At 35.6% G+C, this 144,179-nt stretch overlaps 6 protein-coding genes across 6 annotated transcripts in view; 3 read left to right on the top strand and 3 right to left on the bottom strand.

Moving 5' to 3' along the window:
• The first annotated feature begins 5,137 nt into the window (after positions 1-5,137).
• On the top strand, positions 5,138-17,686 carry LOC132554253 (uncharacterized). Its single transcript, XM_060218564.1, has 13 exons — positions 5,138-5,210; positions 5,519-6,103; positions 6,891-7,463; positions 7,498-7,502; positions 8,459-8,610; positions 9,359-9,593; positions 10,206-10,331; positions 12,576-12,794; positions 14,085-14,196; positions 15,432-15,552; positions 16,274-16,316; positions 17,223-17,253; positions 17,466-17,686. The coding sequence occupies exons 1-13, from the start codon at positions 5,138-5,140 to the stop codon at positions 17,684-17,686; spliced, it is 2,496 nt and encodes an 831-aa protein (XP_060074547.1).
• Positions 17,687-36,979: 19,293 nt separating this feature from the next.
• On the top strand, positions 36,980-43,802 carry LOC132554097 (thyroid transcription factor 1-associated protein 26-like). The gene is made up of 4 exons (XM_060218399.1): positions 36,980-37,076; positions 38,791-38,920; positions 39,421-39,508; positions 43,588-43,802. Exons 1-4 carry the CDS (start codon positions 36,980-36,982, stop codon positions 43,756-43,758), a joined length of 486 nt encoding a protein of 161 aa, XP_060074382.1. The 3' UTR covers positions 43,759-43,802.
• Positions 43,803-55,433: 11,631 nt separating this feature from the next.
• LOC132554603 (CD9 antigen-like) lies at positions 55,434-92,643 on the top strand. Its single transcript, XM_060218928.1, has 8 exons — positions 55,434-55,826; positions 82,904-83,104; positions 84,709-84,783; positions 87,106-87,204; positions 87,427-87,528; positions 87,889-87,972; positions 88,462-88,532; positions 90,260-92,643. The coding sequence occupies exons 1-7, from the start codon at positions 55,761-55,763 to the stop codon at positions 88,519-88,521; spliced, it is 687 nt and encodes a 228-aa protein (XP_060074911.1). The 5' UTR covers positions 55,434-55,760; the 3' UTR covers positions 88,522-88,532; positions 90,260-92,643.
• LOC132553894 (KH domain-containing protein 3-like) lies at positions 58,530-75,544 on the bottom strand. Its single transcript, XM_060218186.1, is given in 3 exon segments — positions 58,530-58,765; positions 59,269-59,340; positions 75,481-75,544. Coding segments are annotated over 3 exon segments (372 nt in total).
• Positions 92,644-93,789: 1,146 nt separating the features above from the next.
• Positions 93,790-115,531, bottom strand: LOC132553967 (calpain-8-like). Its single transcript, XM_060218267.1, has 21 exons — positions 114,588-115,531; positions 114,253-114,352; positions 113,828-113,897; positions 113,316-113,495; positions 112,698-112,770; positions 112,242-112,410; positions 111,750-111,830; positions 110,969-111,054; positions 110,798-110,875; positions 110,339-110,508; positions 107,791-107,921; positions 107,385-107,593; positions 105,562-105,598; positions 104,810-104,878; positions 104,601-104,697; positions 104,027-104,091; positions 101,209-101,277; positions 100,638-100,713; positions 98,418-98,531; positions 96,600-96,658; positions 93,790-96,063 (listed from the first exon to the last, which is right to left on the bottom strand). The coding sequence occupies exons 1-21, from the start codon at positions 115,529-115,531 to the stop codon at positions 96,037-96,039; spliced, it is 2,904 nt and encodes a 967-aa protein (XP_060074250.1). The 3' UTR covers positions 93,790-96,036.
• A 14,570-nt stretch (positions 115,532-130,101) lies between these two features.
• Positions 130,102-144,179, bottom strand: part of LOC132553586 (AP-2 complex subunit alpha-2-like) — a 22,088-nt gene continuing 8,010 nt past the window's right edge. Inside the window, exons 8-24 of the mRNA XM_060217845.1 lie at positions 144,032-144,140; positions 143,394-143,616; positions 142,600-142,696; positions 141,953-142,090; positions 141,238-141,345; positions 140,847-140,921; positions 140,166-140,263; positions 139,730-139,859; positions 139,315-139,416; positions 138,504-138,689; positions 138,124-138,320; positions 137,430-137,602; positions 136,820-136,943; positions 135,651-135,767; positions 135,150-135,219; positions 134,352-134,486; positions 130,102-133,901 (exon numbers count right to left, since the gene is read on the bottom strand). Of these exons, the coding sequence (XP_060073828.1) occupies positions 133,824-133,901; positions 134,352-134,486; positions 135,150-135,219; positions 135,651-135,767; positions 136,820-136,943; positions 137,430-137,602; positions 138,124-138,320; positions 138,504-138,689; positions 139,315-139,416; positions 139,730-139,859; positions 140,166-140,263; positions 140,847-140,921; positions 141,238-141,345; positions 141,953-142,090; positions 142,600-142,696; positions 143,394-143,616; positions 144,032-144,140 (2,160 nt within the window). The 3' untranslated portion in view covers positions 130,102-133,823. The remainder of the gene's footprint in view (positions 133,902-134,351; positions 134,487-135,149; positions 135,220-135,650; positions 135,768-136,819; positions 136,944-137,429; positions 137,603-138,123; positions 138,321-138,503; positions 138,690-139,314; positions 139,417-139,729; positions 139,860-140,165; positions 140,264-140,846; positions 140,922-141,237; positions 141,346-141,952; positions 142,091-142,599; positions 142,697-143,393; positions 143,617-144,031; positions 144,141-144,179) is intronic.

Below are 144,179 nucleotides of genomic sequence, written 5' to 3'. Positions count from 1 at the left end.
TGCACATAGTTTCTATTACATATTTTAATACGGGGATATATTGATGTCTCAGAACTGGTGAGCCAATCGAAGTTTTGAATTTATCCATTTATAATGGGGACCTTATGTCATCTGAACTTAGATATTGAATACTGAAAACGTAAGCAGGATCTTGTTGCAGAATATGAACAGGAATTGATAAGGAATGTTTATTGTAGCTTGTCGGAAGAGGAAACGCGGAGATCACTTTGAAGTCTTACTTCTTTGGCACCTTTACCGCTAGCGTGAAAATGATACCACCGGATATGATAGATTTCCAATCTGTATTTTTGAATTTTTCTGAGAAGTTGATGGATACGCCATACGTGTTGTGTACCGTGTTGGTAGTACTTATCGCCCTTGTTATCACCACCCTGATACTACGGAGGCGAGATAACATCGACTCTGCTCTGGTATGTACATACAAATTCAGTTCACTATCTATTACGCGAATAAATGTATTTTAACTCATGTATGTTCAGCCCTCGGGTACATCGAGGAAAAACATTTTATGTTAGATATCATCTGTATGTTTACAGTGGACATATCACAACCTTATTGACAACAAAGCGAGTTCGACCTTCCCTTATTATATCTGTGTATCTACTGGAATAAGATCAAACAGCCATATTACGTCTTCGGTGTACATAAATATCATCGGAACCAGAGACGAGACGGGTACACGGTTGTTAGCAGTAAACGACAGAAAGGTACTGAATATGCTTTTATTTGTGGTACTTTTATGTCTACATGAACATTAAAATCTTTCCACTAGGTTATTTTAAGGGACTTTTATACTCAAGTTCAAATATATATCTTTTCAACAAGGACAAATTATAGCACCATCATCTATGTAAAACAAAAATCCAAAACTATTTTGAATTTCTTCCCTATTGATCATTACAGAATTTCGGAAGGGGAACCTCGTCTCATTTCTATTTGAAATCCGATGTTTATCTCGGAAATATCAAAACTGTACAAATTTGGCTGGGAAACGATGGATTACAGTCTTTGTACTTGTCCAGGGTTGTCATAATAGATGGAACGACAGGAAAAGCGTGAGTACACAGACTAGCCGTTGTAACGTATTCTGTAATATACTTCCAGTTCTGGTACAATTTTGTCTTTTTGTTTCAAACTATAGGTTACATTGTTAAATCGTCTTGTCAAGAATTTACTGAAATATTGGTGGATCGCATCGCTATAAGTATAACCTATTGACCCTGAAGTTCTTAAGCTTTCAAATCGTGTCACACTCTCTCAGTTGAATTGTAAGTTTCCTGAATGAAAATACGCTTCATACACTAGTTGCAATAGTTTTACTATGGAAAAATAGAATAACAACACTAATACTTTTATGACTCATGAATAGTTCATGTCACTTTCTCAATAGTTGATTAAATTATGAATGCGTTATGTAATAAAGACTAGCCCCCGTTTCCGTTGTCTCCAGGGAATATTATTCTTTTGTTTTTTTTTTCTAGCTATTTTTTTTTATTTTGAGAATTAACAATTTGTTTCATGATATTATAACATTCAGGGTTCAGCTGAAATGCAACAACTGGCTTTCCCTTAAAAAAGGATCCGGTCAGACATGGCGCACATTACGTTTTAGAAGGAATAACGATAGCAGGAGCCATGTTTCTGAAGTCAGCGTTCGACACATCTTTGATGACCACCTGTGGTTTTCGCTTTTGTTCCGCCCGTATTACAGTAGGTTTACAAGAGTCCAGAGACTGTGGAGCATAGCATCTCTCTTGTTCCTTTCAATGTTCGCCTCTGCTATGTATTATAATACTTCTGATGACACACTTCCTCTCCTAAAGACCGAGTATTTTGTGCTGGGTTATAAGGAGATATACACTGGGTTGATGTCAAGTGTGATAACAGTTATCCCATCAGTAATTATGACCTACATTTTCAGCAATAGAAGAATTCAGGGAGAGAAACCATTCGTTATCTTACATGACGATGATAAATTGCCGTTGACTGGAAACCTACCTTGGTGGTCAATATTCCTCGGATACATCGTGTTGGCTTTATGTATCATATGTGGCTCGTATTTCACATTTTTGTATTCTTTGGAATGGGGACCGTCGTTAACTATCCAGTGGATGTCCGCATTTTTCCTTGGGACAACAGAAAGTGTTACTTTGATAGAACCAACAAAAGTAAGTAGAGATCGATTTTTGTAAAACGTTTATATCAAATCACGTCATTGCATACTTATAACACCATATCGGTTTTCTGGGTATTTTCATTATATAGAATTCGGTAATGAAAACAGTACTGCCCTCATTTCTTTTGAATTTCTAAGTGAAACAAATGTCTTAAATCACTGTATGATTAAATTCAATTATTGCATTTAACGCTGTGACTGAATGAAATTCGTTGTCTTTATATATTGTTTACCAAATACCACGCAATCATAATCTTGAATCAAGTTACAAGATATCTGTTACCACATACGTAAACCAGCTATCAGAGTTATGAGTTGTTCACGCAGTCCGTTGTATGCGTTTTTATGAACGTGCAATTGATTTATCCTCTTTTAACCATTTCAGGCAATCGTACTAGCAGTACTTTTAGTCTGTCTATGTTCAGGAAGAACAAATCGAAGAGATTTCTGCCTTCCTTCACTCTCTCAAGTAGACAAGAAACGGCAACTATCACTTGGGCAAGGTAAGACCCACTTTCTACCAACATATATGGTTCGTAGATGCTGACATGTTAAGTGTCCAACTGTTTGCACCAAATTACAAAGATATGTAGTATCCGAGATATGTTTTCATTTCCTCCGAACACACAACTGTATCTGAACTGTCAAGAGTAAGTCATTGTCCAGCAAAGTCTTAAACTTGAAGCATGAGTTCCTTCGTATGTATACAACAGACAACTACACTTGAAATCTCATTCTTTTCTCTCTAAGCATCCTGTTTGTTTCGTCCGGTTTTTTTCTGCTTTACACCTTACATTTCTGGTTTGCGTTTATTGTCTGGCGTATTGAGGTTATCAAATTAGTAGATTCTGCCCCAACATTGTAATAGCTCTCCACCCATTGGTATGCAATCGACTGGTTAGCCAGTTGTAAGTAATGGGACTGTTATTCGACAATGTTCAGGTTCAGACATTTAGGTGTGATAGCACTCTAAGACCGTCCGCCAGCCGCCCCATCACCTTGCCAAGGTACTTTTCACGAATGAATTTCATTTGTACCATTAACCTTAAAATTGCATTGATATCCGGATGAGGAGCGACATGATACTGGCTGTCTCCAAAGTGTAGTGTGTTGTCATGTAGTAAATATCTTTCACGAAACGTTATCCTCCCCAATCCACGATATGAACATTTTTAACATCTGAGTATTGCTTGTTTGTAGTTTTGTATTTTTCAAATTTCGCTTCTGTTGACATTTGATATAGAGCGTACAACTAGAAGAGAAGTCAAATGTCCATGTGATCAACCAGAAACTACAGACCAGATGTACCGTCGTTATACCTTACGTATGGACAGGAAGTTGAACAGATTACTGAAAAAATTTGTCTTCGTGATGATATATGTTGGCATAATTTTACTGATTGGTACACAACAAAGGGTTTCAGATGTAAATGGACAAAACATGCATATAAAGAACATGCTAAAATCTACGCAACAGGTAAATCAATTGAGGGCATGGTATTACCTTGAAATCTTGTCTCCCTGTTCTTTTATGAAATAATTCGATTATACATTATAAAATATTGTTTAAAAACAAGAATTTGAAAGCTCGAGTAAAACTTCCTAGCGTCTCTTTTTTAAAATATCGTTACAATAACCTCACATTTTTGGACTAACAAAATAAGTAAGAACGTCTGTTTATTGTGTATCAGGTAAGAAAAATGGAAGATGTTTGGGATTACATACACAATGTTGTGATACAGCGTCTTTACCCTTCGGAGTTTTACTCATTCGAAGAGCTGAGACTTGTAGGAGATTTCTACAAGATGGGTCCCATCCGTCTCCGACAGATTCGGGTGTCAGGTAATTATGGATTGTTAAAAACAATGCAAATATACCTGTTCATATGAATTGTTTTTCCAGCTAAGAAGAAAAGAGAAGACGGCAAGTACATCCTCGATACTTTCCGGATATCGCTTACTATCGCTCTTATGGCAAAATTGAAGGTCCCATGTGCGACACCTTGTGAATTAGACAAGAAGGTTAAATTGATCCTTTGATATACATCAAACTAATCTCGATGTCGCATAACGGATGGGGAACAGGTTTTGAATTTGGGAGTCACCCCTTAGTAGTTTTGACATGAGCGTAATAGTCTGTGAATGGTCAGGTTTTTTTTTCTCCTAAAACCCGCCGTAGACGAATCAGTTCGCTTTGCTTTTTCCCTCAAGTTTGCCAGGAAATGTTCCCGGACTGCAGAGGACGAAAGTGATCGCAATCTCTGGAGTATCGAGGACGTGGCAAAAGATGACAGATACATACTTCTGCCACGTAGATAGCATACCTTTAATTTGGTAAAGAAAGAAATCGTGGTCATGATTGTTAACATTTTTCTAGAGTGTCAACTAATTTAGGTTAACACAATGTCATTAGATAATATGCACAATAATCAGATAGAAATAAAAAAAAATGACTTTAAATACAATCATGTAAATACGAGCTAAGGTAAGTAGAATTGAGTAAAGATAAAGAAATACGAGCAAGTATAAGTAAATACGAGCAGGGGTAAGTAAATAAGAGTTAAGTTGAATAGGCATGGGTTAATTTTAGTAAATACGAGAGAAGGCAAGTAGGCATAGATGAGGTTTAGTAAACACGTGCGAAGGTAAGTCGATACGAGCAGAGATAAGTAAATACAAGACAGTAGGCACGGAGAAGTTGAGTAAATAAAGTAAAAGTAATACGAGTGAAGGTAAGTATAAAAAAGAGTGAAAGTAGATTAATGAGAGCGAATGTATGTAGATTCAAGCAGAAACACGTACATAAGAAATAAAATTAACTAAAATCAAAGGTTAGTTAGGCATATGTGTACGTAAATAAATATTAGTGAAGGTAACTAAATACAAGTGAAAACAGTAAATATACCTTTTATTTTAAAGGTGCCTGTTCAGCTCCGTCATTGATGAGGAATTATGGTATAATTTGTATTCCTGAATACAATACAGATATCGAAGACACAATGAACTATGGACAAGGTATGGATACTAAATCTTATTTAAGATTGTACAAAAGACACATAAATGAATGGCATCTTTTCATAATTGAGAGTGCAATACAGTCGAAACAATCAATAAATTAAATTGCATCATACAGCTATTTCGTCCTTCTAGGACTCGTCATTGGTGCTAAGGGCTTACATTTATAAGGTATAGAACGGGTTCCCCAGACACTGAATGCATCATTTTCATGAATGATGGATTTTTTTAGCACCTATTATTGAATGTCCATGTTCTCATTTTTATTTATTTCATAGTTCTATGTAATTTTCATTCAAATGTTTTAGGCTGGATCGCAGAAAATATTTCTGATCCATGGTATAACAGTATCCGTCCATATCAGTACCATCATCACAAGCCCGATGCAACCCCTCCGTATTACGGACATTTTGGCACATATGGTGACGGTGGCTTTCTCGCTGATTTAGATAGTGTGCCCACTATAGCGATCGATGTTGCGAGAAAATTACAAAGCGATGTTTGGCTTGACAGAAGAACCCGTGTCCTTTTCATAGAGGGATGCTTTGTGAACAGAAACAACATGCTTTTTACTCAAATTCAGATAGTGTTTGAATTCCCAAGTACTGGTGGAATATTCATGGAGACAGCCGTTGCAACGTCCAATCTCTACCCATATACGACTACATTTGATTTTATCGTTCTGTTTATGCAGATAATATTCTTAATAACAATCTTGGTGCGGTTCGTTTTAGTCGTTGCCAATGTGTTAAAGACAGGCGGTAAATCCCTCGTTACAGTTAGCCAAGTATTTGCTTTGTTTCACCTTGGAGCCTCCATTGCCGCTGTTGTGTTCCTAGTCATGAGATTCACTAGCACAATCGCTGTTCTCAACACTATACGCCAGGATATCGGTAAGCCATTTTTTGCATCCATGTAGTAAATGTAAAAGTTATGTACCTTTGATAATTATTGAACTTTTGGAAGAGAAATTATGTTGCACTGAACTATCTAACACAAAGACTATACATTTTGTGGGCGACTTCTCTATAGATAAGAGGCGCAGGATTATTCAGTTAGACTCTTTGACAATCTTACCTCTTTTATGTCTATTATGACTTCTTCCTGATAGACTTAGAGGTAACCTCGATAATTTGTTGATGAAACGAGGGGTTCCATGTTTTGGTAGTATATTGTCGTGGGGATGACTAACCTTGAAAGAAATTAGGCTACAATATTATACCAATACAAAACGAGATAGAATTATCATCATAATGTAACTTATAATTATAATTTCAATAGCGAATGTTCGGATTCGAATTATTAGGTAAATATAAATATGTAGCCGTCTGTACCATAACAGAATTATCTCATTCAAAGCACTTAATCATCCGTGTTTAGTGTTAAAAATACCTCCAACAGCATGCCTGAATTTCATAAGCTGCTGCCTGTCGAAATAGCGATACATATAATTTGTTGATTGTTCTGATAATATGAAAAATCCTGTAAATTTTCCGAAATTCAGAGAGACATGATTATTGGTTACTGTAATGTGTAATAATTCACTTTTAGTATGATTATATCTTATCAGTACTTGTGTCTGATATCGGATAATGTCATGAGTACCTATAAGTAAACAAAACTGTTAATGTGCTAATACTGTATATTCTTGATACCAGATCTTGACCTTGTTATTGACAGGCTTCTACACGTCCTTTGGATATGTTTTCCACTGCGATGAATACTACTCCTTTTTTCTGGGTTTGGTCACCTTTATCGCTATCATTGACTTACTAAAACACCTGTCATTCAACTACCACCTCTTCCTACTTAACAAAGCGATCCTGGCATTTCGGATGGAACTTTTTCAGTTTACAGTAGCCCTGGCAGTCCTCATTGTTGGTTTCGCGTGTTTGATCTATCTGATGTATGGCCACACCGAACGCAATTTCAGAAGCATTCCGTTTGGAGTCCTCACACTTTTCCGGATGACAATCGGAATGATCAAATTCCGCAAGGACATTCAAGTTGCAGTCCTAAGTCTTTTCATCATTATAGGAATATACACGTCAATCTCAACGATTTTCTTTATGAATGTTTTCATAAGTTCACTGGACAATAGATTTTCACACATAAAGAAACTCATCAAAAACGGGATGACAACATATGATTGGCATCTTAGCCGACATTTCTGGAATCGACTCACACGACTGATAACTATATGTGGAGCAAACAAGAGGAAAAAGACAGGTTTGTCGAATTATGTACCTACATGTAGTTATATACATGTTTACTTAGGTAAACTGAGCCAAAGTTTTGACCTCACTTTCAAGGTCATGGTTGTCAAATATTTGAGTATTTGCATTCATTTTTCAGCTGAAATTGCAAAACAGGTTAGAATAACGTTAACAAGGAGCAGTGCCCTAAGAGTTGGAAACGTCCAAATTTCTAAAATGTTCTTTAAATTCACATTTACTACAAACAATCCTGTGCAGGCTTTAATCTGTTTGCTAGATATTGGTAAGGCAGTTTTATTAAGTTTGTTAAAAACAAAAATTCAAAACACATGACCGTTTATAAAGTAGTAAGTATACAATCGTTGTCAATATTTAAACACGAATCTGGCGTGTAAAGTGATGTTTGTTGTAGCCATTCTGCATTAATGGTACCAGATATCATAGCATAACTACTGTGAAGTTTATCATACTTTCGTTTCAGACCCTATAAAAGGCAGTGCTGTACACGAGGTAATAAGAATAAAACAGTTGGTCTTTACACTAACATTTTTTTTCGATATTCACCACTGTGTTTGGTAACCATTATTAATGGAGCTTAGTCGTTTCTTTACGAACATTCCAACAGGAACGATGTCGTATATATTCTTCTTCAAATTAGAAGACCTTGTTCCTGGTTTGTCGGTATTTGAGTTATATTCTTATCTATGTTCTGGGTAACGACTAATGATAAAGATATCATAAATATATTTAAGTCCTGCAATAAAATATGGATATACTCTTACCTATGTCAGCCGGAATCTTCGAAATCCGCTCCATTACGTGCCAATTATTAAAAGTATGTTCAGTAGCATATTTTGATTCACTCTTATTTTGTTTGTAATAATTCAGTTCTCATTCTTTAAAGACCCAATATTTATACGTTGATATGTATTATATGGACTTCATAAACGCTAATTATTTATTGTTTCCTTGTGTTAATTCCTTCTCCTACATTACATTAATTTCGTTTTACATTCTTATCTCTTTATTAAGGGAGAATCAACCATATGCAAATTGCTGTCCAAAGTGATGAAAATTATCGGAGACAACGATGAAAAGTTCGAAAGAGACGTCCTACAACTGTTATTGCGAAAGCTTAAACGCAGATGTAGACGTATAGAGACATACAATGGAGTCCAATACAGGTATATGTGATATACCTATCGTGCATTATTCTATGTGTTAAGTCCATTATCAAAGAGGACACAGCGCTGTGATCCTTACGTTTCTGTAAATATTGTTTGGATATACGCGGCAGTCATTCATGCACTTCCTATATGGGCCGCTTTTGTTGTCTACATTTGCGATCTTTTAGCGTTAATGAAACAAATTTTTTTAATGTTGCACTGATACAACGACTCTTACACTTTGCTATATTACTTTTACTGTCCCTGAACCGAACCTATTCTGCCACTGACCTTCATATAATGAGTTATTGATGAAGAAATGGGACACATCTGATGCGCCATAATATTTTTTTTTCTGTGAACATAATGCGAGAGGAAAAGTGATAAATGCTGCACCTATAATTTAGGGGATAATAAAAACAAAACAAGTAGGATGTAAATTCTTAAGAACTTATTGCTATATTTTGCAGCAAATATACATATCATTCTGTAACTAATAAACTAACAATAATTTTGATCTCCTAATTTCTTAGAATCCAAATCTCGTATGTTTTTCAGTTCAAATTCTTATTAACAGTAAATAGCAAAAAATAGTGTAATGCGTAGTTCGGAAACCAAATTGAGATACAGCAGCCTTTCTTTATTTAATTGCGGCATTTAATGATTATTCATCAGAAATAATACAGAGCACTAGCTTTCCAAATAACCATTACAGTAAAACTAAATCAAACAGTCATTGTTTCCCAAACATTTTCGTTATTAATAGATTTACTATGGACCGGTCAGCGGCGGACGAAGCTTTGATTTTGGAGTTTTTTGATACACTGATGAGAACTGGAATAGACGTGGACATTTATACAATATTAGAAGCCAGCAGAAAAGGACTGATTCCTTACGGTGACTTTACTGAACCAATAAGCATGGTCTATAAAATCGGTCTCTCTAAACGAAAACACGCGCGGACATATAGACGGGACGTCATGGCTGGTGGTGAATCTTTGGTAAGAAAACTGTTATTAACAGAATAACTTAGTGAAAACTGAAAATATGTTGGTATTTGATATTTTCTTGCTGTTTCAGTAAAACCTATTTTAAAAAAAGATATTCACCAGCTAGCGCACTCATTAATTGCATTTGATAACGGTATTTCAAAATCATGATGATTATTTCATATAAGCAATATAGCAACGGTAAGTTGGTTTGCAACTAGAAAGGAAACTTATCTTACGACTGTTTCACATATGACACGAGTCTATATATCCGATATTCCGATATATATTTCAGTCTCGCCATATACTTATGCATGTCAATATTTATGTTTTCGTTATTTTCAAAATTGATTAATGACATGGTAATTATTGTTTAGTTGTATAATTCTGGTATAGATGAAATGCAAATGCTAGGTATTTATCGAAGAAATGAATGAAAGAATATTCTTTTAAGTTTATGCGTCATGATATTTCATATCAAAGTCCGTTGAACGTGATATGATTGAATCTATGTTTCACATCTTTTATAAGCAATACATAGCATTTGAACAGATTTTTAGATTTGAAACACATTGAGTTTATAACAATTATGTCTGATATAAACTTCACACTCTTATTTTGAAGTGCGAAGTGGTGATCAAGGTGCCATCCTCCCGACTGTCATGCCGACATACGTTTCTCATCACGTTATGTGATAACTATGGTGACTGGCGACAGCACACGGCCATACAAGATATAACCCAAGAAGAGGTAACTGTGATTATTTCTGTATTATGATCTATCTTGAGAAATATATATATATACTGAAAGGATAAAGAAACGCAGGGTAATATTTATTCCGATATTTTGAAAACGCGCTCTCCAAATAAAGTGAAACTTTGTGGATTGAGTAATTCGGTCATATTACACCTTGTCATGTATCGAAAATTTAGTCACGGTACAGTGCGCAGCTCTGGTAAATGGAGGAAGGAAAAACAAGAATCTCGTGCACCGTGTTGTTCTGGTCTCATGCAGCGTTGGTCAAGTCACTCTTCGTTGGTCTTTATACAAACCAGCTGCTTCCCTAAAATTAATTAAGAATTTGATTCGTTTTAAGAATGGCACGACTCACAGAAGTTCAGAGGGGTCAGGCCATTCAGATGCTGATGCAAGGACAGCTGCAAAATCAGGTTGGTAGGCACTTTGGTGTTAATGTTTCCACCATAGAGCGTCTTGTAAGACGTCTTCGGGAAACTGGGCGATTGGCCGATCGACCTAGGTCAGGACGTCCGCGCGTAACGTCACGACGTCAGGATCGCTATATCGTCGTCTCTCATGTGCGTAATCGGCGCCTTACTGCCGTTGAGAGTGCACTTAATGTTCGTGGAAATCATGGGCGTCCTATAAGTTCAAAAACTGTAAGGAATCGATTACGAGAAGTTGGTGTAAGAGCACGTGGCCCCTACGTAGGTCCACACCTTACCCCTGCTCGAGGTCAGCGTCGTATGGCCTGGGTCGCTGCACATGCTCCACGACGGCTTCCACTGAGGCATTGGAGACAAGTTTTCTTCACGGACGAGTCTCGATTCTGTCTTTATCGATCTGATCCGTCAACGTGTCTACCGACGTCGTGGCGAACGTTTTACGGACGCTTGCGTTGTAGAGAGGGATAGGTTTGGGGCGGTTAAGTAATGGTGTGGGGAGGAATCTCACACGGGTTAAAATCACAATTGGTTGTTATTGATGGCAATTTAATAGCAGCTAAGTATAGAGATGAGATCCTCCGACCCCATGTTATCCCTTTCTGACAGCAGCATAATCTAACCCTCCAGAAGGATAATCCTAGGCCCCACTTAGCAAGGATTTGCCAAGTCTTTCTGGCCAGTTGGATAGAAAGGTTCGAAAGCGCCAGCCACCCTCTGCTACTCGAGAGCAGTTGACCAGAGCTCTGATTGAAGAGTGGGACAACATCCCCATAAGACGGATTATCGCTCTCATGAACTCTATGACCAGAAGAATAAGGGCCGTGACCACAGCAAACGGCGGACACACAAGATATTGATGACTCAGTTCAATTTCAATTTCAAAATCCTATGGGTCCATTCAATTTAATCGTTAGTACCTCTAAACCAATTGTCAGATGCAAAATACAGACTTTGGAAATTTTTAAACTTTAATTTATCTGTAAGTATACACAATTTCGTTTTAAATGAAGCCCGATATATCATACTTAATTTCTGGTTTAAAGTTCACCCTGCGTTTCTTTATCCTTTTAGTATATATACATGATGGGTTATCTTGATGTAATGAATTATCTTGATATTTCTTTAGAATTAACGACATACTTGTCATACTGTCATCCTTTATAAAAATTGATAAATCATTGATAAACAAAACAAGTTGAAGTTTGAGTTGCAAAATTTTTTGTCGATTTGGATTTCTTTAGATTTAGAGGAGATAATTGGGATTAGAAGTAAAAAGTATAAACACATTTGGTGCAATATATCTTTAGGACTCTTTAAGTAAGGCACATCTATATGTATTTTGATTCGTACGACATCACCACACTTTGTGGATTCCATAGATTCCATAAATATTTGGTTTTGATTACTTGTGATAAAGACCTAGGGTAAAATTATTTTCATAATTTCAATTCAAGAATTGTACAAAGGGGACATATTTAAATTGTATCTTTCTGTATAAATTATGTATTAGATACATTTTACAGTCGTTTTATCCTATCACAATTCGTCAGGAATACTGGGGACCCAATGCCTTGGAATCTAGGACACTATTAACGGAAATCAAAATTGACCAGAACAGTTGTTAAGCTACAAATGAGAAGATCTCAATGATTTTCATATGATTTGAAAGGAATGAGGAGTTTGGGATTCTATTATAAACTGTTTTCATACCAATTTGACGCGGGGTAATTTGAGAACTTATGATATAAAGTTTAAGACGATACGTTTGTTATGATAGCTAACGATCTTACTCTACAACTTTGTATTCCAGGTGTACCTTTCCGCAACCATATCATCTTGTCCGCGGTATATTATGGCTGTAGCCTCGGATATTTTGCCCGGAATTTCAACTACAATCCTGCAGAACAACTCTTTCGAATACCTACTTACTAAAAGGGGGGGTGTATTCTATCCACCCGGGCTGTGCAAGAAAATAGTCTTTATATTTCCGGCGGAGTCTGTATTGCTAGACACCACAATCACGATACTGGTAATATATATTGTTACTTCAATGAACACCGTTGTTATTTTTTACTGACCATACATATTGTTCTTATATTGACGGTCTATATTGGTATTTTTACAAACGCCATGATCGCGATATCAGTGACATATACTATCACTAAATACCATGACTGTTACATTACAATATATACTGCTGTTTCATAAAACACCTTGATAATCATATTGGTCTTATGTAATGTTGTTGCGTTTAACAACGTGACTCTCATTCCGCTAACTATACATATGATTCCAATAATGATATATATATCTATAATTTCTTTGTGGGTTTTGGTTTCTATACCGATTATCTTGTACTCAATAAGTTTTGTCAACAACACTAATTTCAAAATGTCACATTGACTTAGAGGAATAGCTGATCACAAGTTTTGAGCGAGACGAGTCCAACAGATAAAGCAGTAGTCCAGGATTCAAATATCCATATTCTAGTCCCAAAAATGCAATATGTTGTGTTTTTACTACACAACGTGATCATTTAAAAGGTTATATATGTCATTTATCGCTTAGTAACTTGACTATTACACTGGAAGTAAATATTATTATATAACATGTCAACATATTAGAATTTCCCCAATTGTAATAACTTCCACGTCTTGGACTGCGATGATGCACAAATCAGAAACTGTGATTAAGAAATTACCGTTTTTATGATTATATATGAAAGAAGATTTGCTTTAATCGTTTGCGAATGTATCGTTTTTGGAAAGTGATGTGTATGGAGAATGTGTGGAGATTGAGTCCATTTCAAGGCCGAGAGTGTTTAGGGAATAAGACTTTTTTAATTATGAAGTACTATCATTGTTCTTCAACACTTATTTTGGAAGAAATACTCAAGGAACATCTTTGATGATAATTTGATTTTTGATATGCAACAACTTAAACAGAAATGGGATGGGAAGTACCGCATCTTGAACGTTACATTGCATAAGATATGCAATACGACCAAATATTAAAAAAAAAGAAGAAAAAAACATATTCCCGTGCCGTATCATTAATTTCTTTGCTATTCAACTGCATTCATCGCAATACCAATAAAAAATAATTTTGTCGCGTACTGTTAAATTATAATAAGTGAATAGTGTCCTTTTATATTGCTATATTTCAATCGTGCTGCACACTCGAATATAAGACACATTTGTGGAATATCTTTGTTATAACTGAAGACAATATTAGATTACCCTCTCTATATTTATTTGCTTTCACTCTCTCGTATTGTTAAGTTTGACTACTAGATAAATGTTACTATTGTGTGTTACAGCTGGAGCGTGGAGAAAAGTTCCCAATACTACACGTCGTGGCTAGTGGTGATGTGTCCGGACCAACCACAGTCATGTACATACGGAAGGAAGAACAGGAACACTTACCGACCGGTGAGTATAAAAAAGTTGTATATTCAAAAATGAAATTCGAACTTTTTTTATAATCGTTTTATGTCTAAACCAAATTAAGATATTTTTGTATTCCCAGACTGTTAATGATATTAAACTAAATGAAAAAAAAAAATAAAAGTTTAACTTTCAGTGCTTTTAAATCATGTTATCAATTTAATGGTGGCGCTGAATACAATATATATATATGCCTTTTAGGGTTTAAGTCTTTTGATGTTCTAAAGTTGACCTTGATATATCTACATATACAAGTTTGTAAATGTGTAACGTGCAGCCTAGCTTTGCACACGGTGGGTAAGTCTCTGATAACTTGCAGAGACACTAGCTAACAAATGCCGATATATACATATAGCGTGGAACAGCAAACTCTACCTGAGTTAACAATAAAACTAACGAACGAACTAGTATTCACATGGACTGCTGTCCCGACACAGACTGTTCTGACTAGCATGTGCGCGTGAGTGCAAGCTCGACACCCAGTGACTTCACCTAACCCTAGTTCCAACTACTGAGCTAGTCGCCGATCAATACCACTTAGTCGGTCCTGGCTAAGCACTAGGTTGTCGTACCAACTAAGTCAACCCTTGCTCGTGTTCTAACCTAACCCTATAGCTAGTACCCACAGTCAAAAGTCCAAACTTCGGTGAGAACTAAACAGCTCTCGCACCAGCTTGACAAGCGGTTTCGGAAAAGCCACTGTTTCAGACTTTCACCCCCCACCTGTTACAAATAACTGTGTTACAACTTTGTAAGAAGTCTTTCGTCGTCTGTGTATCTCTGAAAGCTTCACTAACAGTCAGTATAACAGCGATCTCAATCACTCAAAGTAATTTCTATTTACATGTATAATAAACTCTTTCATCAGTTATGACAATCGTTGGTATTTAATTAACCATTAATGATGCATACTTAAATATTAACATAGTACAAAATACCTTTCCATACCTTACTACATAATTATAAACATTTGTATTAATCGACAAAAATCATTAGATGAACAAATTAACCAATATGTAATTAGCTATAATCATATTCAAGGGACATAACTCTTATACTTCAATTTCCATTACACAAGTCATATTCAAGGGACATACCTTTTATACTTCAATTTCCATTACAAATGTATATGATAATAAAATGAGTATCTTCAGAATTTGAACGATTTTATTAGCTTTCAAATTCCTTCTCTTGGAATTATATTAAAATTACATTGACAGAAAACATGCCTGAAATAAAGCTTCTAACAAAGGAAGGGGATCTAGAATGGAAAGAAGGCGTTACCGGAAGACAAACTGCTGGAAAAGACTTATGTGTTGAGATCGATTCTTTACAGAAAGGGTGAGTTTTTTCCAGATCAAGATTTCAGGTTTTTCGATCGTTTCACGTGACTTCAAAGAGTATCAATAAGGGAAAAAATCATATAACACATATTTACTCTCTCGAAACTTGAACTGCAAATAGTCAAATACTCTTTGTCATATTTTTGTCACTCTTTGTGTGGTTTTGGTCTTATTATTTCGTTTCGTTTATATTTTCTTTCAGATCGTAGTTTTCCTTTTATCCTTAATGAAACGAAAACGTCCATATCAGAAAATGAACATTTAAAAAATTTAAATTAAATTAAAATTTACATCAGAAAGGAAAAGCTTCCTCTTGAAATGTGTCTTCCTGTGAAATTAATGTTTTATCAAATGAGTAATTAGTTCTCTCCAAACAAATATGATAATAGTACTCCAACTGTTTATTTACATAAAGCAATAAGAAATGTAATAGAGATCAACAAGGAGTTAAAATCATATGTATAATTACGCATTTTTGAAATCACTCGAGAATTACTTCTTTTTTGTCTACATGTAGATGATGTGTAATATGCAATTTATTTGATCTCTTTTTTTCTCAAGATAAAATACAACATGTATGTAAATAATTATATTGGTCCATATTTTGCAAAATATGTTTAATGTAACGGGGATTCAAACATGGATACGATGCTACATTATTCATCATGCCTGAGAGTAAAAAATGTCAAGAGTCTACGTATAATTTTATTGTGTTTCAGAGTAAAGATATCAGTCAGTGCATGTGAATCAAACTACGTCAGGGTAAGTATAACAAATGTACGTGCTACTTTTAATGTGCACTATATTGATAGAGAAACTTTTCAAAAGTTGTCTCTTATCCGTATCACTTTTCACAATAAAATATATTTCAAACAACTTATAAACAAATGTCCAATACATGAAACATAATTGCAGACTTGTCAAAGCAAATCTGAAATGAACTTTTCGGCGGAAGTCAGAGATACGATTACATTTTACTTACGAGAGTACTTTTTACATTCGATGGGTGCTTAACAATTATGACTGTTGGGGGAGGGAGGTGATATGAAAGTTTATACACTTGAAAGTATATTTCCTTAGGCCTTCGCGGAAACACGATGTAGAAGTAGCATTGCATACAAGGATTAGAATAAGTCTTTACTCACTTCGATTGTAAATGTTTACGAGGTCTCTATGGTCACAGTGTGTAGCAAACCTACTAAGTGTTTAGATTTCGATTCGCTAATCATGTGGTCAGACGGATATTTTCTTCCATTGTATATAGTTTTGAGTGCATTAGGAACAGTGATACATGTATCTTTCATTATTTTGACAAACTTGATGAAGAGTACTTAATGAAGATGAAAAGTAGGAATTTGTAATTTGATAGAAAAATATATTAATCTTCACTTAATTCTCATTAAATATGTGGTTATATACAAAATATAAGTAAGCTACTCACACACTATAAAGAATGTGTATTTGTATTTGTCAGCTTGTAGTCAATATGACTTTAGTTTAGGAAGCTTCAGTGTAGACGAAATATGCGTCTGCATTATTCTATATTCAACGAAATTAGTCATACTTCAATAATGTTCTATGGCCGGTTTACACTTTAAGCAATGCATAAATATTTGATAACCTGACAAATGGATGTTACCTAATTCTATTTTGTTTCAACATTTTTAGAATTTAGCAAGAACGGCAAACAAGTGTCTCGGTAAGATTAATATTTTCAAGATAAATGTCACAAATAAATGATACATCAATGTAATTGGTTACATAATACATATATAGAATTGTAGAAGTCAGATTAAAATTTGTTCACGTCAGGTAATACAAGATCATTATTTTACTTCTGTCGTTTTAATGCATTTTTACAAGGTCAGATAAAGGCAAATATCATTTACTGGTTTTATATCTTTTTCGTAGACCATAATAAGAAAATATTATTTGGAATTCATCGGAAATTCATCCCGACTAAACACTGGAGACAAATAGGTCATGCCCTCGGGTTTTCACAAGAGAGTCTTGCGAAAATTGAAAACAAGAAAAACAGATCTCTTCAGGAAAAAACGTGCGTTGTCTTAGAACGCTGGCTGAGATTGAATCCTGGAAAAAATCTGTACGAAATTCTCACTGACTGGGTGTGATGTATCGTCCGACTTTCCACATCGTTGATCATAATTTGACCTGTTTGGTTTATGAATGATTCACGAGGAACCCATAATGGACTCCATATTTTTTTCTTTTCTTTTTCTTGAATTTTGCATAACAATTATATAACTTGTTTTTGTCACACAATATCGTGAATTTTGAAGATATTTTTGTGTTGATTTGTTGTATATTTGTACAATTGTGGCTTTGTAGCATAATGTTTTTGAGTAAAATATCGCATCAACTATCAGTTCCTATTTACGTAATGGTATCATACCATACTACTCATTAGATTACTGTGGTCATTGGTCAAGGATTATGGGTCAAATGTCGCGCTTGGCCATATTTCAAATAAAAAGATGGCATGAAAAGTTATTTAATAAATATTTGATATATTCGTTTTAATATCTAAACAGTACATTCAAACTTGTTCGAGTGACCACTTGAATATAGCCAACCTCATTGTATATTCATATATTTTCGTAACGGTCCCAAGCATTTTTATTATATTATGACACAATGTATAACGACTAAATGTGCAATGCGATTACTGACCTATCATTTATTTCCCGAAAGTATCTATTACGACCGATAGAAGCATCACTGTCAGGCTATAGAGACCCGTCTTTCAGGAAAAAAATGGAATTTGTGAAAATTAATCAATTGACCTCGGTAGAATACCTGAACAAAACACTAACAATTTGCTTTCTTAGCAACCATCCATATCAAACAACTATTACAGTGGAGCGAGACCCCGATCAGGCATATTGACCTTGTCTCGAAACCAACCAATAATTATCTCAGTGATGTGAGGTAGTATTTATAGTCATAGTCAATTACACGAAATTACTGAAACAACAAACTAGTATTACTAGTTAAGTCTTTATGGAATAAAACGTGACGTGTTTGGAAATCACACGTTTTCTTCAAGTGCTGTACAATGACGAAACCAGAGCACGAACAGGATGCAATGTACGTCCATAAATTGTTTCTTTTTACAATAATACTTTCGTCTGAATATTTCTTAAATTAATGAGGGTAAACTCTTTGTTGACGGAACAATATCTTATATGACGCCTTTTTGTCTTGATAAAATACTTGTACAGAAAATATATAACTTCTTAGGGAAAGTCAGATTCTCTGACCGATTACCATTTAGTTTTTTATTATTGGGTAACAAACACTTTCGGAACCATGGTCTCATGATCATGCGAAATGCCGATAAACAAACAGTCTGTCTCCAGCAATTGATCAAAAATGGTTTAATTATTTCAAAAATTAAAACATAATACACTTTGGAACTTATCATCATAGGATGGGAATGTCCTTTATCTAATATATCTATGATAACGGATGACTGTACCGATATATCAAATAATGACAATTTGTAATTTATTTCGGTACCACATCTTTCTTAAATGCTTATTTCATATTTAAGCCAATAAAATATATTTCCATGCAATTTTTGCTTTTAATTACACATTTCATATTCCATATACATCACACGTATTGCTTCATAAATGCCATGCCGCTAATTTGGTAGCAATTAGTTTTATATATCATGACCAGTGTGGTAAAAATGTGATGACTACATCATACCATTCTTAAAAAGACAGGTCCCCAGTCGGTCGTGATAGGCAGGTTTGCTCATAGTGTGGTAATGTCAATTTCTAAATGTGATGAGATTCAATATAATACAATAAATATTTGACATAGTTTATTTGATAAATAAACTTGTATAAAAGGGACCCCATGTCGATACCTGGTTTAGTAGGAGAATACCATTTTGCCTGCGCGATATGAAGTTGGACGTGTTTGATTCTCATTAGTATACTTGGTTGTCACGTTGTTGTTAACATTGTTCTCATTTGGGAACATGACATTACGTATATATCGGTATTTTCTATTCTGTGCTTGTGTTTTTGACTGGTACCGCTTGAAAAAAGTCTTACCCGGTAGCATTCCTTCACCCAATTTGAACGTAGTGTAAGGCGCTATGTACTGGTGTGCCTTTGGTCATTCTTAGGCTTGGACCAATGTGCCTGGAAGGAAAATAACGTAGAACATATTTTACATCTTATCTTGGGCATTTCTTAAAGCTTGTGTCAAACCGAGATAACAAAACGTAAACAACGTAAATGACGTTGTATCGTTTAATAACAAAATTGCAAGATAGGATTTAACTCGTTTTAGCCATGTTACCTAAACAATTCATTGAAAGTGAGAGAGGTTAGACGGCAGTTATCACTATCAATGACAATGGTGCAAATCACCAACGCAGACTTCGTATCTCGACAGATTCTAAGAACTAAATACTAGAGAGGTTCTCCCCTGTTTGTTCCAGTGTGTTATCAAGTAGAATTGTTTTCTTCTGTAACTTTCTATAAGCAGAAGAACACAGGACTGACCTAAAACAATGGTCCCATCCAATCAGAAAGGTCAACAAAATCATAATCCCAACTCAAATTCAGAAAATACTAAAAAATGTTACCCTCTGTAACCTGCTTTGATAATCCCGTAGATAAATTCAACTTCGTTTGGAAATAAAGCGTTGTTATTTCGGGATTTTCCGATATCCAATATCACCACCTTTGTCGTCATCTTAAAAAATGCATTTTCAGCTCACATTGACCGAATTACACTGACCTATTAAGCTGGAAATTAATTGAGTTATTAAAGAAGAATAGCTAGCAAAGTTTTATTTTTGTCAACATCAAAAGTTTCATAACCACCATCATGAAAAACAACACGTTTCAAACCATTGGTGTCATTGAACTGAAAATTGGTTAAGGCGTGAATAAAGGGAAGCCTTCGCCAAAGTTTTTTTTCGGCCTCTAAGCTGAAAAAAAGGATTGTATACATTTGCTGCTAAAATATTCCGAACTGCTTTAATCCATTAATCAATGTTCCTGCTACTATTATTGTTTTTATATCATATAAATGTCTTTGTAAATAGATGACCGTTATGGTCAATAGGTCTCTTATATCATAACTGCGGAAATAAATTCGGTAAATCTAGCTTCAGTCAGCCTCTGTCAACAAAGAGTTCGCCACTCTGTGGTACTACTGGCTTGCTGTTACACTGTGTACATATCCCATCAAATAGATCATTATTTTAAATGTTGAAATGTTGTCTGATGATGTCATCAACGTTGTATTTTTACATATTTTTTAAGCATAATATTTAATATTTGCAAGAATGTATTGACCCCACAACTGATGTATTTGACACATTGTTTTTGGAAGACTAGAGTATTATAAATAGACAGAGTACTGAAAGAAGGAATGAAGAGTATTATATATAGGCAGAATGCTGAAAGAAGGAATGAGGAGTATTATATATAGGCAGAATGCTGAAAGAAGGAATGAAGAGTATTATAAATAGACAGAGTACTGAAAGAAGGAATGAAGAGTATTATATATAGGCAGAATGCTGAAAGAAGGAATGAAGAGTATTATAAATAGGCAGAGTGCTGACAGAAGGAATGAAGAGTATTATATATAGGCAGAATGCTGAAAGAAGGAATGAAGAGTATTATAAATAGACAGAGTGCTGACAGAAGGAATGAAGAGTATTATAAATAGGCAGAGTGCTGAAAGAAGGAATGAAGAGTATTATATATAGGCAGAATGCTGAAAGAAGGAATGAAGAGTATTATAAATAGACAGAGTGCTGACAGAAGGAATGAAGAGTATTATAAATAGGCAGAATGCTGAAAGAAGGAATGAAGAGTATTATAAATAGACAGAGTGCTGACAGAAGGAATGAAGAGTATTATAAATAGGCAGAATGCTGAAAGAAGGAATGAAGAGTAATATAAATAGTCAGAGTGCTGACAGAAGGAATGAAGAGTATTATATATAGGCAGAATGCTGAAAGAAGGAATGAAGAGTATTATAAATAGACAGAGTACTGAAAAAAGGAATGAAGAGTATTATATATAGGCAGAATGCTGAAAGAAGGAATGAAGAGTATTATAAATAGGCAGAATGCTGAAAGAAGGATTGAAGAGTAATATAAATAGTCAGAGTGCTGACAGAAGGAATGAAGAGTATTATAAATAGGCAGAATGCTGAAAGAAGGAATGAAGAGTATTATAAATAGTCAGAGTGCTGACAGAAGGATTGAAGAGTATTATATATAGTCAGAGTACTGAAAGAAGGAATGAAGAGTATTATAAATAGGCAGAATGCTGAAAGAAGGATTGAAGAGTATTATAAATAGGCAGAATGCTGAAAGAAGGATTGAAGAGTATTATAAATAGTCAGAGTACTGAAAGAAGGAATGAAGAGTATTATAAATAGGCAGAATGCTGAAAGAAGGATTGAAGAGTATTATAAATAGTCAGAGTGCTGAAAGAAGGAATGAAGAGTATTATAAATAGGCAGAATGCTGAAAGAAGGAATGAAGAGTATTATAAATAGACAGAGTGCTGACAGAAGGAATGAAGAGTATTATAAATAGGCAGAGTGCTGAAAGAAGGAATGAGGAGTATTATATATAGGCAGAATGCTGAAAGAAGGAATGAAGAGTATTATAAATAGTCAGAGTGCTGACAGAAGGAATGAAGAGTATTATATACAGGCAGAATGCTGAAAGAAGGAATGAAGAGTATTATATACAGGCAGAATGCTGAAAGAAGGAATGAAGAGTATTATAAATAATCAGAGTGCTGAAAGAAGGAATGAGGAGTATTATAAATAGTCAGAGTGCTGAAAGAAGGAATGAAGAGTATTATATATAGGCAGAATGCTGAAAGAAGGAATGAAGAGTAATATAAATAGTCAGAGTGCTGACAGAAGGAATGAGGAGTATTATAAATAGGCAGAGTGCTGACAGAAGGAATGAGGAGTATTATAAATAGGCAGAGTGCTGACAGAAGGAATGAGGAGTATTATATATAGGCAGAGTGCTGACAGAAGGAATGAGGAGTATTATAAATAGATAGAGTGCTGACAGAAGGAATGGAGATTATTACAAATTGACAGAATGCTATAGAGTGAACACTTGAAAATCAGCATACAACCACAAAAAGAGGAGGAGTATTGAGTATTTAGCAGAAAACGTATTGAAAGACACTGTTTTTTGGGGGTTTTTGGGGGTTTTTTTTAATAAAATATGTTTTTATCCTATTTTGATGCTATCTTAAGTAGATTCAAATATTTGACATGAAGTCAACAATCTGAGAAAATGACACTTTCCATAATTTTCTTCATATCCAACAAACATCCAGTGTTAAGATAGAAAAAAAATCAATGTAAAGAGATTGTCCTTTTTATCTTTTATGTAAATAACTTTCTAATTACTGTTTTGTTGGATATACTTTTCGTAAAGATAATAAAATGTTACGTCCATTGTCTGCTACCACTATAAGGATGATATAATACTCTATAGAAGAATACTTTTAGGCAAGTACGTAGTGTGGAATTACACACGAGAAATTTCAGACGTGATTGTTGACTTTTTATGTTGTTTATTAAAGTTCTTTGGTGAATCAAACATGAATTGGTTTTACTTATCTTAACGAAATTTTTCAAAAACCCATTGACTCGTCCTGACCATACAGTATGATTTTATATCAAAATGAATATTAAAACAAGCAATTCCTCGCTACTAAGAAAATGATGGGACCAGGGTCATGTGTGTGCTACTACATATACGTCAGAAGAAACATACCTTCCGTTTCCCTCTTAAATCGGTCGTAGCATTGTACGGCAACGGACTCATAGCTGCAGAACAAACATCATCACCAAGGTATAGAATAGACGCCATCCGATATTTCTAGTCATCATCAAGACTTCACATTTGGAATATGCCACGTGCATATTGGTATAAATTCCAGCTTGCCATGTTTTTCGTTACAACCCAGCAATGATAATTTCTCAAAAATGTTTTTAAAGGGTTGCGAAAAGAATTAAAATCGCTTACAGAGTATTGTTGAAAAGGAATTACTGAAAATAATAACGTTGATATGGACCTTGACTCTGAAATTCATTTTTTTCCGATATATGGTGGTCCTTGTGTCTGCGAAGTTCAGTCTCAATCCCACAAGGAAAGTCACTGCTAGAACACTGGCAAAGGATTGCTTAAACAAGTATGGTGACCGTGACCTTTACCATTCCATCTGAAATTCAAACTGAATCGAAATAGTGTTTTCCTTTATTCACATGACACTTAAGATAATAAATATCGGTTGACGTTAACCATTCGAATGATTATGATTGGATGAAGTTCTTCTATCAAGTAGACATACTGGAAGAAAACAACTGTAACTTGATGAATATCTTAAAACGATATCCAAAATATTATCATAAGTATAAAATGATATCTAGGTTGTATTTATTGTCGATATGAATGTAGTTGGGTGACAAAACTGATCAAGTCGTCCTATACTTTTATCATCTGTCACAAAGTATGCATATCCATCATAAAACAATCTGACAACCGTTCAATTGTAAAGTTGCAGCTTAATGTTGAGCATCCATCTCTTTTGGCAGTCTACATCCGTCATCTCAACACGACCATTCCTTAACGGGTACATGACAGTGGAAAGGAAAAATTGACAACAACAACCTCGCGACCACGACAAAAATATAATCAAAATAAAATCACACATAGATAATCAGAATCCTTTGGACTAGCCCTGGACTAATCCTTGTTGCACCCCACGATCACTATATGCCGTAAGATCGAGGTGGTCACCTTGAGGCACCCGAGCATTTACAGATGTCTTCTGCTTAGTGACATCGAAGGTCTAATTATACTGACTGTTGTAGTCGACAGAAAAGGTGTTTTCTGTTGAGGGGACATTGAAAAGAGCAAAATAGACCTCATAACATCATTTGGAATCTCGATATTTGTCCTTCTTTCCTGTCTGCTCTGTTGTTCTGTTCTTTGTTTTGGTGTTTGCGAGGACGTTCAACCATTTAAAAAAAGTCCGAAATTTGTGTATGTCGTTTTAATCTCTTCATCATTATCTTCATTTTCCTCTTGCATACTGGTACACAAATCCTGTCTAATTCAATCCGTTGTTTGCACTCTATCTAACCATTCATACTGTCATTATCGAATCACACCTGTCAAATTACAGTGATCATAACCCATGTAGTATCACACAGAGAAGAAATACCTATCTAAAAACCCGTCAAACATACAGAGGGGAAATTAACAATCCATCAACCATACAGAGGGGAAATTAACAATCCATCAACCATACAGAGGGGAAATTAACAATCCATCAACCATACAGAGGGGAAATTAACAATCCATCAACCATACACAGAGGGGAAATTAACAATCCATCAACCATACAGAGGGGAAATTAACAATCCATCAACCATACAGAGGGGAAATTAACAATCCATCAACCATACAGAGGGGAAATTAACAATCCATCAACCATACAGAGGGGAAATTAACAATCCATCAACCATACAGAGGGGAAATTAACAATCCATCAACCATACAGAGGGGAAATTAACAATCCATCAACCATACAGAGGGGAAATTAACAATCCGTCAACCATACAGAGGGGAAATTAACTATCTAGATAATCCATCAAACATACAGAGGGGAAATTAACAATCCATCAACCATACAGAGGGGAAATTAACAATCCATCAACCATACAGAGGGGAAATTAACAATCCATCAACCATACAGAGGGGAAATTAACAATCCATCAACCATACAGAGGGGAAATTAACTATCTAGATAATCAATCAAACATACAGAGGAGAAAATACCTATCTTAACAATCCATCAACCATACAGAGGGGAAATTACCTATGTAGATAATCCATCAAATGTTCAGAGGAGAAATTACCTATCTTAACAATCCATCAAACATACAGAGGAGAAATTACCTATCTTAATAATCCATCAAACATACAGAGGAGAAATTACCTATCTTAACAATCCATCGAACATACAGAGGATAAATTACCTATCTAGATAATCCATCAAACATAGAGAGGGGAAATTACCTATCTAGATAATCCATCAAACATACAGAGGGGAAATTACCTATCTAGATAATCTATCAAACATACAGAGGAGAAATTACCTATCTTAACAATCCATCGAACATACAGAGGATAAATTACCTATCTAGACATCCCATCAAACATACAGAGGAGAAATTACCTATATAGACATCCCATCAAACATACAGAGGAGAAATTAACTATCTAGACATCCCATCAAACATACAGAGGAGAAATTACCTATCTCGATAATCCATCGAACATACAGAGGAGAAATTACCTATCTAGATAATCCATCAAACATACAGAGGAGAAATTACCTATCTCGATAATCCATCGAACATACAGAGGAGAAATTACCTATCTAGATAATCCATCAAACATACAGAGGAGAAATTACCTATCTAGACATCCCATCAAACATACAGTGGAGAAATTACCTATCTTAACAATCCATCGAACATACAGAGGAGAAATTACCTACCTTAACAATCCATCAAACATACAGAGGAGAAATTACCTATCTAGATAATCCATAAAACATACAGAGGAGAAATTACCTATCTTAACAATCCATCAAACATACAGAGGATAAATTACCTATCTAGACACCCCATCAAACATACAGAGGAGAAATTAACTATCTTAACAATCCAACGAACATAGAGAGGAGAAATTACCTACCTTAACAATCCATCAAACATACAGAGGAGAAATTATCTATCTAGATAGTCCATCAAATGTTCAGAGGAGAAATTACCTATCTTTACAAGCCATCAAACATACAGTGGAGAAATTACCTGTCTTAACAATCCATCGAACATACAGAGGAGAAATTACCTATCTAGACAATCCATCAAACATACAGGGGAGAAATTACCTATCAAGACAATCCATCAAACATACAGAGGAGAAATTACCTATCTAGATAATCCATCAAACATACAGAGGATAAATTACCTATCTAGATAATCCATCAACCATACAGAGGAGATATTACCTATCTAGATAATCCATCAAACATACAGGGGAGAAATTACCTATCTAGATAATCCATCAACCATACAGAGGAGAAATTACCTATCTAGATAATCCATAAAACATACTGGGGAGAAATTACCTATCTAATGTCTAAATAAGCCTGTCAAAATTTATATAGGTGATCACACAGGTCAGATGATAATTCAGGTGAACAGCTCTGGAAAAGAGGCCACTAAGGGGGGAAATGAAATATTTTATATTATGCAGTTAGGAGAGAACTTTTTTGAAACCTCAAAAAAATGTGTATCTGGTGAAATTAATTTTGTCAGACATTTTAATTTTATCGAAATTCAGACTTCATGATAAAATTTCATTTCTTGACAAAAAAATAAGTAATTAAGGATCTCATGCAATACAAGTGTAGTGACTGTTGTGACAATTAATGCAACAAACACAGAGGAAACATACATATACATGTATGTATAAGAGAAAGGACTTTGCCTTGTGTTGTATGGTTACCGTACCTATGTATAGAGATGCATGTATATGGTCATGGACAAAAGCTCGAGGTAGAAAATAACTATAGAATGTTTAAAGTAAAGTAAAGCTGTTATGTCCTGTAAAAGCCCGGCCCTGACACTATGACTTTGAGAGAAGATTAAGTCCCCCGGGCTTATTGCCGGACAAGTAAAGGTAATTTAGAATATACAGCGACACAATACCAAATATGATATTATGTCAGACATTCTAAAGATATATGCAAACGTTTTTTTTTTTTTTTTTTTTTTTGTATTTGTTGACAGAATGTAATGATGGGTAAATAATGATTGGTTTAAAAGGTGTCATGACATTAGTATCATTTGTTTTATCATATCGTTAAGTGGTGTGGCTAAATAAGCATGTGAAGATTCATAGTTGAATAACTGTAGTCACTTTCAGGCTACAATGGTTTGATGTGTAAAACCAAGCATACTGAGTATAGAGTGCTAAAGCCATATATGTCTCCTACCAGACTCTACAAGCTATTACATTATAATAATTTATAAATATGGTGTTGCTTGGTGCTAATTTGGATAAAAAAGAAAGTATACTATCAGCTTGAACCGAGTGAATGGAACAAAACAATAGATACAGTTTCTTTACCAGTGTGTAATAATGCGCTAGGGTCATTTGTAAGTTGTAAGAAGTCACACATGAAGTTTTCGACTGTTTCAGAAAAATGATTGAATTACCTTAGACCATATTGAAAAGCTTCTTATTGTATTAACCGTGTCACAATAATGTGTCCATATGTGTATGATGTGATGAATTTTAAGTGATTTCTCGCTCCAGGTAAACATATTTATGCTTAAGATTATGTAGCGGCATTTCTGAAAAATACTGATATATCGCTTTCGAAACAAATATTCATAAATGTATGCCGTTGATCAGTAACTTTAACACTTCTTCGTTAGAAATATTTCAAAATACCCTGGTGTTTTGAGATGATTTTTTTTCACCCATAGACAATCGGACGCTGAATAATATTTGTTGCAGCCGTTTATCAAGGAAAGGTAGATCATAAGAGTTGAACTCGAACTCGATAAAATTATGGAGAAAAACTTGATGAAAGAAAGTTGGTTCCACAGTGATAAGCATCTTCTGCTTCAATGATGCCATCGGCGACCCCAAGGTAAATTCACTTCATAGCGGGAAATACTTGTCCTTTGAAATATATACAGAGTTACTGTTCTTGGCGAGTGAACAGTTTCTCGTGAAGGAAAGCCCGAGTTTGTTGAGTTTTCCGTCCGTTGTTCGCTATCGATGATAAATTGACTCTATTACTTCCGACTAATTATAGTTGAAGTATTTCTAAAATGTACAATTATTTTCCAATTCAATAACAAACGGAATTTCACCGTCAAAAAAGGTTATCGTGAAGTCAGGAGATAGTCTGCGACTGTATACCGAGAGTACGCATTGCAGGAGTTCCCTCAGTTTCGCGTTTATAACTTCTCTTTTTCTCAACCAATCGCATATTACTTTTAACTTGACGTAGAGCGATTATCCATAATCTTATTATACCAACCAATGGAATTGCTTGAATAAAGCAAACGTCGTCATTTCAATCTATTTTAGAGTCGGGAATTTCTTACCCCGGTATATTCATTCCGGTCCCAACATCAGCAATGCATTTGAAATTGAATCAAATTGAAATTCAATCTATTTTAGAGTCGGGAATTTCTTACCCCGGTATATTCATTCCGGTCCCAACATCAGCAATGCATTTGAAATTGAATCACCATTGAATTCTTAAATCAAAATGAAATAGTTCATTCGTTCGTATTTTGTTAATTACACTGTAATTTTATTGATGCAATATTTAGGAGCAGGCTCCATCAGCTGAGTGACAGAAATTTAAAACTTGACCTATATAGCTAGGCCTATGTTTAGACAAATATGTTTCAGCATATTATTGGTATTTTAATTATTGTAATTTCTCACACCAATATAATATTTCTAATATCACACCTCTTTTTATTGAAATTTGATTTAGTCTGCGGTGATGATTTAATTGTTGTATATGATGCCATGTCCAAATAAAGATTATTAACACCAAGTACAAGCCACACCAACCTGATCCTTTTGGTTATATACATGCAGGTCTGTTTTGCACAACTATTTATAGATAGGTCTGTATTTGGAAGAAATCAAATTATTTGGCTGTTTGGCAGTTTTTAACTCAACACTGTTACCTTGTACAAATAACTTACAGTTATGATGAGTATAAATACACCTCATTATATGGTTACAATATTAATGCAGCTGTCTAATTTGGACACCACGAAACGGAAAACTCACCAATATAACTATACTTCATTATATTTATTAAAAGAGACAAATCAATATCACCAAAGCAAAACTTAACAGAGAATTGATAAAAATAAAGGAAAATATTCACATTTGACTGGATTGTAATGGCAAATACAAGAAAAAAAAATCAAAATAAATTAATATTATTAAATAAAAGTAAAAGTAACTGAACATTAAAACATTAACACACTCTTACAGATGACTAGACAAAGATATTAAAACTCCAATGAAATACTATATAAATTATTATTTTAAGCAAGCATCCATATGCATGAAACATTTTATTTTACTCAAATGGAATGTTATAACATCACATGATAATGGTAGTCCTGAAAACCAATTTAATCAATCATGTTATACCTTTAACTCCAACACTTTATTGTAATTTAAGGCTTTGAAATATGAGTGAATATCATTTGGAGTTGTTGCATTTAAGAAATGGAGCAACTTAACACTTCCCACAATACCAAAAAGGTCAGATTGATTATAATTCTGTTAAGCAGAACCCCAAAAGTGAAAAGCATATATTGTACTTGTAGCTGAATACATATACTCAAATTATGAATTCAACACAATTTGTCAAAATCTGAGGACATCTGGTTATCCTCAGATCAAACCAGTTATGTTGGAAATGTACTATATAAATATTTCTGTATGAAAAGTGTAAACTTGACCTGATGCTGCCTGCATTCTTAAATAAAAAAAAACGTGGATAAATACATTACCTTAAAATTATATGTGCCTAGAAGTAACATCTTATTGCATAGCAATGTCTTAATGTCTAAAGAAAACTTTCCAATCATTTCTATGTGTGCATTACATTTGAATGATTACAGTTGAAGTGATTTGATATGTAAGTCAAGTGTCTGACTAGATCAGCATGTTTCTGGACATTTTCCACATCTGTGACCTACTTTTTAGCAACTACTGCATGTCACCGACTTTTCTTTGTCATGGAAATTGCCCTCCAAAAGATACTGTCTGTTTTGTTTTTCCAGAATCTGCTTTAATGCTGTATTTACTATTATTCTTGTGATTAGTGCTCCTGAAATAAGCTTTTGTACATACATCGTTTATCTTTTCTAGTCCTTGTAGAGTGAACTTTGAAATATTTCCATGTATTTCCACAAGTTCAGCGACATGATAAAACAGGATATGCATGTACGGAGTAATGTCTCCAGACTGATACAGAAGCACAAATTTTGACCCCCCTAACTGGACCTTTGCCTTCACAACAGCATGGTCAGGGTTTTCAGAGCGTAGTAAATCATGAATTTCTGTAAATCCATGCCAAAGATCCTGAATACACTTTGATCTTTCTTGGTCTTCCAGAATATCTGAAATTTGTGATTTCTGGAAAAGCAAGTGCTTCTCTGGACCATTCAAATCAGTGTAGTATAGTTTTGATGTCTCTCTTTCATACCCAAATTCAAAATGAATGCCCAACTGCTCCATGATCATTTCAAACTGTGCTATATGTTTTGCTTTGGTCTTATCTAAACCCGACGGAAATGTACTTTTTGTTGCAATGTTGTCTAGCGTTCTAAGTTCCATGATTAACAAAGCAGTTAACTGGTCAGTTATTCTGAGAATCAAGTGCAAGACATCTATAACTACATCAGTGAGGTGTATCTCTGGGAAAATGGCTACATTTACAACAGAATATGTTACTTGCTTGCTCGTTTTAGTTTTGTTTGCTTCATACTTGTAGTCCACAGGTCGAGCACCTAAGGCAGAGTCTTTTAATGACCACTCTTTTTCTGAATCTCCTCTTTCCACCTTAGGGCATTTACAATAGAGGCAGGAGAACCGAAAACAAATTGACTGCATTCCTAAAGCAGTTAATAAAAATTTGTAGTCACTGCCAAGATTAAGTTTCACTTTCAAGGTTTTTCCACAGATTTTTGCAGCTGCTTCACCTCTATTTGAAAATCTTTCAAAGCAAGTGTCAAGTCCAAATACTTTACCTTTGTTCGGATAATAGCAATGGGATAGTTACCTTCGACTGAACCGCAGCGATCCTCATTATTATAGTGGATGAAATATTCACCACATGCAGTTTCTTGGCAACTTTTGTTCCATCCCCTGATATCTTTATGTGTAATGTATCTTCAAAATTACATGAATCTTGTTCAATCAATTGTTTTACAACTGCCATTATCCTTTCCTTCAAGGATTGTTGTACCCCTAACCCACCCGGTGTTTCTTTAATTTTGAAGTTTGCATTTATAGAATGTATTGTTCTGATACAGAAAAACTTCTAGGCAAAGACTTAAAAAGCATGCTTAGTTCGTTATAACCTGAACGGGAAATTTGAAAACTGTCATCACAGTAACCTCAACTTCACTGCATTCATCTGATTCCAAAAATTTTAAAGCTCCCTTGCACCCACCCATTTCTAACTTTGGGATTTACTGACATAAGAATTAGTACAATCAGTCGATGGCTTCTTATGTTTAATTGTTACCTGCGTAACAGAGTTTAATTTTTTCTGAAATCTTTTGCAGGATGCCTTCCAGGATTTTCTACCTGGTTTACATGTGTTTTAGTTTCTTTGATTTCTTGTTTCAACAACTCTTTTTCTTTTCTGAGATTTTCATTTTCCTTTTCCAGATTATAACTCTGGTCCTGTATAACTTCAACAAACCAAGTATATTTCTCATGACTCAACTGATCCTTAAATGCTTCAAACTGTCTCCCAACTTTTCTTTTTTTCCACAAACCATCTGATTTTAGCTTGAACAGAAATGAACGCAATCTATTCCTGTCACTATTAATGACAGAAAACTTCACTGAGTATTCTTTTGTAAAAGTTCTACAGTATCAAGGCTCAGTATCTTGTGTCAAACTTGTGTCAAAACTGGCTTTCAATATCCTTTTGTAGTAAAAATCCTGATGACATAATCGTATGATTAAAACTTACCAACAAGTGCTACTATAATATAGTACAACTATAAAATTAAAAGTAATGGGTCCATTTTTGCTGTCTTACAACATACCTTGACACTCTCATAAAAGATTGCGTTGTTTAAGAGATCCATCAATTTTCCCTTATTTCCATTTTTAACTACAAAATTGAAACAAACAACAAAACCTCTACTAATGTCCCTTTCTTCACAGTGGTCAGGATACACCACAAAGTCAGTCAATGGTTTTCTTTCATGAAGGTAGAACTTAACTGTGGAGGTGATTATCTACATGTTGTCACCCTCTTTGTTAAAGATCTGTAGTCCCATCCTTCTCCTAATATTGGGTTAAAGTCAAATCTTTTCCCAATGGTGTAAATTGTCCTGGTTTTGGTTTCTTTACATATCAATCGTCTTGATGTTAACAAGGAAAAAGTCTCCCTGATCTGCTATTGGAACTCTAATTTTTTTTCAAAGAGTCTGTTTTAGATGGCATTAGAGTTTCTTTCAGATGTGCCTGTAAGTTAAAAGGAAAATAAACATCCAGTTAATTTTTATATCTAAAGTGTACCTATATGGAAAAAATTCAAAGAGGTCAACTAAGTGTGACCATGTGACTGATGACAAGCCAAATCTGATTAACATAATCAGGTACCTAAATATGTAGTAAAATTCATCTTTAAATTCCACTCATGGGAGCAGAAATATGGTTTTAAAAAGAAGGTGGTCTGACTGGCCTCAATAAAGAAATTCATAGTACAAATTAAGTAATATCTTTATCACTGAAACAATATCATCTTTGACAAATTAATTTCGTTACCAATATGTACATCATTGTTCATTTTCTCGCAGTAAATCCCCACTAATTCAAGCTAGTGATAGAGATCACTATATTAATACAAGTATATGAAGAAGATCCATGGGACAGTTCAGCAGCTGTTATTGTGTGTACACAATTTCGTAACATTTCAGCTACCACGACCTTGAACCTATGACCTTGACCTTCCATAGCCATCATCCTAAGACCATGGCGTGTCATTATATCGTTTATGAAATAAGTGCACTTTAGGGCTCTTCTGTTTTGTGTATAAAATAACCATTTGGTAACATTTCAGTTACTGTGACCTTGACCATGGCTTTGACCTATGACCTAGACCTTCAATTTGTTAGCATTTCTTTCCAGGAGGAACACAATCACAATATACTTCTAAACAGTCAGCTCAAAATTATGGTTTGTATACAGCCTCAACATGTTATATAATTTAAAACTAATCAGTGTAAAACATTATTTGTAGCAATTTCAACCTTGACCTTCAATTATACCATTCAATAATACTGTCAAGTATCAAGACATATCCATTTCATTCACTCGAACAATCAGTTTTTAGAACAAACTTTCTGTCAGACTAAGGTCAGAAGTAAATTTGTATGGCTTAATTCATCTGTTTACCTACATGGAGTTGTTGATATATCAGTGGTTGGTCTTGAGAGTCATGGATTTTGACCAATTTCTCTGGATTTTTTTTACCATCCTGTTCAAATTGAAAAAAAATAAACATAAACTGATATTCATATATACCACTGAGATCAATCATAAATAATATATAACGGCGCATATTTATTTCACGAACATATCACAAGCCCCTTTCCATTCCAATGTTGCCTCAGTATTTGATTGTTACAGTGTAACTTGTAAAGCCATAATGAAAAAAATATGAGATATGAATCCTAATTAATGTGATTTTCCTTTTTATTTAAGTTTGACAATCAATACATTAATTGTAACTGCAGTATTATTTCTAATATATTGCCTTTTTCTTCTGTTTTTTTGTTTGTTTTTTTTTGGGGGCAAAAAAAAGAAAGATATAGTTTTTACATTTTATGTGAATTCAAAAGTGGCTGCAACAAGACATGAATGGTGAATTTAGACCAAATGCACTACATTATGTTTATATGTTCATATATATATATATATATGCAGTGTAAACACAGATAAATACTAAGTTGTGAGAAGGGCAACTTATACGACACAGTACGATTATATTTATATACCGTACCTGCCTCACTTAGTGTTCGCCCATGTGAGGAAGGCCTTGGATTCTGTTCCCTTGCTGAGACATACCAGGCTATCCTTATTAAATAACATTAGCTTTTAGAACATTAGATTTGTTAATCAATATTATAAACCAAACCAATTGTATGATTTAAATAAATATTGGCATGCAATAGGCATTTGTTAAAAAAACACCTATTGGTATGTTGGGGTTCAGATGACTGACTTTGTGAGATGACTGACTTTTTTAATACAGACAAAATTAATTACCAATGTAATGTATTTTCACTCCCCATTCTGAACATTGTGTAGTAGTTACAGGATACAGTTCAGCCAATTGGACATCAGCATAGCTCACTGCAAAAATAAAATAATATATTACAATACAAGTTAATACAATATTCGTATAGGGGCCTCCAGTACATGTATAGTGTTCCCATTTAATAAAAATATCATTATTAACTAAAGTCATAATACATACTGAACAGCTACTAGAGCTAGGGGTTCACATTGTGTTGTATCATGTAATTATAAGTTATGCTTATAAAGGTAACTAATTATAAGTCTACGTACATGTCAGTAGACTATCAACAGTTTTATCATATGGACTTGTCTAAAATAATAGTAAATCAAAAACATTAATTTGAGGGTGAGGGGTATTGTGCTATGTTATATAATACCCTCCAACCCCACACCTCTCAAATCAATGTTTTTTTATTTACTAATGATTTATTGTAGAGAAGTCCCTGTGGTTGTATAGAGAATATAGACATCTGATTGATTTAAATTTTCACGCTGTACAACTTCTGATTGGATGGACCCACCTTATGCCTTTCCATCAGTCAAACTTTAAATCTAACTACAGTGAGCACTAGCTAAAGGTCGTGGTCAGGTACTCAGTGATTTTTTTTCCGTCAACACTTGTATCTCCCAAAACATCTTTCACTTCACCTATTGTTTTAGCATGTCACGACAAATCCAGTGCTTTGCATGCTAAAATATGAGCGCACATGAGTTTTGAATAATTTCTTGATATAAAAACAGTACACTTACTTCACAATAAACAAGAAAACATTTACAAATAACTTTAAACTGCATCTCTGTTCGGGCGTCGAATTCGGCTTGAGCGTGCTCCCATCATTCTTAGCGCTGTAGTCAAGAATGACAACTCAATACAGCTTCATGTTCGCGGGAGTGTTAATATTTCACAATATGATATAAAGTTATCAAACGGAGAGCCATGTCAGCGACAACAAAACCAACTAGCATGCTAACAAAACGTTTCGCACAATGAAGTAGAACATATGCCAATAACATCGCAATAACCATTAAGCCGTTTAGACAAATCTGCGTCTGCCATATGCTGCTGGCTATCTGTACGCCTGGATACATTTGAAAGGTTAAAATGTATTAGAATACTTATCATTCTACATTAATTATGTGGAAATTATTACAATATGTAAAAGAAAAAAAACATGTGACAAAAAATGAAAATGAATTACTTTAGATATCTTCTGAAATTAAAGTGCCTCGTTCATTTAAGGTCTGAGTAATAATGCTTGGAACACTTGCTGAGAAAATGTCTGAATATTATAGATTTTTAGTCTCACCACACGTAAATAAAAGGGAAGAGAACTGATAAACAGCTGTAACTTGGCCATGGGTACTACACGCTACCACTTTCCTGGAAGACCACACCCACGGTCCGGTTGTCACATTATTATTGTGTTGTATTAGTTAAATAAAAAAAAATCTTCTGATGTTTCCACGTGTATTTTCAAAGGTTACAACTTTTTCGTCTCTCTCACACAAAAGAGTTCACAATGCAAGTTAGGTAGCAGTAAACAGTTAATTTGCATTTTTCCTGAAATTATTTGTCATGTTTGAGATATACAGGTATAGCAGATTGGTTATGAAAAATACAATTATATATTTATAAACTGTATAACAATTACATTAACAGAGAGAGATGAAATTTGTGTATCCTCTGATTTCTGACATTTGATTGTCATGGTTACCTACTGAAAAAATGCTAAAAATGCAAAAATACTGCTAAGAAATTCTCAGACCAGTATACAATAATAAACATTACATTATGATATACCCAATAACAATGAAATATACCTACATCCAATTTTCATTTGTTGAATTCGTATAGATTTACAGTGCATATGTTGTTTTCGTTTGAAGTTCCTGTCGATTTTTCTGAATTACAAATATATACTAACAATGAAATATACCTACATCCAATTTTCATTTGTTGAATGAAACCATATGTTGTTTTCGTTTGAATTTTTCTGAAGACATCACCTTATTTATATTTCAACAATAAGTGTGCATTGATTTCCCTCTGTTATCTACATTTTCGTTATATTTATGTAAATATATGCAATGTTCCTCTGTATTATTTGTTGTACGTGTTTTCCGGAAAGGTATGCGTTGTTGGCTTTAAAATTATAGTACCTTTTTAAATCCGAGTCTTTTGTATGTTTTGATTCCGATAAAGAGAATGGATGAACACACGAAAGGAAGAATGTCCAAAAGGGCACATGTTAAAAGGCATGGAGTAGACAAATACAAGAAATTTATCGGAAACCAAAGCGAAGGTAAACTTCAGCGATATGATCATATGTATGACCTATATCCTCAATATACACAATTGATTTAGGAACTGTTGAAAATCAATCCCTTTCGGGAGGGACATTGTCAAACATTCGATATAAATAAATCCCAAGGAGGAATACCAAAAGCTACTTAAAAATACGAGATCTGAACAAGTTTCATGTAGATAATAGTCCTGCATCTGAGGGATAGTTACCACTTTGAGTTAACTTACTTACTTAAATGCAGTCATTTGAAAAAGGAACACCAAAGGTCTTTTAAACATTTGCAACAAAAAGTGGCGTCACATTTCTGACATTGCCCAATAACCAATGCAACATTGTACCTTTTCACACAAAAACTTGATAATTTAGTTGTCTCACTTTTTGTAAAAATCATAAACTTTATCATCTCCATTGTTTTTCAACTGTTAACTGTGTGGCTAAAAATAGAACACATGTAAATTCATGCACACCTTTAACATTTTCACTATATGCTGCCTATACACACAGATATATTTTTGTATTTCAACACAAAGTTAGATAACAGAAATGGACATTTCCTATGCATTACATACATGTTGGCAATTGGGTCACGTTGAAAAGATGAAGTCCTTTTTTCCCTTCTTCTGTCTTCAGAACTTCTAAGCAAAGAATATTACCTACAGTGTGTGTGGGATACAGAGAGAAAAACATGTTAATACATATTTATATTTTTTCTGATAAACATGTTTAGATTTAATATAAATCTCTGAAAAAAAAAGGTAAAATTTAGTGTAGGAGAGGTTTTAAAACAGCTGGAGTCAGCTGATGTTTGAAGATATCTACAGAAGCACTATCTATTTAAAGGCCTCAGGAAGGGTATTCCATTAGACTATGGTACGTGGAAAGAAGGACCATTTGAAGGCAACATTTGTTGCAGATATATGTCTGAAATTTTGGCTGTTTGATTTTTGAGTTCTACTATCCAAAGGAAAGAGGATATCAATTGTAAGAACAGCAATAAGACAATAGACAATTCTATAGAGGACCACAAGGCTTGGTTTTGTGACAAATTTCCAAAAGAACTTTATGTGTTTCCAATATTAGAATGTCCCTGCATTTGAGTAACTAACTGATTACTCAAAAGCTGTAAGTTTCCTTCAAATGCAGGACTACTTATATGGGGGGTTGTGCCCAACCTGTCTAAGTTCATAGAGATTTGACAAGATGTCCTGAACTACAAGTGTAGTTCAATCTAGTGCCAATAATTATATTCTGTCTCTACTTTAACACATATTTGTTACCTGTTGAAAACTGAAGACAGCACCTTGTACATCAAATTACTTATGTATTTCAAGGGTTCACAAGATTTATCTCCCTTCTTATATAATAGTTCACAGTACTTGCCATTTTAAGCATCTTATTGCTCTATTTGATACATCTTCTGATATAAACTTGGTTACATCCGGTTGCGTAGATTAATGTTACTAAGAACATATTATCCTCAATACTCCAGGGGTAATGATTACTTGTCTTTTTCCGTCTTTATCATTGCCTCTAGTAACTCTAAGATTTAGATGGTTCATCTCTAGTACATATTTTGGAATAAATTTGTACTACACAGGATTTTACAGCATATATCAAACTGTAACCTCTGATAGGATTGGAATATTAGGGAGGTATTGAGAGTTCATGACCTGTTCTTAATTTAGTGTTTCATATACTTTGATTCCTTCAGGACAAGGATTTGCAGACAACAGGAAAAGGAAAATCCAGCATGAATATTTAAAGATACTGAGCAAACAAAGAAAGAAAGAGGAATATGAAACTGGGCAACAGTTGACAAACGACAAATACACAGAAGAAGAGTAAACCTTCTCAATTCATTTTTTGCTTATAATTGTAAATAATAAAGCTTAATGATAGTTAATTGGTTTTGCCTGGAAGACTACATGTATGAACATTGTAAGAACTAGGGATGCCTTTTACATGCAATCCACATCCTCAGTATTCATCGGAAATATTTGTTTGGGTGTATCAGTATACCTGTATAGATAAAACATACATGTGCTTTACACAGGGCAACATTCATGCAGTATTTCTTTCATGCTTGCGCAACACTATTAATGAAATTTACTGACAGTGTTAGATTCTCCGGAAGTAGATTGAAAAGCCACTTCAGGTTAACCTTACATAGCAATCTGCATTAAAAATTATATCAATGAAATAATTATCAGTATTGAAAAAAATCTAATTTGTTTACAATATTACAGACTTATAATAGATTCTGTACCAAGTCTGCGACAATATGTAATATACCCCACTTAGTAAGTATAAATAGACTTTAAGATTTTGTTCAAATTTACAGCTCATTAAGAGGGAAGAAATTTACGAAATATTCCAAGTCTGAGTGGCATTCTCAACAAAGGAAGGAGGAAAAAGCAAGAAAGAAAACGGTGAGAAATTGCATTTACTCTCAAACCATATACAGTAATCAAAGGGCCAAGTGAGCTTATGCCACAGCGTAGCGTCCGTCGTCCCTCCATCCTGCATCCATCAACTTTTCAATTAAACAACTTCTTCTGAAATACCGAAAGACGTAGAGTTGTCATACTTGGCTGAAAGGTTCTATTGATGAAGCCCAACAAAGTTTGTAAAAAGATATGACTTTGACCCATATTCAAGGTCACACAGGTCAAATGTGTTAAAACATTTAGACGACTTCTTCTGAAATACCAAAAGGCCTAGAATCATTATATTTGGCTGGAAGGTTCATTTGATGAAGCCCAACAAAGCTTGGAAACAGAAATGACCTTAACCCATATTCAAGGTCACAGAGGTCAAATGTGTCAAAACCTTAAAACGACTTCTTCCAAAATACCGGAAGGCCTAGAATCATATTTGGCTGGAAAGTTCCTTTGATGAAGCCCAACAAAGTTTGCAAATAGAAATGACCTTGTCCCATATTGCAGGTTACAGAGGACAAACATGGTAAAACCTTTAAACAACTTCTTCCAAAATACTGGAAGGCTTAGAATTATTATATTTGATTGGAAGGTTCCTTTGATGAAGCCTAACAAAGTTTGCAAAAAGAAATGACCTGGACCCATATTCAAGGTCACAGAGGTCAAATGTGTTAAATGACTTCTCCCAAATACCGGAAGGCCTAGAATCATTATATTAGGCTACTGTGTTCCTCTTATGGTGTCCTTCAAAGTTTGCTAAAATAAATGACCTTGACCAATCTTCAAGGTCAAAGGGGTCAAATATGTTTAAACCTTTAAACAACATCTTCTGAAATACCAAAAAGCCTAGAATCATTATATTCGGACAGTATGTTCCTTTTATCAAGCCCAACAAAGTTTGCAAAAAGAAATCACCTTGACCAATATTCTCAAGGTCACAGATGACAAATGTGTCAAAACCTTTAAACAATTTTTTCTGACTAATCAAATATCTAGGATAGTGATATTATGCCATATTAGATTCTCAATGATGCCCGATAATATTTGAGAAAAGAAATGACATTGACCCATATTCAAGGTTACAACAGTCTAATGCATTAAACCTTTGAACAACTTCTGCTTAACCAAAAGGCCTAAAATTATAATATTTAGCCAAAAGGTTCCCTTTATAGTGCCAACATAGTGTGTGAAAAAATAGCTTGACCCATAAAGATATTTAAGGTCACTGGGGTTAAATTTGGTAAAATCATTAACAACTTCTGATTGACCGAAGGCTATCATATTTGGCCAGTAAAAGTTTCACAAAGGCTTATATACAAATATGTAGAACCTTCCAAGGAATGTATTTGGATGGGAATTTTCTTGGCATAATTTAGAATAAATTATAAAGACCTTTCACAGTGGTGTCACACTGTTCCAAAAAATAGATTAGTCCAAGCCCCTGGAGGTCTGAGAGGCTTGAGCTAAGTAATGTAAAAAAAATCTACATGTTAGCCAATTACTTATGTTCTATTCACATTATTTAAATACAGAAAACATGAAAAGAGAATTGCAAGAGCTTCATTTTGATTTAAGATTGTTCATAATTATAGCATAAATAAACAAGAAATTCTAAGCTGATCCCATTTGCTATGCAGTGTTTATAGGCCTACAGTAAACTGTTATCAGTATATCTCCAGTAACCGAGGCTTAACTGACCATGATGACATCACGAATGATATGCATGAAACATTTCATTATTTGTTTTGAGTTAGGATTATGGTTTATAATTACATGTACCTTAATTTTTCCTGTCTTTATATTTAATTGTTGCTATATATTGTTGACCTGTTCAAGTCTCAAATATGTTGTATCTGTGTTTGTAAACAATGATCTATAGGGCAAGTAAGCTACTGTCCTGGGTCATCCGTCCAGCTATAACTAAGAGTTTTTCTGAGTATATTGTTTGACCATTTTCTTTACTTGATCTAAAAGAAAGCTATCAATTATATTTAACTGGAAACATCATAAGAAAATCTCAGTTCAACATTGCACAGATGAGGGGGACTGTAACTAAGGGACAGAACCCATATGGAGTAATTTGTCATATTGTTTTAAGCATCTGCTGTGGAACATATGCACAGATATAGTACTGTTGGTCATAAAGATCCAGGAGAGCGATACAGGCCCTCTGGGCCTCTTGTTGCTGAAAGTATTGGGCTAGAATACAGTTGCAGTAATTGTCACCTCTGTGTATAGTTTATATAAAGCAGTTAATACTAAAGTACAAATTCAACATTGGGCTAATGAGAAATAATTGACTGAAATTTGTCTATGCAAAGTTAAGTATGTTTACATGATACATATACTGTAAAAATTTATTTCAACATATTCTTTATGGATACTAGTGGAGAATTGTGTACTAGAATAACCCAAATTTTCATTGTAAGCAGGTACAATCAAACAGATGACAGTTCTATACACATATGTATAATAATCTAGAATGACCCTGACCATTGGACAAGCTAGATTGCATTGTATTTATAAGAAAATTAAACCAGTGCAAAATGAAACGTTTGTAATTCAGGACAGCTGCCTTTAAGAGCAGGTATCCACTGGCCTATAAGATTCAATATGGTTGAAATGAGAGGTGTGGATCTAGTTTAGGCAGATAAAAGTAACAAAAGTAGAAAATTAAAATAGATCTGAAAAGTCTACTTCCCAAGAATTTATAAATTTAATTTAACTTAATGTAATACTTTGGTTATGCCTTTGAGTATGCATATTAAACAAAATCAATATTAGGATGGCTAAAGACAGTGTATCACTTGTGAAAAAGTTAAAAATTAATGTTTTAAGAAATTTATCTACTGGCCAGGTTATTTACATGTATTTAGGTGCCAGATTGGTTTAGAAATCTGAACAGAGATTACCTTATGATTCACCTCAGGTTTAGATGGTACTTTCAAAAAATTATATAATTTTTATACTTCTTGAGGTCTGGATTCGTGCTTTTCATGTTGGATTCACTTAATCTTAACCAGAGGCTTCTTCAGGACCGCAGGGTCTGCATAAAACATTTTTTCAGAAATGCATCTACACCATTCCGTAAAGCGTTCGGATGGACTCCGCTATCAGGAATAGATGATCATTTAGATACTTTCCTTAATATTGTAACTGAATCTGTGAAACCCAAAGTAAAGCCGTCAAAAAACGTTTTTTAAAAAAGGGCCCTGAAAAAGCTTCTGTGATACCCTCTTAATCGGTAGCGTGTGAGTATGTTGTATATACTTCTTAGTCTTTGTTTAATTGCCCTGCATACCTTTAGGGTATCCATACTCACAGCGAAGTACCCACCTAACACCCACTTACTTTTACCTGATGTTGGCTCCTTCCTTTTGAAATTTCAGTGTTAGATACAAAAACTTAGATGGGAGAAGCACTAGTCCCAGTGAATTTCCTTAATTTTATATATCTGGTAATATTTAAAACACAGGAATACTGTGTAAGTCTTTAAATGTACAGACACAACTATCAACAGCAGCCACCTGTGCATGGCTTGTTTGAAGAGGAGATAACTCTTACATGCTTGTAATCAAACTTTTACATAAAATTCATATCGTCTAAGAAGTTGAAGATTTGTGATATTTTTTAATGAATAATCGAAATATCATTTATTCATTATTTTCTCGAGATTAAAGAATGCTTGAGTCTTTTACAAATTGTGAAAATATCAAAAATCAAATATTTCCGATTTTTTAAGTTTTTGGATTTACATTTCAATTTGGATGATCAAAGTTCTCACATCTTTAAACATATAAAACTTTCAAGTGACAATGACACATAGCGTCATTTTGTTTATCTGTAAATTCCCTGAAAGGCATTTTAGTTGAATAAATAATATGCATACATGTATTGCTGTGTTTTGGAGCATCAGAGCCACTTCATTTGATTGTTGAAGCATCATGTAGTCCCTTATAACTTCACTACACTAGATGTGAAACCTGTTCATTACTGAAATATTTTGTTGTCATTACCTTGATGAAGACATTCTTTGTTTGTTTTTTTTAAGTGATTTTGTTTGTTTGCAGGAAGCATTGCGGAGAAAAAGAGAAAGGGAAGAAGCATTAGCAAAATATAACAGTAAAAAACAAAAGAAGAATAAAACGTTTTCCAAACGGACACACAAAGGACAACCAGTAATGAAAAATCAAATTGAATATTTGTTAACCAAAATTGAAAAGCAAGTTGATAAAACATAAGAGTGTGGAACAATGTGTTGTGATTGTTATAACTACAAATTAAATTAAACAGGGTTTGGGAATGCTCATCAGGGTGTTGGAAATGCTGTACAGGTGTCCAACTCAATTTTTATATCTTTGTCAAAATTTTGAAAGGATGTATTATGGTATGTTGTTGTCTGTCCATCCCTTGTAAACATATAATGGTTGGCTATTCAAATGCCCTTTTAGTTCTCTCCTTTACATTTAGCATTATGTAAAAATAGATGTCAACAGAATCATAATCCAACCTCAGCATCAATAAAGCTAGGGCAAAATAAGAAGTACAGAAAGATTTACACAGAGACTCCTGAAAACGTACAATGATAGGAAGGCCAGGTGTTACAGAGGAGTAAGCCTCTTCTGCTTCATCAACAGCATTCACTTGTAATTGTTGGTTTACTGCTCTTCCATTAGTTAACATTACATTACTATGTGTCTGATTCGTTGAATAATTTCAGATCAGCACGTACCACAATGAGTTGCTGATAAAACATCAGTAATATATCTATATATCTTCTAGGATTTCATCATTAGTGTCATACAGTAAAAAGGAAATCTCATTTTGTACAAAAAAATATTGAATGGTGAACTTTGAAAATTTCTTTGTCAACAGAATAACATATTACTTTCTTCAATATAGGGTGATATTTCTGTTATAAATAGCTCAACTACGCATTCTGCGTTCTAAAAAAAATTCACAGTTCACAGAAGTTATTTGTAACAAAAACTAATTTGATTGTTGTGATTTTAACACATTTTCAATACCAACAAACAGATACATATTTTCCAGCGTTAGAAACAACTACAAAAAGTAGAGAGAAAAAAAACAGTTTCAAATCCCAATATTTTTATTTTTCCTGGCATAGTTGGTTTTCAGGACACGGTTTAAAAGATTTCATTCAGTGTACAGTAAAACCGTACCTGATAAGTGATAAGATACTGATATGTGACAAAATCACAAATCCATGACCAGCAACAAAGAAGCAAATACTTGTTCTTGCTTACCGTTCAACAAGCACTAAGGGGACGTAACCTATGGTATCTCGTAAAAATATATATAAATATGGCAATTGTAACCCAATTAACGAGGAAAATAATTTTTGATTCATGCCTTGGCCTGGCCTCCAACTCACTATCTATGGCACTAAATCACCTTGCCAAGAAATTACAGATTGCCTTTTTAGACACCATCATCAGACATTATCGCTTTTTTTTTTATCCAATTTGATCCGAAGGTTTCCACTGGTCTCTAGTTGTGCCCATGTAATTTTGGAAAGGACCAGGAAAATAAAATGACTGAAAGGCGGCCAACTTCGATTTTGACATTGAAAGATTGTTATTGCTATTTCTTAAGAAGAACTAGATGGATCCATTTCAAATTTTATATGTAGGTTTCCCTTGGTCCCTAGTTGTGCCAGTTTGATTTTGGGTTTGATTAGAAACAACAAAATGGCGGACAGGCAGTCATCTTGGATTTTGCTGAGTAAAGATTGTCATTGCTATTTCTGAAGAAGTACTGAATGGATATCTCTCAAATTTCATACGTATGTTCCCTTTGATCCCACCTTGTGCTCGTTTGCTTTTGGGACTGATCAGAAAAAACAGAATGGCTTCCAGGTGGCCAAGAGAAAAGAAGGGAAAATAGCCAACTTTCAAAGAGCATATAAAGATAAAACAATGGTGGACACCAAGAACCCTGTGGGATCTTTTGTTTAAAAGTTATAATTTTATGTCCCAGAAATAGGACCTCAGGGATAAGGGCCCCTGAGGTTCCTCACAGAGCAAACAAGAATAAAAACGACATTTCAAAGAATTGAAAAAATCACTTTTCCGTTTGGCATTTGTATCACAAGTCTGCCAGACTGCCTAATCATCACAACACCACGACATCACCCCAAGAAAGGATGTTATATATATTGGATACTGCACAATTGGTGATGATATATAGACCACATGTGTATGTTAAATGTTGAAGACTCCGAGTATTTTTGCAAATGCTGTCAGAACAAAAAAAAATGTTTTCTTACATAATATGGCCTTTGATTGGCCCGTCATATCTATCATCATGTGTGTATATATAGACTATAAACTTTATTCAGATAAGTCGGTGCTACTGATACCCTCTTTATCGTATGTACACTATGGTAAACACCGCATGTAAGTTACTCTCAAGGACAACTTTACGTCAGTATACACACTGCAAAGCAAACGTATACATCCGCTTAATACAAACGACAACGAAATACGTGTAAGTTATTAGTTATTAAAATTGCTATGTAACTGGGATGTTCAGTTTCTGGCATTGAAAATAATTTGTGAAGCACACACGTCACATGCCTTGCTCGGGGTAAATAAGATATTTGAATCGTTATCTATAACAGACCGAAGACAAAAGAGGACATTTGTGTGAACCAGGAACATAATAAAGATTTCTACGGTTCATCTCTCCCCAAAAAACTGTTGTTGTGTGGAAAATTGAATTATTGATGAATGTTTTCAAATGCTTTATTGATTTTGAAAGTCGACCTTGTATTCCGTTTAACTTTACGGTGAGTTTCAGTGCATTGGCTATTGACTCCGTCGTAGTATTCAAAACAACAACGAGATGTAACAATTAAATAAATGATAATAAAGCTTTACACACAGTCCTTAAATGACCTTAGATTTTACACAGGAGTTTAAACGATTCGAAACCATCACACACAATTTTCATGTGGTAAACAACAGCTTCTTGCATTACAAAATCCATCTGTAAACATTTCTGTTTATAGGAACACACTTCGTCAAATAATATTGTAAAGTAAAATTATTTGTACTGTGTTTATGTAAAGTATATTTAGATGAGGACTCCAGTAATCCTCCCAAATGTTGCTGACTTTGGTCAAAAACTCTTTGCTTTATCAAATACAAAATACTTTTATAATTATACGTATAGTGATTTGTCCACACATCCGAGAGCAAAAAGACAATGTTTAACATGATTTACCCGCTTAGAAAATTACCTTTATTACTACTACTTAAAAAGGAATAAACAGTGTTCAAAATACATTTTTTCCGAATACATTGGTTTTTACCAGTATTTTATCATTCTGGACTTTCTTATGCATTCTAATGGGTATCGACATTGCATTACGCGTCGACCTCTTAACTTTTAAAATCTTACAAAACAATAGATGAACCTTTTCTATATCAATACCCCCTGAAGAACCCCAAACATCACACACATAATGCAATATACTGCAAACATATGTATCAAATAAATGTAATAAGGTTTTGTAATTTAGACTTGAGTTTGAACAATTTAATAAAAGTGCAAACGTCCCTGGTCACATAACTGTTGTTGTATCTGATGGAATTTATCATTGTATTTAAGTTTCACTCCCAGGTAGGAAAAAACGTCATCAACTTCCACTTGTTTACCGTTATAAGTCTGTGATTCTCTATCATGTATACCATTTCTAAAGACAACACTTTTTTGTTTTCTCTGTATCAACTGTGAGTTTCTATGCTGTGGAATAATTATGAAGACTATCTAGAAGACTCTATAAACCTTTAATGGTTTCGGAAAACATTACTAGATCATCAGCATACATTAAAAGAAATAAACTTAATTCACCAAAATCCTAATCATTTTTGATAAATGAAATTTCTGAATCATTAAGAAAAAGTGAAAACAATATAGGTGATATCCCCCCTTGCATTAATCCTATACTATTCTCGAAATAATTAGAACATTTGCCTTTAAATGAGACACAAGATTTAACTGATTTGTCTAGTGACTTAATGAAAGATAGCATTTTCCCTCGAACACCAAGCTTTGTCAGCTTGCGCCATAAGTTTATTCTATCGACAAAATTAAACGCTTTAGTCTACGAAACAACAGTATAAACGCTTCTTTGAAGACATAGTTTTAGCATCAATCGTACTAACTTCAGGGCGAAAGTTAAATTGTACATCAGTTAAAATGTTATACTTCATGCAAACATCCAAAATGCGTTTATTTGATACAGCTGTGAAAAGTTTACAAAGACAGCTTATTAAGCTGATACCTCTAAAAGTATTAGGGTCATTACGCTCGCCTTTCTTATGCACAGGAATTTAGTATGGCTGATGACCAATTAGAAGGAAAGTAACCAGATTCAAGTATATTACCAACTAATGTGGAAAGGGTTGGAAGAAGCAATTTTCGCAAGTTTTGAAACATTCATTTGATAGGCCATCAGGTTCAGGTGATTTACCACAATTCAATTGTTGTATAGCGCTACTAATTTCCTGTAATGAAATGTGTGCATCTAATTGTTCAAATATCGTATAACTGTCACTAAAACAAACGTCATGAAAAACTAAATCAATATCTTTGTGAACAAAAGACAAACTTTCAAATTGACTATACAGTTGACTGCAGTTTTACAAAAGCGGAGCCGCTTTCTTCTTTCAACTTTTTTTTTTATAAAATGACCTTGGATTATATTTTCTCAAATATTCCTACACATCACTTCCGACACCAAGATACTGCATTTTAGCTTACTTTCCATTATCTAATACTCCTTTTTTCTAACTTATGACAACAGCATGCGTCGAGTGAAATTTGTTAACATTGCACTAAGCATTGCTTACGCAGAACTTTGAAACGATCATTAAACCAGGGTTTATCATTTTAACTAGAAAAAGTATAGGAATTAAGGTTTACAGGAGCCTTTTTGTGGTATTATTGGACGGTATTCTTTGAAAAAATGATCGCATAATACCAAGTAGAACATCAGTAAAATTACTTACAAATGTATCTTTAGAATCTTGATTTACATCATCGCGGATTGTAACTGACTATTTTGACTCTAAATTAAGTCTAATAGATTTCGTAAAATCGTGCCGATACTCCACGTTCCATTTAAACACAGGTCTATAATAAAGTTCATCATCAACTTCCTCAGCGAGAACATTACAGAATATTTCAATATGCAAAGGAGCATGATAAGAGAATTCAACAAATTTACAAACCATGAACTTGTCAACCATATTAAAAAGGCGAAATGGCCATAATACATACTCAATAAAACACGTACCATTTGCACCATGAAATCTCTACCATTCAGTATCCGTAGAAAAGAGGATTTACAAACGTTTAATAAACTAGTACCAAATCGTTACCTCCTTAATTGGGTTTTTCTAACTGACAAAAACCTTTCTTCAACAGTATCACTAACATAATCAAAAATAGAATCAACGAGCGATTTTATTTCTACATGTAAATTATCAAATTAAATAAAATCTTCAGAAGTACGTGTGTGACTGTTTAAATCACATAATGACCATTTTATTTCTGGACTCAGAATAGTTTATCAGAACAGCATTAAGAAATTACATTAGAAAACCACTAGAAACTTTAAAAGTTCAATTGAATGCCTTATGCTATACAGTATTAAGGTCCAAGGTAGTAAATGTACACGGAAATAGTTCCGCGGAAGAACATAGTTTTAGGAAAATATGAATGGTACTCTCATTTCGTCATCTTTCAAGTACAAAGAAATACATAAGTAGAAATAAGTTTAATTCAATTTGTTTTAAACGTTTAGAATTCATGATTGTTTCAGTCAGGGCACTTTGAAACCTCACCATTAAAGAAGAATTCGTTCGCCGCAATTGGTTTGTTATTCGAAAATAACGATCCCTGAAGTAGTTTGTGTTTCTATGAAGAGAAGAAACCTGCATTATTGTTAAAGGAGAAAGAAAAATGACATCAATCACACATGTGATGCTAAAGTGGTGAAGTGTACCAAAATCTGTAATGATAGGATTACTAATAAATGTAGATCTGAGGCAGAAAATAACAACACTTTGTCGTATGATAATGCTAGTTATCCTCTTGAAAGTTCATAACAGATATCTGAATTGATTGAGAAGATTTCCGGTCGCCATAATGATATAAATGGCAAATATTCTATTCCATTGTGAAGACATGAAGTGGAACGCGGTTAACAGAAACGTTTACTCTTCCAAAACAGAACTAAGTATGAACAAAAAAAAACTCTCATTAAAAAGTATGAAAAGAATAAGACCATGTCTTCGTGAAGGGTAAGCGTCTTCTGCTTCATCGACGACACCAAGTAAGTATTGTAAGGTTCCCAAACCATCAGGCATATCGCGCAAAGAAATATATATATACGTTATCATTATGATGACTGTAAAACTTCAACATTAACCTGTATCTCTCAAAACCCTGTATTGCGGATTTGTCAGTCAGTTACTGACATCATACACGAAAATCGAGATAATAGGATCAAACCTGAGAACAACGTAGGTGGGGGATGCAAGGTTGATGCTTTCGAGAAATGGAAAATTCACCATAAATTGTAATAATTACATTTATCATTCAACCTGGTGGAAAGCTATCACTGTTGATTTCGATGTAGGAAAAGATCGAGGTCAAAAATATCTTGTTATTTGAAAACATATCGGAAACAGAAAATTAATGACTTCGCAAAGTCTTTGTTTTCTATAGCGTCAAAATTCAAACACATCCATCTTATCCTTGTAACTGAAAAAAATGTTCAGTATTAAAAACTAGCATTGTAATTACGTTGGTCCAACAATGAAAATATATTTTGTTCGGCCAACTACTTTGATGACAGTGACATGTGTTACCATAATTAGATTAGCCGATAATACGAAACTAGCGTAATACGAGTTTATAAGTGTCGGGTGACATATGTCGACTTCCGCATTTCAAATTTACTAAAACATACACAAGTAATAGAAAATTGCGATTTGTTTCCTCTATCGCTTAGTCATTTCAATATTTCATTTCAGCTCGATAGTTGATATCAATGAAATATTTTTGTGGTCACAGTGGTTGTACATCACTGATGAGCCCTAGAAGGACTAAATAACTGTATGGTGCGGATGAATATGATGAAAGATACAAACATTTAAGGTTGTGGATGGTACATTTCACTGGTGGACTATAATTTTAATTTTAATGTTTTAATTCAGAAATGCCTTCATTTTCACTTTGTGTTCATTAGTGTACTCTAATTCATGACGGCCTAATGAAATCTTCATTTGTTAAAAAATCTCAGAAATTTGAAGACGGGTAGTCCAATATTCGAACGTAACTATTGAATTAACTATCATATTTAGGCCTATTGCTCATAAATATTATTTTATCAAACCGTAAAGTTGATTTTGTTTTTCTTAAATTTCCTCACGTGTCTAATTAGTTTCAACAAATAGTACAACCATACGTTTTACTCCAAATTAACAATGGACATCATTTACTCATGAAGAAAATATTTCATTTAACCGAAACATTTTTCCCCAGCGTAAATCATACGTCTCGTTACAAACTGTAAACGGATTCTTTTCTTGTCATGAAAGATAAACCGATAAATATTCTTAAATATGTTTTTTATATTGCATATTTCGACATTTTATGATTATGGCAACAGTCGTGTAGAAAACCTTGATGTGTGTAACTCGGAACATGATCATCGACATCGAAATATGACAACGATACATGTAGTTAAACACTTCAAAACAGTATTGTACCATACACGAGACTGAATTCATCAGAATAGCTCACAAAGTGCTTTAGTTCACTTTCAGATTCAATTCAAATATTTATAGTTTAATCCGAAATAAATATAAAAAATGATTGAATTATAGATACAAACACGTATAAAGTGTATACTTTCTTTAAAACAACAGAATGCCAAGAAAAAAACTCGTCCTCCGCTGACATCAACATTTTTCTACAACAAAATCAACAGCAATATTTTTCCAGTCTCTATGGTAGGTGTTATTTCGATTTCACTATTATGACTTTTCCATTTTTATGTATTATATCTCTGCTTCCTCAGTCAAATGTGTTAACGTTCCGCAGTTGACTTGATACTCATTGGCTTTATCAAATATCAGGATTTCCGTGTAAGATGTCAACAACTGACATGTGATTTCACAACAGAGTTTCGCACGTTGATGAAGATTGTTGGGCCATAGGGAAGTTCTCTATGGTCAACATATCATGTGGTGTTTTCTTGATCCTTCAGCATTCTCTATGATTTATGCTGAAAACCAATACCAATATCCAAGGGTTTTATTATTATCATTATTATGCACCATATATGTATTTCCTCTTGAGCAAAGGCGGTCATAATGCCTGTGCTTTTAGTAAACCAGAGATCACAAATGACAGCTATAAACAGTGTTTGGTTTTGAAGTGATGGTCCTAATTATTTTCACTGGATAATGATTATGTAGCTCACCTGGCCTGAAGGGCTAAGGGAGCCCTAAGAATTTTGCGGGGTCCGGCGACCGTCGCCTGTCAATTTTTACTGATATCTCCCAATTAGCCAACAGATCATATTTTAGTATAGTGAATAGGTTATGTTGTGAAAGGGGTAGAACAATTGGTACTAATTATAGGTAAGGTAAATTGACCGATTCTCAGGTAACAACTTACCTGTGGAATCATTTTGATTATACAAAGATATATATCAAGATGTATGTATATGTAAATCACAATAAAAAAAATTATGATCAACATTAAACCTTACATTTTAACACCTTTTTCAAATACTAGTTAACAAAGAAACAACAAGGATCACGAATATGATTTTTTTTTAAACTTTACAGTATGATCAATATCGTATAGCACTAAATATCTTTGAACTTATCTGTCGATGTTTCCTTTTCTTGGCACGCCTTCTTCCTCCCGCCTGATTCTGCAGAATCTTTACATCGTTGGTAGATTGGATTCCCTGCAGCAGTTTCACCACGGAGAAGATGTTTATATGTGGACGCTTCTATATCCGGTTACGTATGCTGTACCAGCCTTCGACGTGATTTGTACGTGCTCCATCGTGATCAAAATGATTGCAGTACTGACGGTCACCTTCAACCCAAGTCTCTGAATCATCTTCTCAACTGCAGCATCAAAATCTCTGTCAAACAGATTCCAAGTTTCTCATCAGACACAGAAGGAATTGGTTCAGCTTCCTTACGACACCGCTTCTTGACGTTTTTGACGAAAGCAAAAGCCGTCAGACCAATGGTATCTCCTGGATGATTGTGATTGGTCGTGAACGTCACATGGATGTTGTTCAGTGTGGTCACTGTTGATGGACACTGGCGATCTACACATCTCCAATAACATCTATCATTACGTCTAGTCTTAACTGAATACTTGAATCCGTCTTGAACCAAATATTTCCACCTCTACCATTTTCCAGATATCTTCTATTACTATTACAGTTCAAAAGTCAAATATCTTATAACTTCATAAAAATAGTAGTGAAAAATACAAAGAAAATTATTGGTGCAAAGTAAATAATCATCTTCTCACATCTAGAGTGAATAATAATTGTTTTTATATCGACAACAATTTTGTTTTACTTTTATAATTAATGTCTTGATAAACCAGTATAATGACAATCACAAATTAATATAACATCTTATAAAGGTTGGTTTATGTTAAAAAACAGAATGAAGAATAGTTATACTATGTAATGATGATTATGTTTCTGTTGTATAAACCACTAGTTCTCTTCATGTCTTCATACATCTGGTATATATATCTGTCTATAAAGATATTTATTTAAACATTTTTTATTTCTTTGCCATTACTTTTCCTTTTTTTACAAGTTTCTAATAGCATGTTTATAGCTGACCAGGTGAATTATGCATGTAAGTATTGAAATAGACTATACCTAAATTTGTCCAGGTAAATACATGTAACTACATATAATGTTTTTTTAAGATGTTGGCTGAGTGGGAATGAACCCTTTTATTATGTATTGCAACTTTTCATAAACGACTGAACGGATTTTAATCCAATATCAAATTTGGTCAAAAACATACTTCGTTAAAAGGAAATTAAACCAATTCTAATTTTATGCTGAGCATCAAAAGATAAATACAATTATAATTGATAATTTGTCGTGGGGTCTGGTCCCTTGCACAGATTGTATCTTTGAAATTACCATCCCATAACTTAATAGCATTGCTGAACAAGAAATCAAAAATTTCTCTTTGTCCCCACCCCTCGGGAGTTTGTATCTGTGAGGTGAGGCTGATCAAGCGATAGCTTTTCCTTCTAAAGGAGTATAAAGTTTTGCATTATTGAATTAAATACCCAGGTGACCGATACAGGCCCTTTGGACATCTTGTTAACTGTGAGCATGTGTATAGTGATCGTCTTAGGGTGCAGACAGACACCCACCTGGGCACCCCATGGCCCCTTACCTGTGACACGAGCCTCATATTTGAGGCTATAGCAGGTGGGGAGATAAACACACCCCATTGCGTACATAATGGAGTACCTTGGTGGGTTGGTAGAGCTTTATTTGTCCGTGCTGGCGATTTCAGTCATTGAGGCAGTAAAATATAAGTGTAATTTTGGCAATTTTGCACTTCCGCCGATGCAATTTTCAAATCCCCAAAGAGTTTTCAATTTTGCCATTAGGGTTGATGGCGACTGACAGCGCGAGCATTGCCTTGTGTGATAGGAAGTTAGTATACCTATTGGGTTCGTTGTTATTTACCTTGTTCTCCTTTGGGAACGTGACATTACTTACACTTGTGTTGGCCTATAATTACATGGTGGATGTCGACGCCTACACTAACAATTCATGGTCACACTTTTCTTGTACTGATTCAAAGATCAATGTGCAAACATTTCTTCATATTTTGTCATTTTCGGGTGGAATTAAGATTCTGTTGACATGTGTGTATTTTCTTGTTGTAATTGTGTAATGGCGAAGAAAAAAATCCAAAACAAAAATGACGGAGAGGTGTTTAATCCAAAACCAAATCCAAAAGAAGAACGACGATGCGTGTGTACTCTGACTAATACTGTGAAATCCTAGAATATTCGTGAGGATCAATTTTCGTGGATCCCCTCGCCCCGCCACGAAATCCCCCGCATACATTTATGAATGAACATACAGTATTCCAATTAATCAAAATATTGCGTGCAGTTTACGGTAAATCTCGGGACTTATGACCACTTAAACCACGAACCCGCTATCTCCTACGTACCACGTACGTGAACTCCTAACTCTCCCATTATACCCACGTACATTCCATGAAAAAAGGATCGATTAAATAACAAAATACCTTTCTTCCCAACATGAATAATGTATAATGTTGTGCTCCATTCATTACTAATGTCGTTTGTATGTAAAACACGTTAAATTTGTGGCTTCTTGGCATAACGTTCAGCTTCACCGGAAGTAAAATCTTCCTAACATTGTGTCACAGTGAACGTATTCTTCTTGGAAGAAAGTTGCTATTCAAAGTTAGGATAGTTAATTTGAATTCAGTGCACAAAACCCATTTACTTGTCCATATTATTATATCTACTGAAATAACCTACCCACACACATTCAGCCAGCAACGACCCCCTGAATAATGAAAGAACTTCATCATGAAATCGATAATGCAAAATTACTAATGCAACATATATGCTGACCACACTGACCTTTATAAAAGATTCGTCGATATAGGAAAGCATCTACACAAACTGAGGTTTATTGTTGATAAAGAAACGTGCCCACATATTGTGTCACATTTAGGTTATTCAGCCTGGTGGTTTGATATGCCTGTGCTTTAACACTACATTGCTTATGTCCCAGCTCTGTGCATGATTCACATTACCGCAAATATCTGTCCGTGTTTCCTCAGCAACAGAGAAGAGATTGCATCTTGTAGCAAAGACTGGTATCGAGTGGGCCTTGAGCGTGACGTTTTATGTTGGACAACAACAAATAGCAGGGCCTACATGTTGTAGCCTGGCGGTGTGCGCTATCATTGAGGCGTGAATAGTCTCGGCAGAATTGTAGTGGAGTACGATCCAGGTATACCGTGGTGGTACACACTTGCCGTGAAGAGGAGGATTTTATTAACATTCCTTGTGTATATAGTGGGATTGCTATACAGTGATTTTAACTCGACCAACTACACACTAAATCTTACAACCTGCAGCAATGGCGTTAGGAAGCTGTCATACATGCATCAAGTATTTGATGTTTGCGTTCAATTTCTTGTTTTGGGTAAGTAATACAATTCGTTCTAGTCGGCTACGAAAATGACCATGAAAGTCAACAAAATTTACATTTTGAATCCTGATGTTGAAGTTTGTTTTAACAGTCTGAACCGTTTCTTTCTAGCAACGTGTACTTTAATATGTTATGGTGCACCGACCCGTTTCCCTCCAGCTCTCTGATAAAGAATTGAACATTCTTATCGATTATTTGTCTTACAAGCCAATCAAAACAAACGCGCATGGGTCGTCAGATCTAACATACCTACCAACGTATGTGTGCTGTTTTCACGTACACATCAAAATGACATAGATTTTATTGGTTATCACAATGGTCCAGCATTTACGACCATGCGAGCTACTACCATGGCCTGTTTACCCGCCTAAACACCGACACACTGTGTCGTCCACTTTGGATACATACATATATAATACACACGCTAGGTTGCTCCAGCGTCGCCTGTAAGAATTTGTAGGTGTGTATAGAGAGCAATTTGGGCTCGCACGTTTGTGTAGACGCTTATTTATTTCGGGGTTTCGGGATATATAACGGTGCGGTTGAAGAGATCAGATTTATAGGGCGATAGCCGTGAGTGTACATAGCAAGCTTAACTCTAATCCAAACCCATGTGAACAGGCTCTGTGCTGTTTGAGGAGGAAATAATTACGTCTCGGGGCTATATTTATAAATAAACTCGTGCCCATTTCGCCTTAATATCAAACGATGTTGAGAACCCCTAAGCTGATTAATGATTACAGTAAAAGATTACATATTTCGGCGGTATTTCAGCTACACAGAGGGGCGAGTGTGTTAAATGTAGAGAAACCTGCTGTCACTTCGTGACCTCTGACCTATAAATAACCCCCTCTGATGGGAGGATCTCTACTATTGATGGAAATACTATATGGGGTCCCACACGGGGGTACTTTATCCACCAGAAACATAATTTACAATAAAACAGCTTTTTATGGTTTGAGGAAATCACATAACTTGGAACTATCTTGGCCATTGTGTTTCAAAATATGGCGAACAAGAAGTACGAGATAAGATTAACATTTATTTATTTATTTATCGAACGGGTTTTATGTGACTATTTCGGCTTGGTGAAAATTACGTCTACAAGTATTTATGTGTTGTATAACTATATTGATTTGCCAAATTCGCTATATCAGTTATATATATATATATATTACTGTCTAGCTCACTTGTAGTTTAATTATATCATTGAAATACGTCTCTATACATGTCCTAATTAATAAAATACACGGGTCCCTTGTGTGCCTTCGAGTACACCTGTGCTTCAAAGTCCAATGTAAGACAGGTGTGCAGGTGAGAGGAGTCTTGCTTCACTTCATATTATTCAATGGGCTGTTTCTATTTTCGATTTGCTGCGCTGACTTAGACTTGTGCATTCAGACTTGTTTGATTGATAAAAAAAATCGAGCGGAAAAAGTCCTCTTGAAAACAAGGTAAATCTAAACGTATAACCAGAGGGGCTATTGGATCCTCAGGCCTATTTTTTGGCATGGCAGCTAACACTGTTCTATTAATATACCCCGTAATGCAGACCCTGACTGGCAATAACACCACCGTCTTTTTGACACAAACCTACACTCCGTTTACTGCTCGGAGATACGAGATCTGTTTGACGTGTGATGTTTTGATAGAGAATTTTTAAATAGTTAAAAAGGGTGTTGTCTGTATGACGAACGTTCGTGTGGTTGAATGAAGGAGAGCTAATTCACGGTAGTATGAACACAGACTCTTACGTGATTATTTTATATGATAAATGAAGAGTGGTTGGTGATCTTAGGAGGTGACTGTTCTTGGATGGAGATCTCGTAGTTAGTCAAAGGCAAATGCTTATACAGAAGGGAATATGCAGGGTTTGGGAAGGCAGAGTGTGTGTAAGTGGGGGGGGGGGGGTTATCTTCCTTATGAGATAGGAAGACGGGTACCGATCTCTTGAAAACAAAATAGGGAAATGGGGTCTAGTGGGTTAAGGACCGATGGTCTTGCGCAGGGAAGGAGTAGGAGAAGCAATGGTAATTGGGACCAGTGATCTCACACAGGGATCGGTATAACTAGGGGTCAGTGATCCCATACAGGGAGCAGTATACGTTGGAGCCAGTGATCTCACACAGAGAGCGGTATACCTAGGGGCCAGTGATCTCACACAGGGAGCGGTATACCAAGGGGCCAGTGATCTCACACAGGGAGCGGTATACCTAGGGGCCAGTGATCTCACACAGGGAGCGGTATAACTAGGGGTCAGTGATCCCATACAGGGAGCAGTATACGTTGGAGCCAGTGATCTCACACAGAGAGCGGTATACCTAGGGGCCAGTGATATCACACAGGGAGCGATATGCCTAGGGGCCAGTGGTCTCACATATGATGCGGTATACCTTTGGGCCAGTGTTCTCACACAGGGAGCGGTATACCTAGGGGCCAGTGATCTTTCACAGGGAGCGGTATACTTAGGGGTCAGTGATCCCATACAGGGAGCAGTATACCTAGGGGCCAGTGATCTAACACAGGGAGCGGTATACCTAGGGGCCAGTGATATCACACAGGGAGCGATATGCCTAGGGGCCAGTAGTCTCACATATCATGCGGTATACCTTGGGGCCAGTGATCTCACACAGGGAGCGGTATACCTAGGGGCCATTGATCTAACACAGGGAGCGGTATAACTTGGGACCAGTGGTCTCACACAGGGAACGGTATACCTAAGGGCCAGTGATCTCTTACAGGGAGCGGTATACCTAGGGGCCAGTGATCTCTCACAGGGAGCGGTACACTTAGGGGCCAGTGATCTCTCACAGGGAGCGGTATAACTTGGGACCAGTGGTCTCACACAGGGAACGGTATACCTAGGGGCCAGTGATCTCTCACAGGGAGCGGTATACTTAGGGGCCAGTGATCTCTCACAGGGAGCGGTATAACTTGGGACCAGTGGTCTCACACAGGGAACGGTATACCTTAGGGCCAGTGATCTCTCACAGGGAGCGGTATACCTTGGAAACAGTGGGCTAGCACAGGGAACGGTATACCTAGAGGCCAGTGATCTCTCACAGAGAGTGGTATACCTAGGGGCCAGTGATCTCTCACAGGGAGCGGTATACCTTGGGACCAGTGGTCTCGCACAGGGAACGGTATACCAGGGGCCTGTGATCTCTCACAGAGAGCGGTATACCTAGGGACCAGTGATCTCACACAGGGAGCAGGATACCTAGGGGCCAGTGATCTCTCACAGGGAGCGATATGCCTAGGGGCCAGTAGTCTCACATATCATGCGGTATACCTTGGGGCCAGTGATCTCACACAGGGAGCGGTATACCTAGGGGCCATTGATCTAACACAGGGAGCGGTATAACTTGGGACCAGTGGTCTCACACAGGGAACGGTATACCTAAGGGCCAGTGATCTCTTACAGGGAGCGGTATACCTAGGGGCCAGTGATCTCTCACAGGGAGCGGTACACTTAGTGGCCAGTGATCTCTCACAGGGAGCGGTATAACTTGGGACCAGTGGTCTCACACAGGGAACGGTATACCTAGGGGCCAGTGATCTCTCACAGGGAGCGGTATACCTAGGGGCCAGTGATCTCTCACAGGGAGCGGTATACCTAGGGGCCAGTGATCTCTCACAGGGAGCGGTATAACTTGGGACCAGTGGTCTCACACAGGGAACGGTATACCTTAGGGCCAGTGATCTCTCACAGGGAGCGGTATACCTTGGAAACAGTGGGCTAGCACAGGGAACGGTATACCTAGAGGCCAGTGATCTCTCACAGAGAGTGGTATACCTAGGGGCCAGTGATCTCTCACAGGGAGCGGTATACCTTGGGACCAGTGGTCTCGCACAGGGAACGGTATACCAGGGGCCAGTGATCTCTCACAGAGAGCGGTATACCTAGGGACCAGTGATCTCACACAGGGAGCAGGATACCTAGGGGCCAGTGATCTCTCACAGGGAGCGATAAACCTAGGGGCCAGTGATCTCTCACAGGGAGCGGTATACCTTGGGGCCAGTGATCTCACACAGGGAGCGGTATACCTAGGAGCCAGTGATCTCACACAGGGAGCGGTACACTTATGGGCCAGTTGTCTAACACAGGGAGGAGTATACCTAGGGGTCAGTGATCTCACACAGGAAGCGGTATACCTAGGGGCCAGTGAGTGGTCTCACACAGGGAACGGTACACTCAGGGGCCAGTGATCTCACATATGATGCGGTATACCTTGGGGCCAGTGATCTCACACAGGGAGCAGTATACCTAAGGGCCAGTGATCTCTCACAGGGAGTGGTATAACTTGGGACCAGTGGTCTCACACAGGGAACGGTATACGTAGGGGCCAGTTATCTCTCACAGGGAGCGGTATACCAAGGGGCCAGTGATCTCTCACAGGAAGCGGTATACCTAGGGGCCAGTGATCTCACACAGGGAGCGATATACCTAGGGGCCAGTGATTTCACACGGGGAGCGATATACTTAGGGGCCAGTGATCTCACACAGGGAGCGGTATACCTAGGGTCCAGTGATCTTTTACAGGGAGCGATATACCTAGGGGCCAGTGATCTCTCACAGGGAGCATTGTACCTAGGGGCCAGTGATCTCACACAGGGAGGGTCCAGTGATCCCACACAGGGAGCGGTATACTTAGGGACCAGTGATCTCTCACAGGGAGCGGTATACCTAGGGGCCAGTGATCTCTCACAGGGAGCATTGTACCTAGGGGCCAGTGATCTCACACAGGGAGCGGTATACTTAGGGGCCAGTGATCTCACACAGGGAGCGGTATACTTAGGGGCCAGTGATCTCTCACAGGAAGCGGTATGCCAAGGGGCCAGTGATCTCACACAGGGAGCGATATACTTAGGGGCCATTGATCCCACACAGGGAGCGGTATACTTAGGGATTAGTGATCTCACCGGAGGATGTCTTAGTGGAGAATGATCTCAGCGAATGGAGGTTTAGGGACCAAATAATTCAAGAATAATCCCGCACAAAATATGAAGAACCCTCCATGCTTGACTAGCCAGTTACATGAAAAACAACCCTGGTCTCTTTTACGTTTTAATTGGGTTTTGGCGGGTATTGGCTTCCATGCGTGAATCGTAATTATTGAAAAACGTTTTAAATGTGTTTTGTATCTGTCTGATCTTAACAGGTGGTTGGCACACAACACTGTGTTCAGAAATGCATTGTTTATAAAATTCCTACGGAGTACAGCGAACATGTACCAGGCGTATACCAGAGACACATTCGTAGGTAAACACAAGTCCGACTAGATACATATATGGGCAAATGTTTCACGTGCGAGCAAATATTTCACATGTGGCCAAACAAATAGATGTATGTATGTATGTACGTAAGTACGTACGGACGGACGGATGAAAACCAATACAAATGTTAAAAGAGCATATTTTTCAAGCAAGGTCTGGTTCATGTCCCAAGGCCAGGGAATTTTGCATTGTTCCTTAATACTTTAGTAATATAGAATACAGGAGTTTACATAACGTAGTTCAAAGAATTAATTTCTCAGCGATATACACTCTTTATTTCCTACATAGTGAAGATTCTAATAATAGAATATCACAACACATTCATTAAGATATACATTTATTATTTGCTTGTCAATCACAGTGAGACTATGATATGAACGTCAGGGCACGTGATATAAGTCGAGAACAACTGATGCAACACTTAATGTAATAACGGCGCTTGATGTAATAATTATTACAATAAGCGTTGCAAAGTCTACGCTTAATGTAATAAAGTTATTTTTATTACATTAAGCTCCGAAACTGTACTATTGACAAATTTAAGAAGGTCCATAGTATAATAAAGTCCGAAATGAAGGGGGACATTTTTTGTTTTGTATTATTATGTCATTTTGGGTATTATTAGGGCCCCTCATCGAGATGCGAAGCCCTATAGGAATCACCCTGTCCGTCTGTTCGTCAGTCCGTCTGTCTATCCGGATGTATGGACGTCAGCACTTTATTTTCCGATGATAGCTTCAGTTATGATAAGATAAATAATTAGAATGTCATCAAACCTTGCATGTGGCTAAAATGCCAGTTACCTCACTTTTTGTATGCATACACATTATGATGATCCCCGTCAGCCGTGTCATATCAAAGACATTTGAAATGGCACTTCCCACTTGAGACATTAATACTGCAAGGAGCAAGGAACTGAACGGCCTGGAGTCAGTATAACGGTGTGGATTGGGTACATACATTGAATCTGCCATGCATGTCATGTATCTATAATATTATCTGCAAATGACTTGAGCTGTTGCGCGGACGTTAATCGACTGTACAACACCACCCTTTTTTGGTCCAACTTTCAAGGTCACGGAATCAAAGGGTTATTGCTTTGTGTTGCTCCTTTGTTATGTTGTTCCTAAGATATAGTTGCATTGATAAAACTAGCTTCTTTTGTAGTCAAAATGCATCGAAATATTTCTTAACACCAACATATTGTGCTTGAAAAAAATATTCGGTTTTTTTGGAAGGTCACAGGTTTTGGCTGTACATTTTAGATTAAGAATAAGAATTTACACGTGATCAAATTGCATATAATCTTATCATCTTTTTAACGATCAACCCTGCATAACATAACATCGCAATATTGAATTCGTGGAAACCTAGTCTCCTCACAGATCACAGTTGAAGATACGATGTAATCTGGCTAAATAATAAAACAAATTTTACACAAACCATTCATGATCAACAAGCTAGATGTGATTTTAAACTTAGAGGCATGTGCCAGCACAACATCCATATGTTTTTAAGGCAACCAGAATGTCAACGGGTTTCGAACTCAAAACCTAGGAAGTGATAGGCTACAACGATCACGGGGCGCAACGACCTAGACCGTTGGGCCACCGATACCTCCGTCCCCTCAAAACCTTGACGGGAACATACACCATTATAGTATGTTATTGCTATATTGTCTTGTAATCGACACACAGTGTACTTCCGTAACAGTATAAAAATTGTTACATTAGCGGTAATTTAAATACAACCACAACGCTTAGTGTAATAATTTATTTTGTATTACTCTAAGCGTAACAATTTGAACTCTTAATGTAACAAAAATAAGTTTATTACATTAAGCGTAACGGTCGCAACGCTTAATGTAACAATTACTACATTAGCGTCGTTATTATATTTAGAGTTGCGTCAACAACAACGTCAGGCCCTATTGATTATCTAACGATATACAGTTTATGTACCCTGGCTGCAGTGTTCATTTCTAATATGATGTTATATATTTTGCTAAGGTCAAGATAGGTTATAACATTTACATTTTCTGACGAAAACGACGACGCTGTTTGATGTATATAAATATACGTAATACTAGAGGGACATTATGTGTAATTCAATCTGCTGATAACAGCAGACGCAAGTCAAGATAAATCTGGACTGTAATGATATCTCAAATCGCTATGGCCCTATAAATACGTATGACAAACCTGACTTAGAGACCACCTTAATTAAATAACCTTTATACATCAATTTTTGCCCTGATTATACAGATAGAGACATTACTCCAAGGTCAATGTCACGAAGCAGCTGGTGGGCTTATTCGGGAATATTTATTGATTAATGGAGATAAGCAGTTGACAGGAGCAGTATATCCTAAGGTGTAGGTTTAAAAATAGAAATTTCAATTTAAGTTTCCTGTTTAAATGCGTGCATTTTTTATGGTTACGTATAAGAAATAAAAGCGTGATTATTTTATTGAATTGCCGTTTTAGAGATTTAACAACTCCGCTATATTGTGTTCAAGTCCCTAACTTTAGTTCAATGTAGAAACCTGACTTGAGTCGTCGGTATATTTTCGTAAAGTTCATGCTTCATAAATTTTAGTATCTAGGCCAAACAAAAGTAATTTTGTATTATCACAAAAGGACAGTGAGATATATTTATTTCTTTTATTCATACTGCAGAATATTGCGCAGATAATTCCAATAGATAATTGACTAACAATACCATGAACTATAAAAGTTGTTACTAAAGATTTATTTACGCTTTTAAAAGGTCGAAGTATGTTCGTAGATCAAGGATCAGGCAATCTAAAGATAAAATAGAATTGACGTTTGTATTCAACAATGGAGTAGACCTATTTATGGAGATAACGAACAATGCCCGTCTCTGTAACATTTAACTATGACTCAAAAAAATGAAATGGATATTTCAAGTGTGTGTCATACTTTAAAGTATTTTCCTCAAGTGTGTTTATTTACCACGGAAATTTCAACTCGCCACGCCATCTTAAAGGCGCTTTGTATTATAGCTAATGGTTTTCTTATGTTCTAATCCAGGAGTTGAAGATCTGTGTAACTTTCTGGAGAACAATTGTGTATTTCATTTAAAAACTACAACTTGTTTTCAAGATGTTAGTACATTAAGAATACTTGAGTATCCTTATATATGTTTTTATATATAGTTTAGGTTGCTTTAAAGGACAGCTGTGTATATCACAATTCCTGCAATGTCATATCCTCCTATATCCTTGTCGCATGTCCTGGTCTGATGGCGATAGCTGATGAAACTCTAACCACACCGGTACGATTACACAGTTTTATATATAGTAACACTTTTGGAGTAATATCATAGCGTTAGTATAAAATTTGCTTCTTGTATCTTGAAATAACTCATCCTCCCAATTACCGACCACATCATGGAACATCTTGAACGTTTCTAAAATGGACAAATGCTTTCTACCTATTCAATGAAAAACTTCAGCTCTTGATAAATATAGATATATATGTAAGAAAATCTTCAACTCTATTCACACTAAACAGGTGTTGGTTCAGTCTACATGTATAATATTTTACATTCGATGTAATGGCGAGGGTAACTTATATTAAGACTACTCATATCAAATTGTTGTATAAATTTATGTTCAGATAACGAACTTAAAGTGCATTGACCTAATTTATAAATTATTGTAAGGACGACATGGAATTTGGACGGCGGACGTATTGATTGACTCATGTCCGAAATATGGATATACATCAACTTATGTTCAGACTACGTACATACAACAGTGTTTACATATGTTCAGACTACGTACATACAACAGTGTTTACATATGTTCAGACTACGTACATACAACAATGTTTACTTATGTTCAGACTACGTATATACAACAGTGTTTACTTATGTTCAGACTACGTACATACAACAGTGTTTACATATGTTCAGACTACGTACATACAACAATGTTTACATATGTTCAGACTACGTACATACAACAGTGTTTACATATGTTCAGACTACGTACATACAACAATGTTTACATATGTTCAGACTACGTATATACAACAGTGTTTACATATGTTCAGACTACGTACATACAACAGTGTTTACATATGTTCAGACTACGTACATACAACAATGTTTACATATGTTCAGACTACGTACATACAACAATGTTTACTTATGTTCAGACTACGTACATACAACAGTGTTTACATATGTTCAGACTACGTACATACAACAGAGTTTACTGATGTTCGCACTACGTATATACAACAGTGTTTACATATGTTCAGACTACGTACATACAACAGTGTTTACATATGTTCAGACTACGTACATACAACAATGTTTACATATGTTCAGACTACGTACATACAACAATGTTTACTTATGTTCAGTCTACGTATATACAACAGTGTTTACATGTGTTCAGACTACGTACATACAACAGTGTTTACATATGTTCAGACTACGTACATACAACAATGTTTACATATGTTCAGACTACGTACATACAACAGTGTTTACATATGTTCAGACTACGTACATACAACAATGTTTACATATGTTCAGACTACGTACATACAACAGTGTTTACATATGTTCAGACTACGTACATACAACAGAGTTTACTGATGTTCGCACTACGTATATACAACAGTGTTTACATATGTTCAGACTACGTACATACAACAGTGTTTACATATGTTCAGACTACGTACATACAACAATGTTTACATATGTTCAGACTACGTACATACAACAATGTTTACTTATGTTCAGTCTACGTATATACAACAGTGTTTACATGTGTTCAGACTACGTACATACAACAGTGTTTACATATGTTCAGACTACGTACATACAACAGTGTTTACTTATGTTCAGACTACGTACATACAACAATGTTTACTTATGTTCAGTCTACGTATATACAACAGTGTTTACTTATGTTCAGACTACGTACATACAACAGTGTTTACATATGTTCAGACTACGTACATACAACAGTGTTTACATATGTTCAGACTACGTACATACAACAATGTTTACTGATGTTCAGACTACGTACATACAACAATGTTTACTTATGTTCAGTCTACGTATATACAACAGTGTTTACATGTGTTCAGACTACGTACATACAACAGTGTTTACATATGTTCAGACTACGTACATACAACAATGTTTACTTATGTTCAGACTACGTATATACAACAGTGTTTACTTATGTTCAGACTACGTACATACAACAGTGTTTACATATGTTCAGACTACGTACATACAACAATGTTTACATATGTTCAGACTACGTACATACAACAGTGTTTACATATGTTCAGACTACGTACATACAACAGAGTTTACTGATGTTCGCACTACGTATATACAACAATGTTTACATATGTTCAGTCTACGTATATACAACAATGTTTACATATGTTCAGACTACGTACATACAACAGAGTTTACTGATGTTCGCACTACGTACATACAACAATGTTTACATATGTTCAGACTACGTACATACAACAGTGTTTACATATGTTCAGACTACGTACATACAACAGAGTTTACTGATGTTCGCACTACGTATATACAACAATGTTTACATATGTTCAGTCTACGTATATACAACAGTGTTTACATGTGTTCAGACTACGTACATACAACAGTGTTTACATATGTTCAGACTACGTACATACAACAGTGTTTACTTATGTTCAGACTACGTACATACAACAATGTTTACATATGTTCAGACTACGTACATACAACAGTGTTTACATATGTTCAGACTACGTACATACAACAGTGTTTACATATGTTCAGACTACGTACATACAACAATGTTTACTTATGTTCAGACTACGTATATACAACAGTGTTTACTTATGTTCAGACTACGTACATACAACAGTGTTTACATATGTTCAGACTACGTACATACAACAATGTTTACATATGTTCAGACTACGTACATACAACAGTGTTTACATATGTTCAGACTACGTACATACAACAGAGTTTACTGATGTTCGCACTACGTATATACAACAGTGTTTACATATGTTCAGACTACGTACATACAACAGTGTTTACATATGTTCAGACTACGTACATACAACAATGTTTACATATGTTCAGACTACGTACATACAACAATGTTTACTTATGTTCAGTCTACGTATATACAACAGTGTTTACATGTGTTCAGACTACGTACATACAACAGTGTTTACATATGTTCAGACTACGTACATACAACAGTGTTTACTTATGTTCAGACTACGTACATACAACAATGTTTACTTATGTTCAGTCTACGTATATACAACAGTGTTTACTTATGTTCAGACTACGTACATACAACAGTGTTTACATATGTTCAGACTACGTACATACAACAGTGTTTACATATGTTCAGACTACGTACATACAACAATGTTTACTGATGTTCAGACTACGTACATACAACAGTGTTTACTTATGTTCAGACTACGTACATACAACAATGTTTACTTATGTTCAGTCTACGTATATACAACAGTGTTTACATGTGTTCAGACTACGTACATACAACAGTGTTTACATATGTTCAAACTACGTACATACAACAATGTTTACTTACGTTCAGACTACGTACATACAACAGTGTTTACTTATGTTCGCACTACGTATATACAACAATGTTTACTTATGTTCAGACTACGTACATACAACAGTGTTTACATATGTTCAGACTTCGTACATACAACAGTGTTTACTTATGTTCGCACTACGTATATACAACAATGTTTACATATGTTCAGACTACGTACATACAACAGTGTTTACATATGTTCAGACTACGTACATACAACAGTGTTTACATATGTTCAGACTACGTACATACAACAATGTTTACTTATGTTCAGACTACGTACAAACAGCATTGTTAACTTAGGTTCAGATTGCGGGCATATATGTTCTGACGTCTGGTTTCTGATACATTCATGCATTTCAATGTTCTGCCGTCAGCCTCTAGTGCTTGTACATGGTGTATACAGTGGTATTTTGCCCCACCCCTTCCACACACTCCTACATTCCACATGTTATGTAAGTGGGCACATATCCATACAGTTTGAAAGTTAATGTCTCAAACAATCACAGCCAAGTCATCACTAACATACACCCCTAATGTTATCTAATTTGCATATCAATATCATATCAGTCTCATTTCAAGTTATTACATTCCAGAAGGAAATGTCTTTTTGATGTGTTTCTGGTTTTCATATGATAAGTTGAGTGGGTGAAATGCAAGATTTTTCTCGCCCTTAGCTGTCCAGGTAGCCGTCAAATGGATGTGGTTTTATGTTAGATTTTATATGTGAGTTGAGGACGAATAGGTTGTCTGTGTGTTGAACTGAAAAATACAGTATATTTCAGTTGAGCTATTTAGTGGTGTTGTGAAGATTGTAAAAAAGTTTTGTGAAGTGTGTTTATAATGAGTATTTCATATTCACCGTAAATACATTGTTATTGTAATTACGGTAAAAATGCTAAATTTCCATTTAAGGTGATGTTTATTATTACCCTTGTTACGATAATTGTGCGAAATCATTGCCGCTTGTTATAATAGCTACCGTAATTACCTTGATCTTGCGCCAACAGTGATGTTGCATGCTTACAGTAGTCGTGCTAATATTGCGTAACGAGTAGCGTCTGCGCGTAACGTTAAATATGCTAATAAATACTAATTTTCCGTTGTGAGTTGTGTGTATTTACCGTAGCAACAGCAACGGCAACGTTCTGACATTTTTAATGATCATAAATGCCATATAACGACCATACAATACTTCAGCGCACTCTGCAATCAGTATAAAAACTCTTCATCGAAAAATGATTTAATTCGTTTCACGTGCAATGCAAGTAGACAATTCAAGCTACACACACAACTTACAGTGTCATCCTTCCAGCCTTTTGTTTTGTATGACACATTTCTTATGAAATTATAATTACTCTCAGCTCGTATTCATCTAACTTTTATACATTATCTATGTGTTCACTCCTTAAGTCACTGGGAAATAATTTTAAGGTATCAAATATATATATATGTCCATGCGATAGACTTGATCTTACATCCAACACAAGTAAAAAGAGAACAGATGGTTTTGATATCGACATTAATTATCTGATTTTCACTTTATTGCACTACTAACCGTAGATCACAAACTTAAAAGTTTATTTTAAACATCGATAGACAAATTCATTGAGCTTAATCTATGCATACATGCATGGTTACCCAAAACGGACGGATGCGATCGGTTGTTTGCAAAAATAGAAATACGGCACGGCACGTAAAAATAAGTTAAACGGAACGAAACGGTGATTGATATATTTTTCATGTGTTGCCACTATGTCACTATTGAAATTTAAGATTAAATGTGATATTTTCATTAGCATTTACAAAAAGCAAGTAATAAGTTCATAAGTTGCTCTGTGTATCGCTCTATTTTCATAGCGTTGATAGTTAATTGTACCATGGTGAGACTGAGTCAGGGCTCTTTCAGAAACACTGACGCCAGTCTACAAATTAAGCCATGAATATTAGATCAGACTCAAAGACTAGCACCAGATACAATCTTTACGGTAGTAAGAATCATTGATTTGTTCACCGAATGCCAGTATATGACTGCAAAAGCGTCATCTGCCATGGGTTTTTTTATTGGATCACGGCAGTGAAGGGAGATAACTTACCATTCCCACTGTTAAAGAGCGTAACAATCATCATGTCTATCTGAAATCAAGAAAATCATTTCTTTGTAAAACGGATAATTCCAAAAGTCGTTATTACTTAATAAAAGCGTCTTAGATTGTAATTAATACATTTAGGACAGGAGGAGACGATAACAAACTTCGTTGCTGTATTGCATTTCCTGCACGCGCACTCGGCACGCTTTTGGTTTTTATTGCTGCTATGAGTGTTGAACTGTTATTGGCACTTGATAACTATTGAGTGTAAAGGGCTTCACAGTAGATACCAAACGCAACGGAAGTCAACCAAAGGAAAAGATTAGCCAAAATTCACTTCACTCCATCAATTTTAAAAGTTCAACCAAACCGACGCTGTCTCCAAGATCTGAAATATTGACCAATTACTGAAATGATGTTAGTCTGGCATCCAATCTCATTAAAAATAAGACGTTAATGAATATACCTACAATTGTTGCGGTACATAAGGATTAATGTCTATATTTATTCAGTTGTCCGGCATCATCCTGTTCAGTAGTTACGGAAATGAACGGTGTTGTGATATGGTATATATTTCTGGTAGGTAATGAACATATGTACAGTCAAAATAACATGATATCATTTTGTTGTGTGAAAATTGATAATTTCTCTTGTCAAATTCTTTGTTTTAATCTGTTTTATAATGAATGCCGCGAAAGAGCGGCCGGTAGAGCATAGGATTCTGCCCCCACGTGTGGAGATCCGAGGTTAGTGGTGTGATTCCCAATCGAAACCTTTTGTGTTTTTCAGGAAGATGGCTTATCAGCTCCTTCCGGAAGAAGCTGTCCCGCACTTCGAGTTATGTCTGCACCAAATGACTAAGCATTCTACAACATATGATATTTCACTCTGTCTTTTGCAATATTCAAAATTGAATAAACCATGATGGTATATTTTTAGCAATCTCTCAATTAACATCGTTCTTGGTACTTTGTGTGTATATGTGTTCGCGCCCATGCGTGTAATTTCAGTAGATTAACAACATAGTAGATGCGTATGATCTTTGGACCGTAGAGTTTACCAATGACAGGAAAAAAACTCTAAGAGAGCGTCAATAGTAAGTATGATTAGAAATCGGTATGCTGACTCAGCTGTCACTTTCATAGCTGATTTAGAATAAGTATGGTAAACGATCTATGTTCTGTGAGGGTTACCATCGACGTGTAACGGTAGTTTGAGGTAATGAATGTGTTTGGTGGTCGGGATGTGTGATGTACATACTGTGCGTGGGATGTGTGAAAGGGTGATAAGACAATCCTGACAGGTGACATATCTCATGCGGTAACACAACGTTACACCGCCATGATACAATAATACTACGTTATACTACCATAGATACCAAATGTTGATGTCGGTTGATTAAGTGACATCCTTCATTCAGTATTAAAGCGTATCCCTAACCCCAGTTTTGCGTTATAATAGTTAATTGGTGTTATAGGTGGAATTAAAATGAATTGTTAAGGAATAGGAAAAATAGACTCAAACGAATTTGGAGATGTATCATATAAAGCTGTACATGGGACTGTCAGCTATCATTGTTAATGCGAGAGCCGTTATATCGAGCTGGTACTGTTTATATGAGGAACGTTATATCGTTATATAAAATCATATGAAATGAAACAATTAAGATTCTATATAAATTTCATTTCAATACAACGGTCATCTCTTTGTCCTTAGTATTGACTACAAACCTTAATATCTTTTAATTTAGAGAAAATTTGGAAAATACCCGCGAAGTGTACATTAGATATATAATTTGTTGACCAAACTGCACACCTGGAGCAACAAAAAGGAGATAAAGAATTTGTATGTGTGTAACAGCGTGATCGGTTAGTTTACTTGTCCACGTGTGCATACAAATATTACATGTGCATACATACATGATTACTGGTACATTCAACTGCAAGTTTACCTATAGTGTAGGTATACACTATTATACACACATGTATACAGGTATATAATATCTAAGGAATGATCTCAATGTCATCTCGTTTGAATTAATCCAATACAGCACTCGTGTGATAGCTGGAAACCTTGACAGGTACACGTACCTGTGTGGCGTAATACTAAGACATAGAATCGCTAGAGTGGTTCCTCAGGGGTTATCATACTTTCGGAAGGTCCGGTCATTCATTATTTATCGGCCAGAGGCTAGTTTCGTTTGACAATAGGCGTTGGCGACTGTTTGGAACGTAAACATGTGACAACTTTTTGCCCGCATCATTATTAATGGTCAAGACATGTCACATTTATCTGCCCTTCACCTTTTCTTCAGACTATGCATAGTGCAATGTTACGTAGCGCCTGCAACACAAGGCGCCACCTGGTGGAGTTGTCGACCATATTGTATTGCGTTGGACAATTTTTTGTTCAATAACAAAATCAATGTAGCAAGGGCCGTCATTCTGGAAAACTTCCAGTGGCAATGAAACCTACCATTACATTCTGACAATTACTATTTGACACTTGCTCGTAAACCAGTTTCTGATATATTTTCATTATCATTTTACATTTGCAAAATATACAGACAATAACACACGAATAGCGTTCTGGATTTTTTCCAAGTCCGTCAATGTTTTTACAGATTTTACTTTAAACTGTAAAATCATGTTTCGTGGTTTAATTTAAAAAAATCACTGTTCCCTTCACATATGATTTCGTGGATATAGATTTCTCTTTAAATGTTGTAACCATGGTAACAGCGCGTGGACATTAATAGTATCCATGAAATCAATGAAAATAAATCCTTCGTGAAAATAAGGATTTTCAAGTATGTGACTTAACCGACAGAGGTGTCCCAGGAAATACGAACGCCTTAAACCTGCTTTGATAAAAGAAACATCATTACACATGGCTTATCAGCATTTTACGACCATGTATAGATAAATGTATTATGAGCGTCGTCTGCTTGGGTTTATATATGCCCAGATCGAAATTCTTGTGATAAGTACCATGTGTGTCGTTTGAAGGGAGGCGTTGCTGCACGTGTTTTCATTGAGCAGTGCCGTGCGACCGGGGGCGATGTTGTTATTAAAATGAAATTGCACTGAAGTGTATTTTTAACTATGTATATTTCAAGATAGGTAAATAACAACATTTTTGTGAATCTATCTATCAACATTGCATGCTTGTCGAGAACTTACGTACATGAACCGCAGGTAAGATATATTCATTAATTTATAAATAATGAAATTATCACTGTCGCGAAAGTTGAGGCTGGTGCTTGCTATCACTGTTATCAGCGTCAGTGAAATACTCTTGATGACATACATCAGTGAACACGGGTACACATTACTCATGGTTCGACAGTAAACCATTCGGTTAAATCGGAGATATATATCATTGTACTGGTGAAATCATAATGTCATCTTGACAGAAATTTGAAGTTTAAGAAATACTAATTAAGATTACAACTGATCGAGAGAGAAAAATGAGATATTTTATAAAGTAATGGAGTTTAGTCAATTTTAGATCAGTAAACTCTCATCAGAAAGGAATCTGGAGTAACAATATCAGCGCGACTGTGTCAAGCTTCACTGCATTGTCCAACGATTATCACATTATGTCTGATGGCTAATTTGTATGTTAAACCTTTCTGGCGTTTATGATCTGTTGTGTTTTTTAACGTTGGTAAATAAACTAAGAGCTATCTATGAGATGCCCTTTTTATCTGGCATGTACATAAATGTCTTGTTTCCTGAGAAGTTTATTCCAGAAATATAACTATAAATAGAGCAATATGCCTCCACATGGTCAATTTATTCATAGCTTCTCTGAACGCTGTAACGGACACTGGGGCCAGCTGTTACGGTTCCTGCATACTTTCAAGGTGGACAACATTCACCAATGGGAAAAAATACAAAGGCGAGTTTTTTATGTGTCCACTGCTCGTTTCCTCGTAAAATTCCTAATGCCTTACGTTAGAGCTATGGACTAGTACAATTGGTTACGCCCGTGATGGATTTATACAATGGCCATTTACTGATGCTATTGGTTACGCCCCGTGCGGGATACTGTCCGACGGTCTCGAAGGTGGGCGTGCACGGTTTGCCATTTGGAGTTACTACTGTCCCTATAAAAATCACCCACAGAGAGTCGCGACTGGTGATTACGCTTATATATAGTTCAAAAGAATGGCGTCACCACTACGTTAATTTGGATGTCCACCGGGCCTTTTTTCCTTGCATTATTAAAAATTTTCGTCATTCGACTGTTAATTGCACAAAGATAAAAATTGTTTCATAATGCCCAGTCCTATTCTAATGTATGTTGTTGATGAGTAATGCATTACGCTCATCACGAATAGCTGCATCCAAACAAAGCCTTTACGTGACAAGGATTCAAGATCTCTTCGCAAGCTTCTCGTTGTCACGACAACGTATACAACCACTCACCTAGTGATATGGATATTCAGCGGAAAAATGGTTTCTCATTAATCCCGGCTGTTTATTCTAGGTTACATCTATCGATCCCTGTCAATATAGTTTTCACAATGTTGATAACAGATAAATTATGAAACTGGGATTATAGGAAAGTCTGTTAGAATGCACGTGCATACAGGTAAACTCTCTGTGATGATACACAGGTACGTTATAATACGGCATCGATCGAATATAGGATTTTTCACTTCATAGAATCGCAACCAAAACGACAGGGATTATAATAATTCATCTAACACTGACAAAAAGACATTCACGGCGTGATGTTCAGTATTCATTTTAAGCAGAATCCTGAATATATTAACATGCAAGTCTCGCTCAAAGGTGGGCACGAGTATATCTGTGGATTACATTATCTGCCGTTTCAAAATGACTGTAAATACACACGTCAATGTTGTAATGGCGACCAAAGTCTTGTGATGTTCCACAGAGTTATGGGAAGCATGCATCTGGTGTTTCAATTATGTTAATATACATGTACAGTGTTCAGAGCTCAACAGTTGTCAGCTTAATCTTCTATCAGTGCGCATGCACCTTTAAAGTGCTGAACTGTTATCGTTCTCGAGGCCTTTGTCCCAGAAGCATAAAGTGGTAATCTCTTATCTCATATCTATCCCTTGATGCACATTTCGTAATGAAATACATCGCAGCTACTTGCTCTTTCGGTTTCTTGGGTTTACCTAGCGTTATATGATTCCTTCTTAATATTATCATTCTTCCCCAGTGTAGAAAATGTTTCAATGTGAAAAAATCTGAAATATTTATCATTCGAAACCTCCTTGGAGTGAGTCCGTTCGGAACATTTTATGTTTAATGTTATTATCTTCTGTTCATTCGAAACATGTCATAAATTTTGAGCAAGGTACAAATTGAAAGAGGATGTTGCTGATCAAATCGCAGGAATTTAGGAACCATATCTCTCTGATTTTCTGATTATTGTCATACCTTTCTGAATATCTAAGTAGACGGGAAAATAAATATACATATGTATATATTGCAAAAAAATTACTCACAAAAAAATTCAAAACAAACAAACCAGAATAAAATTCACATATAACAACAGAATCTTGATTCCGTTCCAAAACAGATGAAACGATGACATTATAAAAGGGAAAAATTGAGACGGAAAAAAATCGAGGACTTCCAGGGGAATTAGTGCAGACCTGTTCTTGAAGCATAAACGTCTTCTGCTTCATCGACGACATCCGCCATTTCAGTTTCGGCCATTCCTATTAAGCAATGTCACGTTCACAAATGAGAACAGGGTCAACAACATGGAAGTCACACTGCCAACTAACGAGCCAATATCGAACAGTATTAAAACACGCCGCGTTTCTATTTCTGCTCGGTATGTATGCGGTTTTCTGTTATCGTCAGCAGATAAGTTGACTGACCCCTTTCAGCATGTCTGTTTGCATGTCTGCAAACGTCTGTTTCGCTTTGCAGATTTGAATCATCAATGCCTACTTTGAATCTTTGTACTGACAGCTGCCAGACTAACAATTGCTTAGAAGTAAAGTAATTTATCGCCATTAAAATTATCTTTAAAAAGAGATGCATCTTATAAGACAATATCATGTTACGTTATTAAGTGTATTTGTAAAATATATGAAATAGCGCGAACGATATCTGGCGAATGCATCCTTCAACACTCACAACACAGGGACGTAATGCAGTCATCGCGTTGTACAAAATAGACAAAATCATACAAATTGCACCTTAGAAGCAGTATACAGTAAATGCTGATTGAAACTCCATTTAATATTGCCTGTTTTGTCCTCCTCGATTCGATTAATACATATTTTGTGCCAGAAGAAACTTGTGTTGTCTGGAAATGGCTTGATTTTTCATTAATTATTTAATTTTGTTTTATCATATATACGAGGATTGATGACACCTGGAAAATAAAGCACAGAATGAAAGAGAAAAATAGAAAAGAAAGAAAAATATCAGAATTCCGTTAATTATTATAAATCCATTTGTTACTCTATATTTTATACTTGTTGTTGCATAGATTTCATACACAGACATCAAATTTGACAGAAACCACGAAAGATCCATGTTCTGGTGTGGCAGCAGAAGGTTCCGGAGAAAGATCTAATAGAAATCGTCCAGGCATGGTCTGTGGAGAAACATTCATATAATCTCTACTTCGAAACAAAACAAAAAAAAAATCTGTGAATTCCGACATTCTAGAGCGTTCAATACGGCAGCTGTTGAATACACCGACATCACTCATTGATATTATTGTCTTGTAATTATTCCTAAAGAAAGCGTTCTTACCAACTGCATTAGTTCCTCCCTCTCTTATTATTAAAGTGACACGGGGTTGTTATTTCACCTCAAAGGAGTAAATCCCCCATATTCATGATGTCATTTCCGCATCAAGCATGGCATTGATGATGATTTGTGAACGAGTTGGACGTCAACAATATGAGGATGTTAAATTCCCAGAATGCATTTTTTTCATATATTAACAAAAAATACCATGATAAATTAGGATATAAATTTACATAAATGTATGTACGTGTTGAGCATATACTGTTGTAAAGTGCTGGAAAGTTGTCATAATTGGCGGCGTTGTAGTTCACGATCAAGGAAAGCGACTGCTAAAGTAGAATTTTGTCGATTTACAATTCAGATAGATAGTCACAATGGTCATGGTCAATGAATCTCTTGTTATCTAAAAAAACATCAGCAAGTTAAATGAAATAAGTTGATGCTAAATTATTTGCTCGTTTGTTTGATGTTTTACATAAATAATATGCGAACTCAAAATATATCAATAAACTACGGGAAAGAATGTGTATGCATGCTGTAAGTAGACAAAATTGTCGCACATAACACTAATAGGTTTTCCTTTGCGCATGTCAATGTTGTACCTGTTGTGTACTCAATTTTCAGAATACTTGATCAGGTTTTAAATCCTGGAGCGCACCATGATGCAATAATCATGTACATTTAAACTGCCTTTGTGTTTTGATGAATAGTTCTACTCTTTGAAATTTTGCTGAAAGCTTGAAGCAAATCCGGAAGTTGTAAAACAGGTTTTGTGTCTTTTATTAATTTTATTTTCAAGGTAACGTTTCTTTTGATATTTTCATATAAATCACACCAGTATTAAACATACCTACTGGGTTGCTCCTACAAATTAATTTATCCTTTAGTCCAAAATTTTTTACGGGGCATAAATGAGAACGATGTTTGAACATTGTATGTAAGAATGCATTGGTTTGAGGATCTGGTTGGAATCTGCACGTGTACTCGGGAAACTGAGAATGTACTTTTCGTCAGGAAAATTCGAAATAACTTGCCTCGAGAAACTTGACTAATTAAAGTAAAAGCAACAAGGATAAAGGCAATCAGTCGTTTGTGGGAAGACAGGAGCTTCCAAGGTCATGCAAAAGTGCACATATAATTAGGATTTACTTTTACTAGCAAATGTTACTAGTTGCAGTCACGTAAGTTTGTATCAAAGTATAATAAGTAATGAATTAATGTATATCGTCGTATTATATGCAGACAAAAACTGGATGACTATTAGTGCGTTTACCAATAAGAATTTTCTATACAGCGAAGCGAATGATGATGATAAGTATCCATGAGCTACCTGCCATCTAAATTTTCCTTCTCACCACCTATTTTGAGTTTCGTCTGTAGCCTCCTAGGTATTAACTCTCTAGGCTCCTAGCATCATAACGAAGGGTCAGAGAGGACACGCGTCCTCGTTAACAGATCTGCAAGACAAGTAGCATGAGGTCAAGAAGGACGAAACCGCTATATGGGCTAACGCAATTGTTATATTTTTTTAGAGGGGGGGGGGGGGGGGGCGCTACTGTATCTAATTCTAAATTTGAACTGTAAGGTGCAATATATTGTGTTTTTTTTACAATGCTAATCAAGAATATTTCAATAAAATTTTACTCAACAGTAACAAGTTTGCACTGTATTAGATCTAGCGTTCTATTTGAAGTTAGAATTCGCACAGACAGACTGAATAAATTACTTACACTTCACAATCAACAATGCAGTTGTATGCCGTGGTTTGCAGTCTATTTGTTTAGATGTTTTTAACAAAATATGTAACTTTTCACACCTGTTATGATATTTCTGATGATTCATTTTCATTTTGAATAAGAGATTTTATTTGTAATCAAATTTTAAACTCATAATAGTATTTGACTCTCAAAGTACATCTTCGATAAGAAGATTTTATATGGTATCATCATAGATCATAATGACTTTTGTAAGTATACTATAGTAAATAGAAAACGGGTCACAATTTCCTGTCGTCGAGCTTTAAAACATTTTGACATTTAAAAAATGCCTTGTTATTTATTTTCAAAGCTACATAAAATTGAAATAGCTCGTTCTTGTAAGAAGCCCTCGTTATTTCCATGTTTGCCCTCGGCAAACTTTACACTGAGATCTGATGTTACTTGGTGCTGTGAATTTCTGAAAGGTCACCTTGAACAAATAATCTATGCTACGATCAAGGTTAAATTATACGAATTCCCTGTCGGCAGACTTCAAAATCGATGTGAACAATAAATTAACTACTTAACAGTGTCTAGCCAGTAAAAATAAACATTTGTGTCAATATTTATGTGATTTGTTGAAGCACAAAGAAAAATACCGCCATTCTTTTCATGTGTGACGTCATCAAAGTCTATATCCGGTCGGCTGTTCGGTCTGCAGATTTTGGCGATGTAAAGCAGTTCTTGTTACGAGAGTATGGCTATATCAGTGTTAGAGTTGCTGTAGAGTTTTATTTGTCTGATGAAACACTTGATGGTCAAAATCACCATCTAAATTCGTCCCCTATTTTTACGAACATTTCGGTCAGACTGAGTGTGTTAGGTTATCAAAAATCCTTAAATTTTATAGACTGATTAAACAACCAACTCCTCTCGTGAGAATGTTTACTCGAAAATTCAGACTGGAAATATTTGAAAACACCCATTCTCTCCCTCACTTTTTCCGTCTCCGACTTGCCACCGAATGTGGGAATACTGTGCTGTTTCGGAACCACTTTTTTTCTTGTCAAACATTTTGTCGACCCGGAAATAAAAAGTAAATAGAAAAACGTACTCCCGGAAATAGAAACGTTTTCCTTTCCATGACTAATTAATCAAATGCCTAGTTATATGTATAACAGGTGTTGACTGGGTGATCTGATAGCACGCATGTTTGTGACGTCACATATAAAGATTATCGTGTATATTGGAGATGCGAAGGGGAGTTGGAACGATATAAAAGTGCCTCGGTTTCAACAGGCGCACGCCTCTAATCATTGTATAGATTGTTTCTGATACTTACACGCCCCCTCTGAGATTAAATTAAATTAGAATGGGCGACAAAACATACAAATGTACCTGTGAGACCGATAAATATTGCGATAATAATCAACGGAATGCAATTACACATTTTTAGCCGAAAATCTGCAGTTCGAGTGTATGAAGTAGTAACTTCCGGTTAGTATAAAGGAACAGGGCTTCACCAGACTGTATGTAAAATGGTGTTAAGGTCTGAATGTCAAGTTTATGTTTCTTAAAAAAAATGTTTCTTGATAAAGAAACCAACAGTTTAACTGCTTACCTGTTCTATATTTTGATAGCTGTTAATAACAATATTTCAATAATTGTTGAAATAAGTATTCACATAGTTTCAATATTTTGTCATCGTCAATGACACAGATCAATTTTCAAACATGTCTTTTCCTGTAAATTAACGGGTTTACCACGTAGCGGATCTCACATTGCAACCAGGCTCAGATAGAATCAAATCGATGCATGTATTCATTTGCTATAAATGGCTCTGCTTCTCAAAGACTGGGACGCATATAGATCTCCGAGCGACACAAGTGGAGGCCATACATAGTTCATTGTATACGCTCTACATGGTTGCACAGGAAGCTACATTATGACGTAAGACTTCATCAAAGAAAACCTGTATTTTAATTAAATCTCCATTTGTAACAATTTACTTTTTCTGAAGCAGTGAATGTCTTATTTTGGCATTTAAAATCAGTATAAATGTCAGCTTTGCAGGCAAACCATATTGCGAGCTAAAAAGAAATCAATCTCTAACGGTCAATATGTTTGCCTGCAAACCTCTGGCATTCAAAGTGACCTAAATGCCACAAGACAGTACACATAAACATTGTTTACTCCTGATTCTGCCTTATGTGATTTCATCTTGATTCTAGCTCAAATAATTTCTTCATTTTCGACTATGTAATTAGTGAATTGCCCGAGTGTTGACGTCATAATGATCACGAACTGGATGAAATTTATTGTATCTTAAATCACACATTTTTGTGATTAGTTCATTCAATGGCATTGACGAGCAAATGTAAACATATTGTACAAAAGTGTGGAGAACATGTTTCGAAAAGAATCTAAAGAAAGCTGTATCTTTCCTGTGTTTTACACTTCTTGGACTTTATATGATAATCAATAACATATCAAGACTTCCCTTTGGCAAATTTTCCTACAATTGAAAACAATGGTCTTGGGAAGAAAATAAAAAATCTGGTTTTCGAAACTGAAAATATAAAAATGTCGCAAACTGTAAGAATGAGGAAGGGTTTCCACAAACCACTATATACACCCTGTCACTACCAGGAATCTGCATCACATCAGGTCTTCACTCCGGCCCCAGAGAGCTATGTATGTAATTGGTGTTGCTCACCAGTTATGTGCGAGTCTGCAGCCTGCCTGTCTGATGGAGTGTAGCTGTTTTGGCAATGGTTTGTCTTATCGTGATGGCGTTTACCGGAAGTTGATCACATTAGAGATTATACAAAAACGTCATCTATTTAGCTATGTTAGTGCTACTACTAGAGAAAAATAATAATATCTTAATAATATAATGTGTGTATCGGATCAAAAGGCAGGAAATTGAAGTGGTCAAGCAAGATACGGCTATAACTACCGGTGTCTGTTGCGTTGTTTCTATTTTGGGTTGTAGAGTGTATTCAACATTGTATTTCATTCCTTCGATATAACCTTACCAAAGTCGGTTGTGTATTACCAGCTCATGAACTGCCAGTGGAGTTAGAATATTGCAAATAATGTAAACAGTTTGAGGTTTCAGTTCCTTATAACAAGAATAACGTTTAAAATGATAACTATGATCATTGAACTGCCTATGAATGTAGACTGAAAGTTCAACACTAAAATATTTGTCACAATTTGCAGATTTTATGTACAAATGCAAAATGGTAGCTTCATGTAATTCTTCTTTCACTTTATTTTGAATAATTGAAGGAAAATATAAAAAAAATCAGGACAGAAAAATTAATCACTATATTTAGAAATTAATGCTGATGCCGCAATATAAACGACATATACGGAGTTCTCATTTCTGCAAAATTCAGACCCGAAATATACTGTAAACTTTTCAAGGCCGTAGTACCATTATCATGCAACAGGTGAGAATGGCATTTGTGTTAGTCATGCAGCATTGGCTGCAGCTAGAATTAGCAAATGTTAATCTAGTTTAGGAAATTGTAGCGAAATAATGGTTTTACAATATGGCATTCTGTTTACTGGTTTGGTTAGTTTGAACAATATGTCATGAAGACACGTCAACACAGTTGTAGCTTCAAAAGAGTAAGAAAGCAACATACGCCGTGAACAGGTTTAACAATTTGACAATGATAAACCATGACAGGTTGCTCGTATACTAGTACGCGAAGACAATTGTACATGTATAAGCAATTATGACGTCATTCCCCAGTTTGTAATCTATAAATAGCTGATATGTCTAGAAACTGGTTGCATTTATAACTAAATTAAGTCCCACACTATACAGTTCTCGGGAAAGAACGAACAGTAGGTCCGTGATACCGTTTCGGCGTTTAAAACAAATGGTATTTTGATTCATGATGCTAATATTGCCACTGTAAAAACACTAGTATATTATAGAGACGAAATTTAGTTTTACGCTAAAAGCTACGTCGATGTATTCATTCGTAATGGTTACTCCCGATGATATTCGATATCATGAAAAAAATCATCATATCTTGTTCTACTGTAAGTAAAAAGATAAACTTGAAAATCGATGGAAAGTATTTTACTCTCTGCTCAGTTATAGATACGAGAGAATCGTCAGTTCCCCTCCCTTTTTGTATTTTTTTTTTTTTTTTTTTTGTTTTGCGAAGGTTTCATAGTTATTTCATATATAGGTGACTAATTTCTATTTGTATGGGGTTGCTTCGTGATTTGATTAACATACCAAATACATTGACCGAGGACGAAATCGCCCAAGCCGCCTCCTAAGTTTATAAAAGAAATTAGGCCCTTAGCATCACTGACGAATCATAGAAGGATGAAATAGCTGTATGATGCAGCTTAATTCATGGTTTGTCTCTAGTGTGTCTAACTAAATTATTAACAGGTGCTATTCACGTGAGTGTTTTTGTACACTGTCTGAGGTTGACGGTTTTTCCGAACTTAATCAATAAAAATGTATCGACAGCCGAAAACAATAGCCAGATTTATTACTTTTATTAACAAATGATTTTTATCTTTTTTTTTATTATATAAACGAACAATAATGCATGTTCTTCTTTCTTTATAGTTACTGGGATGTGCTATTCTTGCTGTCGGAATTTGGATCCTAGTAGGAGACAACTTCAACAAGTATGTAGATGGCGCTGAGGAGTTCGGATTTCTCCACACGGGGGCGTACATCCTGATCGTGGTGGGTGTCATCATTATGGTCATCGGTTTCCTTGGATGCTGTGGTGCCATCCGGGAAAGCCAAATCATGCTTGGACTGGTACGTATGATGGCATGGCTACAACTGACCAACGGACTCATTTCAGGATTCGAAATGTTATTTTTGCTTTATCAAAGAGAAAAAAGTATTTGATCTGTTTTAATGTACACTTTTAATAGTCTCTTCATAGATTAAGCGTACTTGATACTTCATAGAATATAGACTTTGTTTGGAATATCGTATTTTTTCCGTCTAAGGCAGATCACTGCATGACGTTAAAGTCTTCTCTTTTTATTTTTTCTCGTATTAATATGATCTAAAAGAACCCCTTTGAAGGTAGATCGAGTTAATCATGATTCGAAACAGAAAATGTAGCATGGGAACTTGGTAAATAAGATGCAAAGGGCCTAATCCATGTGCGGGGAAGGGGGATAAAACGATCCAAGGGAGTCCCATTGTCTTATCTAAAATTTCTCCGTTAGAAGAATATATATCTCATTGTTATCTAAAAGGCCCTGTTAAATGCCTATATAGCATACTATTATCTAAAAGTCACCGTTGGAGGCCTACATAGCTAACAATTATCTAAAAGTCACCGTTGGAGGCCTACATAGCTAACAATTATCTAAAAGTCCCTGTTGATGGTCTATATATCTTACTATTATCTAAAAGTCCCTGTTGATGGCCTATATAGCTTACTATTATCTAAAAGTCCTTGTTGATGGCCTATATAGCTTACTATTATCTGAAAGTCCCTGCAGATGGCCTATATGTCTCACTATTATCTAAAAGTCCCTGTTGATGGCCTATATAGCATACTATTATCTAAAAGTCCCTGCAGATGGCCTATATAGCTTACTATTATCTAAAAGTCCCTGTTGATGGCCTATATAGCATACTATTATCTAAAAGTCCCTGCAGATGGCCTATATAGCTTACTATTATCTAAAAGTCACCGTTGGAGGCCTACATAGCTTACTATTATCTAAAAGTCACCGTTGGAGGCCTACATAGCTTACTATTATCTAAAAGTCACCGTTGGAGGCCTACATAGCTTACTATTATCTAAAAGTAGCTCAAGGGAATCGCGATTTATTCGAATGATGATATTGAGGTCAAGACATGTCATGAAATTGATTTGAATATATTCCATCTTCTGAATCTCATAGAAGAATTGGGTCATACTTGATATGATCAGTAAATACGGATTCTGTTATCTTAGGGCACGAAAAGGGCCATATAAAATATCAGTTTCGTATTTCTTCATGAACGATACTGTCAAATTATTATATTAATAGCTTTTATCTTTTTTCCTTTTAAATTCGTCGGCACTTTTGATCTACGAATTTATTCCGACGAAATAATATGATAAACAGTTAAATACGGATTAGAGATTTTAGTGAGTACTATTTGCTAATGGCCAATTGCCAAATAATATTTTAAACCACGAATTTCAATTGTATATTAAATGGAAATATATGATATTAATATAATCAAAATTTGCCCTCAGGAATTTGCACTGAATATTGAGACTATAGAAAATGTTTTATTACCTAGAAAATTTATATATCATATCAACTTTACAAGAACCGTACTGAATTCTTTCTGTAATCATGAACATTTTTTTTAAATACCTGGATAATTTATTTTCGGTTCTGTTTCAGTTCTTTGGGTTCCTCTTCGTCATCTTCGCGGTGTTACTTGGAGCTGGAATCTGGGCAGTGATGGCGAAAGATTCAGTAAGTGTAACACGTGACTGCAAAGTTACATTACACCCACGTGAGTTTTAAGTAACTGAAAGTGTTAAGTTAGGCTATTCTAACATAGATAATTCATAACTATATTATCCGGATCGTAGAGGGAACTTCTTTTATTTTGTGAATCTATATAATATAGACTGTTTATGCTTTCCTGAATTGGTATTGTTTTACTTTTTAATCTTCTTAATACACTGAACTCTTAAATGTTGGAATAACCTTTACAAAGAAATATAACACACCAGAGAATAAAGCTATACGTTATCAAATGAGCTTTAATTATTTTTTAATCCCTAAGATATTTTTCAACTTTTTATTTGATGTATTTTTATTCTTACTACAGTATAACTTTAAGAAATGTACAAAAGCTTACTTGTGTGGTTTAATTGGAGCGATTGCCGTTGATATTTAGCGAATATCGATTTTGTTAGCAGTTCTAATAAAAAGGACAATATCATTTTCATTTATTGAAAGTTCACCTCCCTGTGGCAGTAGGCTGATCGAGTTCCGCATCTAGGCATATAAACATTATCATTACAATTAACATTAATCCTTTAATCATTATTATCAAAATTATTATTGATAATAATGAAACCATATCCTATATCTTCGCATTTAAAAAAAAAAATCCGTTTGTGACTTTGAACATGCATACAAACAACTAAAGTTACTCATTTGAATATTTTTGAAGACATACCAATTTTTTTTGCCTCCTTTTTAAGCTAACAAAGCCCTTAGATATAGCTTACTACGGTGAATACGTTATCGACATGATTGCTAGTAAATCAATATTGTTTTACTATTGGATAAAGAGAAGCGGGGACCAGCGATTGATTACACTTTAGAGTTGAGCTCCATGTTTGTTTCAATGGACTGGTGATCATGTTAGTGAAAATTCTCGGACATCGGGCTGTCGCTCCCTAAACCATCGCCATCTTGCTTAGTAGACTCTTACCGTTCCCTGTTGATTAATATTGACCAGGATATATATCACTAACAGTCTGAAGAAGAATGTGAAATGGACACAGCAATACTGTAAAGTTATCTGTATGATCTCTTGTACTATAAACGACACGTCAATTTTTCATCATTAAACACCTCCAGCAAGGCATTTCACTGCTTTACATAGTACAGATAGGCCTGATGGCATGTAAATTTAATGGCATTGCTTAAGGATTTTGAAAATTTGAAAAAAATGAGGATTTTAAACTGTTTACAAAAGAGTGGAAGGTCTTAAAGGAGTCTAAGCCTAAGAAATGTCCCTCATCCTTAGTCCGACATCTTTCTTAAAATATCTGTTAATACTATTCAAATCCCAGGCCTCGAATTTAAGGCTTTTTACTGGCATTTGCAAGTAGAAATCAGAGAATTGCAAGTAGAAGAAATAATAACTTGCTTTTACCAGCAAGCGGATTCATCAGATGCAAACTGTGAGTGCCTGTCTTTTCCTAACATTTCACAGAAATAAACAGTTTTGAGTTTTGATTTTCATAGTGTAAATATTGGGACAAAGCAATTCTATAATGTTGATATATATTGGATAAAGCAAGGTAATACATTATAAATCACTAAACAAAACACATTATTTGAACATGGAGATTTGCGATAATAGCAAGTAAAAAGTCATTTTGGCGAGTACAAATTTAAGGCACTTGCTGTTTTCAGAAAGTGACAAAAAATGTTAAATTCGAGGCCTGAATTCCCATCGCACACAGATTTGCCTTTCCAAGCATGAAATGTCAGTAAGAAGATCTAAAAGTCAAAACACAAGTATATAGACATTAGTTACTAGTGTTGACTAGTACTATTATTTACTAACTCGCCTGTTGTACATTTTGAAGCACATTCAGTCTTCTAGCGTCGTCTAATATGATGCATATTAGTACAGTGACAGCGATTCTGCAATAACAAAACAAATATACCGATCAATAGTATTGTAGCATAACGTTTTAATGGGAAAACGCACAAAATGGAATTTCCCGATTCCAGACTTTTCAGTCTGTCTTGTTATTTAATATAGGTAAATATCAGATTATGTATTTCTGCTAATACTTCCTCCTTTCTGAAAACTGATAAAGGAAAAGCAGTGGGAAGTAAAATTTTAGATTCTCTATTTTCACTTCTGTCATGAGAGAATATCTTTATTCCAATCTTTACCCTCATTCTACGAGGTTAGACTGCTACCGCAATTAATGAAAACATATGTGATGGATGTTTTTGGTTTACATGACTTTGTTTACGTTAAGTAAATTGTCTCGACCTTCTGACAATCATTACAATCATATTCTATTTCATTGTCTTCAGCTGAAGCAGCTTGTCTCCGATGTTCTTCAGAAGAAGGTGGAACAGTCATGTCAAAATGACCAAGCATCAAAGAACTTCATGAAGATGGTCCAAGACGAGGTATTCAGAAAGACGTGTGATTTCTGTCATACCAAGAGGATTTATTTAACAAATGAAAGAGAATTACTGAATAATGTATAGTAATAAATATGGCGACAATGAAATTAATAATGTTTTGATAGCAAACATAAATTAGTTTCGTTTAATTTTCAATCATATTTTTTTATTATCTTTGTTTGAAAACATTTATCGTATAGATGCCAACAAAATGTTTGCTTTTAGTTTGAGTGCTGCGGAGCAACCTCTGGTGTGGTTGATTACCTAACTTCCAGCTGTGTCATCAACGCCAACATATTCCCTTGTGTCGCCGAATCGACCATGTCGGTACGTAGTTTTTACATCTGATACTGTAACACCTATGATGACCAATGAATATTTCTGTCGTAATGATGATCTATGTACAGAAAAGTACAATTTGTCGTTATAATGACCTATGTTTATATTTTTCGTTATGGTGATCTATGTATAAATCAGGCGTTATGTAGACTTGTGTATATTTCAGTCCTTATATAGACCTATGTATAATTCAGTCGTTATGATGACCTTTGTATCTTCCAATAGTTTCTTGTGTATATACAGTTTTAAGTAATCCTGTCTAGTCATCGTCAGACTTTGTGATAGCTTTAATTGTGGTATGTATTTATAAAAAAATACGCTCTTTATACATAGTTGGATATATTACAGGGCTGTAACGAGAAACTCTACGACTTTTTCTCGGAGAATCTTCTGATTGTTGCCGGAGTGGCCATAGGTATCGCCTTCATACTGGTAAGTATTCATTCCAACTCTACATCGAATCGAGAGTAACACATAAACAAAGAAGATTTACACAGAAATCCTTGGAAAATACAATGAGAATAATACCAGGTGATCCAGAAGAATAAGTGTATTCTGTTTATGAACAACACTTGCAATGTACTTCTTGGTCAATTCAACTTAGTGATGTGAATTTTCACCCTAAGAACAAAGTAAACAACAATAGAACCATCAGGCATACCTACGAGCATTGATCATATTTAAAATTGAACAAAAGACACATTTAAAGCTAGATAAAGTAGAGCCAAACAATGGATTAAACTGCATCATACAGCTGTTTCGCCCTTCCAGGACTTCTCAGTACTATTAAGAGCATAATTCATGTTTTAAACACTTATGACACCTTTGCACAATGGTATAACACATATATAGACATTTCAAAATAAGGTATTCTTTTATTAAATGAGTTCCTACTGATGACAATTTCTTTTTTTTTCACAGATTCTGGGAATGATATTCTCCATGGTTCTTTGTTGTGCTATCCGGGATGTGTCAGCGTAACGCTCCCACAGGTAAATAAAAGCTTCAAGTTTATCTGAAAAGTACTGCCCCAGAGGTTAATATCTTTCGTGTAAGTCATTAAATTACCACCTCGCAGGTAAAGAATCGCCTTAAAATTACAGGTACTGCACCACAGGTAAATATCTGCTGTTCTAGTTTTAAAAGTACTGCCCCACAGGTAAATATCTGCTGTTCTTAGTTAAAGGTACTGCCCCACAGGTAAATATCTGCTGTTCTTAGTTAAAGGTACTGCCCCACAGGTAAATATCTGCTGTTCTAGTTTTAAAAGTACTGCCCCACAGGTAAATATCTGCTGTTCTTAAATATATGTTGTTCTTAGTTAAAGGTACTGCCCCACAGGTAAATATATGTTGTTCTAGTTTTAAAAGTACTGCCCCACATGTAAATATACGTTGTTCTAGTTTTAAAAGTACTGCCCCACATGTAAATATACGTTGTTCTAGTTTTAAAAGTACTGCCCCACAGGTAAATATATGTTGTTCTTAGTTAAAGGTACTGCCCCACAGGTAAATATATGTTGTTCTTAGTTAAAGGTACTGCCCCACATGTAAATATATGCTGTTCTAAGTAAAAGGTACTGCCCCACAGGTTACTATATGTTGTTCTAAGTTAAAGGTACTGCCCCACAGGTTACTATATGTTGTTCTAAGTTAAAGGTACTGCCCCACAGGTAAATATATGCTGTTCTAAGTAAAAGGTACTGCCCCACAGGTTACTATATGTTGTTCTAAGTTAAAAGTACTTCCCCACAGGTTACTATATGTTGTTCTAAGTTAAAGGTACTACCCCACAGGTAAATATATGCTGTTCTAAGTAAAAGGTACTGCCCCACAGGTTACTATATGTTGTTCTAAGTTAAAGGTACTGCCCCACAGGTTACTATATGTTGTTCTAAGTTAAAGGTACTACCCCACAGGTAAATATATGCTGTTCTAAGTAAAAGGTACTGCCCCACAGGTTACTATATGTTGTTCTAGTTTTAAAAGTACTGCCCCACAGGTTAATATATGTTGTTCTAGTTTTAAAAGTACTGCCCCACAGGTAAATATCTGCAAATATATTCTTAGATGTGCCGTGGTGCAAATAATTCATAATTGACTATATATGTCAGATTTATAATTAATAATATTTAAAAACAAAAAATATTTTTTATTTATTATGAGGAACTATATCAGCAAAGTTATAAATGCGTCCGATTTCATAAGATTTAGTCAGTTTCGTCAAAAAAAAAACGATTTCATGAATCTTACCATAATATAACTTCATAAAACTGATGATATGGTTTCGTGAAATTGACAATATTATGAATACTGTCGTGAAGCTGACTACTAATCATAGTCTTGTATATGATAAATATGTGTTATAAAGATACTTGATTTTTTAAAATAATAAAGATGTATCGAAATAAAAAAAAAATATTCAGTACGAATTGAGATTTATATATAGTGGAGAAATGCAATGTGATACTAAAGGTTTAAAGCTTAGGAGTCGACTAAGATCCAAAGTAAAAACAACACTCAACATCTACATAGAGGAGGTGCATTATTGTCCATAATTTGATAAAATTAGTCGTTCTAATATGATAAATAATGAATTAACTACATCATACAGTTGTCTCGTCCTTCTAGGTCAGTGACGTCAAGGGTCTAAATTTGATTTAATGATCATATCGTTGTAGAAAAACATGTTTATAGTTCTCTGTTTTGTTTCATTGCAGATTTTTCTGATTGTCGTTATTTATATGAATGTTTAAGGCATCAATGTAGTGAATTCTTCATTTCAACTGAGATTGGATGGCAGCGGCTGCTGGTTGACACGTTGTCACATCACGTGAGAAATTTGCAGAATGTGTAATTTACGTGCCCAGTATGGGAAATATGCGTGTGTATCGCTATCGCAAAAAAAGAACTTTTGGAAAGAGAAATTCGGCCAGAATATATTTCTAAACCGGAAATTTGTTGCTTTGGAAATGTTTTGATATTACTTTTAGTATATGTTTATTATAAGTTGTCATGGAAAATGGCAAAATGCATAGTGACTGACATGTGAAGAAAAGCTGATACATGTGCTTATCTTCGCTATATCGGTTCTTCTTTCCTGGTTTTATAGTTCATGCTGTATGTATTGTCGGCTGGAACTAATAAGGTCATCAATAGTTTTTGTACTTAGTCGTCGATTTTACCTGAAAATTTCATTAGTTAATGAGATCGTATATATTTAGTGCTTTACGTTTGTTTAAACAGTCATTTCATCTCATCGATTAGACGTTATTTCATTAATATTATGTTGCTGCTTGCCATCTGTACTATATATATATATATACATGTGTCTTGTCATATGTGGAGGTAAAGTGAACGGACGAACGGACGTGCATATATATATGGAAGTCTGATGATGATCCAACTACGCAGGACGATCGGATGGGCATCCCTGTTTCCGTGGAACTGGCGCAACGCGCTTACCTTGGCATCAGTGTTTCTCATATTTACATTGATTAACATAATTTTTGTAAGATGTTTAAAATTTGTATTTTGTGTAGGTATATAGCTTTTAACTAGTGTATTTTTTAAAGAAAAAATAAACCCAATGTGAAAAGATCTTGTCCACTACATAATTCTAAAAGGTGCCAGTGACCGAGACGTTTTTTCTATTCGAAATTATGGTCACTAATTAAAATCTCTCACTGGAAGTAGGCTGCTGCCTATGACAGCAACACCACGCGGAAAGAAATTAAAGTTAATTTTGTGCAATGGTTTTGGAGGCAAAATAAGCCTTGTTAACTTGCTTCAGTCTGCCTTGAGCTGCAGTTACATTCTCGAATATTTTTTCTGTACATATTCGTTCACAAATAACGCATGTGACACATATATTTGTGCACATGTGTGTGATACAATATGAGGGATATTTCTGTTTTCGCTTCCGCGTGATGACTTCTTAAATATTGCATCCAGAGAATGCCCTAATCTTTAAGTGCCTAGAAAGAATGAAGAAATTATGCAATTTATGAAACCAACACGTGTAGAGGATTTCTATTATGCTTACATATGGATCAATTGTGCCGCTTACCTTAGCGACCTCTAGTGGCAATCAGAATGTATAAAGTATCGGTCGATAACTCTACACAACGAGTCACAAATTTAGACTGGTTTCTTGATTTAAACATTTGCCTTTTTGTACTCTTTCGCAATGGCAGTTCATTTAATCAGACACGGGTCTTCTTGTTATCATGAAATCTTTATTTTTCTATATAAATGTGGTGGACACTATCTTTAGTTATTGCATTTGTACCCAGTGTTGTGTTTGTATGCCCAGTGTACTTGTGTGTAATGTCTGTAGCGCCGTTATATGAAGCATAATACTATACAGCTAAGGTTTATATAACAAATTATTTTAACATAAAAATAAAAGTAACCCAGCCCAGGATTCGAAACTCAAAACTCTCTCAAATGGCACGGATGCATTCCCCTTTGGCGAATTTAAATAGGAACGTTTTCTGTTTCTGAAAACGTATTAAGTCTACAATATGCAAATAACACAAGTGCATAAGGATAGAATGCCCGCATATTTCATACACCGTTTGAGGAATCATAAGGAATGTATATTTTGAAAAAAAATAGTTCACTGTTTTAATGTGTTTTGAAACAATATCGATCACGTAAGTGTTATATCTTCAGATAAATTTCCCACTTTTGGATTTTTTCAATCATCATTGCCAATATTTTCTACAAAAAAACTAATTATACATTATACATTAAATTCATTTCGAACGAAGATGAAATCTGAAGCCATAGAGCCCGCGAGCAATAGATTGCAAACCGAATTTTACGTTTTTGACTGCTGTTCCTTTTAATTTGTCGAAACATTGATATTAACAGTTTTAGTCTTTAGGAAGAAGTCATTATCCTTTGTTTTATCACAGATATTTGTATAATATATTTATCTTGTCGATACATTATACAACTAGTATCATACTCTGAAGGACTTATCTGTACTAATTTAATTGATTTTGACACACATTTCTTACGTGGGAATGATAAGTGTAGAATATCGTTTCTTGTGTTGACTGGGTTAAATGCAATAAAATTTCCTTTTGAAATATCATTTTCTTGTTTTATGTTTTTCATGTTAAAATGGATATGATTATTAAAATGAAATGATAGTTTGTAAAGCATTATCTCAACTGTACATATTGAAAATGTAAAACAACACGTGTACGCTGGACTTGGAAAACATCTGATAATTTATAGAAGTTAAAATTATTAATCATATTGTAATATATCCTGAGTAAATTATTATTGTAGATGATTATCTCGTCCTGGTTAAGGATTTGTAAGATACATAAATGAAAAGAATCTTACTCTTAATTACACGATGAGGGAGGGCGGAAGGGGTCATCAAGCCATTTCCCGAGTATATATTCTGATCTCCACCTGCTTGGAATTATATCAACCATACTAGTAAAAATCCGACAAGCACTCACCTATGAAAGACTGATTAAAATCAGAATCAGAAGAGTCGAGGAATTATTAAGTTCTAAATCTCAACATTGATGCTAGGAGGCTATATTTTAGGAGGCAACTGAGACAAATCAATCTCGTAGAAATCTAGGACAATGTAGACAGAAATATAGTTAGGAAGGATGTACACTCCAAAGCTTCGACCTTTTCCATTCCATTGTACTTAACAATCAGACCCTAAGCAAGTCAACTACTCTCTTGACGAATCCTCCGCTGATGACGTGTGACTAGTAGTCATATTTTACATACAAAAAGCAATGCTTCTAAATGGTAAAATCGGTTTTATTGGGGTAAATAAATAGGTTAATACAATGGATAATACATACATTTCGTATGATATTTGCTAGTAAAGCGATTCGTTTATAAAATGTGAACTAGTTTGGTGATAATAATATTTTTATAACGATTATCATACAAATATGGGTTGACATTACGGTAAAATATATCTGTCAATAAAATATAACTCAACATTAAATATTGAATACATGTAAAAACTTGTTTTAAGAAACGCACAGTCCTCCGTTTATACATCCATATGTTAATGGAAAATAAAAATATGCCATATCTCAAATTTTAAATCGACCACTCGCGGGTGATGTAAATCTAGGATCGTTTAAACAAATCTTCGGTGATTTTATTTTTTCGAACTCTGGCAAGTAAAATAAAACCTTTAAGATGTCCCATAAAATCTCACATGAAATGAGAACAAAAAGGAATGGTTCAAGGGTATATTACATAAGTGTCGTATACACAATAATATAACATTGACGAATTTATTGGATAAAAAGTTATTTATTTTAAGTAGATAAGTCTAGAGTTATGTGTTTTATATACAAATCGTATATCAATTATTAAAATTTGATAAAATAGGACGTGTTTTTTGCGGAAGTCTTAAAATGGATTATCTTTCTTTTTAATCGTCTTGTTTTCAGGTTGGCTTCTTTCGTTTCATTCCTTGAAAATAACGATCAAATTAACTCTTCGAAAATAAAAAATAATAATAATGATTTATGTTATATAAATTAGAAGATAATTGAATACTGTATACATATGCATCATTATGTACTTTTTCTACACTTTTACAAAACATTTTTTTTTTCGATGATTAAGAATACCACGGACACCTCAACTTGGGTATCATCATATTTTGCATAAATAAATTTATACATATACATTATATATCCGATGTTTTATATATTATCGATTTGGGAAACCCATGTGAATTAATTTTGATGGAATGTTTATACTTTCCTGTATATGTAATCTTTTACAGATTTATATGCACTACAGGACGAAACAGAATCGGAAGAGCCGCGTAACCATTAAAAGGCATTTTCTCCTTGTATAAGATACGAGACATCACCACTAAAATAACTCCAAATGAGGACGTTGTTGCAAGATCTCTTTAGATAGCGTTTGTTTTTAGAAGCTCTTATCAATTATCCAGTGCAATATGTTAAAGAAAGGAAATATAAGTATGACACATCCTTTCATGACCTAAATGGGAAATGCATACTTGTCACGCTGTAACATTGCCTTCCCCGAGAACAGCTGACACATAATAATATACACTGTTATCATATATTAAAAGATACACATCAACCACCGTGTATGGTCACGCATGTAATGAAATTATTAGTGTGCAGACACAGAGTTACATTTCGCTTCAACGTCAAGATTAAGAACATTCGATGTTGATTTGTATGTCTTTACGTACCTATAATCTATGATAACAAAACATTATGTTAACAAGCAATTGGTGATTTAATTTGTAGTTATGTGATAGCAGAAAGAAAAATAGTACCTAAAAATAGTACAAACAAGTGATTGGTGGTTTAGTTTGTAGTTATGTGCTAGCAGAAAGAAAAATAGTACCTAAAAATAGTACAAACAAGCGATCGGTGATTTAATTTGTAGTTATGTGCTAGCAGAAAGAAAAATAGTACCTAAAAATAGTACAAACAAGTGATTGGTGGTTTAATTTGTAGTTATGCGCTAGCAGAAAGAAAAACAGTACAAATAAGCGATTGAAACGAGGAGGGATCAAGTGGGTACGTTGAGAAATGGTACAAACATGCGATTGAATCGAGATGGGATACATTAAGTGCGTTGTTAAGTATTGAGGACCACTTCCTTGTCCCAAGTAATGTATATAGGCAATCACTACATCTGACAGAGAAATATTTCCGTTCTTTTCCAAAATGTTATCCTTAACGTTTTTTCAGATATCAATAGAATTCAATTAAATTCAAGGTTGTGGGTATTGATTACACGGTTATGTACTAGACTTTACCCATACACGTTTGTTGGTTGGATTTATCGCCGCGTCAATAGCCAGGGTTAATATGAGCCAGGATCTCCTTGTAGTAACCGGTGGAAACTCGCTGAACAGTAAACGAGAGATCCGTCACTTGCCATTCAGACCTGTCGGGGTTAATGTCTTGTACAAAGAGCATACAAAGACATCATAAACCAGTCCATATCGATAGTTAAAGCAGTGGGCTATATTCTAAACTACACGATCTCGATAGACATAATACTGGACGAGGCTCTCGCTAGGGACACTGAACTGGTATCATTTCAGACCAGAAAGTTACCTCATAGAGCGATGCATATTTTAGATAACTCCTCAAGTCAAAGAGATCTCGACACATCAGATACTGATCTGGAATATCTTATGAGGCATACGTACAAAGTAATACTATATCTCACCAGCTAGGTGTAACTTTGGGCCTATCACAGGGAAAGTTTCAAACATCTCGTCAATTTAGCAACTAAACTGGTCCAATTCCCTAATTAACGAACTGGAGACGATCATTAATCAAGGTTATGTTGACTATCTTTGTCAATCTAACTGAACTATCTCGTAATACAAGATATGAAATAAAATCGCGTCTGTCTTGTTACTGAACAAACTTTTATCAAGTTGGATGTATTGAGAAGACAGACCACTCTATAGTGACAGGACATCCACTGCCTATGAATATATTGCTGTTCGTAGAAGCTGAAACGAAAACAAGATATTATCATAAAGTAACCATATTTGAAACATAGATGCTTATTACTAGTATTTTATTGTGATAAAACTGAATTGATTAATCCAGAAGTGAAGATGAACGTAAATAGAAAATACATACTTAGCAGAAAGTAGTTTAGATTACTCAAGTTTAGATTACTCAAGTCAAATCGTACAAAACACAAATAAGTGAATAGTTATTTTTAACACAATTTAGAATTAGGTAAAGAGACAAATAATGAGTAAAACTACATCGCACAACTGTTTCGTCGCTTGACAGTGATGCTTAAGACCTTGTTTTCAAAACCTCGGAGGCGACTGAGGAAAATTCAAAATGATTAAAATCTAGATGGGGTACATTTGCCCATAATTTATATATATATATATATATATATATATACATGTTTTGATGAAGAAATAAGATGACATTCTTTGATTTGATAAAATAAATAATGAAAACTATCGATCCATGGAAATGCTTATGAAAATGGTTAACTACCGTGACGGCATATTTAAGGACTTACCTCTTGTAGGAATCCACTTTGGTCCTGTGAGGTTTCTTTAGGCAGGTTCTGTCTGCGCTCTAGTTATATTAGAAAAATATAAGAAGTCCCAGTTAGTCATACAAAGTTGGTATTTGCTGCATTTCTTATTATCATAGCATATCGTTCTGGAACATTGAATTTCTTATATCATTTATCCCATTAACATCTAATGACCAACAAGTCGTCTATTTTAATTCTCAAAATGTATCTACACTGAATAAGAAAAAGAATCAAATTAGATAAAAGGAACCATGTTACATTTTCAAAATTCGAAAAATTCATGTATTTGAACAAATATACTGCATAGTTAGAAACATATGTGGGGAATCTCATTTCACTATATTCGCGGTCAGTAAAGATATTGTGACATTCAACTCCCAGCAAACATTTCTACAGTGATTCAAAATCTCAGAAACATTATGTTATCATTGTAAACATGGGCACCAGTACAACCAATACAGCGAAATATAAGTCCCACGAAAATTGATTATTATACAGTAAAGCATATTTAACACAGTGGTTTTTTTTTTTTTTTTTTTTTGGTTTTTTTTTTGTTTTTTTCTTGTTTTCTTAAAACAGCACAAACTAATAAGCATATATCACAAGCAAATACGGCAGCAATTACATATATATAGATCCTAATATTAATTGCTTGTAATCTGTAATGTTGTTTTATCTATATCATTCATATCTTTATCATGGTTAGCAGCAAACAAACGAGGTATACCTGATGACATATTTGAGGGCGACTTGTCACAAGAAATGTAACTACAGATTCACTCAAACTAAATAAAATACACATTCTACTACAGTATCCATACACTTGGATAAATCTGCACAACTGATGCTGTTAACAAGACAAATGAAAAATCAATTACCAAGGAGACAACAAGCGACACGGTTGCTAACGAATCAAAGCTTAACGAATATAAACATAAACAACGGCAAAATAATGATGGAAAAAGTAAATAAAGCCTAAGTTTTTTTTCAGAGCATTTGACAAGATCGACAAGAGACAAACAATGATTCGGCTTATGATTAGTCAAACAATCCCGAAGCGATAAACAACAATAAAATCGTTTTCATGGCCACAAGGAAAAACGTTACAGTTTCTAAACTAGATCTTATACAATCGACCAATGGCAAAACCAAGATTGAACGGTTTCAGACACTGGTTAAATGTAAATGATTCTGTAGTACCGATTAATAACAGAATTAAACAACCTTAAAGTTAACCGGAAGCAGAAGCCTTGGGATTCAAATCTAAAAACTTCGTCTAAAGAAACATAAATCAACAAAATTACATCGTATATTTGTGTTGTTGTGTTTTTGTTTATTGATGATATGCAGCCGGGTCACGCCACCATACATAATGGTAAGTTATTACGCTATACCAAGCCAATTTATGGTTTATCAACTGTTAGTAGAGGATGGTTGGTATGTACGTTACTTGTTTCGTCTTAGCAATCAGAGATGAAGAACTATCAAACGTGGTTATAATTTTCAAAAACTCAAGTATTACAGTAAGCGGTAAACCTATATTTACCTCTCCGCACTATACCTATAGATATATAGGTAAAAAAAAATTATCAATTCTAAACGAAGGTTTTATCCTTACAAGCAAACCCGGTTAGATGTCACTGACATTAGTAAGACAGAAATTGCATGACTAAGGTGATATGTATAATTTTAAACACAGTGTCTAGAACTGGAATGAAAATTACGCTTTTTCTCAATTTAATGAAAAAAAAATCATAAAGATCAAGTCATGATTGTAAGTTTTAATTAAACACTTACGATGAGCTACACTCAACTTGACTAAGGCGTTCACATAAGACTCCAGAGTTATCACCCCTTTGTTTGCAAACCTGATGACCAGTGCTTCAAGAGTTTTGTTGCTGACTGTAAAACCTGTGCGGAAAGAAAAGGATAGGACGATAAGTTCAGCGATTACTATTGATTTCTGCTTACTGTGAACAGGTCACTGCGTCAGTTCCTGGGTCACGTGTCCACGGTTCATTGATTCTTTGTTTGCATGCGGTTGAAATAGCGTCTGCAATCATTTGAAACAAAACCGGTTCTAATCAGCCGAGGTTTGCTCGTCGGTGATATGCAGAGAGGTTTGGTCAACAAGGCTAATTGTGCTACCAACATGGCAACGAATCGATAATTGTACAGGTATAATAGAGAGGTATATAGAGGACATGCTATTAGTCATAATAGTGGATAGATATTTATTGTACAGCACGCTTGTATCGATCAATGCTGCTGGCAATTAGTGAATAAACGTGAATCTCAAAGATGGCTCTTTACTAACGTATAACAGACGGTCCACAGTTGACACATTTCCATTATAAACAGATCGATAGTTCTCCAAACAACCCATCAGCTATTTATCTTTGATGTAGGCAAAGAGGCGTCCATTGTCAGTGGTAAAAGAAGAGTATTTCCCAGGTTAAGTAAATACATTTAACAAAGTCATGATAGAGTATCACTTTCCTTACAATATCAATGCCACCTGTCCGTGGCGAGTACGATATATCAAGCAATGAAATATAAACTTGATTTATTCGTAATTTCGTTATGCCCTTCCACGTTTAGAATAAAACTGAGCATTTCCAATAGTTGAAGATATAAAACAGATGTAGCAAATTTAAGTACACTCAAATTAATAGATTAAAGTTACACTTATTTGAATGCCTTTGTAATTTTAGAGAAAGAACTAACAGCTTAAGTTCTTGTTCCAAAATTAAACGCATAGGTATGCATATTTAGGAAATAAGATATTACCCATTTATTTCTTATTGTGTTGAATAGAAACATATGACCATGAATTTGATTCGAATTTAAAAGAGAAAATTGAAGGTTGTAAAATACCATATATTCGCATGTAGAATACAGGTTTTCAACCAATCTCATATACACATCCCTATGCCGGAGACCTATAGCATTGCCAATTTCATTAGGTAACTAATTTGAACTGTTGTTTTAAGATTTAGTGACAAACTAACTTTAGGTATAAAATGATAACCAAAGAAAAGATATCAGCCGTGGAATTGGTTCTGATCAGTTCTCACCGATAAATATCAGAATGTCAGATTTGTCAGGGCTTTTTTCGTTAGTTCCACTGTTGCATACCTTGCTCTCACTTGAGAACGTTACATTACATACTTGGATTGACCGATTTTTACATGGTGGGTGTCGGCAATGAAGCAGAAGACGCTTACTGTTCCGGGGCACTTGGTCTTATTATCTTTTTTGTTTTCTTTAGTAATTTCCGCATTAGTCTTTCTTTTCTGTATAATTTGTCAAATTTGTTTGGATTGTAAATACATCCACATGTTAGTATTTTCTTTTTGTCATTTTTAAAGTATTAACAGAAAAAGTGATCAGTTGGATCTTAGATAACAAATGTGTAATCTGCAGACGAAGAAAGATTGACAGACTGATTTATTGATTTATTGATATCGCTTATCGGTTTTTCCCCATTGTGAATTTTACAAAAAATAATCATAATTTCATAAGATTGTCATATGCAATGCGATATTTTTTATTCTTTGAGAAGGATTTTTCTTGTGAAAAAAAATTATACCATCCATCAGTTTTCCTTCTTTTCGGTTTCTTTCGCCTAGCTCCCCAATCCCCCTCTCTCTCTCTCTCTCTCTCTCTCTCTCTCTCTCTCTCTCTCTCTCTCTCTCTCTCTCTCTCTCTCTCTCTCTCTCTCTCTCTCTCTCTCTCTCTCTCTCTCTCTCTCTCTCTCTCTCTCTCTCTCTCTCTCTCTCTCTCTCTCTCTCTCTCTCTCTCTCTCTCTCTCTCTCTCTCTCTCTCTCTCTCTCTCTCTCTCTCTCAGAGTACAAATTGAATATATCACGCAGTCAATTTCACAAGCAGAAGAAATCCCAATAAGATAAGCTATGTGATCATGGTGTTAAATAACACTTATTGAGCTCTAATGACGCTTATTTACTTATTACTTAAAGTTTCGAGGGAAAGAACACATTTTATCCCAATTTATACCTGCCATCTTTAGTGCATTCCTCAGGGAGTACGTCTCCATATCGGTGTTACCTTGGGTAATCTTTTGGTATATTTCCTGTGATCAAAATGAATACAACATCGCTATTAGATATCAGTTCTTCAGCGATTTCAAGTGTTCTTTTTAGTCAACATGTTCCTCTTTTTTCATTTACAAGAAACCCTCACGTCGATATCATATTATTTTCGACCACAGCATTCGATGCTTAAACATCCTGCATATTGACCTTCATGCTCATTTTTAATATTTTGTTAGAAATACAAAAAAGTTGTGATACAATAATATAAGAAAATACGCATCACTAATCAGTACATGGAATTGGCATCACCAAAAATCACAGTGATATATTTTACAAAGTAAAGTACACATTCATGACTGGTATATATCCGTACACGAATTAGAATAATAACTCAAAATTTACCGTTATCGCCTATAAATGTTCTGTTATTTGCAATACGTCCTTCTCAAAATTAAGAGTAAAAAAATTCTAATAGAAATGAAACCTTTGAAACGCTTTTGTATTACAGGGGAAAACTCGAACTGTCTACTTGCCTGCCAGTGCATGAGAAGATGGAGGAGTTGGTTGAACTCATCATAGTTGAGACGTCCATTTAAATCCCGCTTCTCTGGTTAAGGTAAATTACTATTCGTACATAGGTCGTATTAAAGAGTTGTGCAAAGATTGTACAAAAGACACGCAAGTGAATAGCACCTTTTTTGTAATTTAGAGTTATCACTTATAGTAGAGTTGAATAATGAATCAAACAGCTGTTTCGTTCTTCTAGAACTCGTCACTGATGCTAAGGACCTAATTTTTTGCAATTCAAGAGGCGACGGAGGAAAATTCAAAGTGGTCGAAAGAGAAAGGGAGGTGCAGCAGCCCCATGATTAAATAAATTCCGTAATTTTCATATATCTGAACAATTTTGAGTAGCGTCAGGTACAATGAATTAAAACGTTGCGTGCAAGTAACGGCAAACCTCAAGGAGTTAAAGTCCACCAGCAGTGTCTACCATCTGCTATTTCAAAGATTGTACAAAAGACACACAAGTGAAAAGCACATCTTAATAATTTAGTGATAGATACACTAGAGCTAAACAATGGATTAGACTGCATCATACAGCTGTTTCGTCCTTCTAGGACTCGTCAGTTATGACAAGGGACTAAATTTTGAAGCTTAGAAGTCGACAGAGGATAATCAGAGTGATCGAAAAAGTCAAAATATAGACGGGGAAGGTGCACTAGCCCCTTAGTTAAATACATTTCGTAATTTTCATATATCAGATATTTTTAGAGCATCGTCAAGTATATGTGTATATTCTGAAGAGTGTCACTATTCAAATTAATTAAAAAGTGGCATGTTGGTTACACACTTTCCACGCAAATTCGACACAATATGTCCTAACAGTAAATTATATTGATTCACAAAGTAGTTTCGTCCTTCCAGGACTTATCAGTAATGACAGATTTCCAAAGTACTGAAACTTAAGGTTATGAATACTAAACGAAAGATGTGTTCAAAAACTCCATGGCACCTTATCTAATGATCAGGCTGCATTCCCTAAAGATAGGTACAACTATTTGCAAAGAACAATTCACCATAGATCCTACAGAATATACACAGAATACATCCATATGTCTCTAGAAAAAATGGGACCTCGAAAATAAAGTCTTCTAATGGAATGCCTCCACTTGCCTCCAACATTATAAAAATGTGGGAGAAATTGACAGGCCTCAAGAAAAAAACCCAAATACGAGTCCTGTAGGATTGGCAATACAAGGAAGTCCAACAGGAATGGCAATACAAGGAAGTCATACAGAATTAGCAATACGAGGAAAGACCTTCAGAGCTGGCAAACGAGGGGAGACCTTCAGAGTTGGCAAACGAGGGGAGACTTTCAGAGTTGGCAAACGAGGGGAGACTTTCAGAGTTGGCAAACGAGGGGAGACCTTCAGAGTTGACAAACGAGGGGAGACTTTCAGAGTTGGCAATACGAGGAAAGACCTTCAGAGTTGGCAAACGAGGGGAGACCTTCAGAGTTGGCAATACGAGGGGAGACCTTCAGAGTTGGCAAACGAGGGGAGACTTTCAGAGTTGGCAAACGAGGGGAGACTTTCAGAGTTGACAAACGAGGGGAGACTTTCAGAGTTGGCAATACGAGGAAAGACCTTCACAGCTGGCAAACGAGGGGAGACCTTCCGAGTTGGCAAACGAGGGGAGACCTTCAGAGTTGGCAAACGAGGGGAGACCTTCCGAGTTGGCAAACGAGGGGAGACCTTCCGAGTTGGCAAACGAGGGGAGACCTTCCGAGTTGGCAATACGAGGAAAGACCTTCACAGTTGGCAAACGAGGGGAGACCTTCAGAGTTGGCAATACGAGGGGAGACCTTCAGAGTTGGCAAACGAGGGGAGACCTTCAGAGTTGGCAAACGAGGGGAGACCTTCCGAGTTGGCAATACGAGGGGAGACATTCAGAGCTGGCAATATGATGGAAGGCCTCCAGGATTGGCAATACGATGGAAGGCCTCCAGGATTGGCAATACGATGGAAGGCCTCCAGGATTGGCAATACGATGGCAGACCTTGTGGTTGGCAATACTATGGGAGACCTCCAAGATTGGCAATACGATGGCAGACCTTATGGGGTTGACAATACTATGGCCGACCTCCAAGATTGGCAATACTATGGCAGACCTCCAAGATTCGCAATACGATGGCAGACCTCCAAGATTCGCAATACGAGCAGACCTCCAGGACTGGCAATACGATGGCAGACCTTATGGGGTTGACAATACTATGGGAGACCTTCAGAGCTTGCAATACTATGGGAGGCATCCAGCATTGGCAATACGATTGCAGACCTTATGGGGTTGACAATACTATGGTCGACCTCCAAGATTGGTAATGCGATGGAAGTCCTACAGGGTTGGTAATACGACGGCAGACCTTCAGAATTGGCAATATTATGGCAGACCTTCAGAATTGGCAATACTATGGCAGACCTTCAGAATTGGCAATACTATGGAAGATCTACACGGTGGTCAGTATGACTGGAGACTTACGGAACTGATCATTGTGACTGGACATCTTCAGGATATTTAGTACGATGAGAGGATCGCAAGTATGAGGGAACACCACCAGGATGCTCAGTATGATGTAAATTCTGAATTGTGATCGTGTTAGGTAGGGATTGACTTCATGATTCTACCATAAAACTAGAGACTTCACGATTGTACTTGATATGATATGATGTCGGAAGACCTCTTGATTGTGATGTCAACATGTGCAACGTACATTGAAAGTCAACAAGAGGCAATCTGGCTAGGATAATTATATATAAACAAAAATGTTGTGATGTAGGTGAAGGATACGTCGGTGATGGCCACAGCAGATTTACACGTATCCAGCGACAGACACAATGGCTTAAACTTGAAACCTGCAAGTACAAAAACTGAATGTAGAAAGTGTTATTAATCATTCTCACAAAATGGTAAATGGTAACCAGTTCCTCAGAAAAAGGAAGTATACATGGTGGTTTAGTTTCTGGTATCCTTGTTCTCATTTGAGAACTTGACATTATTTACGTGTTTTGGCCAGGATTTACGTGGCTGGTGTTATCGATGAAGCAGAAAACGATAAACACTTCCCGAAGACTTCAGACTAACATTTATTGTTTGTTTTGTTTTAAGATTGCCTTTGTTTAACCGTTTATGAATTTGAATTACGATTTTGTTTACATGTTGTTCTTATCTATAGTAGACTATACCATTAAAATTTGAAATTATTTTCAAAATGATGACAGATTAAAAAACATTTTTCTGAAATTTCGGAATTTTAATGTATGTGTTTTTGAACGATATCTTTTTGAAATTCCAAAAATAAATCGGTACCTCTTATGAAGAGTTCTTTTAAATTCTACTCATTTTGCAATCCCATATTACTTACCATCCTCATTTCCATTGCCGCAGCACCAAAGATTACGTAACTCACTTTGTTTGTATTCCAAAATACTCTGTAAGCCTTTGGCGTCTAGTTCGTCATCCTAGTCAAGAACAAATAGACGACGTGTGAAAAATATCGCGGACAAATATCCGCATCCCTTTGTAAATGTTTTCCGATAAATACAAAAACTGACACCCAGGGGTTTCACTTACCTGATTGATGGCGTACAGAAACTTCCGGCGGAAGGCGTCTAAACTGGTCGTGTCCAGCTTTCGGTCATACTGCATCCCAAAATAATGCAAAAAGCAAACGAAGATTTTTAATGAAATACATTTATCACAAGACTGCCGTGTTTTTCACAAAGTATATCCGTGTCATATTCTTGCGTGTTACATTATGTCATATAGCTTATTTTGACATCATCTTAGATATCGATGTAGAAATGAAGAATCGATAATGTAATGAAAAGAATCTTTAATTTGTTTCCGTTGATAAATAATGTATTATACTCGTCACGAATCTTTCTTTTTAGCTTGCAAAAGACTCGTTAAAATGAAAAATTCTTGGATTAATGTCATAAATTCAAATACGAAATGAAAAATTCCTTTAGATTCTATATAGATATATGGCTCTCATGTAATAGTTTACGGTGATACGAACCAGAAAGTACCTTTTATTTGGTAATATGATGAGGGAAGATATACAACAGTCTTAACGTGTTTGAATAAAAGCAAATGCTTAACACAGGACAACATATTTTTGTAGAAAATAAAGATGAAACTCCATTACATACATCACCAGGATGCTTAGGAAACACAGTAATATATCGATATACTTACATATGAAATTAATGTACATTGTGACGACGGTAGACCAAATGTAACATAAACTATATGAAGTTAATATATATTATATATTGTGACGACATGAGAACAGATACAACATCAACTCTGACAAAATGTACCTGGTATGGGATGACTTTGTCTTGTTCATCCAGCTCCCTACAATATCAAACATGTAAAACAGTTATGATTTACAACAACAAACAACAACAGCTGTAACAACAACTAGAAAAATAACTCGCATAATCATCATATCATCCCCCACCACCATCTTCATCACTAACAACAACAACAACAAAACAACATCGAAAACGACAAACAAAAACATTAGCAACAACAACGGAAACAACCTACATCACCATCATATTCACCACCACCACCACCATCGCTAACAACAACTGTAACAAAAGTTTCACAATACACACAAGTAAATATCATTTTTAATGCGAAATAAGGGTCAGATACATTCAGCCAAATAAAGAATAAAAATGCATCATACAGCTATTTCGTCCTTCTAGGACTTAGCAGTGATGCTACATCATACTTCTTCGGGAAATTTGACACATTTCGTCTTTCTAGGACTTAACAGTGATGCTACATCATACAGCTATTTCGTCCTTCTAGGACTTAGCAGTGATGCTACATCATACAGCTATTTCGCCCTTCTAGGACTTAGCAGTGATACTACATCATACAGCTATTTTGTCCTTCTAGGACTTAGCAGTGATGCTACATCATACAGCTATTTCGCCCTTCTAGGACTTAGCAGTGATACTACATCATACAGCTATTTTGTCCTTCTAGGACTTAGCAGTGATGCTACATGTTACAGCTATTTCGCCCTTCTAGGACTTAGCAGTGATGCTACATTATACAGCTATTTCGTCCCTCTAGGACTTAGCAGTGATGCTACATCATACAGCTATTTCGCCCTTCTAGGACTTAGCAGTGATACTACATCATACAGCTATTTCGTCCCTCTAGGACTTAGCAGTGATGCTACATTATACAGCTATTTCGTCCCTCTAGGACTTAGCAGTGATGCTACATCATACAGCTATTTCGTCCCTCTAGGACTTAGCAGTGATACTACATTATACAGCTATTTCGTCCTTCTAGGACTTAGCAGTGATGCTAAGGGCCTAGGAGACAAATGAGCAAAGAGATCGAAAGAAAAGTAAAAATCTAGATGGGGAGGTGCACCAGCCCCATAATTCAAGGCATTTCTCAATCTTTATATACCCGATAATTTTCGAGGAAGGTCAGGTACATCTCGATATTCTGAGCCGCCCAACTATTCGAATTACAGCATACAATAGCACCATACAGCTGTTTAGTCCTTCTAGGACTCGTCAGTGCTGCTACAGCATACTGCTGTTTCGTCCTTCTAGGACAGGACTCGTTAGTGATGCTGCATCACACAACTGTCTCATCCCTCTTGGACTCGTCGATGATGCTACATCATACAGCTGTCTCGTAGTTGGATTGACTAACATGCCGAGTGTCGTCGATGAAGCAGACGACGTTTACACTTCCGATAAACCTTATTTTATTGGCCTTTTCTTACTTTTTGTTCATTCAAGTCATCTATTCTCAATTCTAATATTATCATTTGTATTCTATAATGTTCCCTTTGTATTCATTGCACAGATAGAGAAAATATACAATATAGATGGAAACTCATTTAACATAAAGATAAATTTTATCGAATTATGCAACGTATGACATGCCACAGTTACGGTTCTTGTATTAATATTGCGAAGACTTTTTTTTTTATTATTTAAATTTTCTTTCACCATTGAAACAACTTTTTCAAATGGCAGTCGTTCCTTTTTAAGAAGCATTGGCAGGTGATACTAATTGACATTCATTGACATTTATTAAAGCGTAAACCCCAAGCATAACTTAAAATAGTCCTGCCGTTTACCTGGAAATCAGCACTTACCTGACAGATGAATCACCTTCAGTAAATATCCTCAGTAAGAACTTCCCCTCCATTTCCTGGTTACCTGTCACCGGAAGTACTAGGTAATGTCCCGCCGGAAGTATGTAGAATCCGGTATTTTCACGTTTCTGGTGAAGTCCCGTTGAAAACATCAGTTTTAGTTGGTTAAATTCAGAATATCCTAGTCTTGTTTCATATGCTTTCGGTACCTAAAATGAAACAAATAAGATTATGGAATAACCACTGGAATATATGGAATATAGATATGTTGCTGTTGCGCTATTTTCGTGTTATAGAAACGAGACCGTAGTAGGTAGTAGAACTCATCTAACCAAACTCCACCATTTTTACCTCCGAAGCCATTTGTTTTTAGATGACGGTACTCCTATCAATTTATCATACTCACATTATAAACGAGACAGCCAATGGGGAGCAGTACTCGGTTGACGCTACTCCTGTATTTTTGCAGTAAGGACAAGATAATACACGAGGGTTTCGTCAGATCCATTAAGAATTGACAATTACTGAACACCAACGCTGAAAAAAGACGTTTATATGTGTATAACAGAAGATATGTATGTAGGATAATTTACGGTGTCATTTTCGTATTTTCGTAGTTAAAAAAAATGCCTACAGTGATGATCACCCATCAATTCCCTTCCCAAACAATTAACTACTGATGACAGTAATTGTAGACAATTTTAATTCGCCTGACAACAAAATAAACAATCATAATTCCTCATGGACATGTTTTCCTGGTGAAATTTCCTATAAATAATTCACATATCACAAGACAGTTTGTAAATGACTTTTCATGATTATCTGCATTTTACTCAACCATCCATTTTTTTTTTTTTTTTTTTTTTATTTAATTTTTTTATTCAATATAATGTACAGGTACATAATACAACAGTAGTATTTATAAATATAAAAAAAACACTCTCCCAGAATAACATACACATTTTCACTTCCCTGAATGCATGTATACATGGCTATACACATACAGATGAGCTTCTCTCAAAGAATATGTGCATGTCTACTCACACATGGCTATACATATTACATGTACATGCAATACAAACATGCACCCAGGCATACACCATACACCTAACAGCACATACAGGTAAAGCCATGTATGCATCGTGTACATACATCACACTCGCACCTTCAAGTTTTCACACATACAGCCACACTTATAAACCAATAAACAGGAAATCAATCAACCAAAGAATGCAAGCACTTCCCTTTGGAAATAAAAAAAAAAGAGGTTAGCAGATCTCTTCTAAAATAATCAATTAAATACTAGTAGGTTCAGTGATCTAATTTTCTGAGAGCTGTTATTGTGAGGAGGTATGGAAGTGCTACCACACATTATATTGGTTTTTTTTTTTTTTTAGAAAAAAGTAAAAGAATAGATTGGAATAAGAGATAGATTGACAACTTATTAGTATTTATTATTATTATTATTATTTTGAGATATTCATATAAACAAAGGGTTTCTACAACAGAGTAAACTAATCCAAAACATCAACAGCAAAGCAAATGAGTTGCAATTTGGAGAAAAAGTTAGAAGAATAGTATGAATTAAAAGTGACAGGCTTAAGAACAGGATAGACAAAGAAAAGATTGGGATGAAAGACAAAGAAGGAGTTGGAACAAGCATGAAATGGAAGGAATGTAACAGACTTACTCTTTGAGAACTTTAGTTGTTATCAAATGAGCTCAATATTGAGCATATAAAAAAAATGGAAAAGATACAGAAGTCATCAGCCTGAAAACAGCCAAGCCTTAGGCAATATCTACTAGTTTTTTCCATTTACTCCATTCATTTGAAAAGATTTGTAAGGAAGAATTACCTTTACCAGTTGAAATAAACTTTTGGACAATATAGTTTTCTTTTATAACATTGACTAAAGTAAAGACCAATAACGTATTATGCAGAGTTCTGGTTTTATAGATATAAGATTTAATAATCAGAAGTACTTCATTATCTACTCGATTGTAGACACCAGTATTATTTACCTGGCCAAATAAGATTGATTCTTTATTAATAGGGAACACTATTGTAAGAGCATCCAAAAGTGTTTCAAAACTGGCATAAAAATTTTGGACTTCGCTACATTCCCATAACATATGAACAATTGTCTCCCTTTCTTTCCCTATTACAAAAATTACAGTTAGGGTTGTTTGAGATACCAATTTTATATGCATACAAGTTGGTTATTAAAATAAAATTATTTATCCTGAATTGTAACCAACGAAGTCTGGTGTTTTGAGTTGATCTAAAAGGAATGTTGTATATTTTTTTCCACTTCTCTTTACTTAAATCAAAAATACTTCCCCATTTATGCTGCCCCGTAATGTTAATTTCCTTTTTAATAAGTTGTTGATAGAAGTTTTGTGATCCTTTTTTTTCTTTAAAATTAATTCAAGACTCAACGGGATAGAGGGATACATTAACGATCCAGTTAGGGGGTAACAGGCCTCAAGTATTTCTTTATACTTTGGATTACTTCATAGTACTGTAAATAATTAGTTACTAAACCATATACATTACAAAATTCAATAAAATCGTAAAATGAAAATTCTCTTGAATCCTTTAATAAATCATTTACTACCCTCACTCCTGCATTATACCATTTTTCATAAAAAATTGGTTTATTATTTATGTCAAAGTTTTTATTAAACCAAAGAGGCACTTTAAGTATGGACTCATCATCATTTCTGAAGAGTTCTTCTTTCACTCAACCATCTATTTTACGTGTAATTGCTTTAGAATGTAATTTCTTTGCATATGGATTAGAAACGGATGGTTATCAGGTTTAAATTGCAACACCCCGACACAGCCTCAGAGCCCCTTACTCCTGTACCCACCCCACAAATAAAAATGGAAATGACGGGGCCGTAGAAGTGTGCATACTATGATATAAAAATAAAAGGAACATCCTACTCACGAGAAGTATGAGGACCCCCCGCGTTGAAGCCGACACGCCACTGACGCAGTGCCTGAGTGGACCGCCATGAATTTCGATACTGTATTTTGGGCTCCAGTTTCCAAGATTCCGGCGTCAGAAAACATGATTCCATCAAGGTGAAAATCCGAACAAAATCTTCTAATGACATCCTGAATCAGAATTTGTATGAAATGAGAAGACATAAAAACTTAAACTACATTAAAACTCATGTTCCTAACTTCTTTCTCTGTGGATAGCATTTTGTAGTTATAGAACCTTCTATTGACCTCGTCAACATGCAGAAGCTGTTAAGCATTTGATCAGATTGACGTTTCTTCATCAACTTCAGTAAATCATGAATTTTTCGTATACATATATCAGTTTAATTTCTTTGGGTTAAGTGACTAAATTTTTCCTTAACAAATCTATGGATGTTTAAATAAAGTGTAGTTTCCCTACCAGAATTCTCCGTATTCCATCTTCCTCTTTCGGACCTGCGCCCTGACGTCATCTGTGAGCTCGCCCCATTGTTTCGAACTGTAAGCAAAGAGAAAAAAACGTGCATTACATGCCCTAGCCTGTGCTATATTCAGCAGAATGTCAGATAAATGGCTTTAGAAATGGGCTTACCCCTCGCTCCATGCTCCCTGCCATTGGGACTTCCCTGAACAGTCCCTCAGACGTACAAGGACCTTTGTTTCCAGTCTCCCAGGCAGCTGTAGCAGTGGTATCAAAAACTAGTTTACAAGTATATTTTATTAATCACATAATCCTCCTGTCATCCAGTGAATACAAGTGTAAGTCACTACTGGTATATACCCTGGAGTGTTTTTCATTGGCTGCACCACTCAGAAGTTGATTGTGATGTCATGATATGGACAATGACTTTACGTCATCAATTGAAAATGACACAACAAAATAACCGCATTCGTTTGATTTTGTACTCTATATTTTGACTTGAAATCCTGTCAAATTGGAACTTTTCTGATGCGATTAAAAGATCCGTAAATTTCTTTTCATCTTGTTTGTATGCCAAGCACATAAAATAAAAAAACTTCTATTACTCGTTTCATAAAATCTTACAAAAAAACTCGTTTAATATCATTCATATAAATGTAAGACATTTGCATGTCACTCGTTAAATTGAAAAACGTCATTGAAATAGTTTCCCATCACTCATAATGATAGCTGGAGCTAGCGCATTTGAAAGAGCAGCCAACGGCTTAATCGGAAATCGCATTTCATCAGAATTGCTGATACTATCAGTAATCATATTATTGTTTTCATATTCGATATAAATGCCATCTGCATTGGTTTTGTGATACAGTAGTATATTCAAATGACAATATGTATCACACTTTCATTTATATGTAAATGTACTGGTTGTATATCAATATGTCGCGTGACTTACTTCGGCGTATCCCGTGACGTTGTACACGTGTCCTGTGACTAGCCCAGGCGGGCTAACATTGGCCTTGCCGTTGGTTGAACTCTGTGGCAGAAGCAATGACATGATTAACGTAAAACTTACGATTGAAAAAAAAAGACTTTGTGTTGATTGAAACGGAGAAATACTTGAAGATGAAAGATAGTTGATCTCCTTGGAGTTGAGATAGGGTGTCAACACGATGGGAAAGATTTTTATGTTGGCAAACACGTGACCCTTCCCCATCCCTCCACCTCCATCCCCTCTAGGTATCGCTCCTCTCTAAATGCGTAGCTACACCTGCTCCGTGTTATAGAATAGGGTATCCTAAATTGTCAACAATTGTCAAAGGAAATGAATTTTGATAAAAATTGGAAAAAATGGAAAGATTATAAAGAGAAAATAATCACCGGATAATAGGTATATCATATAGGTATTGTCGACGTGAACAACTTGTGACGTCAGGCACTGTTTTACCTGTATTGATGCTCCAATCAGCGACGCCCTTGATAATCCGATGTCCACGACTTTCTGGATGAATTTAGGATCATCTTTCATATTTGAAGTCATAGTAACTCCTCCAGTAATATCCTGTAGTGACCAGCCTAACATTCCACCCAAGAAAACCTCGTAACATCCTTGCATCCTTCAAAACAAAACTTTTGTCTGGGTGGGATAGCTTTAGATGTATAAAAACAAATAATTAATTTCAATTTAACATTCGTTGAATCTATTTTGTCTTCCCAAAACTTTCTTATTTATGATAATGATATTCTTTTCAAAATTATTTTGATGACATAATTGGTACGAACTTCATTTCCGGAAAAGAAAACTCTGCATTTGACGATAACGGTCTCAGCTACATGTACTGTGCGATGACGTCATACATTAATTACGTCAGTGAGAAGCGTGAACCCCGTAAACACGACTTACTTAGCGTACGCTTTCTCGAATAGAGCAGGCCAAAACTCCGTAGGATCATTACTCCGGGAATACAACAATTTACCTGAAAACAAAGTTGCCGTATTCAATTAGTACGGAGGTTTGTGATTAGAATAACTGGAAATTTAATGTTGAGTGTCTACAATATGAGGATTTGATAATTCTGAATATTCACATTTATTTTTGTCATAAATGACATAATATCAACATGATTGTTTATAATATACAAAGACTAGTTTTGAAAGTTGAATTAGTCTGTGGTGTATCAGATGGAATTTATAATGTTTTAGAATAATGTGAAGTAGAATTATTTCATTCACTTTATTCGTAGGAAGTGAAAATCGTATAATCATCCTACATTTTCTAAAGACCCTCGTGATCTGAACCCATAAAACATATTAGAATTTTATTTATAAGCTATTTAAGCAAAGGCTTGTAACATCTTTTTTTTTCGCGTGTAACGGCCAATCAAAATCACCGTTACACAAAGCAATGTTGTCTTACTTGACTAATGGCCAATGAAAATCTTTTTTTCACATAATACGCCGGCATGTTATTTATGTTATCGATCAAAAAAACGTCAATACAGAAATCAAAGGAAGAAAATACCATTCAATGTTGGCAACCGATCGTCAATCACAATCTCTGTCCATTGACCAAATCTCCAAAACCGGAAGCGGAAGATACCAGCATATTTGTTGTCGAACTCTTGTCCTTCCGGTATACAATTTTTCATTAGGGAGGGTGCGCCCGTCAGACAAGTGAAACATCCAATTAGCCAATTAGACCCTGAAACGAATGCTATAATTTGAATCGATATCTGAAGAAACGAAACAAACAATTCTTAAAAACATACACACAAAGTGCTAGAACAATTGACGGAATTTATGATAGAATTGGTTCTCCATTGACGCTTCACGGAAAGCAACGCAAGTTCTCTACATGCATTTTTATTGATACATTTTCACAGCACAGATTTTTACTCAAACCCATCATTTATTTATTTACTTAAAGAACCTTAGGGAAAACAATTTTAGTTGACTTTTCTGTTCAAACCCAAGCAGTATGATATACCAGTTATCTCCCTTGAATCATTGGGTGTTTGTAATAGCAGCTCTTACCTAACTGTCCCGACAGAATTTTACAGTCCATGACGTCATTTGAAATGAATTTTGGTTTCTTGCACAGATTCTGAAACAAATTTTTTGACAATGCTTCTCAAAGCTGACAAATATGTAAGTTTACCGTTCTTGACAGATTTTGAGGACACAAATTTTCTACGATAAATATATATCATTCTAGGGGAGAGACGTAATATTTTACTACAATTATCAAGAAAACGAATTGAAATCAAAGTCGAGTGGAATGTGTAAGAAAAAATGAATTAGGTTAAAGTGAAAATTCCATTACAGTTTGAATATATTAAGGTTAGCGATACCAAATAAAAAGAGGAACAATTCCTCTATATTAAGTTGAAGCCATACAAGTTTTCTGTCTCAAGGTCATTCGATGAACATTAAGATAAAAATTTTGAACCCCTGCATACCCCGGGACGTTTCCATTGTATTTGACCAACCGGAGACTTTCCCTGTCGGAAAAGAGACTCGTCCATGGCTGGGAAATCCGGGTCTTTGAATAACATTTCACTATGAATAGAAGTGACAAAAAAACGAAATTGATTTTAAAAGTAGAAACTTAAATTAAGTATGTATGCCATGTTCTAGGAATTACAAATTAAGTTATATAGTGATAAGAAGCACTAACATCGCCTCACAAAAATATATGTAAAACATCTTACATCAAAGCATAATACACCAAAATCTTCGATACACTGTTTATTTGTGTTAATGACGTCATATGCACGTGCGTGTTAGTACTTACTTCTGCAGGCAGAGGTCTCTGTATGTCTCATACATGTTGCCCCTAAAACTGCTTTGGCTGGCAGTAGAAGTATCCAGGACTGACCTCGGTGTCAACGAGTCGTCCAACACGCTATGTGTTACCGTGGCAATGTGGGATTTAGGCCTCGGTATTTCGTTGACAACAGGTGGTCTTGGTGAGGACGCGGGTGGGGATAATGACCTTGGCAAGGTTCCATCGGACGTGAAGTTGAACGGGGGTGTTGACCTTGGAAGAGTATTGCTAGACTTTCTCTCCGATTTTCCTATAAAATGCCTCGCGGTGAACGATTTACTCCTATTGACTTTGTCCTTGGCTGTTCTTGAACCCACTCGGTGGAAGTTTTGAGAAATAGTCGGTGACCTTGGCTCATATTGCATTTTAACAACCCCGTTCGGTGACTTTTGGCCGGTGATAGCTGATAAATCCAAAGGCGGAGGTGACACTTTGGATGATGATGATGAGGTAAAACCATTAACGTTTGACCTTGGAGTTAATACATGTCCGTTCGGAATCTGCCTTGGACTTGTGGGTTGCTCATTCGGATCCGGTATTACAGTCAATGCCTGTTCATTTTGACCAGACCGAGGAGTAATATTTTCCATTGGAAGAGACATGGTGAACATGGAAGATCGTGAAGGTGACATTGGTGCTGAGTGGTTCTGAAATTGTGATGTCGACGCATGCTCTACGGGTGACATCTGTTGCTGCACGCGCGGCGACAAAGGTCGTCTTTCAAACGGAGACATTGGTCGTGCTCGGCTGTTCGCTGCCTTGATGGAAATGTTTCCGGGAAGCATCGACCTTGGAATCGACAGGTGAATTTGGTATGTTCCGGACTTGACCGACATGTTAGGCTCGTAGTTCCGTCGTCGACCACGTGATCTTCGGGACATGCGTAAATTATACTCATCCGACCTGTCCATGATGACAGCTTGAATCCGACTTTAATTCTGAAAAAAAAATTAACACTTCAAAGTTCAAAATGACACCGATATCAAGAATATGTATAATATCAAAATGGATTTCAAAAAAGTCAAAACAATTGCTCTGCGTAGTAATGTGGTTGCAACTTCAACGGATATGACAGCGATTTTATTAATTTTCGTAGATAATTTGTTTATTGCAACAAAAAAATCGCTTATTTCAACGGTTATTTATATCGTCTAACGTAATCCTCAAGTAAATTTAGAAAATCATTCGGTCTAATTAACGCACGTGCTAAAATACAGGTGTTTTCCGTCACTGCCGAACGCAACAAAAACTTGTTTGGCGGGTGTAGTAGAGAATTGGAGGATACACCTCTGGCAAATTTTTTATGAAACCCTAACGCGTTAGGTAGGATTCGCCACAAAGTTACTTGCTATATCAACAACAATTACATTAAGAAAACAGTGTATTGTTTAATGTATAAATTTAGCGTAAGCATAACACTGAATAGAGGTGCAATATACATGCATGTAGCTCATGAGAACAACTTCAATGGGAAAGTGCTGGAGAAAAAATAATCAATCACCTATTTGTGATGTAGACAGAAATAAAAGATTAATAATGTTGTGATTATTTCTGAACATATAGTGTTGAACATTCATTCAAGTACGGGAATAATTCGCAGTTTTATCAAATTGATTTGTGAGATTTCGAGATAGAAATGCTATCTAAGACAGACGGACGGACTTTTGACGTCAAAATAGCAGACCGATAGATATATTTAAAGACTAAATTGTATTTAAAATCTAATATGAATAATGATATTAGAGCAAATCAATTATGGCTCCTTGCCAGTGAAGCCTAAAGACAAGTTTTCGAAGCGTTTGGGAGATACAGATGTGTTCAAGAGTTTAAACACAATGGTGTCATGATTAGTATGTTTCCGAGGACATGTGTGAAGGTCACAGATGTATTGTGTTTAACCAAAGGTATATGTGATCAGGGCTACAGGGGTCTTTTAATCTGTTACAGTCTGTATGAGTAAAAGACAGTCCCGTGGTCTGTTCAGAACAGATTTAGACGATTTTAAGAGGGCAAGATCTACATTTTATTTAAATCTGCATGCCGCAATCACGTTTTTAAGGGATCCAATATGAAAGAAAAAATAATAAAAATTCAAAATTATTTTATTTGGAAAATATGAATAACTGTTGAAATAAGCGATTTCATCTGTTGCGACAAACAAGTTTATTTACGAAAAATCATTAGATTGTTTTTATATCCATTGAAGTGTGGAAAGATATTTCCGCCAGGAGCAATTACCTTGTCGTGCGTCATCAGGCACACTTCAGCGTAACGTCAACGTCATGTAAATAAGTATTGAATCGACTTAACAAACTATTGAAGTTTCGATAGTCTGAATTTTCAATTAGTGTTGCCAAAAGCTTGCCACTTTTGGCTTCCTTCGCCCTTCACTCCCGAAAATACAGCTTATATTTTGAGATACTGACCATGTATTCTCCATTCATCTGCAACAATCGTTGCCATTGTCAAAACACCGGTGCTACATATATTTTGGATGTATTAGGCAGTGACGGAAAACAGCTGGATTTTAGCAGTGCATTAATTCCACAGAATTACTTTCAGAATTTACTTTTATATAACGATTGAAAACATATGCATAAATAACTGTTTAAAAAACAATTCTATATACTGTAATGAACAAACTTATTTACTAAAATCTATTAACTTGCAGTTATATTAGTTAAACTTTGTAACTATATTCCCGTGCGGAGTATGTATTTTGGCATACGTCATCAGGCACACTTCACCGTAATTGAAATTTCGATTGTCTGATTTTTGGTAAATGTTGCAAGATAAATGGAATACATGGTCATTGTCACAAAACAGTGATTCGTCAGTAATACAGCTTATACTTCAAGAAACTGATAATGTTTTCTTTGAAAAATTGCAGTTTTAACATTATTAGGCTTAGCGTCTTAATGATTCAACTACGACTTCAACAAGACTACGAAACAGAAAACGAAAACAACACTTCAGCAATTTGTACAGCGAATTCCGCTCGAGTTGTCACCTATACACTAAACAGTGTCAGAAATAAGCCAACAAGCTTCACAATAGTCCCAGTCAACACCCACTACAAGAAGATTTAACATTCTACATTGAATATAATTATTGTTCATTCATGTGAAATGGGGTAACGACACAGTTTATTTTGGTACATAACACAGAAGATGCTATCTCGACCTACACTTCTATGAACACACGAGGAGAGGATTTGGTGTAAGTCGTTTTACCATTTCCCCATCAATTGTGGCAGGTGTTCTTTAGTCTACTATGAACAGAATGTATGAGTTTGTATATTAAATTGAAACTATTCTAAAAGTGGGTCGTGTACCATTAAGGACGACCTAATTCCAAAGGTATGTTAACAATATCCGGAGTAAATCTTACGATATCGTTATCTACAGCGACCACCTGTGCATTCATGAGTTTTCTTCAGCATATGCATACCTGTCTATCGCGAACCCAGTACATAACTTTTTTTTTCAGAATATAACACCTGCCTATAGCTACCCCAGTACATAACATTTTTAGTCTGTAACATTTGTCTATAGCGACCGACTGTCCATCACAATTAATTGTAAGTCATGTTTTCTACCACCGTGTACAGTCAATGTCATTTTGAGATTAGGCATCATTGTAATATATGGTAGTGTTTTCATGGAACACCACATAGGAGGTCCGTCGCATATCATTAAAGAATGGTATTACTTGATCTGGGACGGGGCACCACCACGATTACTCCGTGATCTCCCAGACAAGCACAGATCGTCCAGTTAAGAAACAGAAGCACATGCCTCTGATCTTCATCGCAGGTTGGAAGCCGTGACCCTCATATAGCTATTTATTTGGCGAGTTGTCTGTAAATTCTTACAACTGCATGATAAACTATCTGGTCTATTATACATTCACAAGTAGCCAGATATTTCAATTTACAATGTTTTTCTTATATAATCAGGCGCAGAAAATTTTGAAAATACATTTTTGAATGGAAAATCAAGAACCACACCAAAACATTGGAAACATTAGAAACTTAAGATACATGTTAAGGGTCTGAAATGGATTGAACGTGAATGTCGACGTGTGTTTCGACAGGCTGCAGAACTCATATCTTCTAAAGAATCCTTATCCCCTAAACAGTGTCCATTTTAATCACGTGTACATTGTCATATCTCCTTCAAAGTACGGGATATATATCCTATTACGATTCCTGATGTCCACGGTGACCATGACCTGGAGAGTTTAAAATCCTATAACATGACCAACGCGGAGATTCATTTGGCAATTGATAACCAGAGATACACTTGTATAATCACGCTGAAATCTTATTTGGTGGCAAAGAATTTCGTCTTTAGAAAAAAAAAACAACCCGGCAGAAATGGTGTCGTTTTACAAATTATTCCCACTAGGAATTCATTAATACAATCTATTGGGAATAAATATTCAGGTAAATATTTTACAACAGAAATTAAATAACAAAATGCTTACAGCAACGCTTTTCCCCATTCATACACAATACAGTGATCAATGCATATTCCGACCCGTCGACTTATAAACATACCGTTGTTCTTATAGGTACAGACACACTTTGTATATTACGTCCAGTCTAATCTCTCGGGGTTTCGGATTAAACAGGCTGTGAACCCTATTGAAAACGAGTCACGAATATATATATATATATATATTTATTGTACAAATTCACAACTATTGCACGAAAAATGAGCTCTCATTGTACCGTATTTTCCCTGTAATTAATTTAGAAATTGCTATTGAGTTTTTTTCACTATCTTTAAGGATTGAAAATACAATGCACTATGAACTGGAAAAAATACCCCATTTCATGACTTTTCTGAAAAGGCATTGTTTTGTTTGTGCTGCGCGCATTTGTCAAACCGAGATCTGAACCATGTTGACCGAAGCCTAAACCGTCTTGTATTTTTTTTTTTTTTCTTTATTGTTTTTTTTTTTTTTTTTTCTTTATCTTCTTTCGTCAGTTCTTGCTCTTAATTATGTGCATTTTGAAGATTCTTCTGAAGAAGGAGTGACAATAACATCAGCTGTCGAGTAAATCCAAGATGGTCGCGTGTCGGCCATTTTGTGTTTCTAATAATTTCTAAAATGGACAAAGCACAACTAGTCACGGGCAAAGTGGAACCTACAAATGAAAACTCTATCCACTGATTCTAAAGAAATGGCGATGGCTTGCATTTTTTCAAAATCCAAGATGGCCACATTTCAGCCACTTTCCAAATCAGTCTCAAAATTAAAGGGTGATAATAGTTACCAATATGAACCTGCATATCGTATTTGGGAAACATTAACCCAATACCTCTAAAAATATCCAAAACAAACATCTTAAAGTCAAAATCCAAGATGGCCACCATGCGGATTGTTCGTTTTCCAGTCAGTCTCCAAATTGTATGGGCAACTCCGAGGACACAAATGAATAAATACATGAGATTTGAGAAAGATCCATGGAGTGCTTTTCAAGAAATAACGATAACAAACTTTAATTTGTTAAAAGTCAAGATGGACGCCTTTCAGCTATTTTATTTTTTTTATAAGTCCCAAAATTAAACGGGCACAACTAGGGACCAAGAGCAAGCTTCATCCGAAATTTGAGAAAGATCCACTCTGGAATTATCAGGTCATAACAAGACTGTTTAAGGACTCGTGCCGGACGGCCAACGGACGAACGTCGGACCACCGACGCACGGCGACTTAAACAACCATCGTCTGAGATGGTGATCAACGCTAAGTGTCCATCCCATTCAAACAAAAAGCACGGTTGAATGAACTCGACACCGAACCGATCGACCGTGAACTTCGTTAAGATATATTGACTTGGTGAATGATTCGTCTGCCAGGTATAGTTGATGAATGTTTTGTTGACATTTATGTGCTTACTGATATTACACACCAACACAAATATCAGACGAGTATTCTGGTTTTATTGTTTTTTTGTTTAAATAACGTATCTTCTCTCTGTCTCCCTCTCTGTCTTTCTCTGTAAATATATATCTCTCTCTATCTCCCTTTCTGTCTTTCTCTGTATATATATCTCTCTCTCTCTGTCTCTCTCTCTATGTCTCCCTCTCTGTCTTTCTCTGTATCTCTCTCTCTGTCTGTCTGTCTCTCTCTGTATCTCTCTCTTTGACTTTCTCTGTATCTCTCTCTCTGTCTCCCTCACTGTCTTTCTCTGTATCTCTCTCTCTGTCTGTCTGTCTCTCTCTGTATCTCTCTCTTTGACTTTCTCTGTATCTCTCTCTCTCTGTCTCCCTCACTGTCTTTCTCTGTATCTCTCTCTGTCTGTCTCTGTCTGTCTCTCACTGTCTCTGTCTGTCTCTGTCTCCCCTTCTGTCTCCATGTCACCCTCTGTCTCTGTCTGTCTGTCTCTCTCTCTCTCTCTCTCTCTCTCTCTCTCTCTCTCTCTCTCTCTCTCTCTCTCTCTCTCTCTCTCTCTCTTCTCTCTCTCTCTCTCTCTCTCTCTCTCTCTCTCTCTCTCTCTCTCTCTCTATCTATCTCTCCCTGTCTGTCTGTCTGTCTTTCTCTCTCTATCTTCCTGTCTCTCTCTCACTGTCTCTTTCTCTCACTGTCTCTGTCTGTCTGTGTCTCCCCTTCTGTCTCCATGTCTCTCTCTCTGTCTCTCTCTCTGTCTCTGTCTCTCTCTGTCTCTCTCTGTCTCTCTGTCTCTCTCTGTCTCTGTCTCTCTCTCTCTCTCTCTCTCTCTCTCTCTCTCTCTCTCTCTCTCTCTCTCTCTCTCTCTCTCTCTCTCTCTCTCTCTCTGTCTCTCTCTCTCTCTTTCTCTCTCTCTCTCTGTCTCTCTCTCTCTCTCTCTCTCTCTCTCTCTCTCTCTCTCTCTCTCTCTCTCTCTCTCTCTCTCTCTCTCTCTCTCTCTCTCTCTCTCTCTCTCTCTCTCTCTCTCTCTCTCTCACTGTCTCTCTCTCTCTCTCCCTCTCTTGTCTTTTTCTCTCCCTCTCTGTCTGTCTGTGTCTCTCTCTCTCTCTCTCTCTCTCTCTCTCTCTCTCTCTCTCTCTCTCTCTCTCTCTCTCTCTCTCTCTCTCTCTCTCTCTCTCTCTCTCTCTCTCTCTCTCTCTCTGTCTCTCTGTCTCTCTCTCTCTCTCTCTCTCTCTCTCTGTCTCTCTCTCTCTCTCTCTCTCTCTCTCTCTCTCTCTCTCTCTCTCTCTCTCTCTGTGTGTGTCTCTGTCTCTCTGTGTGTCTTTCTCTCTCTATCTATCTCTCTCTGTCTCTCTCTGTCTCTCTGTCTCTCTCTCTCTCTCTCTCTCTCTCTCTGTGTCTCTGTCTCTCTGTGTGTCTTTCTCTCTCTATCTATCTCTCTCTGTCTGTCTTTCTCTCTCTATCTGCCTGTCTCTCTCTATCTGCCTGTCTCTCTCTCACTGTCTCTCTCTCTCACACACACTGTCTCTCTGTCTCCCTGGCTCTTTATCTTCCTCTGTTTTATGGAAGTAAAACTAAATTTGTACATCATGTGCGTGGATATGATGATTAGAAAAAAAAAATTAGTTTGACACCATTATTGAAAGCATGCTCTGCAGAATAAACTGTCGTGTACTCCCGTCTTTGAACCAATAGCGTGTTATATATGTGTACAATATGTATCACCACCACCACCACGTTCCCATCGTGTCCTTATACACTGTATATCCTCTAATTACAGTCCAAACATATATTTGGTGTCGATATTTATTGAATATTTATGAAGCACTATGTGTTTTTGTATTGGGATATCAACTAGTCAGTCCCCGTAATTTATTATAATTAGTCAAGGTAGTTAACACATCGACAAGTCGTTCAGAAACCTATTTACTATGTACTCCAAGAGTTTTCAAAACCATGACTTATGCTAAACAAATTATATTGAAATATTACCTCAATATTATACACCTGTTTCGTCAGTTTTAAGACATAGCCTTGCTCACCTGCAAAACGAAAATGAATTCCCCAATCAATAGTTAGACTTACCTTCCTAATACGTGTCCGGTGACATTAAAGTCGATAAAATCCGACAAGCGAATTGTCACTCCATATCCACATGCTAAAAGTCTGTCAAGATCTCGCTAGACGTTATGAAGACATACTTCCTCGATAAATGATTGTATTTAAAATACTCCTTAATAAAACCAGCACAACCAGTTTATTTGTATTTTCCTTAACAATACACGCTTTAGTGAGATTCCTCCTGTGTCTGCCACAACACACAGGTGACACTCGAAAATGCTCTTTACGCTCGCAATTTAACCATAACTCTTTTTTGTACAAAAAAAATACATGAAATCGACAAGAATAATTTCCAGCTTCCAGACTAAATTTATCAACATCAAATTGACTGTGTCCAGTTTTTGTAAGTCCTCAGAATGTTCTCTATAACTGTGAAATATTCTCGGTCTAATTACACGAATCTTTTACACACCTGAAACGTTTCACTTCATCTCCTACAGAACGAGTTCCGGTCAATTTGTCCTCGCTGTGGGCGACGCGTACTTAGGTATATAAGCCGTCGGTTTTATATACTTGAGTGTTGACAATACACCTGCGTTGCGAGAAATGTTTTTTTAATAGTCATTGTGTTTAGTATATAGCGCTATTACTTATGTGGTAGATAAACTGTAGTAAGATTTTCTTGCCACCTGGTTTAGGGAACTGTATGTACACTGTAAACCGAATTTAAAATAGGATTTAACTTTAATACAAACCAAACTATATTCTGTACACTAGAAATGATATTTGAATAAATTCTTAGATTTCAGAAAAGATCAATATTTTACATGAAATTTATTACGTTCGTTTTAATCTTTCTAATCATCTTGTTAGCAACTTATCCGTTTTGACAACAAGCATTTTTTTGAAAATTGTACTAAACTTTTTTTTTTCACAAGTCAAGCTTTTTGCACATTTAATCGACCACGGTCACATTCGCAGAGATCGAATTTAATTTTTGGCATTATGCTCTGTCATGACGTGTCAACAAATTCACAGATTTGTGTTTGCAGATTTTTTTCTTTTCATTTCAAAAAGTTTGATTTGAAACTACACATGAATACGGATGGATCGGTGCGCTCAAACGAAAAGGCACAGGCTGGGGTCAGATATGCAATAACTACGGTTTAAGAAAAGGATTAATGGTTGAGAATTCGGGAGTAATGTATATATTTTTCGATTATAGTTATATTATAGGTCGATGTGTATTATCTTGAGGATTAGAAATGTGTGTTAGGGGTACTTCAGTAAAGTATCGGTCGAGATAATCACAAACAGGTGAGAATCAACAAAAGAAAGTGTTTGTCCTGAAACAGTGTGTAGACCTGTTACGATACATCATTATCCAAGAGGAAATCTGAAGATCACCTGAGGAGACGAAAATCAGTCATCCGTAACACTAAAAGTGCTGACAATCGAGGGCTGTAAAGCGATGCTCTTTAGTAGATAGTAGAGAGATTAACACACAAGATCATTTGTGCCATTTATCTCTTCCGTTTTCCATCCATCTCTCTCTATATAAGAAAGGACTAATTTCAAAGGCTTATCCTTCTTGTCTTTTATCCTTCCACGCGGGATGTATTGTCTTTTCACATTTTGAAAAACGGAAAAATAAAAGACTCCATTCTTGAAATGAAAAGAAAGAAAATTGTCATTTCATTTATAGACGCGTTGAAAAAGGCTGGTGCAAAAATGTCACTGCCTATATTTTACAGGAAAATATTAAAGTGATTTACGTTTATCAAGATTTACGTAGGGGGTGTCGTTGATGAAGGAGACGCTTACTCTTCCGGAACACCTTGTCTTATTTTCCTTGTACGTTCTTTTGTTCATGTTCCCCTGGTTTTATTGAATTTGAGTTTTGGGTGAATAATGATTCTGTTTAAATGTTGGTATTTTCTTGTTGTTTTATGTTTCATTAAGATGTTCATTCGTTGTACATAATGTAACTTATTCACTGTTCGATTCATACAGGTGTTTGCATTATGTCAGCTGTGTAATTATCAGCCATACTCTTACGATAATGACGTCATGATAACGTCGTCAACGACTATGTCATGGCATTGATAGGGTGATGAATGTCATCTGAAGTTGTCAAGGATTTACAGTAGTATTTGCATACAGCGGTAAAGCCTATTTTCACCAAGACACAGATACAGGGTTTCTTCGTGCATAAGTCGATAAAGGTAATGAGACATTTAATTTTGCCATAACGAGATGCTCAAATTATTTCCTGATGTCCAGCATGCTGCCCCATTTTATGCTCTTCACATAAATAATAAGATAACTGAACAAAAACGATACATCTTACGTATAAGCAGTAAATCCGGAAATCACATATTGTTATCCAACAAACGGATCCAAACATTGAACAACAAAGCCGGATTAACTAGTACGTTTCGGCATGGGTTTATGCGAGTAGTACAACAACCGATGCGCTCTAAATATTTAAACAGGGATTATATGTAATTCTTTGCAAAGTATTCTCTAAATCTCTGAAGTCACCGGAACGGCTTTGACCTTCTAATCTCAACGACAGGATCTGCGACTCGAGACACACGACTGCTAATACACCTCGCCGACACAATGGGAACGATGAAAAGGCGAATACGGCTTATTGTCTGATCATGGTAGCTATAAACAATAGTAACAATACTTGTTGACAGAAATCAGTATTCCGTGTTCTGGGTAGTGTAGATTATATTCGGCGTGTTTTATTGTCAAAATTATCAACACATATACACGTATTTACGCAATAATACGTAACAATGAGAACACGGACTTTAACGGTCGGGGTCGGTCGGTTGGCGTAGGCAGGCAGACAAGAATTCGTAAATTCCTCGTTGTAAAAAATTACATCATACATAATCACGTGTGGACAATATCTGTTCTATTGTTAGTTGTCTAGTGTGAGGCATGTGCTACTCTGTTGAATCAATCAATCCAAAGGTTTAAAAGACTTCAAATCCTTTATTTATCAAATACAATATTTTCCGTTGGTTAATTTTTTCGTCGTTTTACAAAAAATTGAAGCAAAAGCATTTTTTAAGACAACCGTGATATAGACTCAATTTTCTGCCTACCATCATCAGATGGTGGATAATTTAAATCCCCTTGTGTTCGAAGATCTTTCTCAAACATATGTAGGCTCTCGTGTTACCTAATTACAAAATGGTTGACATGCAGCCATCTTGGATTTTGACGATGAAAGTTTGTTATAGCTGTTGCTTGGGAGTTATGGCCCTTTACGGGTTAGTTTGAGAACTGTACTTTCCGCTCAAAAGCTTGTGCAACAATTGCATGTACTATAAATTTTCGTTTATTTCTGAAGTTTAATCCTAAGTGTTAATCACCACGAATGCTCGGATGAATTTCAAAAGATCTATTCTCCAATCATGACTTTTGGCCTTTTATGGATCTAAACAATATATGACTATTAGTATGTTCTGGTCCAGGATAGATAAGAATATGCTGGGCAGTTTGGCCTAAGGAAGAACAAAGGACCAAAATGATGAACAGGCCGAAACAAAACTTCGACTGATTAAAGTCACCATAGAAAATCATATGACTAGCTCTAAAAGTAGTTTGCATCACAGGATTTTAAGGGGTTGCACCCAACGTCAAGGGCAGGTAAGTCTGTCTACATGAAATATATACTGTCAATATTGAAAAAAAAACTAAAATAAAAATCAAATTGTATGAAACCTTTTATTTTCGTTATCATCTATCTTCACAAATGATCGATTTAGGAAGACGAAGGTTTTCCGTTTTAATTCACGAGCACAACATGTTATTTATTAGAACTTTCCTACTCGAAGATTGATTCTCCTTTGATAATGTTAATTTATGCTGGTTGTGGCATATTATTCAAAATCAAACTGTGACCCAATGTCACATTTTTGTCCCTTCAGATTGAGCATCAATCTTGTGTGAGTTTGATGTAGGGATTGAATGGGGTGCGGGTTCATAGATGCGATGTAGATTGGAAAAAACGTTATTGATAAACTGTTTAATTATCATTTTAGATTGGGGTTCGGGGATGCTATTAAATTACCCGCGTTGATAATTGTTTGTTAAAAAACATAATTTTTAATTTCTTTCTCGATATTTTTAGAATGTGTACTAAAGTAAATGATCGCAATCACTGCATCGTCATGGTACGAGACAAATTGCTTATAAATTGCCAAAGATTGATACGCGTTTGTCCATGTCCATGCTGTTTCTTGTAATACTACAATCTGGTGTATCCAACCATATTCGCCGCAGTGTTCAAATGTTTCACAGCAAAGGCTCCATTTCAATCTTTGATATCACTAATCCGAATTCTTCGTCAGCATGGGCTCTGTTTTAGCCTTTAATATCACTAGCCATCAGTAATGACTCCGTTTTAACCTTTGATATCACTAATCCTTATTCTTCCTCAGTGATGGCTCCGTTTCAACCTTTGATATCACTAATCCGAATTCTTCGTCAGTAATGGCTGCGTTTCAAACTTTGATATCACTATACCCGAATTCATCAGTATGGGCTCCGTTTCAACCTTTGATATCACTATACCCGAATTCTTCGTCAGTAATGGCTCCGTTTCAACCTTTGATATCACTAATCCGAATTCTTGGTCAATAATGGCTCCGTTTCAACCTTTGATATCACTAATCCGAATTCTTCATCAGTATGGGCTCCGTTTCAACCTTTGATATCACTAATCCGAATTCTTCGTCAGTAATGGCTCCGTTTCAACCTTTGATATCACTAATCCGAATTCTTCGTCAGTAATGGCTCCGTTTCAACCTTTGATATCACTAATCCGAATTCTTCATCAGTAAAGGCTCCGTTTCAACCTTTGATATCACTAATCCGAATTCTTCATCAGTATGGGCTCCGTTTCAACCTTTGATATCACTACTCCGAATTCTTCATCAGTAAAGGCTCCGTTTCAACCTTTGATATCACTACTTCGAATTCTTCATCAGTAAAGGCTACGTTTCAACCTTTGATATCACTACTCCGAATTCTTCGTCAGTAAAGGCAACGTTTCAACCTTTGATATCACTACTCCGAATTCTTCGTCAGTAAAGGCTACGTTTCAACCTTTGATATCACTACTTCGAATTCTTCATCAGTAAAGGCTACGTTTCAACCTTTGATATCACTAATCCGAATTCTTCGTCAGTAAAGGCAACGTTTCAACCTTTGATATCACTACTCCGAATTCTTCGTCAGTAAAGGCTACGTTTCAACCTTTGATATCACTACTCCGAATTCTTCGTCAGTATGGGCCCTGTTTCAACATTTGATATCACTACTCCGAATTCTTCGTCAGTAAAGGTTACGTTTCAACCTTTGATATCACTATACCCGAATTCTTCATCAGTAAAGGCTCCGTTTCAACCTTTGATATCACTAATCCGAATTCTTCGTCAGTAAAGGCTACGTTTCAACCTTTGATATCACTACTCCGAATTCTTCGTCAGTAAAGGCTCCGTTTCAACCTTTGATATCACTACTCCGAATTCTTCGTCAGTATGGGCCCTGTTTCAACCTTTGATATCACTACTCCGAATTCTTCGTCAGTAAAGGTTACGTTTCAACCTTTGATATAACTATACCCGAATTCTTCATCAGTAAAGGCTCCGTTTCAACCTTTGATATCACTACTTCGAATTCTTCATCAGTAAAGGCTCCGTTTCAACCTTTGATATCACTACATCGAATTCTTCATCAGTAAAGGCTACGTTTCAACCTTTGATATCACTAATCCGAATTCTTCGTCAGTAAAGGCTCCGTTTCAACCTTTGATATCACTACTCCGAATTCTTCGTCAGTAAAGGCTACGTTTCAACCTTTGATATCACTACTCCGAATTCTTCGTCAGTAAAGGCTCCGTTTCAACCTTTGATATCACTACTCCGAATTCTTCATGAGTAAAGGCTCCGTTTCAACCTTTGATATCACTACTCCGAATTCTTCGTCAGTAAAGGCTCCGTTTCAACCTTTGATATCACTACTTCGAATTCTTCGTCAGTAAAGGCTCCGTTTCAACCTTTGATATCACTACTCCGAATTCTTCGTCAGTATGGGCTCCATTTCAACCTTTGATATCACTACTCCGAATTCTTCGTCAGTAAAGGCTCCGTTTCAACCCTTGATATCACTACTTCGAATTCTTCGTCAGTAAAGGCTCCGTTTCAACCTTTGATATCACTACTCCGAATTCTTCGTCAGTAAAGGCTCCGTTTCAACCTTTGATATCACTACTCCGAATTCTTCGTCAGTAAAGGCTACGTTTCAACCTTTGATATCACTACTCCGAATTCTTCGTCAGTATGGGCTCCATTTCAACCTTTGATATCACTACTCCGAATTCGTCAGTATGGGCTCCGTTTCAACCCTTTGATATCACTACTCCGAATTCTTCGTCAGTAAAGGCTCCGTTTCAACCTTTGATATCACTACTCCGAATTCTTCGTCAGTATGGGCTCCGTTTCAACCTTTGATATCACTACTCCGAATTCTTCGTCAGTATGGGCTCCGTTTCAACCTTTGATATCACTACTCCGAATTCTTCGTCAGTATGGGCTCCGTTTCAGACTTTGATGGCACATATTCGAATTCTTCCTCAGTCCGAGTTTCAACACCAGTCATATTTTCGGCAAAATATCTGCCGTCAGCTGGTGTAGGAGCAGGAAGAAACGAGTTATATGCCAAAATCACAAGTCAAAGTCGGTAACAATTATGTCGTAACCACAAAATGTATTTTGTTCAATCATTTCCAGTATTTGTTATTGGGTGACAGATAACCTTTAGCCGTCCTTAAACAATTGGGCTTGAATCCCTTACCCAATCTGCAGCTTACACAGAAGACAGTTTGTTTGGATCTTTTATACAAACTCAGAAGTGTAAATGCTACACTGAAGACCTACTGCTTGCTAAAAAGAAGTTCTTAAAAGTTTGACACGTATGACCTTGAAAGTGGATAAAGGTCATTAATTGGAACAAACTTATTAGTCCCTGATCACAGCATGCTGCATGCCCAATATCAGAACACTGGGCGTTTCAGATATTCAATTTAAGTCAATTAATTTTTTACACATCTGACCAATGTGACCTTGAAAGCAGGTCTAGGTAATTCGTTTAAACAAACTTGGTAGCCCTTTATCCCAGCATGCTACATAATCAATGTCATGTAAGTATCCTGGATTTTTTGGTTATTGACAAGATATTTTTCTAGATTTTAACACATTTGACTTATGGGACTCTGAAGTAGGTCAAGGTCATGCATTTGAACAAACTTAGTAGCCCTCTATCCCAGCGTACTAAAGGGTCAATATCAGTAACTGTTGTCTCTTGGTTATTATGAAGTTGTTCAAATAGAAAAGGTGACAGCGTATGGATCACAGATTACGACACCGCACAGTGTTCTATACAACAGTATACGCAGAATGCCACTTCATTTCATGGAGACAATACAAACACATGGAGATGATGTAGGATGTTGAGTTTATTTAATATATGCTGTATATATACAATGTCTGCCTAAGATTACAAGTCAGCCTTGCCGGAGATCAGTCCATGGTCCCCTCTCCATACCACCATGTTTCCGGCAAAACAAATATGGGCTAATTACATGACATTTTTTGTACAAATAAGGGGCTTACTACATATGTATATCATCTTGTATGACGTCAACAACGTTAACATATAAACTTTGACCTCAGATTCATGTGACCAAAATACATAACACAGCAAGAACAGATGAGAGTTTCATGTTAAACAACAACCACAGCACTACTTGATGAGAGTTCATAGTTCACTATATTATGTGACCTGTTAACCCTAAGTTTAAAGGTCAAGTAAAAACAGTTTCAGTATCCCTATATCCCAATAACATAGTTAATTACCAATAACTGCACTAACATACACAAACAATGGCGGAGCATTTTTTCAGTCCTCTAAATATTAACACAATGAGCTGTAGTATTGCACGCTTAAATCGGGTAAAGTTTTTGTCCTGCGACAGCCTGTTGGCAGGCAAAGTAGTTTCCATGACAAGGTTGGACCACTTGCAAAATGTATTACAAATATCAAACATACATGTATATATATCTATAGGTATGTTGGGACAATTTCATCTGTACATACAACACAAGATTCACACTGCTTAATGCAATTTCCATAAGGCTTATTTCAAACAAGAATTTGTGAGTGAAACATTATTGAGAACAAATGAAACTGATACCTCTATAGGAAGTATCACAAAATCAACTAAAACGTCAGAAATTTGGTTCAGAATATTAAAGTAGAAAAAGAACAAAAAGATGCACCAATTACCTGTGTTGTGAATTGATGATTTGAACATCACAAGATGCTATATGAGTGCCTACAATGCTGTGAGGGTGTAATGATATCAATACTAGGGTACAATTACACTCGCTTGTCACGTCAACACCAACACCACAACAACTACAACGTCCTGTGTCATCACCATTTGTGTACATTAGCACTAACTAAACAATGAAGGTATAGGGAATCAATTCAATACACAGATATCTTCCCCAAACTACCAGCACTTATTTGTCATCAAACACTTAATCTGCTTCAATATATCTAACACCTAAGTTATTCACATCGTGACAAGCTAATCTTGCAGGCAATCTAACAACTGTTACATCCTTTCACTCTCTTTAGATTGAACATGAAATCACCATAAGACAGACGTCATCTTCTGTTGTAGCTGAGAAACAAGTACAACACAAAAACAGAAAAAACTGTTATAGGTTTAGAGATATCAGAAAAATATATAAACTTCAATTATTTGTTTATTTTATCATGTTTCCCCCATATTAAAGAGTGATATACTGAAATATGACAGTTGTTACAGCATATTTCTGCAGGCAGGGAGATCAGAATATGTTTCAGTCTATCATTCAAACTGTTGTTAATGCCTATGAAAGCCAAAAATCTACTGTTAGAAATACCAATAAATTTCAAGATAAGTAATAGCAGACATGTCTTAAACAGATATAACAGGTGTCTTATAGCAGGAGGCACGTGTGTCTTTAAGCAACTAACACACGTCTTACAATAAACAACAGTATTAGTATGTGTTTTATATCAGATAGCACAGGTTTCTTATAACAGCACAGTCTCACACCAATCTTTAGTATGAAAATAACAGGTTTTATAATGAACCTGTGGAATGATAATATATAGACATAGAGCTAGAACAAACACACATTTTCAAATGCTTGTTAAAAAGAAGTTATCGGAAGCACAGTGTTACTCAAATCAACATAATATATATATGTGAACAAATAGTTCAGAAGACGGACAGCCCAGACACTAGACTACCAACTCACACTGCATGTGTTAGTTACCCCTAAAAAATATACAAAGATATTGCCTCAAACCTTGACTTCAGTCCACACAAGAGTACAATGTAAGTAGTTATATTTAGGGATATTTGAAAAATAAATGAACCTATTCTTCACTTGACATACATTAATTAATAAATTACAGTAGAATTATCTTAAGAACACCTTGTGTTGAACCAACAGACTTCAGTTTGTCCATTTGAGTAAGTTTTGATGAACAATGGTAATGGTATGGTAACCATACACCTGAAATATAGGTACACAAAAGCCGTCACTGTGTAAACCTCTATGGTGTTTAGGGTAAACACAAAATCTGATGCCAACGAAGTGCTCAGAATTTTAAAAAATCATATGCTGAGTTTGATTTTAATTCACTACTTAAACAGACCAAAAAATAATATTTGTGTCCTTACACAATCTGATGTGTTACTGTGGTCTCTGATTACCTTGTAGTAACTTCAACACTGTGTGTTCCATGAAATGGGCCCTTGGACAGTCAGTCTTCATACAACTAATTTCAATCAACATCACAACCCTTGACACTTATCTAATATCAATTATTTCTGTGTTCTAAACATTCAATCTTTTCCTGACCCCTGACCTTTGATCCTTAACCTCATGTTCCAGTTACATCTGTACACAATATCAATAGAGAAAGTATCACAAGAACACATTTTACAAGAATGAATTACCGACTGTAGACAAAAGCTTAGAGCAATCACTTCAAATCACAGACAAATGACAATCTATGAAATACAGTTATAACAACAAGTTACATGTATCCATGGTTACCTATTTTTATCTAATTCTGGCTACATTTTTTAACTAGACAACTAAGATAAACCATTGTCTTGATCTAATATCTAATTTTCAAATGCAACAACTTACTGTCTTTGTAATGAACATAATTTAGTTAGTTTAGAACAGGAATTGTTTAGGTTGGGATTTTTCACAGGCAGATTCGGGCTTCATGAACACTGATGGATTAAATATAAAGACAAAGTAGGAAACATAATGGTGTCAACAACTACAAGAATAAAGGGCAAAGAAATAATACAAGGGGCATGCAACTCCAGACTTGTTAGCTGCTACAAAGTGAAGGGAACTATAGACAATTATGTCTACAGAAATAACATCAACATGTCTTGCAATATCTGTCGCTGGATAGCTGGAACAGATCGAGAGACAGTATTTCAAGCAATCTTGTTTTCACAATGGGAATTCTTGTCACGATTTCTGAGTGACAAAAAGAATGCCTGTAGGTTTTAAAATGAAGATGTTTTGGAATGTTTCCAATTTTTTTTCTCATTTTGCTGAGATCACTTTGCACTATGGCTTCTTTTGAATCAGAGTCACTCGCGAAAAAAAAAAAAAAAAAAAAATCCACGAAAAATTCCACACAAGTTTCCCAAGAGGAAATCGAGGGCCAGGAATGGCAACACTGAAGGGAGGAAGTACAGAGAAGTGACCATGTGAGTATTGACAACGCCATTACATGACTAATATACAAACACATGGAAAGACGACATTCACAAGGCTTAACATATATATACTTAACCACCCCATACATACATGCTTCTCCGCCATCAGTCTGTAACAAACACTTCTCACAAGTTTACATATACGGGAGTGATATACACATTAACTATAGAAAACATTCTCTCACTAAACCATTTTATATCTTGTCCATCCCATTCACTACACAGAGCAATGGGATATTCCTGGTTAACATTCTCTGGGCGCATCCACTCCCAATCTGTGGAACCGAGACTTTTTTTTTTTTTTTGCATGAAACAAGAGTTGCTCCCCTTTCCATACTATGTCCGAAATTTTAAAATTGCTTCTCAAAGAGATCACATAACATGTTTGCTATGCCATCCTTGTTCGTTCTTATCGTCAGTCGGTACATCTGAAATGAGAAAAAAAATTAACGCCTCAGGATATCCTTTCTTTCAGGCATTCCTCTGCCATGAAGAGCCTGACTTCTCTAACCTTGAATGAACACAATTAACTTGCTGTGTATAACAGAAACATAACAAATCCAGCCATCACTATTCTACAATTCTCAAGAAATTCTGTAATGTTACACATTGACCATATGATTTATACAAAATAATTCAAGTAATCCAGATGAATCCAGACACATTTATTGGATACAAAATGAAGTTCCTTGACATCAAAAGTATAAATTAAATTTTTCACTCATCAAATATTATAAATACAATGATAAAAGGCTGATTTATTTGGATATTTCATTTGACCTGTAACTTACCCAGGCTTTGACAGATAACTTACCCCATTGGCAAGAGATATCTCACCTGTAAAACCAGGTGTGTTACCTGTCAACCAGAAGACCTACCTGTGCTTGTTTATTTGGTTCTAGCCTCAGCAGGCAGCCAACCTGCGCCGATCTTGTGTGCAGTACACCAGCTGACACAAAATTGTCTGGATTCGGGTCAATATTTTCACATACGCTAAATCCTCCCCCTAATAACTGTAAAATAAAACGTTCACAGTTGTAGCTGGACAAGAGTAAGCTCTTAAATATTTAGAACAACCTGTGTAATATATATATATTTCAGCTTTTCTAATTCTGTGGTTCAGTCTCTTTTTTAAGTGTCAAAGTATCATAAAACAACATTTATAGTCAACGGCCAGAAAAAATGCTAATAAGAGGGCCAATATGTACATCATTGATTTTTCACATAATGTGTTTTCAATACTGAGCATGATTATATTAAACAACAAATGATGATTGTACACTCCCATTACATTGATAGCATATTTTCCACAGTGAGCGTGACAATAAACACCAAAAGTCAATTACACATATACTACATTAAGAATGATTTTTAAACACCAAAAGTTAATTGCTTATTTCCACAATGAGCGTGACAGTAAACACCAAAAGTCAATTACACATTTACTACATTAAGAATGATTTTTAAACACCAAAAGTCAATTACACATATACTACATTAAGAATGATTTTTAAACACCAAAAGTTAATTGCTTATTTCCACAATTGAGTGTGATCATTGATATCACATGTTGGCTATACATTTCTGAGAATAAGCATGACTGTTTTCCACTTATATAAAAAATGTATCAATCACAGTGCATAAAAGAGATCTAGAGATCTGATGATGCTACTGACCTTAGTTTTAATTTGTTCTGAATCCATTGCAAAATTAGCCTTGAATATTTTCTGGCATTCTTGATTAGGACTGAAATAAAGACAAGATACAAGAAAATGAACCCTTGCTCTGGCTAAGAGTGGAAAAAAGCTTTGTCATGTCTTCAAAAGCATCAACTACATTTCTAGGACAAACTGCTTATAATATTATATTCTTTGTCAATATCTACTACTTGTTTATTTCTTTACAAAATTAATGACTTTGATGGACCAGGGTGAATGATAGGTCCTTAAAATTTGCATAGCAGAGGTAAAATCTGCAAAATACACACAACCAGAGAACAGACAAAAAAACTAAGATTAATTGGTTTCCATCCTTTTGTTTTCATGATAGGTGTAGGGTTGAAACAGATCGGGTCAAGATTTGAGTCGTTTTCTTTACTTCAAATTGATTTTAGATACTTACTTTGATACTGTATTAATGGTGTGTTGTATAAGACCAGATTCAACACTGATACTCACTTATTAAGTGCCTTCCATCTTGTGAAAAATGTTGCCGAGTCCATTTCCGCTGCATCTACAAATTTGTTCAGCATCACCGGCAGCTTCAGGTTGATCCTCTGTGTAGCACCACTATATCTGTAAACAAGACAAGTAGAGGATGACAACACCACTATATCTGTAAACAAGACAAGTGGAGCATGACAACACAACTAAATCTGTAAACAAGACAAGTAGAGCATGACAACACAACTATATATATAGACAAGACAAGTGGAGCATGACAACACAACTGTATATATAAACAAGACAAGTAGAGCATGACAACACCACTATATCTGTAAACAAGACAAGTAGAGCATGACAACACCACTATATCTGTAAACAAGACAAGTAGAGTATAACAACAACACTATATCTGTAAACAAGACAAGTAGAGCATGACAACACTATATCTGTAAACAAGACAAGTAGAGCATGACAACACCACTATATCTGTAAACAAGATATGTAGAGCATGACAACACCACTATATCTGTAAACAAGACAAGTAGAGCATGTCAACACAACTACATATATAAACAAGACAAGTAGAGCATGACAACACAACTATATATATATAAACAAGACAAGTAGAGCACGACAACACCACTATATCTGTTAACAAGACAAGTAGAGCATGACAACACAACTAAATATATAAACAAGCAAGATTTCTGTCTTTTATGTGCGGTAATATTATCGTCCATCCAGATAGCAATGTTAAAAATAATCGAAGACTCAATTTTGTGACAATATATTTACAGCCATTCCAAATTTCTCCATTACAGTACTGGAGTGTGCTTGCTATTATCACACACTTTTCTATAAGAACATCTTCAGAGGAAATCTACACTTTGTACAGACAAAAACATGCAATATAGCAGCAGAAAGAACCCACAAATATTTCATAAGATTTCTAAATCCCTTACAGGAATGATATCTGAAGCGTTGGTGCTTCGGTGAACTCAGAAATGATTTCTATGACTTTCCTAAATCACTTACAGGAATGATATCTGAAGCGTTGGTGCTTCGGTGAACTCAGAAATGATTTCTATGACTTTCCTAAATCACTTACAGGAATGATATCTGAAGCGTTGGTGCTTCAGTGAACTCAGAAATGATTTCTATGACTTTCCTTAATCACTTACAGGAATGATATCTGAAGCGTTGGTGCTTCGGTGAACTCAGAAATGATTTCTATGTTGATAACCTGCTGGACCTGTGCTCCACTATCCACGACAGTTCCCACTGGCTTCTGCTGACATGTTATCTGTGCCCCAAATTAAGGATAAAATACTCAATACAGATTGTGTTTTCAACACACTATTAAGGCACAACATTCTTGTCAATTTATATTCTTTAATATAAACGAAGAGGGCATTCAGGAAATATACAATTCTACAAATAATATTTTTTACTTTAACTGTTGAGTAAATTCAAAAAAGATTAAATATCACGAGTTTTCAACATCCTCAATTAAGATTTAAATGTGACACAAATGATACTTTATTGGTGAAATATGGTTACAAATATAAATTTTTTGTCTTAGTGAGTCAATAAATCATTTAAATTTTCCATAATTACAATGTTTCGAATTGAAAATATCTGCCAAAATGTTTTCCATGTAATAAAACATCAATATTCATTCCTCAGAGTGTGAATGAAACACCTAAACTCTAAACTAGATAATATATAAACTTATCACGCAAGCCGAAATGACTCGAAGACATCTGAACAAATCAGTTGATAAAAGGATATTGTTCTGAAGGTCATCAGACAGATGGGCTTCAACTTGAAACCCAGTAAATTGGAATGAGGTTTTGTTGCCATAGAAAATTCCTAGACGTCCAAGATTGGCCCTGAATTCTGTTTTCACTCCTATTTGTAGAAGATCATTCTCAAAGAGTACCCCATTGTTCTTACAAACAAACCTACAAACAAAATCATGAAAACATACATCCAAAATGATTGAAACAGAATTTTGAAGAAATGCTAACTATTAAACAGTGTTACATACAAATTAATTTAAAATGGCATATTTAAAATGTGACCAGCTACTGAATTTGGGGTTTCTTAATTTGTACAGGAAATATATTCATTTTTTTTTTTACTCTTAACATCATCAAGGATAGCCATGTTCAAAAATTTCCTGGATCTTCTGAATTATTTGTAAAACTCCATAATTTCAGAAATTCAACATTAAATGGCACATTTTTTTCAGCCTAAATTCAGGAAGGGAGAAAACCCAATAAGTTTATTTATACCACACCTGAGTGTTGCAACCTATCCATGATTTGATCAATTCATATCCAATATACCAGAGAACACAAGGACTTGTTGAAATAAAAGCAAGCCACTTGAATATATTTACTATGTAGATTTGGTATGTGAAATGAATAATAATCACTTATCACTTATTTAAATCAGTCTCCATGTCTCCAAATACACTTACTTCTGGTAGCCCTCCTCTGCTCCAGGTGTCAGACTTGAGTTAGAGTCCGTCCCATTGCTGGTCACTCCACCAAACACATCCACCAATAGACCACTCATTCCACCATCACCGCCTCCACCAGAGGGCGCTGTAGGCGTTCCTAGGCCAAGCAGATCAACTGATCCTGAACTACTTGGTGGTGAGATTGGCACCGATAACTAGAAAAACGAAAATACATAAAGATGAATGGAAATATTGAAGAAAAAGAACAAATAAATGTAGCGTCAAAACTGCAAATTAAAGAATGAATCCTTGCATTTTTCTGAATTACAGTAACTGTTTGGAAAACTTAAACAAAACCCATGTTTATAATGGTAGAGTGAGGGTAAAGCATGACTCACTGGTGATGTAGTGTCTTGTGGAGCAGCTGCTGGTGTATCTAAACTGTTACTCATATGAGCCTGCGGGATCTTGTGTTCTTTTGGTTCTGTCCCCTCAGGTACTCCAGATGGTTTCTTCTTCTTCAGCTTGGCAAGAATTGAAGAGTCGCGCTCTGGGAAAGGTGGCATTTCTTCCAAAACAGTTGCCTAAAATCAAAATACAACAAATGTAACTCAATGATTGTACAAAAACACAAGTAAAAAGCAACTTATATTACAAGTTAAGAGCTAAGATTCAGTAGAGCCAAATAATGACTGAAATGATGTACAGGTATTTTGTCCTTCGAGGACTCATCAGTGATGCTAAAGGCATAAATTTTGAAATCTAGGAGGCTAATGAGGAAAATCCAAAGTGATTGGGATAAATGAGGAGGTGCATTGGCCCCACAATGATATTAATTTTGTAATTTTCATACATCTGATATTTTCCTAAGAATGTCAAGTACATGTGTACATTCCAAACAGTGCCACTGCTTAGAGTAATTTAAAAACGTGGCATGCAGGTTACAGCAAACCTCGGGGACTAAAAGTCCGCAAGCAATGTTAACCACTTGCAATCTCGAAAATTGTTCATAAGACACACAAGTGAAAAGCATATTTTAAAAAAAAGAGTATATTTCAATAATCAACAACTTTCTTGGAAGAGATTACTTCATTCTATTGGGGTTTTTCCCATAAAATTTCAAAAACAGACTTCAAAAATAATTTAAACATCTCAAGAAGACTACTTTGATGATGGATGACAAAACTTGCACTCAGGTTACACACATACCAAGACATCAGTTGAGGCCACTGTACTCAGCTGTAAATATTCCACAGCTCTCTGTTGAAGCTCTACCTCTGAGTTCCGCAGGTTGTTGTTAGTTCGCAGAACCTAGAGAAATTTGTCATGTTTTACCAACATTTTTCATCATGGTTCTTAATATTACATCTTCAGTTAATGTCAATTGTTCTATAATAATATATTTTCTGTGAATATCACATAAATTATGATTTTGTTTCTGTTATTATCACAAACTCTGTTAATGTCATCATAATGTTTCATTTCTTTAAAACTCACATATTTCTTTGACCATGAGTACAAATTGAATAGGAATGTGCAGTATATTGTGATATGAATTTTAAGTCATGAAACCAAAAACAAGTTAAAGAAAAAGGTTTCCAGGAAGAGCTTAAGTCCAACTCACATCTTGTATGCTGTTCTTGATTTCTGGAAACAGGTTAACAAACTTGATGTATGTTGAGAGTAGGAGACCCCGTGTGCCTGGTCCACATAAGTGATATTTGGAGTGTAAAAGCTGGAACTGTACAATGGGACTGGAAAGAGAAAGCATAACTTAGTCACACACCTCATCAATGTACACTGCTTTAAAAACATAAATTTTAGCGAAGAATTTCGTTGATTTTGTGGGTACTCTTTACCAATGAGTCCATATGTCTACGAACTGCAATAGGTGTGTACAAGTAGATTTATAGATCTATGTTTACTATGTAATCAAGTGTCCACACAATAGGAATTTTTGGAAAAACCACGAAAATTAAGAACAATGACAAGTCACTTTAATTTTTACAAATGAATTCCTTATTTCTACTTAAAACACAAGTACTCTGGAGATTACTTACCTAGATCTAGAATCTCCAGCAATTAGGTTACCAAATTCTCCTAGAATGTATCCTCCCACCTTCACCATGTTTTCATGGCAGGCTGGTGCTTGTAATGCCTGAAGAGTATCAAATATATTCTTATTTTTATTTCAAATCTTAAACTTTGCCTTCTTAGTTGTCAAAAGCATCTTGAAATCACACAAGTAATCTCATTCTTAAATGAAGGACTTAATGGTGCAAGTTAACATGTAATTCAAAACCAAATTTATCAGTTTTCAAGCTTTCCTTAGATATAAGGACTAACAGTGGTTTTCAAGCTTTCCTTAGATATAAGGACTAACAGTGGTTTTCAAGCTTTCCTTAGATATAAGGACTAACAGTGGTTTTCAAGCTTTCCTTAGATATAAGGACTAACAGTGGTTTTCAAGCTTTCCTTAGATATAAGGACTAACAGTGGTTTTCAAGCTTTCCTTAGATATAAGGACTAACAGTGGCCTTGACATGTAGAAGCCACAAGCTTTGATAGACTTAAGTCATATACTCATTCTCTGGTATTCTCATATTCCAATATTTTTTAATCACAATGATAAGAATTGAGATTACATGTTACAATGAAGCATGAACATTTACATACATAGAAACAAAATGGTACAAGCATCTCTCTACAATCATGTCGAAAGAGAAAAAATCTTTTCTTACCTCAAAAACTGTTTTAGCTGCATACCCCTGTACGTCATCTCTGTTAATAACAATCTGTATCACTCTGTACCACACCTGTAACACAACCCATGATCAGTGTGATCAGATCAAACTCTCATACATTGTAAAAACATGTGTCATCTATCTTACAGAAAAGAATATTATTTCTCATATACAGGTAGAGTGTGTACAACTTGAATTAATCAAGACCACTCTTCAGGTCTTAAAGATGTCATGCTAGGGCCAGAGTAAATTTTCAACATTTAATGTTACACTACATAATTATAGTAAGTAGGAATTTTCAAAAAGTTGCCTGCAGGCAAGACGTGAACATGTACTTTTTTTCTCTAAAATATCAGAATATCAGAATTTTCCAAAACGCTGTTCTTACCTCCTCACTAACATAGTCGCCTGATATACGGATCAGGTTCAGGATGACGTCCACATACCAGGTGTAATCCACCGCATACTTCTCGGCCAAGATGGCAACTTTGAGGACCTACAGACACCCAACATCAAAACATGTTACACATCACACAACATTACATGCAAGAAAGCTGAGAAGTATTCACAAATTATTTACAGCTTATCAATAAATTCAATTTCATACTTAAGAGTGTTTTTGCGTGGAACTCATCCATACCGTCATACCGGTTGATGGCACTAATGACCTTTTATGTGTTGACATGCCGTTAAGAATGTCATGATAATAATAATCATCCGAAATTGTTGTTAATCTACCGTTTATTTTGGATCTGAATCATGTTATCAACCTAGCTGATAGAGATTCTGTGAAATTGATAGAAAAAAGATGCTAATGACAAAGACCAAATTAAAATCCCTTTGTTTCATTATTAAGTTGTGGATTCTTCCGCTCCCCCTCAGAATTTTGAATATGTTTAACAAAATATTTCAACTTCTCCTAAACTGTAACTGGGATGTACCATATCACCAATGTGCTGAAATTATGGGATGGGCCGATATGTTCAGACATTTTGTGTTAAGTTGATAATAAGATTGCAGGCATCAGCAGTAGTGTGATCATATTATTATGGGATGTGTTAACAATACAAGACAAACTGATGTTACCAAATGTGTAGACATACCATTTCCTCTCTGATAGAGTAGTCAGCTGACTCGAGGTAGTCAAGCATCTCTCCTACAATCTCCTCGGCATTGGTGCGGTCACACATGGCATATAGCAGGTCTACAGCACGCTGACGCACACTCACATCACGCTCTGTCTGTTATAGTAATAATACTTCATAACATAGTCATTCAGGTGGAACAGAAATTATGTACCCGGTATGTCATAAATTATAACACCTCATTGTAAAGTAAATCAGGAACAGAATTTATGTCTGTTATAAATATACACCTCATTACAAAATCACTCAGGTGGAACAGAAATTCATACTGATATCTGATCAAGTTGAAAACTGAAAGAATAGTTCACTCTTACTTCTTTAAACAACAATGTTAAAAAAAAAGGTTGTCTGTAAATTCCAAGTAACATTAAGAGATCTTCATTAAATTTTGAAAATTCTGTTTTTTAGCTTTGGGGTTTGAAACTGATACTTCATTGATTAATCAACTTCTATTATTTAACAGTTAGTTGAACATACTTATTCCTCTTTAACAATGAATTAACTAAAAACTCCACTACTATTTTACTACATAATGTCAGTTTTTTGTGAATATGGGAAATTCTAGGACAATAGAAACGACTGTACCACAGAACACATGACAATACCTTGAGAGCAGTCACAACAGTCTCCTGGTGTTTCTTCACAGCCTCATGGGAGAATTCTGATGTAGCGAGCAGACACATGCTCTCTAGGGCTAGATACCTGTAACATACAGAGGCCTAAATATAGTAGCAAACAGACACATGTTCTTCAGGGCTAGGTACCTGTAACCTATAGCAACTTAATATGTGATTTTCCTCTGGAGAACATGCGACAGAAATCTCACCCCTAAAAATGTGTGACAGAAATCTCATCCCAATCAAAATTACATTTTTTGTGAAATATAAATGGTCAAAACACATGTGCTGTACATGAAATAGTCCTTTCTGTACTGCATATAACTTCACTTCAGAACAATGCATTCAAATTGAAAGCAGAAGAAAAAATTTCCCAAACATTTAATAAATGTCCAACCTGGATGAATAATTTTCAGAAAATTGTTAAAATTTGATAAAATTTGCCCTTACACAGCTGCCCCTCTAACAATTTTACAAACTTATATACAAGTTGACCTGAAATTATTTCAGACAGGAGTTATCTGCCTATCAACAAAATTTCCAATTCAGTGACAATTCTAGGTAAGAATTTGGCCTCTAATGACCACTAAAAAAATTGTATGGTCTGATGAGGATTCCTGGACAAATTTGCCCTACAATAGCCTTCTGGTCACATGATGATTCCAGGGTAGAATTTGGCCTATAATGCTGTTAGACCTTATGGTCCATTAATGATTCCGGACAGGATTTGGCCTAAAAAGTTGTTATAAAGACAATCTGGCGTAAACCGATCCTTGACCTACCTGAGGTTAGTTTCACGGTGCTGGAGGAACTGCCCAAGTTGGTTACAGGCTCTGACTAGGAGGTTAGGGTCACTGTCCATATGAATTATGAGGTTAATTGCCTCAAACAGAACAGCATTCTTAGCATTTGAATGCTGCACTTTCTTTGACTTAGGTGGCTCCTGTGCCTTGTTGAGAATTGTCTCTAGACACTCGGTCAGCCGAGTTCGCACTGCTGGGTCCTCTGACAAGGGAGATAAGTATATTTAAAAATCAAAATTTGAACAAAAAAACCACGTACAATACCTTTGTACATACTTCTCTCACATAAAGTGTAAACTTGTAACCATGAGTTTTTCATCAAGGGAAGGGCAGATTTAGTCATTTATACTATGATCTTTGAGATTTCTGTGAGACATTCTCAAAGTACAGAGATTCATCTGAATTTCTAATTGTTCTAGCTACATAGTGAATAATGAGGAGGAGATAATTCTGACTTGATTGTTTCAGGAGTATTAAGATTATACTGCCGAAGGTTTTGTTTCCTTTTCATCAAAGGTTTGATGGTGTGAGTCTATCTGAACTGATTATGCAGGGAAGGGATAGTTGTGACTTAAGTGATTTCCACAAGGGAGAATGGTTCTGCTTAAAGAGTTTACCTGGTGGAGGATAGTTTTGTAACAATCTGAGGAGTTTGACAGACAGCCAGGGGGCGGGAACAAAGTAGTAGGTGTAGTCTTGTAGATCTGTATAGGATGAAGTCACAATCTGAAACATAAAATGCCAACCGTCAGTCCTAACTGTCAC

Source organism: Ylistrum balloti, unplaced genomic scaffold, assembly GCF_031769215.1.
Source record: "Ylistrum balloti isolate Yb309-2 unplaced genomic scaffold, AGI_CSIRO_Ybal_v1 Utg369640, whole genome shotgun sequence".
Lineage (NCBI taxonomy): Eukaryota > Metazoa > Mollusca > Bivalvia > Pectinida > Pectinidae > Ylistrum > Ylistrum balloti.
Note: the sequence above shows the minus strand (reverse complement) of the source record. Positions and strands in the feature narration are given on the sequence as shown.

Coding starts and splice junctions, on each gene's coding strand:
- LOC132554253 (XM_060218564.1), top strand. CDS start 5,138: ATGAGGAATTATGGTATAATTTGTATTCCTGAATACAATACAGATATC. Junction 9,594..10,205: donor TGGCTGGTGGTGAATCTTTG/GTAAGAAAACTG, acceptor CTTATTTTGAAG/TGCGAAGTGGTGATCAAGGT. Junction 17,254..17,465: donor AACGGCAAACAAGTGTCTCG/GTAAGATTAATA, acceptor TCTTTTTCGTAG/ACCATAATAAGAAAATATTA.
- LOC132554097 (XM_060218399.1), top strand. CDS start 36,980: ATGGATGAACACACGAAAGGAAGAATGTCCAAAAGGGCACATGTTAAA. Junction 37,077..38,790: donor TATCGGAAACCAAAGCGAAG/GTAAACTTCAGC, acceptor TGATTCCTTCAG/GACAAGGATTTGCAGACAAC. Junction 38,921..39,420: donor GACAAATACACAGAAGAAGA/GTAAACCTTCTC, acceptor TCAAATTTACAG/CTCATTAAGAGGGAAGAAAT.
- LOC132554603 (XM_060218928.1), top strand. CDS start 55,761: ATGGCGTTAGGAAGCTGTCATACATGCATCAAGTATTTGATGTTTGCG. Junction 83,105..84,708: donor GCCAAATCATGCTTGGACTG/GTACGTATGATG, acceptor GTTCTGTTTCAG/TTCTTTGGGTTCCTCTTCGT. Junction 87,529..87,888: donor TCGCCGAATCGACCATGTCG/GTACGTAGTTTT, acceptor GATATATTACAG/GGCTGTAACGAGAAACTCTA.
- LOC132553967 (XM_060218267.1), bottom strand. CDS start 115,531: ATGGACAGGTCGGATGAGTATAATTTACGCATGTCCCGAAGATCACGT. Junction 114,353..114,587: donor AGAGACCTCTGCCTGCAGAA/GTAAGTACTAAC, acceptor TTCTATTCATAG/TGAAATGTTATTCAAAGACC. Junction 104,879..105,561: donor ACAAAGTCATCCCATACCAG/GTACATTTTGTC, acceptor TTTGGGATGCAG/TATGACCGAAAGCTGGACAC.